General features: G+C 43.1%; 1 protein-coding gene and 1 long non-coding RNA gene across 3 annotated transcripts; one reads left to right on the forward strand and one right to left on the reverse strand.

Annotated features, from left to right (window-relative positions):
* Positions 1-20,234: 20,234 nt before the first annotated feature.
* Positions 20,235-76,385, reverse strand: LOC142161563 (uncharacterized). Its single transcript, XR_012693430.1, has 4 exons — positions 76,302-76,385; positions 68,922-68,991; positions 20,610-20,681; positions 20,235-20,504 (listed from the first exon to the last, which is right to left on the reverse strand). It is a non-coding gene; the product is annotated as an uncharacterized LOC142161563 (long non-coding RNA).
* Positions 76,386-76,465: 80 nt separating this feature from the next.
* CENPQ (centromere protein Q) lies at positions 76,466-106,250 on the forward strand. Of its 2 annotated transcripts, none has more exons than XM_075217288.1 (9): positions 76,466-76,562; positions 77,579-77,676; positions 90,086-90,146; positions 93,408-93,519; positions 94,532-94,603; positions 96,641-96,770; positions 97,359-97,472; positions 97,661-97,726; positions 106,026-106,250. In XM_075217288.1, the coding sequence occupies exons 2-9, from the start codon at positions 77,605-77,607 to the stop codon at positions 106,152-106,154; spliced, it is 756 nt and encodes a 251-aa protein (XP_075073389.1). In that variant the 5' UTR covers positions 76,466-76,562; positions 77,579-77,604; the 3' UTR covers positions 106,155-106,250. The 2 variants fall into 2 exon arrangements, with proteins under 2 accessions (XP_075073389.1, XP_075073391.1); XM_075217290.1 differs by having other exon boundaries at positions 76,472-76,562; positions 77,582-77,676.
* The last annotated feature ends 37,929 nt before the right edge of the window (positions 106,251-144,179 follow it).

The raw sequence follows: 144,179 nt of genomic DNA on the forward strand, positions 1-144,179 counted from the left end.
ATTGGTCCACCTTAAGGCATGGGTTTCGGACCCCGATTACCATGAGCTACATTGGGTGTTGGTACACCAATTTAATTCTAATCCCACTCCCTTACAGTCACTGCTGGCGGGGCGGCTTGGTATGCGGGCTCCTCATTCAGGCAGTTAAGATTTGGACAATCTGTAATAAAATAATGAAACAAACTGACATTGATCCATATACTCCTATCTGGGGGGCAAAGAAATTTAAGAAGTTGAATACAGTGAAGAGGGCTAGGGAGTGGTCTCGGTTGGGTGTGGTGTCGGTAGGTCAGCTTTATGATACAAATGTATTTAAATCTTTCGAACAGTTGGTTGGGGAATTCTCTGTACCCAGAACAATGTTTTATTCTTACCTTCAGTTACGACACGCCCTAGACACACAATTTAAAGGGGAGACTTTGGTGTTTGGGGTGGATCCACTGAGGAAACAATTACAGGCCTTGGGTTATAGAGGTCTGATCTCTCGAATGTATTCATGTCTTCTGTATGAATCCACTGCAGATGATTTGGATGGTTTGAGGAATCAGTGGGAAATAGATATTGGCCCTTTATCAGACAAGGAGTGGGAAATGGTTACAGACAGTACTAAAGGTTATACTTCATCATTAAAATTTCAACAAATACAGGTGTTTATCTTACACAGGGCCTACTTTACCCCTATTAGATTGGCAAAATTTCGCCCGGATGCTACCCCTAACTGTCCGAAATGCAATTCGATCAATGCTAACTTTTGGCACCTTCTATGGGAGTGTTCATGTATACAAATCTTCTGGCGAAGGATCAGGAGATGTATTCAGGTTACTGGAATTGAAGTGTCTCTTAGTTCACCGGCCACTTGTCTCTTTGGGCTCCGATTGAAGGGGAAAGTTAATAAACTGACAAAAATGTACATTTCACAGTTATTGATGTTGGCTAAGGTCTGTATAGCGAGGCTGTGGTTGGCCCCGACGAGTCCCACGGTTAAAAATTGGAAGGCACTGGTCAATACCACCATAAGGCACGAGAGATTTGTTTATACTAGCAGACAGGCTCTGAAGGAATTTGAGAATATATGGTACAGATGGTTAGAGTCTCCATTCTATCCTATGTCATCTAGTACAGATGCTCTATCTACTTAAATGTATGGCTACCGCAGTTCTTATAATAAGTATCTGAGTCCATGTAATAAACCCTGCATGTGTAACATACTTATGTATAAGCATTTATGATGTATGATCCTGAATGAATATAGCACATTTATTATTATTATGCTTTAAAGTAACCTTGTAAATTCCGTCATTTAATTCTGATATGTATGCGATTGTTTTTCTTTTCTTTTTGTTGTTTAGTATGTTTATATCTTAAAAAATTTCAATAAAAATACTGGATTTAAAAAAAAAAAAAAAAAAAAAAGAAATCTATAATGGCAAACAATGTTATTAGGCAGTTGTTTATTCATCCAGGCCAGAGAATGGGCATGTGGGATAGACTCTCAGAAATATAGTGAAGTGCGTTGAATATCTTCTGACATTCAATAAATGGCAAGCCAGTTCATGTATGCGCATATGTCTCCAACCTGGCCTTACTGCTGTCTGTCTAAGCATCATTAAGCTGCCTGGCTAAATGTTAATAGAACATTTTCTCTTCCAGCAATTTACTATCTCTGCGATAAGCAAACCCCTATATGAGAGTGCACAGCTAGCTGACTGTTACCAATTGGTTTAATCCGTTTGTGTCTTTCAGTCCACAAGTACATTTATCTGTCTGCAAGAATATGGCTCTGCTTGTAGGTTTTACTGTATTATACTAGTTTCTTTAGGTTTAAATCTGTTCATTTACCATTAAAAAAAAAAAACCCCAAAAACACAGCAATGTTCTTTATAAAGTTTAATATATTTATGTTAAAATCAGATAGGGTTGTAACTGCGCACATTTAAAGTTTTGGAGGGTATACTGACAAATTGTTCAATGGCGTCTAATGACATTCAGAACCATTTGCCTTTAAATATTGAACATCTGTGCGAGTCTGAAAACTGTAGTTAAAAACCTTTTTTTAAAAAAACAAACAAAAGAAAAACACAACCCAAATAAAACTGACCATTCTTTGTTTAGCCTGGGTGCAGTACTGAAAGAACAACTCACATAGTTTGCTCTGGAAGTTATGGTAGGTCTTTCATGAGGAACATAAGAGAAAATTACATTCTTCCAAGACCAAGTAAAACCTCTATTGTTATTCAAGGATCAGTGCTACAATTACCTGATATACAGACAGAAGAGAAGAATATATTTCTTTCTTTTGTTTCATAAAACACAGCTGCTATTTTGCACAGGGAGTGTCACAAAAGAACAGTGCTAATCAGTGACAACACAGCAGAATGCTTGACTGAACATAAATACTGGAGCGTATACTTTTTACACTGTTAGACGTGACCCATTAAACATTTTCAAAGAAGGTTTATTTTTAGATTAGTGTTCGTTTCATAGAAAATTATAACATTTTCCACAAGACTACAGCATATAAGCAAAACAAGCAATCTGTAAGCATGAATGCTAACAATAATTCAGTCACCAGTATGGGCATAAATTTATTTATATTTTTTAACATAAATTTGAGCTGTCCTATTGATTTCTCAACTGCTATGTAATGGAACATGAGCCAAAGACTCCATTATAACACTGTCCTAGTAGTTACAATATGAAATGCTTGCTTGGCAAGGAAATGCTTTTGAACAGTAGTATGTGGTTCTCTTTATATGGATCTTTAAAAAGGGAAGCAATCTTACATTTGCTAAGCATTTTCCAAGTTTAAAATAGAGATTCAGGAGAAAAGGCGCTGAGCTGAAGAGCAGATGTGTAGCTCTCAATAGGCTAGGTTAGAAAAAAAACTTTCCATTGTATCATACTGCATCGTATACAATGTACTACTTTCCAATGCACATGTAAACCACAAAAAGGTGTTGGATCACAACGCGGCAAAAAGCAACAATTCTAATGAAGGTAATGAAAAGGATACATCAGCTCTTCCCAATAAGGTAAGATGGTCATCTGACAGGGTTTAGCTGTAAAAGTCACGTCCACAAAAGGAGTTTCACTCTTACAGGGGGCAACAGTTAGGGGCAATTCAGGACTGTGAGAAAAGTCCTGTTTCCCAGGACATTATTAATTCTCTTTCTTATTGTCTGAATAAATCTCTTGCTCCCCCGTGCACTCACAACCCAAACCAGCCCCCACATCAACTATCTTTTCTCTCTTTGGGCATCTGTCTTTCTCCTATTCACAGCCCAGCTGGTCCCTCCTCCCAATCTAGATTCCATTGTATCCCCTCAGAGACCAGAGCCTGGGGGTCAAGCTTCCCCGCCTCCTAATTAATGTTTAATGAGCAAGAGAACTGGGTGCAGGGCTCTGACAGATAATGGTGAATACTACAGTGACAGATATTTGTGTAGCTAACAACTGCAAATGGTTTTATTGCCTAGAGTAACAGCAGGAGCACTCTTGCCTTTAATACAATGAGCTTTAGTATTGGAGTCTAGTGTGCAATGACTTTTTACTGGATATAAATCTCTCTATGGGAGGACATGATCCTCAAATACAAAATTATCTTGCACCCTCGAGGTGTTCCTTCACCTACATAACAAACAAATAGAAACAAGAATGTGCTATAAAATATATATTTACTTTGTTGATTAGTTTACATTTAATTAAAACTTTACTGTAAGATGGAAGTGTAGTGGAAGCCACAGAGAAGTCTGAGAGGAACAAGGCTGCAGACTAAGTGCATTCATACACTTTTTTTTTTTACAGGAGTTTAAACATAAATTAGCATTACTTGGACATTATAAAATCTATATTGATACATCTTTGTTAGGCTTGCGGGAATTAATTTATTATGTTAAAAGGGGTTTTCCAATTTATGACAAACCCCTTAATATAACCTGCAATATCATCATTGTTTATTTGTAAGGTGCCAGATCTTGCAGTGTAGCAGTTCATCCCTGTGTATCAAATAGGAACACCCCCCAAGAACACAGCTTTGCTTTATCAGTTAATGACCTACCATAATCCGTTCTAGTTTGGACACTGAGAACATTGTCATTCGAGTGTATAACGGTCATGTGCCGTACAAAAATATGGCCGCTGCTGCTCTCCTACTGGACTGATGTTACAAAATAGCTATAAAAGAAAGGGGTGTGTGTGCGCTCGTGTGTTGGAGTTGCCCACTTTCCCAGAATATGCAGGAAAGATCCAGAATAAAGGCTGCTGGCTTGAACATGTGATGACGCAATGTTACTCACATGATGATGCAATGTCAACCACGAGTTTGGGCTAGCACAGGCACACTAGCTAATGTGTATATATCAGGGAACAAGAAGATGAATGAGGACCCTTGTGACTCGTCATTTTTCATTGTTCTTTTATAGAATTTATTATATTTAATTTTTAACCATTTCAAAATATATTTGTTAAAGTTTAATAGAGAGAGGTTTGACATTGCAAAACTTTACGGTGGTTTATTTTTGCTTTGCTCTATATATTCACCCTGTTATCACAAATGATTGGGTCTCCAGACTTTATATGGGAGATCTTATTTATCAAGCATTGTGACAATTTTATTGCTGCGCTGCTTGGTTATCTCCAGCATTGAGATGAAGTGGACATAACACCTTTTTCTAGTATATTACACCGCTCATGAAAAGGTCCATTCATAAAATCTCATGGAGAATTCTTAATACCAATATGGGATGCAGCGTAAATGTAAATTGCATCCCATAATTTAGTTAGATTCTGAGTCTCACACATCTTTAGATACCTGCGGCTCAGAATACTATGCAAATTGCACACACCTAATAAGATTTAGTAAGAGAGCATTTGTCTGCCTTATGGGGCCACTGCACCCGATACACTTTAAGAACCAGATGGAACTTTCTCTATGATTTCAACTCATGTCAGCATTCTGTTACCTAACTTTCTTGGGGACTTATTTAAGACCAACTTTCCTAGGGGTAGATTTGCTAAAACTCCTAAAAAGGAAAAGTGGAGGCGTTGTCCATTGCAACCAGATTCTAGCTATTATGTATCAAGTACATTGTAGACCATGATAGCTAGCAACTGACTAGTTGCTATAGGCAATTTCTCCACCTTTTTAGCTTTAGCAAATCTACCCTTTAGACTTTAAAATCCTCTTTCAGTTGTATTGATGTGTTTAATCTTATTGAATGTTACAAAAAAGTGTATTGATAAGAATAGAGCAAATTTCAAGTCAAACATATCCTGATTTCTCTTTTAAAAAAATGGAAGTTTTAGTTTTATCACATAGATGGTGTACAGCACAATAAAAGATAGATGTGCCTATAGAGTTGAAGCATAGCATGGTCTATACACAGCTGGCTATTAGCTGTGGGAGCTTAGAGCATGAGGGGTAGTGAATAACAAAGACACAGCTGTTCTGTCTGAGACCCCCAACCTGACCCCAGACACAGAGACAGATATCTTCAGAAAGATGAGGCCTTCCTGCTGGGGTCTCTGGCAGTGCATCTTGCAACTTACTCCCACTCTCCTACCAGCAGTCTATACAATACATCCTCTTTGAATCTAAAAGCCCTGCAGAAAATCTGGACATTACACCTAACAACTACTGCATGTCATTTTTCCACACCAGTGGCTCTAAGTATTTGTGTTATAACACCAGACTGAGTATCGTGTTGTGTGAAAGTATCTGTATCTCACGTGAAATCTGAGATTCTCTACAGAGATGAAGATTAACCCCTCTAATGCTTTAAACAGATGATTTTAATTGGGGTGGGGACTTGCCAGGTAGGTTAATCTAGGAGAGGGCATGGTTACTTATCAGATAAACTATTATGTTCTTATATTATTTAAGCATATATGCTTACCACCAAGTGTCTTATGCTTCATTTTTTATCCTTTACTACTATTACTAATATATTCTGCATTCTTACAATTTAAATAAAATTATATATATATATATATATATATATATATATATATATATATATATATATATATATATATATATTTATTTTCACACACACACACACACACACACACACACACACACACACACACAATCATATATATTTGCACAAACAACAAGTTACAATAATACACAAAAAAAATAACACAGATGGTGGCCTGGGGCCCAAAAACAGCTTTACAGGCGTTTTTGTAATTCTGAGCTCCCATGAAGGCTTCCCTAAATATTTGACTTGTTTTGTCCTTTCTGCATGTGTTACTGAACCACAACTATCCAGCTGGCAGTCTCTTAAAGTAGTTCCACATACTCGATCATAAAACATAATTTTGAAGAGGAACTATGAAACCAAAATGTCTGAAGCAAAACAAAAAAACAAATTGCTCTACTAGTCCTGGGCCTTCTACACAGATGTAGGTGCATTTATCAGACTGCCTTTGCAGTGAAAGCTTTACAATTTGCTTTGCTTTTCTTTTGCACCATGTTTTCCAACCATCCAACATTCTCTATTCCCTGATCTATCCTCTGAAATAAGTTTTGAAATGTTGACATTGTAGGTGTGCACATTTAAATTGAATAAGCAGAAATGTTGTATCCTTGAGACAGAATAAAAATATTCTTCTGGTCACGGCAGTAGGGGTGTACAGTAAAAGTAGTGATTCAACACGCCAAAGGTAATTGTTGCATGATGAGACAAATTATATTCAATTGTGATATGTTTACACTTTAAAGCTGCACTATTACCTAGTGAAAGGTAATAGTGCAGAAACCTCTACCTCTTTTCCCAACAGGAGCCCCAGATGAAAAATTGTTGGTAGTGAGAGGAGACCAATCACAAACCGCAATCAAGAGATTGCAGCTTGTGATTGGTCCTCCCAGTGCCAACCCCCCTCCACCTCCTTTTAAAGATGGTTAACACAATTAATTTGCCAATTACAGTGGTAGTGTTGCTTTACGAACACTTTTATAAATAGACCTTAATGTCTCGGATCTATTTTTGGTCGTTTAATTCTGCAGTGAATAAAATAGTTTAAAAGGAAGTCCACATGATCATACTTACAGATGTAAGTAATAACAGTGTACAATTAGCACCAAAGTCCTGTAACTTATAACAGCTAGTCACACAAGATTGCATTATTGTCTAATCTTGCACTTGGCTGATAAAAGCTGATATTTGACTGTTTGCTATGGGTTACAGAGCATGTTTGTTTCTAACATGTTGTTAATCAAGTTTTTTTTTTAAGAATTGAATGGATAAATGTATAAAGCAGGTTGAAACTTGAAATGGCCATTAATTGACATCCAACCCAACCCTAAGGGTGTGTATATGTTCAAAAAACACCATAAGCTCAGCTTGAACAGACCTTAGAATAAGGACCATTGGTACCTGGAAAAGGTGCCTATAGTGTGTGAATGTTCATGTAAACATTAGAGGGACCATGGACATAGCATGCACCTTGTTTCTTGTATCCATCTGTTCACTAGGGGCTTGTTGTTTATTGTGGGAGCATTCTGTACATGTACCATGATCCCTATTCTAAGCTTGCCTACTGTGCTTTGAAAAGTGCCTTCGAGCAATAGACCTTATGCACATGAAAATTGTCCATGTTAACATAGCCGAACTGACACTTTGGTAACCATGCAAATGGTGACTTACAGCCCCCAAACTAAGTATAATGGTATCTATTGTAGACTTAGGGGGCCTAGTTATCAATCACTTTTTACTTAAAAAAATAGCTGCATCTTTAAATATAGTTCTAATTTAGTAATAGGGCATCACAGCAGATATAGATATCTGCTGCTTTGCCTTTATCTTGTTCTTTCTTCAAATGCAAAATCAGTCCCCATATGTGCCTATTGGGACTGCTATTTTGCACAATTTAAAAAGTTGTACATGAATGAGAACAAGTTCCGATTTTCACATCAGCTCAGGGGAGCATTTACTAATGTTTTAGGTACTTTTAGGCTCTGCTCCACAGAGCAGAGCTGAAGAGCGCATGTGTAGAGGGATCATATGATGCCTCCCCAGATACGTTTGTGCGCATGCTCGAGGTTTTCGGACAGAGAATGCGCATGCCAACTTTCGAGGCTACTCTGGAACGGAAATATAATTAGGTGAAGACACAATAATAAAAAAGGTAAGTTTGGCAGTTGGCAGGAGCAGTTTATCATGACAGCTGTTCCTAGTGAATCATTTTAATAAATAGTCACAATATTTCATTCCTTATAGTATTTAAAATGCGGTACATGATAAATATGCCCCTTAGAGTTTTCATTTAGAACATATGTACTTTGAATTAGCAGTGGGCCCTTTTAAGCAGGAAAACATTGAGCAAGAACCAAAAAGAACCATTTCATTAGGTACACAATACTATGCTCTTCTTTAGCAAGTTATTTCAATAGGTAAATAGAAAGAACCAAAGCAGAAGACAGCATGTGAGGAGAAGAAATGTATTAGTGTTATTGTATTATGTAATGTTGCTTTTTATACATCTATTGCAACTTATGTTAATCATTGAAAAACAAGAAAAATTATTTTTAATGGATAATTTTCTCTCTCTCTCTCTCTCTCAAAACGTCTTTCTACAGTCAGCAGTACACTGTCACATTGTTTCCATCAAGATCTGAAGATTTTCCACCCCTCCAAAAATACGTTACACTGAACAGTTTCACCATTATCACTCCCTCTGATTCATGTCTGCATGTCTAATTGAGAACAGTGCAAAATTCATCAGTAAAGTATCTGAAGAATCAGCAAGCTGGGTTCCTGACTAGCGGGAAGTACAGCAATTTCTACACTTTAACAGTCTGTCCATCTGCTGCTGAAGTTTATTCTTGGAGGAGACAAAAAAAACAAGCCAGCTAACACCCAGCTGTGAAATATCTAGCTTTTTAGAGTGGATTTTTGTTTACTCAAGACATGTTACTCTATTACAAGCTAATCATCAATAATGTGATCTTCTCTGCTTTGCTGGTGCTTGATTTGCATAAATAGTTTCAATCATTTAAACAAGCTGTGCTTTTTATTCAGGATTGCTGAACGGTTTTTCTTTCAGTCTGATGTCATTATTAAGAGCTTGATCATAGACTTTGATTTACATGTGGTGCAGTTTGATGAGAATGACCTTATGGATATCACATTTAAAACACAGGTAGCCATAAGACCATCCAGTACTTCACTTTACCTGGTGCTCACAGTTTCATTCATGGTCCATAATGAGTTTTCACAACAAGGTGAATCTTAGTCTTATACAGATCAATTATTCATATTTTAAAAAAAGACGGGATTTCATACATATATTCACTGGTATATTCAGTACAGTTGTCATATGCTCATCGCAGTCCAGAAATATAATATTGCACCTGTGATTAATTTTCATGCATGAACATACTGATACTCACGCTATGCTGACCTATAAATGCATAATTAAAATAACAGACTGGTTTCTATTGAAAAATAGGATTGATAAATAGGCCCTATAAACCCATATACAACTCTTCCATGAAAATATCATTAATGCATCATGAGCCACACTGCCTACAACCATTATTGTTTATTCTCTTCTCCAACTAACGTGGCTAAATAGAAGATCGCTTTTATACCTGGTTGATACAATTGCACGTGTCCCTGCGCAGATTATATAACCTGTCGCGTCTGCACCTGCTGATCCCCTGCATGGAACAGCGACCGGTCAGAGTACGCAGCCACAATATCATTCACGATTACTCACCTGTGTCCAGGCGGAACTGGTTCATTGAGATCAGATCCAGGATATATGGGGTCAGACTCGCATCTGCCTCCCCCAGGCTGACTGAGCTAGCCCGGGGGTTCTCCCGAAGCACCTGCTCGATGTAATGAGCCACCTGTGGGCTATATGGCTTCCAGAGAAAGTCCTCATCTTGCCACTCCCAAACCAATACGGTTCCTCTGTCCAGCATCATATAAGAAGACCACTTCTGTGGACAACAGGGGTGCTGGACACCCTCCAAGTACTGCTGGGTAGTAGTGGTGATTCCTCAGTTGCTTACAAGGCGAGAACCCTCTCCTGCAATTCACAGTTAATGTTCCCCCTAACAGTTCTTCCAGGCTTATCCAGATGACAATCCTGGAAAGGGACCCATTGCTCCCAGATTAATAAAGGTAATTTTCAGTCTTCCAGACCTCCTATATTCTTCGTAGGAAGTACTTGCATCGCTTATTCTCAGGTCTGTGCCAAGCTGCTGTATACGCTGTACTATCACGTTCTTATCTCTCAATCTTTCCGTCCTTTTAAGACTACTCTCACCGATCCGTTTTCTTTCTGTTTCAACAAAACTTTCGCTTACCTTAAGCTCGCCCTCCCTTTCTATTAGTCACACCCTCCTCCTTCTCGCAGTCTTGCGCCAATTCCTAGCAATAGTCCCTTGCGTTCTGTGTCCCTTGCAGCTGGGTGTTGGAGGCCTCTCCAAGGGAGGAGAGGGGGGGCTCTCTCTGTCTTCTGGCAACTACTTCCCTAAGTGCCCCTCCTCCTCCCCCTGGGGACAAATCTTTCAATCCTATGGGTCCCTTTGTATACAATTAATGATCAATCACCCCTCCCAAATCCTGCCCCTTTAACCTCATTCTTATGTCTCTAGAACTAAGTCTTTTTTTTATGCCAATTCTGTCTCGTTTACCTTATTGCTTTTCTTCTTTCTTTCTGTAGCTATCTAGCAGTATAAAAATGCAGATCTCTCTTTGCTACAAACACACACCCTGTACATACGCTCCCTCTTTCACAACCATACACTCCTCTTTTCACACACTCTCAGCTCCTCTCAGTCGCAGTTTTTTCTGCTTCTCTTGTACTTTGCCTCCTGTCCCCATGCACTCCTTTCTTTTCTCTCCCTCCCCCTCTCCATTCAATTTTTAGAAGCATTCAGGAGAGAGCTGCAAATCCTTAATGAGCTAGTGGGTTGTCTGACCTATTCTGAGCAGAGGATCCCAGGCCAGCACTACAATGAGCATGTAGCCCCCCTCATGTCTCTTGCCTCATTCAGTTATTGTGATTATTCAGAGTCTGTCCCGACAAATACATCCCTCATTACAGAAACCTTGGGAAAGTAGCACAGATCAAGTAGGGTGTCTTTCTTTTGAAACAACAATGATCTTCATGGAAGTTTCATTTAATGTGTAGATTCTTTCATTGCAGACAAGACACATATCATAGTGTCTGCAGGTATCAGACCAAGACTGGGGGAAATGTCAAACATTCAAATATAAAATATATAAACATTTGTCTTAAAACCTATGTAATATACACACACGTTTCTATGTAGAATACATACAGTCGCGGCCAAAAATATTGACATCCTTGCACTTTATTTCAAATGACCCTCTAAACATAATGTGAAATTAACAACAGAAGTATTTCATCTCTACAATATTTTCTCTGTTAATATAGAAAACCTATTTGTTTTTATTCTGAATATCCTTTTAAACCAGAGAACAAAAACAAACAGCATTGACAACATTATTGGCATCCTAGACTTAAAATTTGATAATGCAGTCTTCAGTCAAAATAACTGCAATCAACTGCTTTCTGTACCCACTTCTCCACTGGCAATTTGATCCACTCTTCTTGTACAAACTGCTCCAATTTTCCCAACTGCACTTTTCAGATTTCTCCATGGGCGTTCTATGGGATTTAGATCTGGGGTAGATTTATCAAAGCTTCTAAAAAAGAAAAGTGGAGGTGTTGTCTATAGCAATCAGTCAAGATATTTTCTAGAATGTACTAGATTAATGATAACTAAGATCTAGCTGGTTGCTGGGGGCAACACCTCCATTTTTTATGTTTAGAAGGTTTGATAGCTTCTACCCCTTGGACTCATTGGGGACCACTTCAGAACAGTCTGGTACCTTGTCTTTAATCATTCCTGAATGCTTATGAAGTGTGCTTGGGTCATTGTCCTTCTGGAAGACTCAAGACCTTTGACGGACACCCATCTTTCTGACACTGGGTTCAACACTGTGCCCCAAAATGGCCTGCTAATATACAAATTCTATACCATGCACACGTTCAAAATACCCAGTGCCAGATATAGCACTACAATCCCAAAACATCACTGAACCTCCTCCATGTTTGTCTGTAGGGAAGGTGGTCTTTTTATTTTGCTTTGTATAAACTAAGGGATGAGGTGCTTTAGAAAAAAAACTGTAATTTGGTGTCATCAGTCTACAGGACATTCTCTAAGATGGAATTGTGCTTGTTCAGGTGTGTTTTGGCAAACCTGGTGCAATATGAAATTGTTATACCTTATTTTCTGAGGATTTGCTTCAATCTGTTTGGCAGTTGATAGAGGTGCTTTCTCCACAATTTGGATAATACTTTGCTGCAAACCTTGTTCAAGTTTCTTTTTCCAGGGAGGTTGGCTACAGTGCCATGGGTCTTAAACTTCCTAATAACATTACGTACAGTGGGAATATATACACCAAGCAGTAAGCATTAAAACCACTGACATGTGAAGTGAATAACATTGATTATCTCGTTACAATGGTACCTGTCCAGGGTTGACATATATTAGGCAGCAAGTGGTCAGTTCTTGAAGTTGATTTGTTGGAAGCAGGAAAAATGTGCAAGTGTAAGGATCTGAGTGACTTTAACAATAGCGAAATTGTGATGGCTAGATGACTAGTACAAGGCATTTCCAAAATGGCAGGTATTGTGGGGTGTTCCTAGTATATACAGTCATGGCCAAAAGTTTTGAGAATGACACAAATATTGGTTTTCACAAGGTTTGCGGCTTTAGTGCTTTTAGACTTTTTTGTCAGATGTTGCTATGGTAAACTGAAGTAAAATTACAAGCATTTCATAAGTGTCAAAGGCTTTTATTGACAATTACATTAAGTTTATGCAAAGAGTCAATATTTGCAGTGTTGACCCTTCTTTTTGAAGACCTCTGCAATTTGCCCTGGCATGCTGTAAATCAGCTTCTGGGCCACATACTGACTGATGGCCGCCTATTCTTGCCTAATCAATGCTTGGAATTTGTCACAATTTGTGGGTTTTGTTTGTCCACCCACCTCTTAAGGAATGACCACAAGTTCTCATAGGGACTAAGGTCTGGGGAGTTTCCTGGCCATGGACCCAAAATTTCAATGTTTTGATCCCCGAGCCATCATGCTGGAAAAGGCATTGTTCATCATCAAACTGTTCTTGGATGGTTGGGAGAAGTTGCTCTTGGGGGATGTTTTGGTATCATTCTTTATTCATGGCTGTCTTCTTAGGCAAAATTGTGAGTGAGCCTACTCCCTTGGCTGAGAAGCAACCCCACACATGAATGGCCTCAGAATGCTTTACTGTTGGCATGACACAGGATTGATGGTAGCGCTTACCTTTCCTTCTTTGGACAAGCGTTTTCCAGATGCCCTAAACAACCTGAAAGGGGATTCATCAGAGAAAATGACTTTACCCCAGTGCTCAGCAGTCCAATCCCTGTACCTTTTGCAAAATATCAGTCCCTGATGTTTTTCCTGGTGAGAAGTGGCTTCTTTGCTGGCCTTCTTGACACCAGGCCATCCTCCAAAACTCTTCGTCTCACTGTGCGTGCAGATGCACTATCACCTGCCTGCTGTTATTCCTGAGCAAGCTCTGCACTGGTGGTGCCCTGATCTCGCAGCTGAATCAACTTTAGGAGACGTCCTGGCATCTCCTGGACGTTCTTGGGTGCCCTTAAGCCGTCTTCACAACTATTGAACCTCTCTCCTTGAAGTTCTTGAAGATCTGATAAAATAGATTTAGGTGCAATCTTACTATCCTTGACTGTGAAGCCCTTTTTGTGCAAAGCAATGATAACTGCACGTGTTACCTTGTAGGTAACCATGGTTAACAGAGGAAGAACAATGATTTCAAAGCTTCCGGTCTGTTGTTTTAACTCAATCAGCATGACAGAGTGATCTTCAGCCTTGTCCTCGTCAACACTCTCACCCTGTGTTAACGAGAGAATCACTGACCTGATGTCAGCTGGTTCTTTTGTGGCAAGGCTAAAATGCAGTGGCAATGTTGTTTTTCGGGTAAAGTTCATTGTCATGGCAAAGAGAGACTTTGAAATTAAATGGAATTTCATCTGATCACTGTTCATGACATTCTGGAGTATATGCAAATTGCCATTATAAAAACTGAGGCAGCAGACTTTGTGAAAAATAATATTTGCGTCATTCTCAAAACTTTTGGCCATGACTGTAGTGGTTAGTTCCTGTTAGGGTTCCCAGTATTCAAACCATGGAGAGTTGAAAACAAAACTGAGTTCTTTAAATAAAGCAATGGATAGCACAGATAGCTCAAGCCCATATATTTCACAGGCAATAAATGCAGGGCTCCAAGCAATCAATGTTATAGCAAAAGTAAAAGACACTAGGCAGATGATATTAGTATATAGAGGATATTGACAGTAGTAGTTGTAAAATACTCAGACACAGTTTATAATGACAGGCGTTGAGGGCTTATTTATATGTTTCTGTAGCAGAGATGATAACTGGATGCTGGAAAATCCACAGGAGGTAGCAGCACTCACTGAATATAGTAAAATGCTCAGAGGCACAGTTTAAAAATGACAAGAGCTGAGGCTTACTTATGTTGCCTGCAGCAGAGGCTGGATAATCAGAGGTAGCTGGAGGCTCCATAGGAGTGTGATCTACACAAGGGGACAAAGGAAGCACACAACAAAGACTCCTTCCCGCCACTCAGGTACTCACCTGATCCTGAGGGACAACTATGAAACTCATGTTCTGCTTCCACCCGTATCCACCAACAAGTAGCAACACAGCAGGCCTCCACCTCCTGCCTGGTAACCCGGCTGTTAAGCCTGTCTCTTAGGGAACACAGGACTTTTTGGTGCTCTTTAGGACCTACTTGAGGGGACTCGTATGTCCTCCTCAATGGCCTAATACTTGGGCTGTCTAGCTAGGGATCAAGTGTCCTACTATTTCCAGGGCCTAATGCTCTCCTAATTGCAGAGATCCTAGTGCTGTCCTACCCAAGAAGAGCCTAAAGCTCTCCTAACTGAATAGACCCTACTGCCCTCCTAACCACATAGAGCCTAACAAACTAACAAGGGAATTGTGTCCTGCTTAACTTAAGAGCCTTATGCACTTATAACTCTAAGTCCTCAGAGCCAACTAACCTAAGGGTCTTGTGCCCTGCCAACACAAGGGGCCTATTGCCCAGCCAGCACAAGAGCCTGTGGCCCAGTTACCCTATGTGACAGGATGGACCGCCTATTCCACCCTGTCTGTTGTTGCTGGGGACCAGCTGGGCTTACTTTATCCAAAATCTGCCCCTCCTGTTGCAATAGGAGGAGCCTGCTGCCACCACTAGGCTCCTACACCGGCACCTAGAACCGCTTCCTTCTGGGTAACACTTGCTGCTAGGGTACACCTGGGCTGGTATACCTGACCTCTTGCCTTCAGATCAGGATTGCTGTGGATTGTTTCCCCCTGGTCTATCACCCTGGCCAGAGCTGCAGGTAGTGGGCAAAACGTTGGCACTGGAATGCTGGGTCCACCTCAGAACAACTGGAGAAAGATTAGACCCAAATCTAATCCTGTAGGTCACAGGAATTTACAGCAGGTTAAGTAGTAGTCAAAGCAGGTTATTCAAGCAAAATTAGGTTTTATTAGCTCAAGTAGTCCTAACAAGGATAGTTCAGTCACTAGTTGAAGGTACTAGTGACATCCAGAAAGGTACAGATGGTATGACATTACATGCTCAAACAGCCTGCTTTTTATACAGTTCTGACATGACTCCTGGCAGGGGGTAACGTCGTCACCTGATCCTCCTCGGCCCCAACACGTCTGCGTTATTTTTAGCATCAGGATGTTTTCCCAAACATGGATTTATATGCAGTGCAAACTTAACAATATATTTACACTACTCTGTTATATGCTAAAACTTGCTGCTTGCATTATTTGAGATGCAGCCACACCAGACAGAAAGGCAGCATCCCCCTGTTGCATATACAGGCTAAACAGACGTTTTGGTCACTGAGTGATAAACAGGGCTAATTAGCATGAGTTTACCTGTCTCTAGACAGTTTCAAAAACACATCCCCTCCATTCTATTGCTAACTTGGGCATTCCTAAAGAAAAGTTACAACCCCAAACAAGACATTTCCATACAAAACACATCCCACATTGGTGCCTGCACCACTAATTGAAATACATTTCTACAATAAATTATTTCTACATGATCCAGCCACAAATAAGTTATGTTATTAATAAGTGATCCAGCCACACCCTACCTACCCCTAACTGGCCAGGGCCTTGTGCCCTCTATTTGCCAACAGGCCTTGTGCACGCAGAAGAGTTTGAGAGAAAAAGAAAGGGGGCACGGACTCGGGCCCAGTAGAGGGCATGCCCACAAAGGCCCTACCTGTTTTGGGTTTTTGTCGCTAGCTTTCACGCCGCCCCTAATTCTGCCGCTGTCCTCTGAGTCAGCCGCAGTCTTTTCTAGGTCTTCAGGGTCTTCTCCACTTGATCCCGACGTCTTCTCTGTCCGGCGTCTTCTCTTCTTCTTATTGGCGCTGCTTGTCATCCGACATCTTGCTTCTTCTCTCTCTGATTGGGTCCCTGTCCTGTCCAGTCGGGATCAGCGGAAAATCGTACATGCTGGAGGGACCTACCGGGATTCTGGCATCCAGATGATTCACCACAGGAGGAAGGTCAGAAAGTCTTTTTCAGAAGTTGCGACAACCACAACTCTACTAAGGAGTAAGCAGAATCAAAGTCAATGATGCCGAAGTCAGGGCCACAGAAAAATGTGCAAAACAATAAGTCAAGCAGGAGTCTGATACAAAGAGATCAAGCAGGAACAAATCACATGGGTACTGTGAGGGAGAGCAGGAACAGCAACAGTAGATGAACTGGCATCAGTTTGCTGGAAAAGGCAGACTTTTAAAGGCCAGGCACAGGTGATCAGGATCCAGATCAAATGATGACCGTTTAACCACTTGCAGGCAGGATTTGGTATTGGCAAAGCAGCATCCACAGAGAAGATGATGTATTGCAGAGAGGCAGATTGTAACAGTACCTACTAATAGTGGTCCAAAGAAGGACAACCGTTGAACCAGCAACAGGATCATGGTTGCCCAAGGCTCTTTGATGCATATGGGGAGCGAAGGCTAGCCCGTCTGATCCAATACTACAGAAAAGCTACTGTAGCACAAACTGCTGAAAGAGTTAATGCTGGCTATGTTACAAAGGCGCTCGAACACACCGTGCATTACAGCTTGACCAGTCTGAGAGCCCATGTCCACCACGGAAAGTATCTACAATTGGCATATGGGCGCCACAAGTGGACAATGCAGCAGTGAAAAAAGGTGGCCTAGTTTGTTGAATCACGTTTTATTTTAATGTTGTGGGTTGTGTGTGTGTGTGTGTGTGTGTATATATCGCAATGATGAGGTATGAGAATGCACTGTTCTGTGTGAATATATGGCTACTCTCTACAGGTCTCACGATTTGTAGCAGTGGTATGGAATCTTGAGGAAAATTATCGCCGATGTTCCCATTTAAATTTTGAAGAAATCATAAAAAAATGAAATGGTTGAAAGTTAACAAATCCGCCATTTTGCTTTGTCATTTAAATTGTGACCCTCTAGGTCTCATGGTCCACCGGCCTTGCCCGGGAGCAGGTTTGTGACGGCTGCGGTTTGGGAGCAGTTTTGTCTAAGCCCGGAATAGGTGGAAAGTTCCTAAAGTCTGAGACCCCCAGATAGAGAGGAAGGGGGGGGGGGGGGGGCGGGGGCAAGTGTCACTACACTGAAGATCCAAAATTTAAAGAGCGGGACAAAAATAATAGACCCCTGCACAGACCCTCAGAGATTTACAGGGAATAGAAGACCCCCTACAGAGAGAGAGAGGGGATTGGGGCAGAGTCTAAGGGATGAGTCACCCCCACAGAGGAGGACTGAGTAAAGCTTTGTACACACTACAGGTTTTTCTTCCAATAATCGCCACAATCAGCCAACATACAACCGCTTGTTCGAAAGTCGGGTCACTGTGTGTAGTCGAAAGTCTTCCCAAATGATCAATTGTTGAATATCCTCGGATACTTCCTCGAGCTAGGGCTCCGTTGGGGGTGTGTGTATGGAAATTTCAGATGCCTGTACCTGTCCCACTTGGTGCTGTGTCCACACATCACTGACTTGTTAATTAGATGATTGTAACGGAATCGCAATAGCAGTAGTCTATTGAATTGATGCGTTTAGCATATGGCAGCCAGTTTAATAAAGTGTAGTGTTCTACCAAAACAATGTTTTTATGTGTATTGCTTATGTCTGCCTTCTTAATCTTAATCTGCCTTTATTAGCTAATATTTGTAACATACCCAGAATAAACAACATAGTGTTAATGCAACAGTTTTTATTGCAGAAAAAATGACAAAAATATTTAGTGCAGGACCTACTGCTTCAATTTGGGAAAGCCTCCCTTTATAAACTGAATACCTCAAAGATAGAAGTTCTCCCTATAAATGTCCCTATGGACACATTACAGGTTTTAAAAGATAAATTTAGCTTTTCTTCGAAAACTAATGGACTTACTTATCTTGGGATCCAAATAACTCCCCATCTAGACTTAATTATAGAACATAATTTCTCAATATTACATCAACAACTATTGAAGCTTATAGGGTCGTGGATGTGCTTTGAGGTCTCTTGGTTAGGCAGGATCTCAGCGTTTAAAATGATGCTTTTCCCTAAATTAATGTACCTATTCCGCATGCTCCTATTTTGTCTTCCCCCGGGGCTGCTAGCCAAATTGTCCTCTCTGTTGAAAACATATGTCTGGAAGTCCAAACCCCCCCCCGTATTGCTATGCAACGTATGACTAGAGGGAAACGACAAGGGGGGGTGGCCCTCCCTCACTTGCCAATATACCATGAGGCTTGTATTTTGTCCCAGATTTGAGACTGGTACCTTCCAAGGGGAGTGAAACCTTGGGTAGACTTGTAATTAACATGTAATCCAGAGTTCCCTTTGACGGATCTTTTGTGGGTACCTGTTCAATGGAGACCTCCTGAGGAAACCCTGCCGGCCCTTATTAGAGATGCCTTGATTGTGTGGGATCGGTTATGTCAGGGTACAGAGGGGCTGATGCGTCCCACGACGGGTGTGTCTCTACAGGTGATCGCCAAACAAATACCAGACTTGAATCTTTCTGGATGGATCAGTAGGGGTATACAGACTCTAGGACATTTGCTGGACTCGGGCAAGCTCTTCCCCTATTCACATCTCAGTGCCCTGTATTCGTTGCCCAAAGGCGATTTCTACAAATACCTCCAAATCAGGCATCTGTTAACTTTGCCACCGTTGAGAAATATGGCAATAGGCCCTCCCCTGGCCAGGTATTACTCCCGGTTGACTAAAGGTAGTAGTAGAGCCAGCATTACCCTCTGGTATAAAACTTTACTGGGTCTCAATGTCACATCTAAGGCTAAACCTCAGATCCAATGGGAATCAGACCTCCAGTTAGAATTGTCAGAAGACTGGGAACATATTTTTGCCAACTCCTTTAAAATGTCCAAGTGCCTTAACCATACTGAGATGCTGGTAAAACTATTGAATAGAATGTACACCACCCCAGACAAACTTCATAAATTCTGGCCTTCCATATCTCCGCTATGTTGGCGCAACTGTTCCGAGCATGGCGATACTTTCCATATATTCTGGTCATGCTCTGCAGTAAGGCCTCTATGGAATAAAGTCTTTCAATTGATAAGCTCAGTCCTTCGTCACTCAGTCCTCCATACGCCAGAATTAGCTTTATTGCAATACTATCCCCCTACTCTTCCCAGTTGGGATAGATATGTGACAGGCCAAATATTGATAGCAACCAAAGCAGCTATAGCTCAGGCATGGAAGCAGCCTCTCCCCCCTCCCCTGGCCAAGGTGATCTCAAAAATCAACTTCAATTTTGAAATGGAAACCCTGTGTGTCCCATACCCCACGTCAACATCGTCCCCGCTGATCAAGTGGAGAGCTTGGCACAATTATGTGACAGATGGGGAGGGAAATCCATCACGTTCCCTACCCTCAGCCCCTAATGACGCTGGTGAATGATCTTTTATTGTTGACATGTAATGTATTAGTCAAGCTTAATATATACAGTAAATAATCCGATACTTTTGATTTTGATTCTGTATGCATTCAGGTGTATTGTGCTTGTGTTCCATCCCCTTTATGTACCCTTCCCCCCCTTTTGTTTTCTTCTGTACCCCTTTTGTAAAACTTTAAAAATCAATAAAAATTTTATTCGTTAAAAAAAATATTTAGTGCAGAATAATAAAAGTTATAAAAATAGTACTACACTTTTAACAGTGCTAGTGTTTGTGGCAGAACCTTTCCAAACAGCATACGCATTTCAACAAAATTCTTACGCTTTTTAATTTTTTTCTTGACGTCACTTATAATTGCTGGTATTTCTTTAAAATGATCGTTGAGCTGTACGTTTTTTTTTCTCCCTCAGAATTTTCTTTGGATATGACGATGGTATCTACGAAACAAGGAAATAAAAAAATGTTTAGCATTAAATTTCTATATCTCTAATAAAGTTAACAAAACTCTTTATCCAACACCAGAAATAGTCCAATTTGCTCACCTTGCACACTGCTCGAGATTAGTTTATATTATGGTCCCTCTGGTACAATCGCAGGATTAACCTCCATAGGTTCTGTAGAACAGGCGCCATTATGGTTATTATAACGGTACAGGTGTGTGCCCAAAGCATTGTGTTGCCTACACATTATTCATATATATAAATATCTTCGTATTCAACATAAATTTTTCTTTGTTTGATAACAGGTGTTATATTAGTGGTATCAGTGGTATCTAAGCTGATCTTATCACCGTTAATTCCTTGTTCTGAAAAAAGCAACCTATGTTACAAAGCTAGCTTTCATGTTAAATTAAAATGAAATAAACTCCTTCAAACAGGTACACTACACGTGGTCAAAGCAAATCCTAATGCGCTCACTGACTCAAGATATCTAAAATAATAATAAACTGTGTAAATATGTGGGATCTGGTGAATATATTAGTATCACAGCGATTGGATGCAACAATTGTTTATTTGTTATTCCCTATACTGATAACTACCATGTAATTACCTATACATAAAACACATCATGAGGATAATGATACAATATTATAAAAATTCCTTTTTAAAAGACATTAAACACTGTTAAATATACAAAAAAATACTAACATGTATATATTATTAAAATACTGGCTCAACAATCAAATGATGAACCAGATATTACCATAAATGAGTATAAATAACACTTGAATTGGCTGACAGATTGATAAAACAATAAAAGTGCAATAAATGAATATATATATATATATATATATATATATATATATATATATATATATATATATATGGCAGTCCCAGTAATATAATTGGAGAGTTGTTACAGACACACACAGCTGATTGAACTGTCAGTCCGTGTATCCGACTGGCTCCACATGGAATTGATATGGATACTTGCGTTTTGCTGTACAGAGTTCAGTATTAGATCAGTCCCAAAGTGTCCTGCTGCGTGGTTTTAGGAGTTGTTAGTGTACAGATGTTAAAGCGCTCACAATAGCGGGTGATCGGTCCCGCTATTGATAAGAGGTGGTGACAAGAGCAAGCGTGGAACACGCTTCCAGTACTGCCTTCCGGGTGCGAGGTCACATCCGGAATATCCTATTGGCCAATAGATTGGTGTAGGAGGAGTCCCAACGCGTTTCGTCTGATAGACTTTTTCAAGGGAGTCTCCCTTGAAAAAGTCTATCAGACGAAACGCGTTGGGACTCCTCCTACACCAATCTATTGGCCAATAGGATATTCCGGATGTGACCTCGCACCCGGAAGGCAGTACTGGAAGCGTGTTCCACGCTTGCTCTTGTCACCACCTCTTATCAATAGCGGGACCGATCACCCGCTATTGTGAGCGCTTTAACATCTGTACACTAACAACTCCTAAAACCACGCAGCAGGACACTTTGGGACTGATCTAATACTGAACTCTGTACAGCATAACGCAAGTATCCATATCAATTCCATGTGGAGCCAGTCGGATACACGGACTGACAGTTCAATCAGCTGTGTGTGTCTGTAACAACTCTCCAATTATATTACTGGGACTGCCATATATATATATATATATATATATATATATATATATATATATATATATATATATATATATATATATATTCATTTATTGCACTTTTATTGTTTTATCAATCTGTCAGCCAATTCAAGTGTTATTTATACTCATTTATGGTAATATCTGGTTCATCATTTGATTGTTGAGCCAGTATTTTAATAATATATACATGTTAGTATTTTTTTGTATATTTAACAGTGTTTAATGTCTTTTAAAAAGGAATTTTTATAATATTGTATCATTATCCTCATGATGTGTTTTATGTATAGGTAATTACATGGTAGTTATCAGTATAGGGAATAACAAATAAACAATTGTTGCATCCAATCGCTGTGATACTAATATATTCACCAGATCCCACATATTTACACAGTTTATTATTATTTTAGATATCTTGAGTCAGTGAGCGCATTAGGATTTGCTTTGTTTAGGTTATTACTAGGGAGGGATCCCTAGCCCTGATTGCAGCTCCTGCAACATCAGGAGGTGAGCGCATAGTCTTTAATATTCTATCTAGACACTACACGTGGTACTCACTTTTTTTTTATGTTTCTACAAATTTGCACCAGTCACCTTTTGCTCTTTATTTTTAAGGTCGGACCACCTCTTCTGAACTTGGAATTTATTTATTTTCTTGCTAAGTTTTTCCTTCCGTAATTGCAGTAGTTTTTGCATTCAGTTCTTTCCTATTATTAACTTTTCGGTATTCTCGCTTTTGACAGTTGTAGTCGTATCTAGTACTTTTACCATCATCTCAACCTCTCTTGTGCTAATTGGCTTTGCTTTTAACTAGTGTAAATTTTATTTCTTCTTCTTCTTGATCATCTCCATCCCCCACCACAACTTCTTAAAATTTTTTGGGCCTTCCAGCACCATCTTCGCCTCCATTGCTCCAACCTCCACCGACGCCTGCTCCTCATCCGCCATCTTCTCACGCCCCGCGGCACCAGACAGGTTCCTTGGTAGTTTTATACACTCACACATAGGCGTTCATTTCTGCTGTGGACCAATCAGCGTTGATGCCCGACTGAATGAACCTTGTGGGTGAAGATTATTCGTGCATAATAACCTTGTGTATGGAGAAGTTTAGCTATAATTTAAACTTGTACAGAACCATTTTTGGGTGTTAAATATAGTGAAAGCTCCACCCCTTTATGCTAATGTCTTTGGTATATCGTTAAATAACCCGCAAATGTCGCTTCAGTGTGTACGAAATTAAAATCATTGTTCAAGACAACATGGCTGTAAAAAGTCGCTTCCGGGACGGTCTCTTCCCTTTATCATCTAAAATGAGGCTAGTGTGTATGCAGTCTATAGACCAAGCGATCGGTCCATTGATCAGATGTTAAATCGATCGGCATAAAAAGTTGGTGGAAAATTAAGCAGTGTGTACCTAGTTTAAGGCTGAGAGTACAATAGAGAGGAGTGTCAGTTTAGAGTCAGGCAAATGTGTGTGATATCATCCCTTCACAGCATAAGAGAACACAGCATGTGTGTTATGGCTGATGGCAAGTGTCATAAACTTGTAGAACAGGTCACAGAGGTCTTCGCCTATAGCAGCCACCTTTCCCGTAGAGCTGAACGTGCTCACAGGTACTCGGATGCCCCCAGGTCTTAAGCTGAAAGTAGTACAAGTTTATAACACTACAGCAGCGCAGACGAGGGCCAGGTGGAAGAATAGCAAAGTCCAAACGGGCTGAGGTCAAGGGGTACAGCGGGCAGCGGTGGTGTAGTCCAGGCAAAAGGTCAGGGCTGGCGGCAAATAACGAATCCAGGTAACAGGCAGAGATCAAGGTCACAGGCAATACAGCAGAGTCCAGTACACGGTCCAAGGTCATACACAGCAAGATCAATCCAAAGGCAGAGAAGGGGAACAGAGCAGGGAGCAGGTAAGTATGCACAGAGCAGGAACTATAACAGACAGTGAGGCCCTGTTCTCACTGCCTTAAGTACTATGATGGACAAATCAGAAAGGAGGAGGACAGGGCTGACAATCAGCCTCAGGAGGCTGCTAATTAATTACTAGCTGGGAACAAGCATTGGTCATATCACAAACCAGGAACATGTATAAATGACAAATATATGCCACAAAGATAACAGTGCATTGAAACTAATGCCCCTGCTCGGCTGCTACCTCATGCCAGGATGCGGCGTACCGCCATGGCTCGTAACAATGTGTCAGAGCTGTACTGATTAAGGGAGATGTTTTACAATATTGAAACTTTTCCCCCATTCAGAGTCAGCATCTTTTCATTAGTCAGCATAATCCTAAAATATGATTCACTATGACTAGCATCAAGAAGGGCCCTGCCCTGCCTGCTTCACTAAGAAGTACGCAGGATATGGGAGAATGTATTCAAGAGGTCATTCTGGGAGAGTGGGCAAGTATGTCTATAAATGAAAAAAATACTCCCCCATCCCATCACTTTATTTGACTCTTAAATCTAAATGGATTCTCTTTCTTTTCCAGTGTGACCAACCCAGCGTGTTGCAGCTTTTGTGGTGGGGGGGGGTCATATGCTAGTTCGTGATTTATGATGATAATGACTGGTGTCGCGACTGCATTAAAATATGCTTAATGCATATCTTCATGATCTTTAAACTAGAGCTGAGCGGTTTGGATTTGGAGAAATCTGACAGATCCGAATTTTGGGGAACATGGCACGATTCTTTTTGCCAAATTTGTATCTGGAAACAAAGTAAAACGTCTTTTTATTGGGGGGAGGGGGGATTGCAAAACTCGCGATATAGCCCTCACCCCTGTGAGGGCTATATCGCAAAAACCCACTATTATTTCTAAACTTTTTTTTTTTTTCCAATACTTGTTGAAGAGGGTCATTCAGTGACATCCCTATTAATTGGGGAGAAAAAAAAGGTTGTTTACCTGCGAGTGGGGTTAGCAGCAGAACTCCACTAAAAAAAGGGTGTTTTTCTTTTCTCTGTCTATGAGCACCACAACCCCCCCCCCTAAATGTATTTGTTAAGAATGAACAAGTTTTCAAAATTAGAAATATTCAGACTCCTACAAATTGTAAGATACATTTTAATAACATTCCCTCTGTTCCCTATCTCATTGTGCGTTCCACTGGTGTGGTGGCAGGCAGCTACAAGTAGCTCGAACTTGTTGAAGTACATTAATCCTCTTGGCTACTATGGATCACTGTACAGATCAGGAGCATCCCAGTAGAAGCACTTTTACCCTTACTACCTCTACTAGTAAAAAAAAAAGTAATGTAGGAAGAAAGTTGAAGAAATCTTCCTCCAGATACAATTTTTCAGATTCAATCTCAAATAAATGTAACCCCCTGTCACTGTGTGTAGTGTGGGGTGCAAAGGGTACACAGTGCACCTCCTTCTCAAGCCCTGGCTAGCTGATGGGCATGGGTGTAAATGATCAGGGGGTCCCTGCACATGCAGGTGTTTCTTTGTAGTTAGTGGGACACAGGTAATGTCACTTTGGTGCAGTGTAATAGAAGTCACAATAATTTGGGCGCCAGACCATCTCTATAACAAACTGAACTTTTATTTACACTCTTCCTCCAGCACGATAATCATAATGGTTGCAGAATATATACATCGCCTTACTCTCTCCAGCACAGTTCTTAATGTTATCCAGATGTTATGTAACATAAATCATTGGTCTCTCTTACACTCCATACTCACTGCAGATACCCTTTCTGCAGGGGCACATGCATGGATGCTAATAGGCAGGCAGCCTCTCCTCCATGCAGCTCTGACACACTCTGTGTACCTCTCAACTGCAGCTCACCCCTCCTCTGCGGGGATGATGTCTCCTGTGCTCTGACACGTCACTCTGTGTACTCTCAGCCTCAGGATCTGACACTACAGCTACCAGGCCTCTTGTAGCAGCCCTCACTCCAGGGCCTCTTCCATGCAAAGTGTCCCCCTCTCTCTTGGGTTCTCTATAGTGGCATGGAGTTCTCCCCCTCATCCAGGGCACACATTCCTTGCCCTGGCTCAGTCACCATGCTCAGACTTCCAGGCAATGCTGGGGGAGCCTGGGAGCTTCCACCCCAGGTCCCCAGCTACAACTCTCCTCTTCTGTCTCCCTTCTCAGTTCCTATCCCCCCTTAATGACAGCCCCTCCTTCCTCTCACTTAGTCTCACAGGCTGGGCTGGGTTATCCCCATGGTAACCTGTTTATGTAACTTTTCATAAACTATTAGCTTACCCTCTAGGTGACCCCTCCTCTATTCACTGAGGTAAAGGTTTAACTAAAACACCACTAGGGGGGTGTTACATTCTCCCCCGATTAGCTGGGCACCCTAAACTACACCTAGTGGGGCTGCCTAGCTAATCTCACTCACACCTAACTCACATATGACCACACACATGTAAACTTTCCTACATCACTATTGCATGAAAAATCACAGTGTAAAGTGAATACATACATAGCAATACAATGGCAGTATCAATATAAAACACATTTCACATTGCATACCCCACAACACCCCCAATGGATGTAAACATGTGAGTCACAGGTGTCCTGTTTTCTTTCAATGTACATTTAAATATGGCTTTATGCCAAAGCAATGTAGCACCTGCCCATGCCTGCCCATGTCTCCTCCCTCCTGGGTCAAAAAGAGACAGGTGGCTCTCGTGGGCCCCTCCCAACAAATACATCTCCCCCAAGTCACATATCAGCAATATATGCAGGGGTGGCATTTGACCAGCGGGGTTGCCTTCCCCCCTTTCTCTCCAACGTGGACGATCTGCCTTTCTTTGCTCCCCCTAATCCTCCGGAAGGGCAATATACAGACGTCACATTGCACAATCTGCCTCTCTTTGCTTCCCCAAATCCTCAGGAAAGGCAATATACAGACTGCATTATAATTACACCTCACACGTTGAACCTTTTCTTCTTTTGCTTCCCACTCAGCTGGGTTAAGTGGCACTACAAGTCTCAGCAACAAGCACACTGCTGCTCCATATACTGTCCCGGACAGAACTACTCAGCAAACAGCTTGCTTCACCTTCTCCTCATTACCCTTGGTCTCCTGGGCACCTAGAGACGGTCAGACATGGTGTCCCAAGGGTGTTACTCCGGCTGGGTACACTGCACTCAGTCCCTGTGTTCTGCAAGCACTTTCTCCATCTGTTGTGCTTGAGCCCCACGTTGGGCGCCATTATGTAACCCCCTGTCACTGTGTGTAGTGTGGGGTGCAAAGGGTACACAGTGCACCTCCTTCTCAAGCCCTGGCTAGCTGATGGGCATGGGTGTAAATGATCAGGGGGTCCCTGCACATGCAGGTGTTTCTTTGTAGTTAGTGGGACACAGGTAATGTCACTTTGGTGCAGTGTAATAGAAGTCACAATAATTTGGGCGCCAGACCATCTCTATAACAAACTGAACTTTTATTTACACTCTTCCTCCAGCACGATAATCATAATGGTTGCAGAATATATACATCGCCTTACTCTCTCCAGCACAGTTCTTAATGTTATCCAGATGTTATGTAACATAAATCATTGGTCTCTCTTACACTCCATACTCACTGCAGATACCCTTTCTGCAGGGGCACATGCATGGATGCTAATAGGCAGGCAGCCTCTCCTCCATGCAGCTCTGACACACTCTGTGTACCTCTCAACTGCAGCTCACCCCTCCTCTGCGGGGATGATGTCTCCTGTGCTCTGACACGTCACTCTGTGTACTCTCAGCCTCAGGATCTGACACTACAGCTACCAGGCCTCTTGTAGCAGCCCTCACTCCAGGGCCTCTTCCATGCAAAGTGTCCCCCTCTCTCTTGGGTTCTCTATAGTGGCATGGAGTTCTCCCCCTCATCCAGGGCACACATTCCTTGCCCTGGCTCAGTCACCATGCTCAGACTTCCAGGCAATGCTGGGGGAGCCTGGGAGCTTCCACCCCAGGTCCCCAGCTACAACTCTCCTCTTCTGTCTCCCTTCTCAGTTCCTATCCCCCCTTAATGACAGCCCCTCCTTCCTCTCACTTAGTCTCACAGGCTGGGCTGGGTTATCCCCATGGTAACCTGTTTATGTAACTTTTCATAAACTATTAGCTTACCCTCTAGGTGACCCCTCCTCTATTCACTGAGGTAAAGGTTTAACTAAAACACCACTAGGGGGGTGTTACATAAAACATCAGCTGTTGATATAAGGAGCAGTATTAAGAGTGATGTTTCTGATGAATGTGATTTGTCCAAAAAAAGGAAAATAGCTAATATTCCATATGCCACCCGCAGTGGCAAGACAAGGCTCAGACTATGCCCACTTTTTTTTATAGTAGGGGTTCTGCTACTGCTGGTACTGGTAGATTTAGTAGAATGGCCATTGCAAAATTGAGTGCCAAACATGGTCATGTAGGTCTGTCACTGTCACCTCCAAGACGGCCAAATCAGTGCATGAAAATAACACTGAGGCTGAGGAACAGCTTGGACACTCATAGAATCTTGCAAAGAGTCTAACAATATCCATAAGTGCTAAATGTGAGTCTGAGGTTTCAGATTCTGACATTGTCATTATCGAGCAGCCACCCTTCAAAAAGTCCTCAACCATGTGGAAATGTGAGAATGAGTAGTAGTACTAGTAGTGATGCTGATTTACATTTAGAAATTGAGGAGGTTACCTTGGAAATTGCAAATGTGCAAGAGGATGAGAGTGATAATTGTGAATCTGAAAATGAAGGTGTTGTACTTAGACCAGATAGTGAGGAGGATGATTATGATGTTTGGGTTAGGCAAGTAAGGCAGCCACCAGTGTTGCCATCAGCTCATTCACATAAGCGCATTATAATTCCTGGTCAGAAGATGAAAAAAATGCATCTCTTCTGTTTTGGAAATATTTTTATCCAAATCTAGACAACATTTGTTAAGGCATCTGTAGCCTTTGTCAGGCCAAGATAAGTAGAGATAGGGATGTTGATCATCTAGACACCTCGTCCCTGTTACGTCATTTGCAGTAAGTTCATTCAAGTCGTGATTCCAAACATGGCAAATTGTGTAAAATGGTATATAGTAGCAAGCAGACCAGCATGCTCTACCAGCCAAATGAATAGAGAGTTGCAATCCTCACCGGCATCAACATCTTCATCATCAACCCTCTCATTATTAGTATATAATCCAGTATCCAATTTTCAAATTCCAAATGACTCCCCTAATGCAATCCATGATTTAAAAAACTATATGACAGCGACAGTCCACTATGTACGTGGATTTCCATCAGCAACAGCAGTTCTTGTGCCTTCACCACCATCCTCCTCCTCATCTCTTCAGCATCGTAGACCTAGTACTCTATGCCAGGTCATTCACAGGCAAGCTACTCTGTGCATCGCTGATTTCACAAAGAAACATACTGGTGTCAATCTTTTGTAAAAACTCATGACTGTCATGGCAAAATGGCTCACCCCACTTGGACTCTCCTCAGAATTCCTTATTGCCGATAACGGAGCCAACATTGTGTGTGTATTACGACTGGTTGAATTTCAACACGTACCATGCTTTGCACACACACTAAACTTGGTGGTGCAGAATTTCTTAAAAAACTAGATGACTGTGCAGGAGATGCTGTTCATGGCCCGTATAATTTCTGGGCATTTTCGACATTCAAGTCATCTGCTGTGCCACCAATTGAAGCAAGAGGTAGTAACAAGGTGGAAATCCACACTTTATATGCTTCAGTGACTAGAGGAACAGCAGCAAGCCATCAAGACCTACACAGCAAACCATGAGATAGGAAGAGGGGAGAAGGGAGACATGTTACCGTACATCAGCACATTGGAGAATCTTTAGTGTTTTATGCAAGCTACTGAAACAATTTGAGATTGTAACAAATGAAGTTAGTTTTGACACTGCCAGCCTGAGTCAAGTCATACCGCTAATCAAACTACTGGAAAAGCAGCTGGAGAAGCTGAAGTAGGAGATGAAACTTAGTGACCCTGCAAAGTATGTTGTTCTTATAGATCAAGTTCTTTATTCACTTCGCCAGGACAATAGAGTTTGCAGCATCTTGAAACTGGATCACTACAGTTTGGCAACCATGCTTAGTCCCAGGTTTAAGTCATATGTAATGTCTTTCCAAATGACACAAATGTTCACAGATGCAAACAGCTCCTTGTGAGCAAGCTACTGGCTCAAGTCTCACATGACACGTTCCATGCTTCAGCTTCTCCTACAAAAGCTACTGCCAGAAAAAAAACTTTCCTTTTCTTAGAGCCACAATGCAGATGAGTCAACAACATAGCAGCACACCAATGTGAAATGTTATGACAACTGGTCAGGCTTAAAAGAAATACCAAAATATATTGACACCTCTAACATCTCTTAATGGGATGTATCTTGTATTAGTAGAATGGTGGAGGATTACTTTAATGACAAAGTAGAACTTCTCAGACAGTCCCTTTGAATTCTGGGAGGGGAAAAAAAGCAATTTGGAGCCCCTTGTACAAACTAGCTATGGTGTATTTAAGCTCCCCACCCTCCAGTATTTACTCGGAAAGAGTGTTTATCGCAGCTGGGGATGTTATGAGTGATCGCTGGAGACCACTTCCCAAAAATGTAGAAAAAATGGTGTTCATCAAAATGAACTACAAATTGTATGACGAATAACGTTCTTGCCGCCATTTACAAGCAGCGAACATGTGACATCTACAGAATCATGGGTCCCCCCTCAGAAAGCGCTGAACAGTCCGCCATCATGAGCACCTGGACTCTTGGCGGCTTTTGCAGCGCCACAAACTGAATGCTTCCTCACTAACCCGGAAAAGTGGGACTTTCTATAGACCAGGTCAGTACGGCCCCAATGAACCAATGCCCTGCAGGAAACTCCTGCGACTGGGTAACGTGACCAACTTCCAACCCTTGCACATTTAACATTAAATATTAAGCAGTGAACATCACACACAGAACTGCAGCGCACCCTAATCTTCCAGGAGGCACTGGGATCCAGCTCCTCTCTCTGCACTGGTTGTGCTTTCCTGCTCTTCAGTAGGAAAGTCCGTTCGCTTTTCCAGGACATCAAGATGGTGTTCCATACTGATTTGTGCCAAGCCATTTCAGACTTATCATACTTGTAGTATGGATACTACAGAGCTTGGCAACTGCACTGATGAAAAAATGGACGTGCTCTGCCGGTTGTTGACAGAGGCCACCCAAGAGATCTCTTACCTACATGAAGACATATCATCTCTCATTGAAAAATGTGAGGACATCGAGAACAGTACACAGATGAACAACATTCGTGTTAAAATTATCCCTGAAATCGTGGATGCATTTCTCTTGGGCTTATTTAAGACTATACTACTGGATGCCGTTGACGCAGATCTCCTCCTGAACAGAACCCATAGTTTTCTCTGACACAGGTTGGCCCAGGATGTCATTTTACGTATGCATTTCTACCACGTGAAGGAAAAAATGATGCAAGCGCTGAGAAACCACTACTCAAATCTCATATTGTGATAATCCAGCTGCCACACGCCGGTTCGATAGTTAGGTGCCGGCGCTGTGACTTTCCCTTTAAGAACCATGATTCTACTTGCTTCTGCCTCAGAGACATTACTTTCACAGGTGTTCCTGGCTACTGTGATCTGGACATCCTCCTGAACCTCATTGTTCCTGGAGCACTATATTAACCTCCCAAGGTTATGGGCTCAGTGCCTGTTCTTTGTGTTACTCTGGTTCCATTTGGATCTGGCTTTATACCTCTCCTTCCGTGTGTCCGTTACCTGCTCGCTGGACTGAACTCCTTACTGCTGTTCACCTGCAAGCTGCAAACTCCTCACTGCTGTTCACCTGCAAGCTGCAAACTCCTCACTGCTGTTCACCTGCAAGCTGCAAACTCCTCACTGCTGTTCACCTGCAAGCTGCAAACTCCTCACCACTGTTCACCTGCAAGCCGGAACTCCTCTCCGCTATTCATCTGCACGCTGAACGAGTATCGTGAGTTGTTGCTAAACCTCTGCCTTATACCTCTCCTTCTCCTTTTTTTTTTTATTATTTTTTATTTTGAAACCGCAGAAACAAAAGAGGTGACATACTTAACATTTGTGCCAACAACATTTGGCAGATAATACAGATATAGAAGACCCAAATTGGCACATATAAAATTTAGCCCTAGCGTTAATTAGAAAACAGTGCTGAAAGAAGAAACAGGGTAATCAGTTACTTATTAAGACTTGAAAACATTTATGGTAAAGCGGTGGTTTTGTTTTTGGGGAGGGAATAGGGTTAGGTTATATGAATCAAACAGTACCCGGAACAGAAGATTTTTGCCACTTGAACCACGGTGTCCAAACTTCCCGGAATTTAGGAACAGTGTCATTTAGTAGAGCAGAGATATGTTCCATAGAGGAGATGAACCAGATACGATTAAGCAGCTCTGTTTTAGAAGGAGCGGACAGTTGCTTCCATGCTCTTGCAATAAGTAGCTTGGAAGCCTGGTAGATATGAGCGATTAAACAGTTTTCGGCCTTGCTAATATCAGGAATAGGTTGATTTAGCAACACCTGAGCCGGTACCTTAGTAACACTGATTCCAGTTACCTTACGTGTAATAGCCAGAGTTAGATTCCAGAAAGCTTGGACAACCGGGCATTCCCACCAAATGTGCAGGAAACTACCCTTAGCTCTACACAAACGCCAACAACGGTCAGAAGCAGATGGGTACATACGGTGTAGTTTTTCTGGGTCTAGGTACCAGCGCGAGTAAATTTAAAAGCAATTTTCTTGAATGCCTGCGTTTATGGAGACCTTTGCAGTTCTCGCACGAATGATAGACCACTCCTCGTTGTCCAGTGTTATCCCCAGGTCTTGTTGCCAAGCCTCCTCGTGAGGTTCGGGAGTTTGATCCAGAGGGACTATGAGCATGCGGTACAAAATGGAAATGTTACCCCTGCGTCCCGCCGAATGTATGCAATGTCGCTCAAATGGGGATCTGTTACGCAATCGGGTTGGATCTGGCTTGTGACTGTATAAAGTTCCGAATTTGTATATATTGGAAATGAGCCGATAATGGCGGATGGCATTTATTCTGGATTACTTCATATGAGGCAGGTGCGGTTTCCCCCACAATATGATGGAAGCGTTCCATTTTATGCCTTTTCCACCAGTCGGCTATCACTTCTGACCTACCTGGCTGAAAAAGTGGGTGAGTCCAGAGAGGTGTCAAAGGAGACGGGTAAGGTGCCAGGCTATGTTTTTTGTTGGCCAGATCCCAGGAATTTAGTGTAAAAGATATGGAGGGGCAAGAATATGCCGTGGCAGGTCTGCTGGATCTGGGAAGCCATGGTAGGTGATGCACGGGGGGACTGGTGACAAAGCATTTTCAATGTACACCCACTTTTTCAGGCCTGGGATAAGGTGCCAAGAAATGACAAAACTTAACTGAGTAGCCAGAAAGTAATCATGTATTAGCGGAAGGCCAAGTCCTCCAGCCTCTTTGGGCTTAGCCAACATGGTCTTCCTCAATCTAGGTTTCTTTCCTTGCCATATAAACCGGTTACAGGTCGATTGGAGCGCTGTTAACATTTTGCGAGGGATTGGTACTGGGAGAGTTTGGAATAAGTAAAGTAGGCGGGGAAGGATGTTCATCTTAATTACCTGAATTCTGCCTATCCAAGAAATGTACATGGACTCCCATTTAGATAAGTCTCATTGGATATTGGTTAGTAGAGGTAGATAGTTTGAATTGTAAAGACCAGAATAGTGTTTAGTGATATTAATCCCCAAATATCTAATTGAATGAGGCCGCCATTGAAATGTAAAACACTGTTGGAGAGCTTCTCTAGTGGTACGAGAAATATGAAGTGGTAATGCCTCAGACTTAGAGTCATTGATTTTGTAGCCCGATAGCTTACCAAAATGTTCTAGTTCTAACATTAAATTTGGAAGCGAAACCATCGGGTTTGTCAATGTTAGTAATACATAGTCGGCAAAGAGGGAGATTTTATATTGCTCTAAACCCAGGGAGATACCAGTTATGTCAGGATTGCAGCATATTTTGGCTGCTAGAGGTTCATGGCATAGAGCAAACAGTAGGGGGGACAGCGGGCAGCCTTGTCTTGTGCCATTGTGTAGCTGGAAATGACTTGAAACCTGGCCGTTCGTCATAACCTGTGAGGTGGGATTAGAGTATAATGCCAAAATGGCTTGTAGAAAATGTCCTCGGAAACCAAAAGCCTCAAACGCGGAGAACATAAAGGGCCAGGAAACCCTGTCGAATGCTTTCTCCGCGTCCAAAGCCAAAAGTAGCGAGGGGAGTTTGTTTGAATTGACATGATGAATTAAATCAATTACTCTGCGAGTGTTATCCGGGGCCTGTCTATTAGGAATAAATCCCACCTGGTCTGGGTCTATGAGGTCGGCCAAGACTCCATTCTATCTGTTAGCTAGAATTTTGGCGAAGAGTTTCACGTCAGTGTTGAGGAGGGAAATAGGGCGATAATTTGCGCAAGCGGTGTGGTCTTTTCCCGGTTTAGGTAAAACTCTGATAGTAGACGAGGTTGAGTCGGGGTGAAAAGTGTTCCCCCGTAATATCGCATTAAATAGAGTAGATAGTTTGGGAAGTAATTTGGGGGCAAATGTTTTGTAATAGGCCATAATGAAGCCGTCTGGGCCTGGTGCTTTAGAAGGTTTCTGCGAGCTGAGGGCACATTTAACCTCTTCTTCGGTTATTTCCGCGGACAATTCCTTCGCTTTGGACGTACTTAAAGTTGGAAGGTGACATGAACGTAAGTAATTGACTAAGTCAGGATTACTTAAGTTGGCCTCCCGCTGAGTTGGAAGGCTGTACAGGGCTTCGTAAAAGGTACGAAAAGTTTTATTGATAACCCGTGGATCGTGTGACAGGATGCCCTTTGAATCACAGATGCCGCTAATTGTTTGAGAGGCTCTTTTGGCTTTAAGACTATTCGCCAACAATGAGTCTGCTTTGTTACCTTTTTCGTAGAACCTCTGTCCTACCCAACGGAGGCTTTTCGGCTATAAGATGGCTAAGCTCCCCTCGCGCTTTAGTTAATTGGGTTAACAACTGGGCGGAATGTGTTTGTTTATGTTGTGTTTCGAGAGCGAGGATCTGCGAAGAAAGTAATTCAATCTGAGCCAACTGTTGTTTTTTACGGGTTGCTGCAAGTTTTATAATCTCCCCCCGGATAACTGCTTTGTGTGCCTGCCATGTGGTGGAAAAGCTTACATCCTCAGTGGTATTAATCTCAAAATATTCATCCAACTTATCATTCAAAAGGTTCTGAGACCGAGGGAGCCTAAGAAGGGCTCCGTTCAGTTTCCATGTTGCCCCCACTCCTCCGGTGGATGCGAAATCAAAAGTAGCCTTGGATGCCCAGTGGTCAGACCAGGGGTTGGAAAGAATATCTGCTGAGATCAATGATGACATAAGATGTGGGCAGCAAAGAATCATATCAATTCTCGAGTATGAATTGTGGGGGTGAGAGTAAAATGTATAATCTCTTGCAGAGGGGAATGTGGCCCGCCAAGAGTCAAACAGACCCGCCTCTACAATATGTTTGTTTAAGGATTTAGAACCAGGTGTATGTGCCCGCGAAAGTGGCCCGGTTGAGCGATCTAGAGTTTGGGAGAGAATTGTGTTAAAGTCACCTCCCAGCAACACCCGACCCGAGCGGTGGGAGTGCAGTTCCCGAAAAATAGTGTGAAAGAAATGAGAGTGACCCGTATTAGGGGCATAAATTGTCATTAAAGTTATCGGGATAGGCCCAATCTTACCCAATATGATGAGGTAGCGACCCTCTGCATCCGCAATGGTCTTGGACACCACAAGGGGAACTGAATTATGTATCATAATCGCATCCCCATGGCGTTTAGAGGTGTAGTTTGCGTAATAGACCGTGGGGTACTTCTTAGAGGACAGCGAGGAGTGGTGATCCCTCTTAAAATGAGTTTCCTGCAAGTATACAATATCAGCATGACATTTGTTAGTATAGGAATGCAAATATGACCTCTTTTGAGGGATATTCAATCCCTTTACGTTCATAGATAAAACAGTAAGAGGCATTTTTGTAGCAAAAAATTTGGTCGAGTAAAATGAATAAGGTGGTAGCTTAAGTTGAGTAAACCTACGGAGTGGATCAGAATGGGAAGAAAGGGAAGAAGGATAGGGGAATTTAAAGGGTGGGGGGGGGGGGAATAGGGGAAAGCAGTCAGAAGTTCCCTGATGTGGGAAGTCTGCTACTTGTTAGGAGCCCCAAGGAGGGAAGGCTCGAGTTCGGAACTAGTAACCGCTCTCAAGGCGGACACAAAATTGCTATCTATTAATTCGTACTGACTATGGCGGTTCCTTTGTGTTGTGGGGGAGTGGCACTGGCCTTAGGTGGCCGCCACCGTCCAGAGCATTTAAATATAAGATAAAAAGAAAGAATAACATTGTGACTGTTAGGGTCAAGTAGGTATAGATACAAAAAACACCGCAAACTCAACAACGGTTAACTTATTCAAATAAGAGAAGAAAGACTATGCTCGCCCTCTGGAATGAAAGATGCCCAGCGGACACTGCCGATCTTACAGCTATATTAGGGAGTTTCTCCGGGTAGAGTAGGGAGGGAATGACACCTCCCCCCTCCAAGCCCCCAGACTCCCTTACTACCAACAGGAAATTCCAAACCAGGGTGCGTGGGCAAAAGACATCCTAGACGAGTACAAAAGCATTAGAATGTATTTATTCCCTTATAGGGAACTTACTGACTATACATTATAATTTAACACTGGAGCAAAAGAAATAAGGAAAATATGTGCCTCTTGGGGCATTACCTGAGAACAGTTATTCTAGGAAAGAAAGACATGTTAACACACAATTTCTATCAAAAAGTCAGGCAGGCTGTGAGTTTGAGGTCTCATTCTCAGGAGCTGGACCTGCAGGAGCTCGGATCTGAAGTTGGCGTAGGAAATGGCGGCCTTCTTCCAAAGATCTGATGGCCACTGATCGGCCCTCCGACAGCACCACCAAGCGAAAGGGGAATCCGCATCGGTATTTGTAACCTTGGTCCCTTAGAGCGACTGATTTCTTTAAGATCCCTCCTCTTAGTGACCGTAGATGGAGCTAAATCCTGAAAAAATTGTAACTTGGAGCCTTCAAAGAAGATGAAATTTGAGTTCCTGGCACTCATTGTGATCTTTTCCTTAATTTTAAAAGAAAGAAACTTCAGGATGACATCTCTGGGAGGGGATGAGTCTTTAGGTTTGGGCCGAAGGGCTCTGTGAGCCCTCTCTATCTGAATCTGGGACTCAGAGAGGGAGGGAACCAGGTGGATAAAGAGGCGGGTCAAATAGGGTTCCAGTGAATGAGCATCAATGTCCTCAGGGATATGCCAAATACGGAGATTGTTTCTTCTCTCCCGGTTTTCGAAGTCCTCGTTCTTGTCTCGTAGGAATTCAAGCTCCCTGCTGAGGTATTCCAAGTCTTGGTTGGTTTCACTTTGGAAGGTCTTACATTGTGTCTGGGACTGTTCCAAGGTACTAGTTCGCTGGCTCAGGTCAGAAATATCTTTTTTCAGTTCCCCCACTGTATTCTGAAATTCAGCTGTGAGAGATTGTTTAAGATCTACCAGGAGGGAGCGAATGTCTGAAATGTCTTTCCTTGTTGCCGGAGCATCTTCCACTTCCATGTCCTCTTCCCGAGATGACCCATTTCTCGGGGACGAGGGGCCGGCCGTGGTTGGTTTGTCTTGTCTAGAAAAGTGCTGGGTAATTTCAGCATTTTGCCCTCTTTTTATTTTGGAGGTGGATTTACTCATGATTAAAGAGAGAATGGAAATAAAGAGTTGCTTGTATATAGGAAGTGCTTGCCCTTTTAGTAATGCTCTGGACGATTGCAACCCCAGGATTTACATCCTCAGAAAGGTGAAAGTCACAGGAAGAAACCTGTTATTTCCACGGAGCCCTTCACTAGCGTGTCCTACTGAGATGGCTGCCAGGCCACGTCACGCTTTATCCAAGTTTTAATGCTGAGCCCTGCAGTATCTTGTCTGTCTGGAATGGCATTCAGGCTACCCACTTTAATTTCTTAAACAGATGTGGCTCCAGCCGTGACTCTTTGAGATCCTGCCAAGATTTAATAGGCACAAACTGCAGTGTGGAGGAATGTACACTAGATGGCAGCGACAGATAGTAATGATTATTCAGTTGCTATTGACAAGCTGCTGAGGTAGAATAGAGACATTGACAGCAGACTATTATTATAAGATCTGACTTCAATCAAATAGTTGATAACATGAGCTGGTAACTTTCTCTCACCTCAGCAGTGTAAACATAAACGCAGGCACCGCTGGGTTATCTTTGTCAGTTCAAACTGAGACTTCTCTGCGTCTACAGAGTTCCAGTGGGATTCCCAGCAGGCCCTGCTCCAGCTAAACTACCGGAAATGAAGGTGGAAATGGCGCCTGCGGCATCCGGTCAAATACCTCACACGGACCAAGGGAAGCGAGGGGACCCTCCGACGGACGGCTGCCCTCCAGCGCAATCTCACAGGTGATTGGCTTAATTTCAGCGCTATCCGCTCCCGTGCCTTCAACAGACTCCAGTCGCCATTCCTCACCACCGCCGGCCGCGATACAGCATCTCCCGGATGGAGCGTGCCAGAGAGCGATCGAACCGCAGGATATCCAGCAGAGGTTCAGACCCAGCCGCGATCAGCCTCCAGTAGGTCGGAAAGGTCAGCGGCGGTCAGTAAGCAGGCACCCGCCTCTCCGGATCACCTAACCGGCCTCCACGTTAAATGTTAGAAATGCCCAGCAAGTTAGTATGGGTCTTTTAACCCTCCCGTGGCACTTGTTAGGGCAGGAATAAGACTCCAATAAATGGCAATTTTTATAATTAATGAGAGGAGCTCCAGTGCAACACGTCCGTGTTAGATGGCTGCCAGGCCATGCCCCCTATTGGTTCAACTTTATTGCTGACTGGTTCAGATACTACTCATGTCTCTGCTACTTCTAGGCAACATTCTACTGCATGTGTCAGTGTTCATCCAGCGATTCCAGTACCACCTGCTATGTTGAGTCATCTCTACTCTCGGATCAGCTAAGTTCTATATACTACTCTGTTTGGACTGTAAGCTGTACCAGTGATTCACATTCATCTGCCGTGTGGTTCTCTATTGGATCCTAGTGTTCTTGTTTATCATCACTGCGTTGAACTGTATATCATCTCATGCTGTTGCCAAGGGTTACCGATTATGAAGTAGCATATGTGATTTGTGTCTGCATTACTACGAATTGCCGTGTATTCATCTCTGCCTATATTTATATCTATTTCCTTCCACTCCTGTTGTACCAACATTCAATACACTACGTTGCAGCACTACTACTTTCTCCTGTGTTATTATTGATGCTTGTAGCCGTGAACTTATCCTGAGAATATCATTGTGTTCTGCCTCCACCATCCTCTATAATAGAGGCAAGGGATCCGCAAAAACCTCAGAGCCGTGACACCAGCTGTATGCGGACTTATCCTGGAGCTCATGGCATTTTTGAATGGTGAGAAGGGCTGACACCAAAACTCTCTGCCAACATGGCTACAAGTACAGGTGGTGTGTCCCTTTTCACCTCCAGGTCTTCACTGAAATCAGGCCTTTATTTGCGAACACCCCTGCGGAGGGTGCAAACATCTTGGAGAAACTGAGACTTTCTACTGGTTGCTCTCCTTCATCGATTCCATCCGCATCATCTTGACCACAGCAGGACCCCCCGCCTTACTGGGAAAAAGTGTGACGGAGGCTGCCAGATTGTGGCCTATGCTTTCATTGCCTTAGTTGTCCTATAGACCTGGCTTTAATCATCTACACTTCACTTTTGGACCATTGCACCTTTAGCATTCCAAACTCATTTCAACCATGAAGCACATGTTTAGGATTAAATCTATTTGAACTTTCTTTGTTGGTGAATGCTGTGTTTTTTTCTCTGTGCCCCTCTCTCTCTCTTCTTTTTCTCCAGGGCAGTTCTCGCAGCTCTCCACTACTGCCTCGCTGTAGGCCTTGGCGTTCTGAGTCATCTCTGAAAGGGTTGCCTCAGGTAGCAACCTCTGCCGTGTGTCCTTCCCACCTGAGTGTTGCCATCAGCAGTCATTGTTCTTTTTCCTAAAAAAACAAAATAACCACTGAATGGTGCTAGTACAATGATAACCGTTATAAAAATAACATTTAACAGAGGGTCGAGCTGCTGCATAAACGAAGGTGGCTGCACCCACCTAAACACATACAATATGCAAAAAACAAGGAATGCAGCGCTACAGACCTAACTGTCTCAATTGAAAAATATATTCTGAGTCACGAATAATCAAATATACAAATTTATTATTTTAAAACATAAAAATAACCTGATATTGCTATAGTAAACACTGTATGTAAGACACTACCCCACATATAATGAATCAGAGTGCACTGTGATGTATTTTATACAAAAGGCTCATGAGATGTTATTAGGAAATAGCGCTACTATGTCAAAAATGTGACAGCTGTCTCAATTGTAGCTATAGTAGTAATAAAAAATACACGAGCATTCGGTGTAGTTCCACAAAAGTAGATGAATATAATGTCACAAATGTCCGTGGGAAATGATGGACCACAGCTGAGTGAATAGTGATGTCCAGATATCTAAATGGAGCTTTGTATAGTTCGGTAGTTCACAAACTGATGGTATATGGTTAGCGTTCAAACTTTTTCAACAGTGTGTGTTAACAAACATCGTGTACATTCCCATCCATACACTATAATAGTCTATAGTGCACAGCTCCAACACAAGCATTGATGTTAAATATATTTGCTGTCTCTGGCCGTGTTAAAGTGGAGAGAAGTCAGAACCACTCCACACAGCTACTGTCTAATGCTGACACCAATGAGAATGATCTCCTAAATACCGCTAATTGACCAATAATGGTAATGGAGATCCTTCGTGTCTGATGTATACAGTTACAGAAATAATCTGCAATGTCCCATATTATAACAAAGATAGACTTATCTGTGTACAGGCGGATAGCTTGAATCCGTAGAGCCGGCGTTGTCTGCGGCTCACAGCTGAGTGTAAGACCGACCTGATGTGCAGCTCAAAACAATAGACGCATCTGTGGTAACGGCTCCTATATCTTTCCACGGAATCCAAAGGTGGCTATATTGAAGAGTATCCAAATGGCAAATTGTTGTAAATAGGTTATTAAGATAAAATAACAACTTGGTAGTAGTCCTAGTACCCCTAACGCATTTCATTACAGATTGTAACTTCATCAGAGGGAATGTTCAGATGAACATTCCCTCTGATGAAGTTACAATCTGTAATGAAACGCGTTAGGGGTACTATTACTACTACCAAGTTGTCTATACTGGGACCATTGGGATAACAAAGTATCCCAAGGATCTCAATATTGTTAATTACCCCAGCATGCTCAGTCAAGGGTAAATAACAAGTTGGATTTTGTAGCCTTTTTGAAGGGACAGCATGCTGTTTTTTATGTGCCCTCTCTCCATAGAGGCACCAGCCGTGTCCTATTCAGCTTGGGGCTGCTTTTCACCATAGCACTGGGACCCATACTTGTGGTCTCCTTGTGGACGCCAGCCAAGGCAGTCTAGCACCGAGACTGAGGATGTGGGGAGGGAACGCACTGCACGTTTTTTTATTATTTTCATTAGGCAGTGCACAATGCTTAGTATAGTGCCCCTCCACCATTCTTTGTTAAACTCTCCTAAGAGCGTCTAGGTCAGTGATGGGCAAACTTTTTCAGGAGCGGGCCAAATAAAAAAGAAAAACTTTAGGCGGGCCAATATAATTTATTAAAAAACTCAAATATCGAAATATATAATACAAATTTTTTGAATGGGACGGGAGGGTGTTATATAGCAGTGTTACCTCTATAAGTGCAGCGATCGTACAGACACAGCACTTATTTCAGCAGGCTGTTGCAGATCCGTCTTTCTGGTGAGCCACTAACTGACAACACAGCAGCCAATCGAAATCCGCCTTAGTATATGGCCCAGCCCATATCTTCTCACATGACTTTCAGCCATTAGGGGGCGGGCAGGTGTTTGAGTGATTGACATACGAAGTGTCCTTTTAGGTAGGAGGATGAAGTGTAATGGAGGAAATAGCTGGGAAGGCATAAAAATTAAGGTTCTGACACGCAGGGTCGGCCCTAATAATTTTATGCACATTTTAATGAAATTTTTTAAAATATTGGTGGACCGGATAGAACTTCCGGATCTGGCCCGCGGGCCGTAGTTTTCCCATCACTGGTCTAGGTCATTGTTTCAAGGCATGATAGGGAAGGGGGGGGGACTGTTGGTGAACACAAGTCTTTGCTTACATGACAAAGAGAGTAAAAGTAAATAACAAACACACAATTTTAAAATCAACTTTCATTATATAAATGACTCCCCAACCCCTCATTCTGCACTTTATTAAATATATATATTGTTTTTCTATCAGGATCCAATATAGTCCACGTACATACAGAGCACACCATAGACTCTATGGACTTCAAGCTGTTTGCCGTACAAACAGTGGCCGCATGTGGTCCTCTGAGCCTTCTCTATGATCCCCAGCTCTTTCCTCCTTTTTTGCTTTAAAGCTTGTAACACGTTTAAAATTCATGCTGATGTTATTACACATAGGTGTCTCTTTCTTTGATAAACTTATTACTGAGATTAAGTGTAATATGTGGCCCCTTTGAAGGTTAGAGGGCCATCCCTGTTTTTTTGCAGAGATATAATGAGCCTGGCAAGGCCAGTTGTAGGTGCAATTATGTTTACAATCTTCAATGTACAAGCAGACTACAAAGTTTGCAGGGCATGCAGTAATTTATTTATGTGTCCTCTTCATACATCTTTCTTACATATAGCCAGTCACAGACATTGTGCAATTGGCGCAAGAGGAAATAGGAGACAACCTCTCCGAAACCAGCAACCACCATTGCTGGCCCAGGAAGCGTGTCTATAGGCACATGTCAGCGTCTTTGTGATATCAGATGCTGAGGTCGTCCTTTGTTATCGGCTCCCGCCTCATGTCATCATGGATACCCTGCGCATTGTGCAGAGTGACCTAGAGCCAATGTGCAACATCCCGACAGCAATACCGCCATTGACCAAACTATTGGTATTACATTTCTGTGCCACTGGATCTTCTCAGTACACAGTAGGTATCGCAGCAAGAATGTCCCACAGCACCTTCAGTCGTGTACTGAAGGTTGTGCTGAGGGCGCTCCTGTTGCATAATTCATTAATCTGCCACTCGAGGAGTCCCTTGTGCCCATAATGCATCAGTTTTTCATCATAGCCGGCTTTCTGCACGTTATAGGGGCAGTATATGGCATACATGCAGCCCTGGTCCCGTCGGGTGGCAATGCTTCCATTTATTTGAATCTGAAGTATTTCCACTCGATAAAGGTCCACGCTATATGTAATTCATCTCCCCAAATTCGAGACTTGGTTGCTGTATGGCCAGGGAGTATCCATGACTTCTTCGCCTTCAGGTGATCAAGGACATGGCGCAGATTGCAACAGAGGCAAGGGCGAGCAAGGCCACATGTTGATGTGTGGCTATTAGATACTAATTTATATTTCTTCATTATTTAACACTAACGTTTTGTTCTAAAGACCTTGCTATACAATGTAACCATAAATGGTAGGCCTAACACCTTTGTAAATTATTAACACTTTTTGCAATAAAGTGCTTATTAAAATGCAAGGGGTAGAAATTAGTTTATTACTTTGTACAAAAGGAAAAGACTGCCTGGCTTTCCTGTAGCACACAAATACTTGGTAGCTTTATTTTTATATTGAAATATAAATTTGATCTAAAACATGCTTTTCCCCTCTGCGTTGCAAGTGTTTGGGTGGCAGGAGTGGCTATGGGACTAAGGTGACAGAGATGGATAGAGGGGCAGAGGTGGCTAGGGGGGCTGAGGAATTGTGCTAATGGGGAAGGAGAGGAAATGTTACATTGGGGCAGGAGAGTTGTTAATTATAAATTGGGCAATAAGGTCGGTGAGACGAGTCAGCATAATTTCAATGTTGCTGAATGTGAGCTTCATTTTGGTGATGGAGTCCAACTTGTGAGGGTAGTGCTTAGCTTCTTGGTTGTGTTCTCAAGTGATATGTTGGAGTCATCATTTTTATGGTAGAATTTTAGTAGTGCCTGCTCTCGACTGACCCCTGCTTCCTCTTCCATCTGAGGCTCTTCCACATAATGGGCCTCCTCTACCAGGTCCTCCTGAACTTCACTTCATCATCTAAAAAAATTTGAAAAAAAGTAAAACAAAATTGTTACTTAATATCATACAAGTCTTTGCATCATATTAATCAATTTCATGACAATTATAGAGTATTTTTTGCAGTTTGGTGTGCATCTGTGGGGAAATATTTCCTCAAATTTTTGTTCAAGTTTATATATCGCTGTATCAACCAACATATTATAAAGGATTAGCTGGATTCTGTACTATTCTTGATTAGCGCTGGCTTACCTGAGGTGCGGAGTCTAACGAACTCCCCGATGTTCACCAAGAACCGCCGCAAGGCGGGATGGGCTTAGCTGCCGGGAGACGCAGGTCGCGGTCCTCAGGCTTGCCTCAAGAAGTAGTGTAGCGGCTGGAGTAGCAGGGGAATGCAGCGTGAAGAGAATCCGGTTCGGTACACGGCTGGCGGCAGCAATACAAATGGAGGCAAAGAGACGTCAGACAATCCGGGTCAGAGGGCACAGGCAATCAGAGTGGTAAGCAAGCCGGTTCGGTACACAGGTATAGAAGATCCAGACAGGTCAGCAAGCAGGGACTGGTACACAGGAGGTCAATTCACAAGGAGCAGGCACAAGGAGGTAACCGGGGAACAGGAGCCAGGAACAGGTAAGTTGCTCTGACACTTACCAAGTGTCAGAGCAAGATTTATATAGGGAGAACTATTTGAATTCCCCGCCGTGGTTTAGCGGTCATGTGACCGCCGAACCCGGAAGTGCGGCTTCCGGGTCTGGCGGAGCGGCGGGGGAACGAAGGAAGATAAGTTTTTGTTACACATATATGATGTGTGTTGGGTGGACTGTTAACTATGCATCATTTTGAAATCTCAAAGTGATTTTGGAAGACCATGGTCTGATTCTATACTAGGATGACTATGCTTGCAAGATAAGTGCCAAATAATTCACATTTGTATTTGTATTACAATTGGAAATTGCCAATTATAAATAGATTGCAATTTTTAAAAAAAAATCAGCCATTGTTTTTCAATTTATGTAAAGCAACCATTTGTCATTTTTTATCCATGTATTGTTAATTACAATGTACCTGTGGGGTGAAAGGTCTCGTTAGGGGTGGGCTTATTCTGGTGTCAATCCTGCCCACCCTTTGCATCAACTGATCAATACAGGCCAATGCCGTGGTCTCCAGGGAACTGAGGTCTAATTGGTCACGGGTACTATAGGCTGTAAAAAATTTAATGTCCATTAATAAAATGTAAGAACCATTACACCAACAGGGACTGTAATGACATTGTATTCAAATTTGTACACTTTAATGTGGAGTTGGTCCCCCTTTTGCAGCGATAACATTTTCCACTATTCTTGGAAGGCTTTTCACAAGATGTTGGAGTGTTTCTGTGGGAATTTGTGCCCATTCATTCTGTAGAGCATTTGAGGCCAGGCACTGATGTTGGACGAGAAGGCCTGGCTCGCAATCTCCGTTCCAGTCCATCCCAAAGATGTTAAGTGGGGTTGAGGTCAGAGCTCTGTGTGGGCCAGTCAAGTTCTTCCACACCAAACCATGTCTTTGTAGTCTGTGCTTTGTGCACTGGAGCACAGTCATGTTGGAACAGAAAAGGGCCTTCCCCAAACTGTTGCCACAAAGTTGGAAGCATAGAACTGTCCAAAAGGACTTGGTATGCTGAAGCATTAAGATTGCCCTTCATTGGAAATAAGGGGCCTAGCCCAAACCCTGAAAAACAGCCCCATACCATTATCCCTCCTCCACTAAACTTTACAGTTGACATAATGCAATCAGGCAGGTAAAGTTCTCCAGGCATCTGCCAAACCCAGACTTGCTCATCTGACTGCCAATCAGAGAAGCGTGATTAGTCACTCCACAGAACACGTTTCCACTGCTCCACAGTTCAGTGTCAGTGTGCTTTACCCCACTCCAACCGGAGCATTGGTGACTTTTAGGCACCATGCGCCTTAGCAGTCATTGACCCTGCTCTGTGATTTTACGTAGTCCTTCTGCTTCATAGCCGAGTTGCTGTTGTTTCTAAACGCTTCTACTTTCTAATAATATCACTTACAGTTGACTATGAAATATCCAGCAAGGATGAAATTTCACGAACCATCTTATTGCAAAGGTGGCATCCTATCACAGTACCATGTTTGAAGTCACTGAGCTCTTCAGAACAACCCATTTTGTATTACAAATGTTTGCAAATGGAGACTGCATGGCTGGGTGCTTGATTTTATACACCTCTGGCAACGGGTCTGATAGAAACACTTCAATTCAATAATTAACAGGTGTGGCCAGATACTTTTGTCCATATAGTGTATATAATGTTAATAGAAATTTTAAAGGTCCATGGCACTGTAGCCAACTGCCCTGGATGTGTCTGAAAAAGTAAACTTGATTGAAGATTGCAGCACAGGATTGTTTGAATGGTGGAAAAAGCACATTGATCAACTAATTCAAGCTAACCTTCAGATACAAGGTACAACAGTTTCACCTTGCATCATTAGTCACAAACTCAATGAAAAGGGTTTATATGTGTTACAAATCTGTCTGTTTGTACCTAGCAGCAGTGCCTCATACCAAAAGAGGTGCTGCTGTTCTGTTCCTGAACTATTTTACTTGCCTGAAGGAGTTAATCTCCTTGCATAATGCCTGATTAGAACTGCACCTGTCGCACTGCTTTTAGTACCTGCCTCTAGCTGTGCTCTGTGCAGTTCATCCGTTTGTTCCTGGCTGCTACTAACCAGCTCCTGTGCTATTTGGTATACACCTGCTGGACTGAACTTCTGTGTATGACTCCTGCCTGTACCTTGGACCTTGCCTGCTTGCCCGAGATCCCGAATCGTTTGCCTGTACCTTGGACCACGCTGTTGCCCTGACCTTTTGGACAGACTTCTGGACCTCGCTAATTTGCTGGATCTCTGCCTGGCTATTTGGATTAGTTTGTCTGATCACTGCTTTATCCCTGGACTCTGTCTGCTTTCCTGGACAGCCTTGTGCCTTCAGGACTGGGGTAAAACTTATAATACCTGTTCCTGCCATTTTTACTATACAGTCTCCTTAGGAACCTGTTCTTATAAGTGGATCTGAGTAATCTTTGTGTATTTACCTGAATAAAGACACTTTGCATTACACTTCTGTTGCTCTTCGTGAATACACTGGGATTCATAACAATATGGTAGGAGGCTCAGGAAGGCCCCACTGCTGAGAGTTAAGATGACCAATAGGAGTTTGCAAAACACATCTGAACAAGCCAAATTCCTTCTGGGAGAATGTCCTGTGGACAGATTAGAGCAAATTAGAGCTTATTGGTTTTCCTTTGAAGGTCATGGGTCTTCCAGCAGGAAAATGACCGCAAACACACTTGATTAAGCACCCATGAATAGTTCAAAACAAAACACTGCACAGTTTTGAAGTGCGCAGCAATTAGTTCAAAACTACATAACATAGTCCAATTGTGGAGAGATCTGGAAACAGCAATTATGAGAATTCACCCATCAATCTGTGAGAGCTGGAGCAGTTTGCACAAGAAACGTGGACCTACCTATGGTTGATTGCAGTTATTGTGACCAAAAGCTATGCTACCAAATATTAAGCTGTTAAGTGCCGCTACACTAATCGTGACAGCGCACGCTGAATACTTCAGTCTCAGCTGGTTGCTAGACAGCTGGCATACATCTTCCTGTCCGTCGGTGGTTACATGAAGGCAGTACAGCAATAGGCTGTGGGGAGCTTGCTCCTGAGAGAGCATTCTGATTGGCCACCATTAGTTTAAATGGCAGTGAGTGCTTAGCCTCCCTGCCGGTAATAGCTTTGTTGTTACACTCCTTTAAGCCTGCTGTTTTGCTGCTCCATTCTGTTTACCTGTTGCCTGACCCTTCTGCCCATGGAAATCCCCTGTCTGACACACATCTTGACCTTAGGCTTTGTTGTTGGACCCCCTCGCTCGCTCTCAGCTCTGACCTTTGGTTCGTCTCTTGTTATGCCTGCTCACTCCCTGCCTTGTCCATTTACATCCTCTCTGGTACGCTGTCTGCTGTACTGCTTCAGTCTGCCAGTTTAATCCCAGTCTCCATACCTATTCGCTACCTGACATTTAAGAGAATTTTCTACTTCACTCAGTTCAAGTCCTGGAGGCATCTGAGTACCTGTGAGAATATAGCTCGCTGTCGAAAACGCGGCTTACTATAGGCGAAGACCTTTTGCATACTCCTTCATTCTAGCAATTTGTCTGGTGTCCAACAGGAGCTCTGACTTAAGTCTAGGGTGTCAATAATTTTGTCAATGCCATTTTCTAATTTAAAAAGGATATACAGTATTCATTTCAGAATAAAAAACAAATGTTCTGTAATATTAGCAGAGAAAGAATTGTGGAGACGAAATACTGATGTCAATTTCAACTTATGTTTGGAGGAAAGTGGAGCAATTTGAAAAAAGTGCATCAGTGCCAATATTTTTTGCCACAACTGTACTACAGTCAAACTTACAGCATTTGGGGATGAACTACAGCTATAAATATCAAATCCTGAACAGAAAACTTCTCATGGAGAAGTCAAGCAGTTTGCATTAATTTCAAAATCTATAGCTCCTGCTTAAGGGAAAAAAACGTAAGTGTTTTGTAGTAGATTGTATATATTTTAGTAGGATAAGCGATGTAATACCTATTTATGAATCCAACTTCCTAAAAATATACAGAATTTATATAAACTCAACCTTAAAAATGATGGTTTAAAGTTTATGATAACTGACACGCTGGTAAAGTTTTTTCTATTTATTTGTTGTTGTTCAAGGTTGTTGTTTTTCTGATCACTGAACACTTTTGTATAGTTAATTCATACTAATTGCACATGTAATTTCAAAAGAAAAAGTATTAACCAAAATCAGTGGAAAAACTTAAGTGGCTGCACCTGCAAACTTCCTAATAAGGTAGAGTTTACTTAAATAACAGGATTACTTTTCCCAAAATATTCTACCTCGTACATGTACTGCAAATTACACTCGCCAAACCAGTGAAAAGCAGCCCTGAAACACTTCAGGGGCCTCATGATACGGCCCTCTAACCTTATAAAGGGCTGCACATTATACTTGATCTCTGTAATAAGTTAAACAATACATTTAATCGAAGAGCCACTTATCTGTAATAACATATCAGCAGTCATTTATAACAAGTGTTAGAAGCTAAAATAAATTTGACAATAAAGCAGGAATGAGCTGGGGGCCAAGATGAAGGCTTGGAGAGCTGTCTGTTGCCCTTCACTGCTCTAAGCAGACATAAGAATTACTACTTCCTTCAGAAAATTCATAAAGTGTACCTAAAATTAGCCTAAATTTATTACAAAATATTTAAATAGGAGCAATAAATGTTTCTGACATAAAATTGTACAATCTAGTGTTAGAGATCGCGGCGGCCACAGGCACCGCTGCGACTCTCCTGGGTCCTCTGGTGACGTCCCGGCCGTTGCTATGGCAACCGGGGTGTCCCTTCCGGTTTCTGTGTCCCGGATGCCTGGGCAACAACCGGGACGTGTTGGTCTTCCTGACGCCGTGCCCGGTCAGCTGTCAAACAGCCGGGCGCATGCGCACAGGATTAGGTAGGGCCAGCCCTGCAAGGCTGTGTAGGATCAGCTAATCAAGGCTGATTAGAGATTAGTTTCCCGCTGGCACTCTGCCTATTCCATTGGCTGCAGGCTCTGCATTTTTATTATACTGCAGCTGAGGACACATTGTGGACTGTGTCCTGATTGGCCATCTGTACTATTTAAGGCAGTGAGTACTGAGCCTCACTGCCGGCTATAGCGTCCTGTTCCAGTACTGCTGCCTGCTATTTGTTCCTGTGTTTGGTGTTTAACCTGAGATTGATTACCTGTGTATGACCTTTGCCTGTTCCTGGACTCTAAACCTGTGCTTCTGACCCTGATCTATTGCCTGAACCCGGATTCTGAACCTCTGCTAGTGACCCTGATCTTACGCCTGTCCCTGGATCCTGAACCTGTGCCTGTGACCCTGACCTTTATGCCTATACCTGACATATCCGCTGGTGCCCTGTCCAGTCCGCGGACATCTGGCCTGTCGCTACTCCATGTGCAACCTCCTATACCTGTGCGCTACCGTGTAGGCATAAACTCATACTATTCTGAGCATAAGACCTGGGGGCATCTGAGTACCTGTGAGCACAACCAGTCTCTACGGGAAAGGCGGCTGCTAAAGGTGAAAATCTCTTCTACCTGTTCTATGAGTTTATGCCGCACTGGTGGCCATAACATCTAGAGGCTGAAAATAATATTAATCCATGTTCCAAGACCAAGAGAGAAAAAAGATTCAAGTATTTATTGGGAACATTTATCATTCTATTTGGGGACACATGGATTATTTTATTTGGAGGAACCTGGATTACGTTATTTGGAGGGACATGGAATATTGTATATGGCGGGCCACATGTATTGCACATTACTGTAGCACTATCATAGTGTCCATGCTGGTTCTTGTAGTTCTACAAATGCCAGCATGCAATAGAAGTCATGAACTGCCAATACATGCTGCCTAAATAGGTTGTCATTATACTTTTACACACGTTTACCCTGCCAATGGGTAACAGTAGGAGCCCAGTTCTATTCAGTCAGAGGACTGAGGTTTATTTTTTTGGTTTTAATGTATGTAAATTTAATAATACAAGTGAGTCTGGCAGGTGGCACCTGTCTGGCCTATCAAGTTGGGCACAGTACATCTTATCAGGCACTCCAGATAGCAAACTGCAAACTGAATATATGGTTTTACCATGTGGTTTTGTCTAAACCGCATGCAGTTTGACCTAATCCGCATGCAGATTAGATATTTGCAAATCACCCTACTTCGGATGCGGTTTGACATTTCAGCCTCCAAACCGCAGGAAAATAAATCCTGTGTTTGGATCTAAAAAATGCATCTATAGTGTAGCTGTCACTGTTTTAGAAATTTCCGGATACATGTAAAGATAACCTACAAGTGAACTACATCAAGCCTGACATCAATAGTGGGACAGTATTTTAAGTGACAGTATTCAGGATTACTTGGTACGCAATAAAATTATTAGTGGGAATCAACATGGATTTGTGAGGGATAGGTCATGTCAAACTAATCTAATTAGTTTCTACGAGGAAGTTAGTGGGAACTTAGACCAGGGCAGGACAGTAGATGTGGTCTACTTAGATTTTGCAAAGGCCTTTGATACAGTGCCACACAAGAGGTTGGTTTACAAAATAAGGGAACTGGGTCTAGAAATCAAAATTTGTACTTGGATCGAAAACTGGTTAGAGAATAGGGAACAGAGAGTTGTGATAAATGGAACATTTTCGAATTGGTCAAAAGTCTTAAGTGGAGTACCTCAAGGTTCCGTGCTGGGACCACTCCTTTTTAATATATTTATTAATGACCTTGGTGATGGTTTAGAGAGTAAAGTTTCTATTTTTGCAGATGACACTAAATTCTGTAAGGTAATAAAATCAGAGCAAGATGTAGCTTCTCTACAGAGGGACTTAAATAAACTGGAGGATTGGGCGGCTAAATGGAATATGAGGTTTAACACAGATAAATGTAAGGTTATGCATTCAGGGATCAAAAACAAGAATGCAATCTATAAATTAAATGGAATTAATTTGGTAGAATCTATAATGGAAAAGGATTTGGGAGTGCTCGTAGACAGTAGACTTAGCAATAGTGCTCAATGTCAAGCAGCAGCTGCAAGGGCAAACAAAGTATTGGCATGCATAAAAAGGGGCATAGATGCAAGGGAAGACAGTGTAATTTTGCCACTGTATAAATCGTTGGTAAGACCTCATCTTGAATATGCAGTACAGTTCTGGGCACCACTCTATAAAAAAGATAATTTGGAACTAGAAAGGGTTCAGAGAAGGGCGACAAAATTGATAAAGGGTATGGAGTCATTAAGTTATGAGGAAAGGTTAGCCAGTTTAGGCATGTTTACTTTAGAAAAGAGGCGTCTAAGGGGAGATATGATTACTATGTACAAATACATTAGGGGTCAATACGGAGAGCTTTCATGGGAACTTTTTACCCCAAGGACCATACACAGGACACGTGTCCATCCCCTAAGGTTAGAGGAGAGGAAATTTCACAACCAGCAAAGGAAGGGGTTCTTTACAGTAAGGGCAGTCAAGATATGGAATTCATTGCCAGGAAAGGTTGTGATGGCAGATTCAATAGATATGTTTAAGAAAGGGTTAGACAAATTTTTAGCGGAAAGGTGTATCCAGGGATACGACCGTTAATTTAAAATAAAGGATAGTAGTGGATATAGGGTAAAAATTGGATTGCAATATTGAGTCTGGGGGGATTTTCAAAATTGAAACAGATGGGCGGTTGCCTACTCTGGATTAATTTCAAATATAAGTGCAGGATCGCAGGATATCCAAAATAGGTTTACCTTGATGGACTGGTGTCTTTTTTCAACCTCATCAACTATGTCACTATGTTACTTAATTTTGTTCCTCTTTCTCCGCACTAGGCTATTCTTGGAATTCCAATTACAGAAGCTAGTTAAGAATGGGAAGTTAAAAACTTCCCCTTATAATTGTGGTCATGTATCAGCAGTCTTCAGCTACAATTAGTTGTAGGGTAGATGAAGTATCCATGATTAAACTGATAAGAGCAGATATGAGTGCTTCAACTGGTTTCACATAGAAATATTTTGCATTGCATATTATCTTTACTTTTCAGGGTGTCTGGGCTTATTCTACATCATCATCACCATTTATTTATATAGCGCCAGCAAATTCCGTAGCGCTTTACAATTGGGAACAAACACTGATAAGACAATACTGGGTAATACATACAGACAGAGAGGTAAGAGAACCCTGCTCGCAAGCTTACAATTCTACATGTTGTTTTCATAAAATACTATCCTACCACCTATCTGGAACTTTTCTTCCTGTCTGTTTCATATTCAATCAATGCTATCTCTTGTTGTAAATAAATGCTGGGCATTGCCCAATCTGTATAATTACCGTAATCTGCCACCCTATGCCATGAGTCGCGGCGGTTCCCCTGGCTGTCGCTGCGACTCACTGCCCCAGCCTGTCTACGTCCCGGCCCTTTCCGTGACGACCGGGACGTCACTTCTGCCCCCTCATCCCGGTTGCCTGGGTAACAGCCGGGATGCTCTCTCTTCTCTGCCGCCGCTCCCGGCGAGCTGTCACACAGCCGGGTCCGCACAGTTCTGTCAAAATAATCATAGCCTTCTGAGGCTGATTAATGCAGCTTGGGAACCTGCATCCACATTGGGCAGCATGACTATTTTAAGCAGGTAGGGCTTATTCTCCCTCCCGGATATAGCGTTCGTACCTGGCTGCTCACCTGCTCCTATCCTGTTGTGCTCATCTCTGGATTGTTTTTTGTGTTTGCTCTTTGGCTTGTTTCCTGGACTTTGGATTATTGCTCGTGGCCCTGACCTTTTCTTGTGACCTGGATTCCCTTGTGTGCTGCCGGCCCTGATCTCTGTCTGAACCGGACCTCACTGACTTCTCTTGCCCTTGGACCCTGGCTTGTTCATGACCATCGTTACCTGTTGTCATCACCTCCTATTTCTGTGCTACAGCATTACTCATAAGCTTGTACTACATTGAGTTTAAGACCTGGGGCATCGGAGTATCTGTGAGCATATCAAGCTCTACGGGAAAGGTGGCTGCTGTAGGTCAAGACCTCTGCTAATAATTCTGTAGGCTTATGATAAATGCTGGTAGCCGAAACACCCTACTACCTATCAGAGGCTGCTCTTCCCATCTGTTTCATTTGTGCCCGATGTACCAATGTCCTTGTACTAGCCGGAAATGCTGGGCTTTGTATATTTACGTAAATGCTATTCTACTATCCATGGTCTCTTGTAGAGCCATGTATGGTATTTTGCCTTAAATTGTGCTCACCTCCCACACTCCCGGATGGTTGCAAAGTCACCAATGATATTACAGCTGGCTGTGAGTATGAGCCCTTATAAATGTATCAGTCACAAATTCCGAGGATGATCTAAGGACCCCCTGAATCTGCCAGGTTTTGACACAGCTCACTCAAAGGTGCAGATTTTAACAGGTGGGTGGAATTCATCAGGAACCCCCGGAAGGAGGTATGGTCTTAGGGGACCGCAACTTGCGTGATAGGGACTGCTGAGAGAGTACCTGGCAGAGTGGTAGGAGGAGTCAGAATCAGAGGAAACAGGCGAGAGCTGGACACCAGGAGGTAAGTCAGAATAGTAGTAATGGAGTCACTGGAACAGCGGTAGTTCAATATAGGCCACGGCGTGGAGATGTAGAACCGTAGCTGACACAATGGTGGTAACTCAGGATAGTAGCAATGGAGTCACAGGAACAGCAGTAGTTCAATGTAGGAAACGGACACAGGTCCTTACTGCTGCAGGAGTGAGCACGAAGAACATGCATCTGACAGGAGAAACCAGGTTTTTTAAATCGGTGGTAATCGTTTTTACGATTACCACCATTCCGACACGCAGAATTTCTGCAAAAAAAACCCGAAAGACTGAAAAAACTAAAGAAAATTAAACAGACTTAACTTCAATCCGACGCTGGAGATGACTGATGTAAACAGCATGGTGACAGCAAGGTATTCCGATGAAAGAACTGTGCAGTACTGCAATTTGACGTCATCGCAACGTCTGTCAATCTAAATTTAAACCGGCAATGTGGGGACCCCTAAGGTTAAGTGTTTAAACACTTAACCCCACATTGCTGCTTTAAATTTAGAATTCTCAGTATAGTTATATTGTACCCAACCCGTTTAAATACCCCTCCATAATACATGGCCAATGAGCGAGTGGGAGGTCTGAAGGAGGAAGAGCGGATCTGCACATGTGCAGACCCGACGGCAAGATGGCGGCCGCCATCGGAGGATGCGGCTGAAACGCCGGGATCACCAGCTGCAGGAAGAAGGTAAGGGCGCCGCTGCCCGTTTGCGGGGCCGGCGTGTGACAGTATCTCAACAGAAATGCAGAAGCACATACATGCATTGAGCTCTGAATGCTGGCCATGAATGCCAAACAGGAGGGAAAGAAAGAAAGCACCATGCCAACAACAAGATCAAAATGTAGCCATTGACACAAGCACTTCTATGTTGTATGATAACCTCACACATGGACTGTTAGCACATAATGGAAGGTCATCGTTTTACCATTTTTCTACCATACCAAATCTGAATGGATTTTTATATTATATTATTATTACTGTTACGCGCCGCAGCGGTACGCCGCATCCTGGCGTAAGGTAGCAGCCGAGCACGTACATTAGTTTCAATGCACTGTTATATTTTTGGAAGTTGTAGGGACATCCTCCAACTCCAGGGGGAGCTCTCGCATGATTCTATTTGTCATTCATACATGTTCCTGGTTGTGATATGACCTATGCTAGTTCCCAGCTAGTAATTGATCAGCAGCCTCCTGAGGCCGATTATCAGCCCTGTCCTCCTCCTTTCTGATTTGACCATCATAGTATTTAAGGCAGTGAGGACTGGGCCTTACTGCCGGTTATAGTTCCTGTTTCAGTGCTCTAGCCTGCTCTCTGCACCTGCTTGGTCTTGTATCTGTTTATTGTTGCCGACCCTTGCCTGGATACCTGACTACGCTTGACTGCCTGTGCCCCTTGATTTATTGCCTGGACTCTTACGCTGCTGTTTTGCCTGTGACCTCTGACCTCGGCTTGTCGACTGGATACTCTGCCTGCTGTCTGCCCTCGACCCTTGCCTGGACTTCACTCTGCTGTTTGCTCCTATACTCTATCGCTGGGTTCTCCCCAGTCAGTGCACAACTCACGACCCTCTGTTGTCTGCAGCCAAGTCTGTCCCCACCACTAGGGGCTCCAGTGAACACCAGACTTCAGAGCAGACTTCGGGTTTTGATATACTGGCTGGAGGGGTTCCTAACATTATAACCGGCTAAAAAAGAAATACAGGTGGAACCTAGGATGGAGCCTAGTCCAGCCCAGGTCCTTGCAGGGCAAATCCAGACTATTTCGCATGTAGTCCAAGACCTCTCAATCAGATTGGCTGCCCAAGAGGAAGCCACCAAGGCCACTCAAGCAACCCTGTCACCTGCCATAGAACCTAAACTGAATCTTCCGGACCGGTTCTCCGTGGACAGAATCCAATTCCGGAACTTTAAAGAAAGCTGTAAGCTTTATTTCCACCTCAGACCCCGCTCCTCAGGTTGGGAGCAGCAGAGGGTGGGCATAATAATTTCCTTGCTCCAGGGTGATCAACAGTTCTGGGCCTTTAGCCTGGCCCCAGTCAGCCCTGCACTGCAGTCTGTGGATACGTTTTTCAACGCCCTTGGTCTCCTCTATGACGACCCAGACCGAGTGGTTTCAGCAGAGTCGCACCTAAGGGTACTTAGACAAGGGTGGCGTACCGCCGAAGAATACTGTGCCGAATTTAGGCACTGGTCCGTTGATAGTCAGTGGAACGACCCTGCGCTGAAAAGTCAATCCCGCCTGGGGCTCTCAGAGCAGATAAAGGACTCCTTAGTCCAGTACCCCTCAACTCCAACCTTGGAGACACTTATGCAACTTGCTATCAAAATTGACCGCAGAATAAAGGAAAGTAAAGTGGAGAAGGACACGTCTGTACCATCATGCCCTCCTCCAGTCTTTTTCCCTGTTTCTCAACACCCATCTGAACCCATGCAGCTAGGAGCCTATCTCCTTTCTCCAGAAGAAAGATCTAGGCGGCGTTCCTTGGGGCTCTGCCTGTATTGTGGAAACAAGAGTCATCTTCTGCGCACCTGAACTAACAAGACGGGAAAATATCTGGCCTAGGTGTATGTGAAGAGGTGCGCCTAGGCCTCCAAATGGTCTCTTCTAAGAATTCGGTCCTGATTCCTGCTCGGGTTGCCTTTGAGAATAATTCAGTTTCAGTGTCTGCCTTTCTGGATAGTGGTGCTGCAGGTAATTTCCTTGACGTGGAATTTTCCAAGTCCCTCGGCATTCCTGCAGTGAAACTGGAATCTAGTATCACCGTCTGTGGATTAGACGGTAGACCCTTGATCGGAGGCAGGATCCACTCCAGAACCCCGCCGCTGCAACTCTGTGTGGGAGCCCTTCACTCCGAAGTTCTTTCATTTTTTCTTATTCCTTGTTCCTCCGTGCCTTTGATCCTAGGGCATCCCTGGCTCCAACATCACAACCCTCATATTGATTGGAGTAAGGAGGAGATCTTACGTTGAGGTACAGCCTGCTCTTCAACCTGCCTGACTCTTCCTCTCCGGCTTGTTCAGCCCTGTTCTGAAAAGCTTCCTTCAGCCTACAGGGAGTTCTAGGATGTGTTCTCCAAGAAGAAAGCAGACTCTCTTCCCCCTCATTGGGACTATGATTGCTCTATTGAACTTATATCTGGTTCTAAGTTCCCCAAGGGGAGATTGTATGCCTTATCCATTCCTGAGACCAAAGCTATGGAGGAATACATAGAAGAAAACCTTCGAAGGGGATTCATCAGGCCTTCTAAATCACAGGTGGGAGCCGGTTTCTTTTTTGTGTCTAAAAAGGACGGAAGTCTTAGGCCATGCATAGATTATCGTGGCCTAACTCAAATAACGGTAAAAAACACTTACCCTTTACCACTCATCTCTGTTCTTTTTGATCAGCTTAAACAAGCTGCTGTTTACTCCAAAATTGATCTGCGAGGAGCATATAACCTGGTTCGGATCAAACAGGGGGACGAGTGGAAGATGGCCTTCAACACCCATTCAGGTCATTATGAGAATCTGGTCATGACCTTCGGCCTATGTAATGCCCCTGCCGTGTTCCAAGATTGTATTAATTAATCTACTCCAATTCTCTGGAACTTCACCGATTACACGTCATGGAGGTACTTCTCAAATTACGTCAGCACCATCTCTTCGCTAAATTGGAGATATGTGAGTTCGAGGTTACCCAAGTCACATTCCTGGGATATGCCATCTCCCCTGATGGCTTTTCGATGGACCCCAGTAAGGTCAAAGCAATCCTTGTCTGGGTACAGCCTACCAATCTGAAAGCCATTCAGAGATTCTTGGGGTTCGCCAACTACTATAGGCGATTCATTCGTTCCTTCTCGGTATTGGTGGCTCCCATTACAGCCCTTACTCGCAAAGGGGCCGACGCCACTAAGTGGTCTCCCACAGCATTGGATTCCTTCAGGGCACTCAAGAATGCATTAATTTCTGCACCGGTCCTTCGACATCCAAATCCAGAACTGCCGTTCATAGTTGAAGTTGACGCCTCCGATGTTGGAGCTGGCGCTATCCTTTCGCAAAAGCATCCCTACGACCATAAATTGCACTCCCGTGCATTCCTCTCGAAAATTTTCTTCCGCCGAAACCCACTATGATGTCGGTAATCAGGAGTTATTGGCAGTAAAGTGGGCATTTAAAGAATGGCGCCACTGGCTTGAGGGAGCATCTCATGTTATTACGGTATATACTGACCACAAGAATCTTCAGTTCATTCAGTCCGCTAAGGTCATAAATTCCAGACAAGCCCGGTGGGTCCTGTTTTTCTCTCGTTTCAAGTTTTTCATCACGTTCCGACCAGGATCCAAAAACGCCAAGGCTGATGCCTTGTCTCGCAGCTTTATCTCCACACATTTTCCTCTCGCTGAACCATCTTCTAACATCCCTGCCTCTGACATTGTTCTAGGTCTGACCCAGGATTTGGGGACAATTCTTCAGGACTTCCAGCATTTGGCACCACCAGCAACTCCTACAGGTAGATTATTTGTACCGGACCACCTGAGGAAGACTGTCCTCACCGAATGTCACGACAACAAGACCTCGGGTCATCCTGGAGTATCTAAGACCATTGAACAGCTATCCCGTTCGGTGTGGTGGCCTTCTTTATCCGCTGATACCAGAGAATTTGTGCTTTCCTGTAAAAGTTGTGCTAGGAATAAGTCCTCTCGCAGTCTTAATACTGGTCCTATCATGCCGCTATCTGTTCCAGCTAAACCATAGGCACATATATCTATGGACTTTATTGTGGAATTACCTCGCTCATCTGGCTTTAACACCATCTGGGTAGTCGTTGACCGGTTTAGTAAGATGGCCCACTTTATTCCACTTACAGGGTTGCCATGTGCCAGAACGCTGGCATCCTTGTTCATCCAAACACATCTTCCGACTCCATGGACTCCCCTGTCAATATTGTCTCGGACCGTGGCTCTCAATTTATCGCCACCTTTTGGAAAGCCTTTTGCACCCGGTTGGGAATCAAACTCTGTTTTTCTTCAGGATATCACCCACAGTCCAACGGACAAACCGAGAGGGTCAACCAATCCCTTGAGCAATTTCTTTGTTTGTATGTATCCAAATGCCATAACGACTGGTCCTCTCTGCTTCCATGGCCGGAGTTCGCTTACAACAATGCATACCACTCTTCTACACAGGTGTCTCCATTTTTCTGTAACCTGGGATTCCATCCACGGTCAAACTCCTTGTCCATTCTGGCATCCTCCAATATCCCGGATTCTCATCGCTCTGCTGGCCGTCTCTCACGGATATGGAAAAAAGTCCATAAAGCCCTCAAACAAGCCTCTTTTAAGTCCAAACTTTATGCAGACCTGCATCGCAGACCATGTTCTTTCAAAGTTGGTGATAAAGGTCTGGCTGTCTACACGCAACCTCAGACTCAAGCAGCCCTGCAAAAAGTTAGGTCCCAGATTCATTGGACCCTTGTTATTACTAAGCAGATTAATCTAGTGGCTTTTAGACTGAATCTTCCTTCTTCTCTCAGGATTCCCAGGACATTTCATTGTTCGTTACTCAAACCCGTTACTTGGTCTCAAAAATTTAGGCCGCATCAAGCCTCCTTCTGTTACAGTGAAGGGACACCAGGAATTCATAATCGAAAAAATTCTCAACTCCAAAAAGGTCCAAGGACAAATTCACTTTCTGGTCCATTGGAAGGGCTATGGCCCAGAGGAACTTTCTTGGGTGCCACAAAGACATCTACATGCTGACAAATTGCTCAAGGATTTTTTCAAATGGTTCCCTGGGAAACCGGGTTGTCGGGGTTCCTTGACCCCTCCTCAAGGTGGGGTACTGTTACGAGCCGCGGCGGTACGCCGCATCCTGGCGTAAGGTAGCAGCCGAGCGCGTACATTAGTTTCAATGCACTGTTATATTTTTGGAAGTTGTAGGGACATCCTCCAACTCCAGGGGGAGCTCTCGCATGATTCTATTTGTCATTCATACATGTTCCTGGTTGTGATATGACCTATGCTAGTTCCCAGCTAGTAATTGATCAGCAGCCTCCTGAGGCTGATTATCAGCCCTGTCCTCCTCCTTTCTGATTTGACCATCATAGTATTTAAGGCAGTGAGGACTGGGCCTCACTGCCGGTTATAGTTCCTGTTTCAGTGCTCTAGCCTGCTCTCTGCACCTGCTTGGTCTTGTATCTGTTTATTGTTGCCGACCCTTGCCTGGATACCTGACTACGCTTGACTGCCTGTGCCCCTTGATTTATTGCCTGGACTCTTACGCTGCTGTTTTGCCTGTGACCTCTGACCTCGGCTTGTCTACTGGATACTCTGTCTGCTGCCGGCCCTCGACCCTTGCCTGGACTTCACTCTGCTGTTTGCTCCTATACTCTATCGCTGGGTTCTCCCCAGTCAGTGCACAACTCACGACCCTCGGTTGTCTGCGGCCAAGTCTGTCCCCACCACTAGGGGCTCCAGTGAACACCAGACTTCAGGTTTTGATGTACTGGCTGGAGGGGTTCCGAACAATTACAATGGTTGGTCTGTTTGTACTGAGATTTTACATTCAAATATAACAGTTTAGCACTGATCTATTGCTTTCTATGGATGACACTTAACAGAGTAGCCAATAGTTCCTGCTTACAGTAACATATAATTACATAGTTATTAAAAAAAATACCAACTCCATCAAGTTCAACCTGCTCTAATTTCTGAGTTGATCTGGAGGAAAGTAAAATAATGCAGCCCCATTCCCATGCATAGATGATAATGCTTGCTAATTTTCTGGTTAGAATTATTAATTTCATTCCTTATAAGAAAGGCATTCAATCCATTTTTAAAAACCTAATTCTCCTATCACCACCTCCTTGATAAGGGAATTTCATAGCTGGACTACTCTTACAGTGAAAACCCCCTTTATGGGGCATATTCAATTAGGTTTCCAGTACCGCAAACCTGCGCAGTATTGCCGGTATTACGGTATCGCAATAACGTGGATTTTCACGTTATTGCGGTACCATTGATTAACTTCGCGGCCCGGTCCGGCGCGATCCCGCGGACTGAAAACCTATTTGAATATGCTCCTATATGTTGATAGTGAACACATCTTTATTCTTGTCACACTCATATTTACATGTAAAGTATATGTTTGTTTACACAATGTTCTCCTTTATCTTTTACTGTGGAAAATTAACTCTGTATATAATATATGATGTACTACAAATCTTTATATTAATAGCATAAGTACGACTTATATGAGTGACTTATTTCTATGATGCAGTTGTCTGAGCAGGGCATATCATATACAAAATTAAAGGTCTTGGTCTATAGATTTGCGGATAAATATTGGCATTGTAATCGGTTGCATCAGTTATTTTGCATAACGTCCGTCCGCCATTTACAACAATGCATTACCATTGTCCTCTAGAAAATGTGACACTTGGCAATACACCTGTGCACCTTCTGGTTGCTTAGGAAACCGTGACAGTTAGTTAACTGTCCCTGTGCACCTGCTGGGTAACCTGGAACATGTGACCTTCTAGGTGATCTGGAAACTGTGACAGTTATATGCAGCCACATATATAAGCACGTCTTGCGGGGACCATGCCCAGCACTGTAACTTCTATGGAGGAAGTTAAATATATATTGTGGTGTATAAAGAAATTATTTTGTTCCTTAAATATAGTGAATGATAATATAGTTATTTATTTATTATGCTCCGTTGTTAAAATGTCTCACATGTAATGTAGTGTATAAAAAGTTATTGAATGCTGTTAATAAAGTAATTTAGGCATTACATTTCAGTGTAATTTAAAGCAGTTGCTCCCAGGTTTGTCTAGTGCGATTATATTTTAAGAAGTGTAACTAGAACTTTTAAGTGCCTGTCATAAAAGTAGTTGAATGGCATGTCTGATATTATGGCATATTATGAAAGTGCAGAGAGGTATATCAGAGAGAATCATATGGTATAACAGAACAGTATATGACATTATCATGTAGCATGGGAAAATAAATACCTACCCATTGGAGAAGTAGCTCCCAATATGTCACTTGATTATCTGCTTTTATTATTTGAATTTTTCCAATTATCTAGTAATATTGTAAGATATTCAGATCAGACTCTCTCTCTGTGTTTTTCCCCTCGCAAGTATTTTTTTTTATAAAAATTCAAGTAAACATAGAAATCTAACCAATAGCCCATTATCCCATGCTTCCTGACACAATTTGCGAATCTTGAAAGGTGCAAGGGAAAGTGGGCGAGATGTCACCAGAAAGGGAGTCTGGTTGGTCAGAAATTGGGTTGGGTGTGAATCGGGGGTAGGGCTTATTTTGTCCTAATTTTTTCTGGATAAATGTTACTAGGCATGACTGTGTCCTGAACATGTGTGGCATGCAGTCCCTCTGTTCCACCGGGTGGGCTGCTGTTTTGGGCTTTGTCTACCTTACCTGTGGACTTTTTACCCGTGGGGGGTTAATCTCCTCTCTCTCACTTTATTACCGTTCATTGCTTGTCATCATCTCCAGCTTGATTCAGACTCTTGTTCCAGTGTCCCACCAGTTTGTTCCTGTTTCCTTGCATTCTTGATCCTAGCTGCTTGCCATTTGTCTGCATTATTTCTCTATGGCACCTTCCAGCTTTTTACCCTATAAGCCTGTCACTCCATATTATGATTTCAAGTTGAGTTTGCCTGTACTTCAGTGACTTTTGCCTCTATGTTATTGTGGCTGTTCTTATTTTTATTCCATAACTAGTAATATTTACTCTGCACTATAGTTTGTTACTCTCCAGCCTAAGCGCTCTGCTATACTGCCATCATGTTTATTAATATTAATAAACTTTAATAGTATTTAACCTAATTTTGATTCTGGCTTCAGTAAAAACACAGATTTATCTCAGTATGTAATTCCTATTATAAAGAGGTGCAGGCAAAGCACTATGCAAATAATGGCCAATGATAATAATTTGCTAATATTATTACTGCTTGCATTAGCTGTTACTAGACTGATGTCAGTAGACTACTATCCTCTATACAGATCTGCAGCTATGATCTTGTATTTGAAATCAGCATTTGCAATTGTTAAGTGAAAAAATAAAATTTCTAAAAAAAGTTAGTACATAGTACAATATATGGGAACATGTTATCCTGGAGTTCTCACCATATTTTAATTTATGATCTTTAATGTTTTGTCAGTTGGTAAGTTAAAATATAAACTGGGGGCAGCGCCACCAGAGGGCAAACTGAAGTAAAATTTTAGAACTAATAGATCCCTCCTATATAAATAGATAATACAAAAAGTGAAAATACATAAAATGGTGGTCTCTGTATAATAAACACTGTTCTGTGATTCATTTACAAATGTGTACTAACCTAAAAATGGTGAGAAACATGCCTTGTATTATATTTGTGTCTCAATACTTTAATTCAGTCTTATAATTGGATTAGAACACTGCGAAGGCTTGTAGGTTTGGGGCTATAGGAAAGTCTTGTTGTACAGGGGAGGGTAAAGCCCAAAAATGTACTGTAACCGGGATTGGGAGCCAGTAATGGATGTAGATTAGGGGGTTATGAGCCACCCCAGCGGCGGCTTGTCTTCCTCCATTTCAGCCCGTCTCGGCTGTTGCTCTGACAGCCGGGACATTACTTCCACCCCCTCATCCCAGCTGTCTTGATGGCAACAACCAGGAGACTCTGTAGCTACTCGCTGCGCCCAGCAAGTCTGACTGCACACTACTCCCTCTGTACACAGCCTCCTAGGGTAAATAAGAAGTGGTGCACCAATTAGTTAAGCTGCTCCTGGGGCTTATTATTACGCAGTCCCCTCCTGTCCCCTGAGTGGTTGCCTTGTATATTTAAGGCGGGGAGGGCTTAGCTTCCCTGCCGGTTATAGTGTCCTGTGCCCTGTATGTGTTGCTGATTTGCTCTGTGACTATACTTGTTATTCTTGTAGATACTCTGTTGGACCTCTGTGGTAACCCTCTACCTGTTTCCGGACTTAGCTTGTGTTTCTGATTGGACTGACCTTTGGCTTGTACCTTGGACTTTCCCGCTCGATGCCAGCCCTGATCCTTCGGCCTGTTTCTTACCTCTCTGCCTGCTACTGACCCCTGACTATCCAGTCCTATCTTGGCTACTGCCTCCTATTCACCAGCTGCAGTATTGCATATTAGCTTCCACTACGCAAGAGCTTAAGACCTGGGGGCATCCAAGTACCTGTGAGCACATGAAGCTCTACGGGAAAGGCGGCTGCTATAGGAGAAGACCTCTGTTCCTGTTCTACAAGCTTATATTAATAGCCGTGAGCCATAACAGAGGGATGCAGATCTTGGTCCAAGCACAGCAGTCGAGTCAGGAAATAGTTTGAGCTAAGAATTCTATATTGGTGCAGTTTTGTTAATGTTAGCAGAAGTATTTTAAATTGGATTTGGTAAGATACAGGCAACTAATGTAGGGACTGAGAAAGCAGAGTAGCAGTAAAAGAATGTTTTGCAAGGAAAATAAGTCTAGCTCTTGCATTCAAAATAAATATTATGGGTGAAAGTCTGGTTAGGGGAAGAACAGTAAGAAGGAAATTGCAATAGTCAATGCTGGATATAATGAGTGCATGAATTAAATTATTGCAGTGTCTTTTGCGAGATAGGTGCGTAATATTTCTAGAAGTAGTCTTTAGAAGTATTTAGCAGGATATGGAACAACTTGCATATGGGAAACAAAGGACAGTTCAAGATGACACCTAGGCAGCAAGCTTGAGAAGTAGGGTTTATTGTTGTGTTGCCAACAGAAATATAAATGTCAGGAAAGTAGAGAGATGATTATTAGGTTTCCAAGAAAAGTGGTAGTTAGAGAAGAGGACCTAAGTCTGAGCATTGTGGGAAGCAAAGAAGTGGATTCAGAGAAAGAAACATTGAAAGAGCGATATGATAAGTAGAATGAGAACCTGGATATCAGTGTCCTGAAGACCTAGGGAATGTACCATTTGTTCAGAAGTGAGTGGTCAAGTGTCAAATGCAGCAGAGTTCAAGTGAGTAGTGTCCTTTAAACAGACCAATGCTCACAGCCAAGTCGTAGTGTCCTTTAAACAGACCAATGCTCACAGCCAAGTCGAATAGTCACTTCTCCATACTCATTGACCTCTCTGCTGCTTTGTGTCACAATTCTGGTTATTACCTGGAAAGAACCACTTGGCTGGAGTAGCCAAGCCGCTTAGAACTGAAAGGACAGACTTCACTTAAGTTGATGGTGTGGAGAAGGTAGAAACGTGAGGGACAAAGCCAAAGGTGATAAACAAGACTCTTGAAGTACCACAAGAGAAATGAAACTCCAACTTTACTCATGCAAAGGGCCTTAAAAGCTGCATACAGGTGAGGCCTGTCTAACTGACTTCTGATGATTGCAATAAGGTAAAAGGAATGAGCAGTTGTCAATGTTTACAGTGTACTGCCACTTGTCTGTTTCTGGTATTGTGATGGATCCTCAACTGCTGCAGTTGTCATAGTTAACTGTGCACTGCCATCTGGCATCTGTAGCTGGTATTGCAGCAGATCATCATATTTTCAATACGGTCCATCTGTCTTTTCCTGCACAGCCTTTACTTCATTGACCATAATAGTGTACTTCCTACCTTTCAAAATGCTCATTCAGGGCACATTCTCCACTCTATTCTCACTATCTGTGGAGGTTTCCTCAATACTCTCTTCTTGGCCCCCTCCTTTTCTCTCTTTATATATTTTCTCTCAGTGAATAGATGCACTCCTTTGGCCTCAACTAGCCTCTGTATGCAGACAAAACCCTCATCCCCTTCTAGCCTATGTGTTCAATTGCTTCTCTGCCATCTCCACTTAGATGCCCCAATGCAACTTAATGTTCAACATGTCGAAAACTGAGCTTATTTTTCCTCCTGCCAGTGTTCCTAACCCACTGTAGTCTTCCCTCATAATTCTCTTCCCATTTCCCCATGCCTATTGTTCAAGTGTCATCCTTGTCATCCCTCAGCTTCACCCTACAGTCTTATCACCTTCTCCTTCAAAATAATTATCCATTTGCTCTTTATCTCCCATCTTGACTACTGAAACCTCCTATCTAGCCTTCCCCTCACCCATTTGTCAGTGCTCCCATATGTCCTAAATGCCAGGATGAGACTGATTTTCCTCTTTCGCCATTCTGTTGCATCACTCTGCAAATTCCTACACTGGCTCACCAGTGTCTTGAGAGATAGGTGCATACTCTGTAAATATTTCTAGAAGTAGTCTTTAGAAGTATTTAGGAGGATAAGCTCCAGAATCCACATCAAATTTCTCATGAACCTCTTCTTCATGCTGTCTTAGACCTGCCTTTGATCTTCGCCTCACCTCCTCTGATTACCATCTCCGATTACCGCCTCTTACTCCCGCCTCCAGGACTCTTATGGAACTCCCTACACTATCTGACCAGACTCTACCCCAACCTTCAATCTTTCAAGCCTAGTCCACAGCCACTGGATACTACTGCCGCTGCACACTTTTAATTACCATCTATCTATCTCCTATAATCACAAGCATTATCTTCCCCCTATAGCTTGTAAGCTCTCATGAGCAGGGCCCGCTCTAAACTCTGTCTCATGACTGCACCGCTCTAAACTCTGTCTCATGACTGCACCTTTTCCATCAACCCGTATGTCTCTTTTCTGTTTTTTCCAACTGTTTGGCACTAGGGGAGTTTTGTGGCATCTTATAAATAAATAATGATGTGGATGATTAATTAATCCGGCTGTATTTTCACCAATTAAAGAAGTTTTATCAATTAAATAGATGTATTGAACATATTTTCCAATCAGTGTTCAAGCATTTGGCAGATCATTCAAAAACCACAAAACAAGAACCACAAAACAAAAACTAAGAAGAAGCCCTTTAACATCTACTTTGTCTGTGTTGTGTTCAGGCCCAACTCTATGGAAGCTAGTGTAGCAGAAGTAAGTGATTTATACCTCTTTGACAGATTTTTATACAGACCAGTCTTAATAACAAAAGTATATCTATGCTGTTGTACAAGCACAGGGCTACTACTGGCATGGTTTGTGACAGAACAGACTGTATTAAATGCTGGCCAACAGAGAACGGATTGTACTGTTTGGCTACTATGGAATTGGCTATATATTATACTGTAGTTAGCAGGCAATGGGCTCTGTAATGTATACTAGCCACCAGTAATCCGAAAAGCCACATTAGGGAGACAGTAAATACATAAAACAGAGACCTACAAGGTAGACAAAATAAACACAGACTTGAAAACAAAGAGTATGAAAGATTCTGCTCATTAGAGAGCTTACATTCTAAGTGGTAGAGAGCACAGCTGAAACAAGAGGAGCAAATATGGATTAGAGTGGAGATTGGGACAGTTGTGAGGGTGCATTAGTGTGAATGGTGTTATCAGGAATAAGGTCACCTCTAAAAAATAAAAGAGATGAGTTTTCAAAGAGCATCTAAAGATTTGAAGGCTGTAGGAAAGTCTGTTTGAGCGTGGTAGGGAGTTCCATAAGTGGGCAGCAGCAGAAGAGAAATCTTGTAGACGGGAATGAGATAAGGTTACCAGAGACGAGACAAGGCACAGGTCAGGGTAGCTCTAATGGTTTATGTATTGACTACGAGCCACGAGGCAATGAGCTCTACATCATACAATAGCCACAAGATTATAAATCCTGCATTGTATACTACACACCAGGCTCACCACGGAATTGGCTCAATAATACACCAGCAAACAGGGAAATGATGCACAATATGACCTTAGAAGCAAACAAACAAAACCTTGTAGATAATGGTTATGTATAAGCACAAAAGAATAAAGCAACGCTGAGAAGTGGAAATTGTGGAGTATAAAAAAAATAATCAATTAGACTATGGCAGAATACATAAAAAACCAAACCAGAAACATCTACAATAAATAACAATTTTTTTAACAACAATAAAAGAAAAAATAACCTAAATGACCATTAATAAAACAGATATAATAATTAGTCTCGCAACACCATGTATTCAATAGATATTAATTGAGACACTAATGAAATTATCACAAATTGTAATGGATTAAACATACTCATGTCTAGACTAAAAAAAAAGAAAAAGAAAATGTAGTTCACACAATTAGTATTGTTAATACAATCCTCCTGAGAATGTTCAGTACTAGGACAAGCTGAGGTAAACCAAATATACGTTACGGTGACTAGCTGTATTCACTATTGGTCTCCGCGCAAGTGCTTGTTGACAGCAGCCGATTGAGACTGTAATGTAGTAAAAGATCAGCACACTCTCTCACCGCAAGTAGCAACAGATTCTACAGATGATTAATGTCCACATGAACTTGGAGAATAGATAATAAATTCACTTAACGTGGTGTGTGACTCTTCCATCCTCTGAAGCTCCTCAATCTATCACATATATAGGAGTCTGATCAGTATACCTTTTATAAAAGAAAATTAGTATTTTAGTTTCATTAAACCTTTAATGAATCATGGATGAATTGTTATGTTGCCCTATTTGCATGGATGCTGTGGTAGCACATCGTCGATTAGAGATACTCTAACCAGCTGCAAATAGTTTCTCAAAATGGTTTGTTGAATTGGTACAGAAATTAAATAGTGATACAAAATAAAAATATATAAAATTAGAAATGTTAACACAGACCTAAAAAGCAATAGGTAAACTTCAACAGTGAGCCACTAATTCTAATTAAGTTCTATTTTCTAGTCTCCATAACTCCTACCTGGTGATGCCCTTAGGCTACAAGTGGGGTTTTGACCTAACTAGCATCAAGATATATGGGTTAGTATGGGTGAACAGAAGACCCTGTATATGCTGATGTGATAAAAAATTAAACCAAGGTAGTACAGAAGAGTCAGGTTAAGTGGTGCACAGCACAGCTAATGGACATAATAAGTGGCAGATACTTTTCCAAGTGTGAATAAATTATCATGCATTTCTTTACAAAATCATGTACATCAGCCTACACCTGGAAAGGCAGGACAGAAGCATTCTAACATAGGTCGAGTACAATAATGGTTGTGGATGCAAACCAGGAAAAAGACATATATACACCTGTCTAAGCCATATTTATTTGCTGGTGATCAGGGGCAGGTGCAAACAGCGGATGATGATGGCGACTGTATCCAGCACTAGCAAACCTCTTGTTTGGATGTTTGTGATTGCATTGGTGCTTTTTCCGTCACTCAGGCATATATCATGCATTTGTGTTCATGGTTAAGCAAAACATTTATTTGCACACGATATGGGGACTTGCTTCTGCTGTAAGAGAGTTTATTTTTTAAAGTTTTATTAATGCCTAATAGCTAATTAGTTTGTTGCATGAAACAAATGGTTGAAAATATTTGAGCAAGTGGGACATAAGGGTTTGTGACAAGTGCCTGACACGTATGCTACTGGTGCAACAAGAAAAATCACTGCGCAAAACTGCATTCCTCTTCCAAAGGTTAAACAGACTAGGGGATAAAACTATATGATATTATAATTACTAATGTTTTGCAAATATATTACACATTTATTGCAGTTTGAAATAAAAACACATAAATATATTCACGTGAGAATCATCATCCCCTTTCTGTCTTGTCATTTTCATAGGCAGCCATCAATTATTAGACCCCACAGACAGAAAGGGCCTTTTAATTCCAGTTCATTTAAAAAGTGGTGGAAGAAAATGGCGGTTTTAAAGCGGCAATACTCGTACCCCATGCCCTGTACAATGCAGTAAACATGTGGGGTCCGAGTATTGCCGCTTTAAAAACGGGTTTTTCACTTTGTGTAAGGAAATTGACGGAATTTACTACTGTACATATTTGGGGCATTCGGATGTTACACGCGCCGCTCATTCCTACCTTCGGTCAAAGTTAGTATCTGTGTTATAGTAAGTAGGCTTTTTATTAGTAACACTGTTATGGCAATTGTTATGCTGGGTTCGTTTAAAAGTATGTCAGCTTTCCCAGAGCCGTAATAATGAGTACCACCGAGAAACAATATAAATACTAAGGGGCATATTCAATTAGCTTTTGGATTCGCGGTAACGCGCTGGAACAGCCGCGAAACGTAATACATGGTACCGCAATAACGTGGATTTTCGTTCGCAGCCCATAGGGTTGCGAACGAAAATCCGCGTTAATGCGGTACCGTAATACCCGCAAGAATGTGCACTTTTCGCGGTAACGCGCGTTACCGCGAATCCGAAAGCTAATTGAATATGCCCCTAAGTGTTTTGTATACTATTATCCAAATGCATGATTTAAAGTCCTCCAAACTTTAGGAGATTGGTTATATGAATTGTATTCAATATACTGGATAAGATTAATTACACTGAGCAGTTGCTAAGTATTTAAACATAGGGACAATTCCAGGGGCTAACCTCTAAAACCAGGGGCTGTTCCTAGAAATTTGAACCCACTCAATGGTTTATGTGCAAGGGTATGGAATGAGAGCTGAAATATCAAGGGATAGTACCTAAGTCAAAGTCAAGTCATGAGCGCTCAAAAATAATAATACTGTTTATCTTCGTATAATACTTCTTTTAAGTGCTATTACACTTAAAAACAGTATTATACGAATTAGAGGCTGTTATCACTAAGCAATTACATGGCTAGGCCAGAGGTGCTGCAGACAGCACTGCTAAAAACAACCAGCGCATCAGTACAGTGATGCATTCAATACTTTTCATTGAAATACATTAGAAAAATGCTTTGTACTTCAAAGTACAAATGAAAAAATTTGAGATGAGCGCACTCGGATTTTGTGAATCCGAGCCCACCCGAACCTTTCCGATCCGAGTCGCATCCGAGACAGATCCGGGTATTGGCGCCAAATGAAAACTTGAAACCGAGGCTGGAGTCATAATCCCGCTGTCGGATCTCGCGATACTCGGATCCTATAAATTCCCCGCTAGTCGCCGCCATCTAAACTCGGGCATTGATCAGGGTAGAGGGAGGGTGTGTTAGGTGGTCCTCTGTCCTGGTAGATCTCATGCTGTGCTGTTTAGTTCTGTGCTGTGCTGTTTAGTTCTGTGCTGTGCTGTGTTATGCAGTATCAGTCCAGTGGTGCTGTGTGCTGTGCTCTGTCAATTTTGAGTTCAGTGGTGCTGCTGGGTCCTGTGCTGTGTCCTGTTCAGTCCAGTGGTCCTGTGTCCTGTGCTTCTAAGGGCATAGTTATTTCCCCATTATTCCCAAGTATTTAAAATATAAAAAAAAAGTTATAAAAAAAAAAATTAATTACAACAAAATTTGCAAAACCAATCCTGCAGTATAAGTCCATTGGTACTGTCTGCAATATTACCAGGTTCACACATTCTGCAGTATCTTGTGCTACATATAATGAAGACCAAAAATTTGGAGGATAAAGTAGGGAAAGATCCAGACCCACTTCCTCCTAATGCTGAAGCTGCTGCCACTAGTCATGACATAGACGATGAAATGCCATCAACGTCGTCTTCCAAGCCCGATGCCCAGTCTCCTAGTACAGGGCATGTAAAATCCAAAAAGCCCAAGTTCTCAAAAAAAAGCAAAAACAGAAACTTAAAATCATCTGAGGAGAAACGTAAAAGTTGGCAATATGCCATTTACGACACGTAGTGGCAAGGAACGGCTTAGGCCCTGGCCCGTGTTCATGACTAGTGGTCCATCTTCACCCAAGGATCTTAGCCCTCCTCCTCCTCCCCCCTACAAAAAATTGAAGAGAGTTATGCTGTCAGCAACAAAACAGCAAACAACTCTGCCTTCTAAAGAGAAATTATCACAAATCCCCAAGGCGAGTCCAAGGGTGTTGGTGGTTGTCAAGCCTAACCTTCCCATCACTGTACGGGAAGAGGTGGCTCGGGAGGAGGCTATTGATGATGTAGCTGGCGCTGTGGAGGAACTTGATGATGAGGATGGTGATGTGGTTATTGTAAATGAGGCACCAGGGGGGGAAACAGCTGATGTCCATGGGATGAAAAAGCCCATCGTCATGCCTGGTCAGAAGACCAAAAAATGGAGTTATTTTTATCCAAATCCGGACAACCAATGTATGGCCATATGTAGCTTATGTAAAGCTCAAATAAGCAGGGGTAAGGATCTTGCCCACCTAGGGACATCCTCCCTTATATGTCACCTAAATAACCTTCATAGTTCAGTGGTTAGTTCAGGAACTGGGGCTAGGACCGTCATCGGTACAGGGACACCTAAATCCCGTGGTCCAGTTGGATACACACCAGCAGCACCCTCCTCGTCAACTTCCTCCAAGATCTCCATCAGATTGAGTCCTGCAGCCCAAGTCAGCAGCCAGACTGAGTTCTCTCCAATACGGGATTCATCCGAGGAATCCTGCAGGGGTACGCCTACTACTGCCACTGCTGCTGTTTCTGCTGGTAGTCGGTCATCTTCCCAGAGGGGAAGTCGTAAGACCGCTAAGTCTTTCACAAAACAATTGACCGTCCAACAGTCGTTTGCCATGACCACAAAATACGATAGTAGTCACCCTATTGCAAAGCGTATAACTGCGGCTGTAACTGCAATGTTGGTGTTAGACGTGCGCCCGGTGTCCGCCATCAGTGGAGTGGGATTTAGAGGGTTGATGGAGGTATTGTGTCCCCGGTACCAAATCCCGTCGAGATTCCACTTCACTAGGCAGGCGATACCAAAAATGTACAGAGAAGTACGATCAAGTGTCCTCAGTGCTCTGAAAAATGCGGTTGTACCCACTGTTCACTTAACCACGGACATGTGGACAAGTGGTTCTGGGCAAACGAAGGACTATATGACTGTGACAGCCCACTGGGTAGATGCATCGCCTTCCGCAGCAACAGCAACAGCTGCATCAGTAGCAGCATCTACAAAATTGCTGCTCTTGCAAAGGCAGGCAACATTGTGTATTACAGGCTTTAATAAGAGGCACAACGCTGACAACATATTAGAGAAACTGAGGGAAATTATCTCCCAGTGGCTTACCCCACTTAGACTCTCATGGGGATTTGTGGTGTCAGACAATGCCAGTAACATTGTGCGGGCATTAAATATGGGCAATTTCCAGCACGTCCCATGTTTTGCACACACCATTAATTTGGTGGTGCAGCATTACCTCAAGAGTAACAGGGGTGTGCAGGAGATGCTTGCGGTGGCGCGCAAAATTGCTGGACACTTTCGGCATTCAGCCAGTGCCTATCGCAGACTAGAGGCACATCAAAAAAGCATGAACCTGCCCTGCCATCACCTCAAACCAGAGGTTGTGACGCGCTGGAACTCCACCCTCTATATGCTGTAGAGGATGGAGGAGCAGCAAAAGGCCATTCAGGCCTACACAGCCACCTACGACATAGGCAAAGGAGTGGGGATGCGCCTGAGTCAAGCGCAGTGGAGACTGATTTCCGTGTTGTGCAAGGTTCTCCAGCCGTTTGAACTTGCCACACGAGAAGTCAGTTCCGACACTGCCAGCTTGAGTCAGGTCATTCCCCTGATCAGGCTGTTGCAGAAGCAGCTGGAGAAAGTGAGGGAGGAGCTGGTAAAGCATTGCGATCCAACAAAGCATGTAGCTCTTGTGGATGAAGCCCTTCATACGCTTTGCCAGGATCCGAGGGTGGTCACTCTTTTAAAGTCAGAGGAATACATTCTGGCCACCATGCTCGATCCTCGGTTTAAAGCGTATGTTGTGTCTCTGTTTCCGGCGGACACAAGTCTACAGCGGTGCAAAGACCTTCTGGTCAGGAGATTGTCCTCTGAAGAGGACCGTGACATGCCAACAGCCCCACCCTCATTTTCTTCCACATCTATGGCTGCGAGGAAAAAGCTCAGTTTTCCTAAAAGATCCGCTGGCGGGGATGCTGATAACATCTGGTCCGGACTGAAGGACCTGCCAACCATTGCAGACATGTCTACTGTCGCTACATTGGATGCTGTCACAATTGAAAAAATGGTGGAGGATTATTTTGCTGACACCATCCAAATAGACATGTCAGACACTCCATATTGTTACTGGCAGGAAAAAAAGGCAGTTTGGAAGCCCCTGTACAAACTGGCTCTATTTTACCTGAGTTGTCCCCCCTCCAGTGTGTACTCGGAAAGAGTTTTTAGTGCAGCGGGGAACCTGGTCAGTGAGCGGCGAAGGAGGTTGCTTCCTCATAACGTTGAAAAAATGATGTTTATAAAAATGAATAATCAATTCCTCAATGAAGTACAGCACTGCCCTCCAGATAGTACAGAGGGACCTGTGGTTGTGGAGTCCAGCGGGGACGAATTGATAATGTGTGAGGAGGAGGAAGTACACACTGTAGGGGGAGAGGAATCAGAGGTTGAGGATGAGGACGACATCTTTCCTCAGTAGAGCCTGTTTAGTTTGTACAGGGAGAGATGAATTGTTGTTTTGGTGTGGGGGCCCAAACAAACCAATCATTTCAGCCACAGTTGTTTGGTAGGCCCTGTCGCGGAAATGATTGGTTTGTTAAAGTGTGCATGTCCTATTTCAACAACATAAGGGTGGGTGGGAGGGCCCAAGGACAATTCCATCTTGCAACTATTTTTTTGGCATTATGTGACCATTCAACAGTCGTTTGCCATGTTCAAAAAGTAAAAGAAAATGTCAACAAATTACAAAAATTCAATCAAAAGTTAAATGCCCTGTCATTATTTAAAACGAGGGTTTGACGTGCTAGAATTAGTGTAGTGTTAATATGTTATAAACACTACACTTGGAACTTGGAGGAGGTATTGTGGGCCAGGTATCAAATTTAGTATCGGGGCCACCCCACTACACAGTCCAGAATTTTTTTTTTGGAAATTCAGACCCGTGGAGGGTTTTTTATTAATTATATTGTGGTGACCACTCCTCTACGCAGTCCAGGTACATTATTGGTGCGAATCATACAAGTTCAGGGTTTTTAATTTATATTGTGGTGACCCACTCCTCTACGCAGTCCAGGTACATTATTTGGTGCGATTCATACCAGTTGATGGTTTTCTTATTATATATATTGTGGTGACCCACTCCTCTACGCAGTCCAGGTACATTATTGGTGCGATACATACAAGTTCAAGGTTTTTAATTTATATTGTGGTGACCCACTCCTCTACGCAGTCCAGGTACATTTTTTGGTGCGATTAAGACCAGTTGATGGTTTTCTTATTATATTGTGGGGACCACTCCACTACGCAGTCCATAAAGATACCTCCTTGCAACGTTTTGGACTAATAACTATATTGTGAGTTGTTTAGAATACACGGTAAATTAGTGGAAATGCTTGTTATTGAATGTTATTGAGGTTATAGCGTAGGAGTGAAAATAAGCCCAAAAACTTGATTTTTGAACTTTTTATGCTTTTTTCAAAAAAAATCTGAATCCAAAACCTTAAATCCGAACCAAAACCTTTCGGCAGGTGTTTTGCGAAACAAATCCGAATCCAAAACACAAAACACGAGACACCAAAAGTCGCCGGTGCACATCCCTAGAAAAAATAAGTTTTTTTTTTCCCAGAGCCTTTCTTTAACAGTTGTAAATGCAACAGTGACACCTAAAGGCTATATAACAAGACTATAACATAAACTGTACTTGTTTTCTATAGAGTACTATGATATTTAAATCACATTCACCAGATTAAAATCTGTAAAGTAATGGTTTTGCACTCTCGAACACAGTCATACTGACCTGATCATGTAATATAATATGCAGTAAGGCTCATTGATATTAATGGTGGATCGCTATTTATCTACTGTATAGTAACCTATATGCATTGCATAACTAATAAACTACCATCTGAGCAGGAGTCTCTTGGATTCAAAACCTCCCGCCTGCTCGGCCTATGATTACTTGGGCCTGTCATGTGACGTCTTCTCATAAAGCTGGGAGATGTAGTTTACTCGTCTCTGGCGCTCTATTGTTGTTAAGCGAGCAATGGCTACAATTCCCAGAATCCAATGCGCTTAAAATTAGCCAATCATAGTAGAGCTGTAGTGGCCGAAACAGAAAGATTACGGGGACGTGAATGTCTGGATAGGAGTGCTGCATAGTCAGGTCTCTGTGTGTTTATGATGGATCTCAGCAATAGTGCGTGCTGTGTGTTATATCTGGGAAATAATTGTTATATATTGAATTTACTGCATCACTTTTCTGTTTCGTTGTTTTTCATGTCTCTTAAAATACAGCTTATAAGCATAACTAAAACGTGTCATCATGTTTACTAACTTTAGGGCGTAAAGAAAACCTGTTGGCATTTATCCATATTGTGATAGTGTGTAATGCTATCTGCATATATCTCCAATGGGGTACTCCTCAATTTTTTTGTATTTGTATGTTTTTCTTTGCATGCATTATGGTTTCATACAGTTGTAAGCCACTGTATAAATGGTAATAAAAATAATAATAAAAGTATATATTTTGGAGCCAGCAGATATATTTGAGGGCACACAAAAATGACCCTCAAAGATATGTGACATTGATCTGAGTCACCTGCACTACTGAAAATTGATGAAGAGCAGGCATTGATTGACATCACAGGTATGGAGCAGTTTAGACCTGATCTTATAACTAACAAGTATCACAATTTAGCATGGTATGAGAAGTGAGACTATTATGCTGTGTGACACTTTTCAGGTTTGGATTTATACATACCCAAAAGAGGATCATTAGGTAGGTATGCATTGTGGTGCTCCAGGTGTTATTGTCAGCTTCTCGCCCTCCATTTCAGTGGCATGTCACTTGTTTTATCACTATCAACAAGATTGCGGTTTTGTCTCTAGAACACCAGACCCCTTTAGTGAATAGAACAAGTGATATCTCCAAGCGACACTGCTGTGCATGCATCTTTTAAAAGCACCGTAGTCCCATAGAATAATTCCAAAGCAATAAAACACATTTTTTTCATGATTGTCACCTGTTAGTGGATGATTACAACTGCTTTTATGTTATTTGTAATATTAATCCAGCTGTACCTGGAGACAAGGCTTTGGGATAAAAGTTTTCATAGGACAAAATACAATAGTAAGTTTTTTCTTAATATAATGAACAAATAATTAAAATTTATTTTTTAGCAGCTCGGGTCTAATGAAGACTAGTGATGCCTCCAAAAAACAAAACCACCAAGGTCACATTTGTCAAAACAAAAGAGAATACAGCCAACAATAAAATAGTAAGTATATTACTTGCCTTGCTTGCTTTATAGTATAGCTCTCCTCAATATACATTTTGTATATGATGTGTAAAATGCTATATAGTTGTATATTGCAGCAACTTTCTTTTATTACAAGTAAATATTTTTTTCATTTTTGGGCATTAAAAGGGGGGAAATGTTTTTTTTTTTTGCCCTTTATATGATTCTTTTATTAGCTAATTTTCGAAAATTAATTAAACCCATACAAATTACCTTTTTTATTGCATTTTATTCTGAATTTTTTAAAATTTACAAGACTACCAAATCTGTGTACTTTTAGGTTTGATTTTTTTTTTTTTTTTGGGCCCATAATATGTACAATATGTATTATTGTGTACCTTATTTTTACACTTTTTTTTATTTATTTCAGCTGTGTTTGCATACAGTACTACAAACCTAGATGTGACAGATATCAATGTCTATTGTACAGAAACACATCCTCTACTACTAAGAGAAATGTAGCAGAGATGATCTGCTTCTTAGTAAATTCAGATCATCTGTCTTATGCAGGAAATATCGGTGATGATATCACCCCTGTTTTTTGCTCTCCTCTTGGGCAACATAATGATCAATGGGGATTTCAATTTCCCAGCTCATACAAGTTGGATGCAAGTTAAAATTGGTGGGAGTGGATGACATGCAGTGTAGCATTTATGTCACTAGACCTTGTGAAATAAGTAAGTTATGCTGTTATTCACTAGGTGGCAATAGTGCTGTGTCAATAAGTTCAACTACAAAATAAAATAAGTTCAAATGTGTTCTTTATCTACTTTGAAGGCAGCATGGTACCAGGCAGCACATTTTAATCATGTACCAGCTACAGTGAGAATATTCATAAAAATTTGCTTTTCTCTAAGACACAGAAACATTCATACGGGGGTTCAATTAACCGCAAAGTGTCTCACGACCATTCCAGAGACACTTCGCAGCAAGGAAAAATGTGTGAAGATTTTACCGTAGTAACAGTAAAAATGCACAGCCGCAATGTTCTGAATAAGATCACAGCTAATTGAATTCCCCCCATAGAACATTAAGTCACTCTCTGTAGAAGCAGATAATAAGAGCATTTATTATAGCAGTCAAGTTTTCCTATTAACACAGCATGGAATCAGTGTTACAATCTATAGGTATATCTATGTGTTTTCATATAGTAATAATGTATGTAAAATGCACTACTATCATTACTAGCTAAGTGTGAGTCAAGCCATTACTTACATTGTCTGCTGTTGGCAGTGTAAGCGGGAATAGAGGCAGTTCATTTTTAGTGGTTTTTTTTTTTTGGTTTTTTTTTAATACTATTGGTTCTTATAAGTTGCTTTGTAATGAATGAAGCTGTGATACTGTAGCTCTTTGACCATGAGCTTGGTATAATCATAATGAGGTGCTGGACGGTCACTTTATTCATTTTCTTTTCTTCACCTTTGATAATGATTCAAAGTAAATATGCCCATCATAATGGTGCTGCAGATCTGTTATACGCCATACATCTCAGTTACGTTGCACCACTAGCATAGGTTAACTGTTACTGTGGCACCGATGGACACTTGCATGATGAGTAACTGAAAGAATAAATGGCTCCAAGTGTGTTATCGGTAAGGTTCAAACAGCGTGAACGTAATGAAGAAATACAGAGCTGTGGATGTATGAGCATGAGGAGGCTGCGGAGCTTCCCATAGAGTAGAAGTAGAGATGGGCAGAGTTTAGGGTTAATAAAGGATCCATCTGTGTGATTGGGGGAATGGGTAAGGAGTAAAAGTGGCGATAACCAATGTGTAAGCAGGATGACTAACAATATTTTCCTAGTGTGTGGCTGGGCAGGTTGGTTTAGGATGCTCACTTGCCAGGCTGCCAACAGTAACAGTGAAGGCGGGTTAGGAAGGACGGTGGGTGTTGGCGGAGTAGGCAGTTGGACATTGTTAGGGAGAAAAGTGAAAAAAAGTGCAGGGGCAAGCTACGTACTGTTAGGATGGTAAAGAGCAGCGTGGAACATTTAACAAGCTCCTGGGCTTTGTTGCTATTTTGGTTTTTTTTGACAGTGGGAAAACTGCATATGCTGTGGGTGAGTATAAGTGCACAGCAGATGTAGGGAGCCTGTAACTCTCCCAAATGTTGTGGGACTACATATCCCAGCACAGGTGTTGCCGTCACAAAGACAAGCGAGTCCTAAGTTGCCTATGCTTGATGCAAGTTATGTGTGAAAGTAGAGACAGGGTGGTTTGATGATGGACAGGTTAGGGAAGGATTTGTATATCTAGGTGTGTTTGTGTTTTCATTATAGTTTTATTGAAATATATATGGTGTCTCACTATCCCCACACACACACACACACACACACACACACACACTTCAGAAAAGACCGTATTAAAAAAATACTTATTTCAAATTATTTTAATTTTCATAAATATAGCTAAGATCCTTTACAAACAGATTTTTCAAGCTCATAATATCAATAATTTTAGATTTTTTCAAATTACTTCTTCAGATGACTGAAAGACGTGATAATTCCATCAATGCAACACTCCTTCCCTCATATAGACTTGACATTACGATTCTGCTACATCGACGTATATAAGAATAAATATATTTTTACTTTATAGGCAAAAACGGGCTAACAAGTGGTAAATATATTTTTCATAAAAGTGTAACCTCCAAAATTTACCCTAAAATTAAAATTGTAATGGTCACCTAGTGTAGCATTTATATAGCAGCTCTCCAAATGCATTTTTTTTTTTTCTGTAGGCAAAAGTTTGCAGAAATCATAAGGGAGATGAGGTTTGGGGGATACAAATTGGAGGGATTGAGTCCATATTCATTCTATGATACATTAAAGGATAATTATTGCAAAAATCCATAGCAATTTATTATATATCCTGCTGTTCTTGCTTTTGAGTTGAAAACAAGCAAAATTAGTGTCAAGGTCTAATGGGGATTGAGAACTTCTCTGAGTCATGCAGTGTTTTTGTTGCATTCCTCGATGTCCACCTTAAGCATTCCATACTAGTAAGCCGAACGGCAGAGGAGCTGAAGATGGCTCTTGTTGCTACTGTGTTTCATTGTTAACACAGCAGGCTTTCTCGCTAAAGCACTGCAAATAAGGGAGGGAGTGACAGGGGTGAGTATAATGTGACAAGGACCACTAAAATAACATTCAATATATAGATGATTGGTGTTTCTACATATAAACAGTTACCACTGGACTTATTCACACTAGCCTGATGATTTAATCAACAGTATAAATTCAAATATATGTCAATAAATCTCAACTTATTTCTTTTAGTCCATCAGCACATCCTGTGGAGTAGATATACCATTCTTTTCAATCAATCTTTTTTAGTATGATCATCTTCATAAAAGCGCAAACTGAAACTAGTCAATGTGGCAGCAGGAGTAAGAAGCAACATGTCCATCTACCAGGGCCGTCTTAACAGCGTTATAGGCCAACTGGGCCCTATCACAACCACTCACTCACAATGTACACTCACGTGTACATTGTTTTCGTCCAGGTCAAGATATGTATTCGCAACAGCAAGATCGCATGTATGTGATACCCCAAAACCTGAGTACCCTGGGGTGTATCTACATGGTTTTTAATTTGTTAATTGTTATAAGTGTTTCTAAAGATTTAAAAAAAAAAAAAAAAAAAAGATTCCTGGAGGGAGAAGTGACGGTTGGGATTGGTTGGTGGTTGCCAGGGGTGACAGAGCGAGAGGAGTGTGATACTCGGGACCAGTGAGAGAGATCCCTGTGTCTGATAAAACTTAGGGGCATATTCAATTAGGATTCCGGTCGTTACCACGGAAAGTGTGCACTATTGCCCGTAATACGGTACCGCAATAACGCAGATTTTCGTACACAACCCTATGGGCTGCGAATGAAAATCCACGTTATTGCAGTACTGTGGATTAAGTTCGCGGCCCGTTCTGGCGCAATCCCGCGGATCGGAATTGAATATGTCCCTTTAGAGCGAAAAGATGGGGACAGAATGAAAATCGGACAAAGTGATATGTAAGCAGAGAAAGGGTAAAAAAAATTGAAGAAGAGAAGTGCGAAAAAGAGAGGCTTGTGTAAAATGTAAAGTGTTGAAAATTACTAAGAAGTAGAAAGATCTGTGAATACACACACACACACACACACACACACACACACAAGAGAGACTGTGCCTATGTACTAAGGAGAGAAAATAGAGAGGTCTGTGAATACACACGAAAGAGACTAATCCAAATGACTACCAGTTTATTTGGCGTGAAAAAGAAATTTATGGGCCCCAACCACATTCACCACTTCTACAAATAGTTATTGAAATATATGATGTGGGTCTTAATGTTGTATTGAGAAATTAATTTCTTTATCGTGTTAAGTTATGTATTAATGTTTGGTAAATATATATATATATATATATATATATATATATATATATATATATATATATATATATACCAATGTGTGTGTGTATGTATGCGAAGATTAATAATTTGTTCTGGCAGAAAAATCCATAGACATAGAATTCCAATAAGTTATTTGTGTTAATAGTATGGTGAATGTAAAAGTTTGTCAATTGTAAATAGTTTCAAAATGATAAGATATTGTTTAAAAATAATTGTGCGCTTCTAAAATAAATATCAGAATAGTTCTTATTAATAAAAGGAAATTAGTTCAGAATACACTTGTCATCTGAAATCTCTGGATAAATCTCCTTACCCCTCTGGTGCATAAAAAATCCGAACTGTTGAAACCTGAAAGAGGACATCTAATACTGGTAAGGTGCAACCTCAATGTATTTCTCTAAATAATACCAAACGGGGTATTACATGTACAGATAACAGCTGATACTGAGGTGACTAGTCCAACTAAACATTTTAATAAAGAGAGTTTGAAGGTTCTGGAATAATATACTGAAAAGTTGGCAAGCCTTTGGGATCCCAATGCTCGTGGTGCCCTGGGCAACTGCCCAGCGTGCCCATTCATTAAGATGGCTCTGCCATCCACCAGTGTTCCGCTCATTAGGCAGACTCGGGACGTTTTTCCTGGAAATCTAGAGATTTTTGTTCCGTGTTGCTGAGCAATAATCCACTGGATGCAGTTAGGAGACTTGCTATACTCAGTAGCTGTTTTTAATATGTAGTTATGAATGCTTAGAATGTGAGTAGGAAGACAAATAAAGTTGTCATTTTTAAGGATAATGCACAGTCGTTTTTATTTATTTCTCTCCTTTTTTTGGGTAAATCCAAACTACTCAACAAGTTTACCGCAGACCAATCAAAATGTTGGCAAGGTGATAAAAAGATTAAGGGCTATATTTACTAAACTGCGTGTTTGAAAAAGTAGAGCTGTTGCCTATAGTCTAGTTATCATTTATTTAGTACATTCATCAAACTGACAGCTAGAATCTGATTGGTTGCTATAGGCAATATCGCCACTTTTTCAAACCCACAGTTTAGTAAATATACCCTCAAGCCTTCTACATAGATGCTGCCCCCCCCCCCCCCCATTAATATGTGAGTAGCAAGAAAAAATATAAGCAAAATAAACACAATACTTCACTATATATACATTTTTATTATTTTTTTATGATTCATACCTATCTCTAAAGCTTTGGAACTATTTTATGTGTAAGTGCAACCTATCAGTATGTTATACATATTTTCAGGTGTTTGGCATACTGAGTGCATCGCTTATTGGGAGTTGTGCATGCAGTGACCAGTGTGTTATGCTTAATTTATCATCCGGAGCACTGTGTTTGCATCAATTAATATTTTTTTTTTGTTATCAGTTCTAAGATTGTTTGTTTTTCATTTTTTTTGTTGAGGTTACAAGCACTTGCAAACAGGATTGATTGAAAAGAGTATTCCTTGTTAATTTCTCTCACATCCCTTGGGGGACACCGGGACCTTGGGGTATAGAGTAGGATAGGCGAATGCTAGCACTTTAACTTTTAGTTAACTAAAACTCGAACTAGACTGGCCTCTAGAAGGAGGTGGAGTATAGCCAAAGTGCCCGGTGAAGCGGGTTGTGCACGGGGCTGCTTAGCCAGTTTTACCTTTTTTTCCTATTTTATTATTTTAATGATAGCGGAGACTGTGTCTCCGGGTTCTGACAGCCGGCGGCTTGCTGAGCCGCGTAGTCGGCTGTCACTCAGACCCTCCGCTGCAGAGTTCATTCATTCTGCTCTCCCGCGGCTGCAGCCGGCGGGGAATGTGTGTGAGGCAGCGATGGGGGAGGTCTGTTAAGCGCACAGCACGGACGGCTGTGCGCTGGCTGCGCGGGGGGGGGGGGGGGGAGCGGAGGTGCCGTGTAGGTCCTCCTTGTCTGCCTGCTCCCTTTCCCGATTATTTAACCCTCCATTGAAGCCAGACACAGTTGTTGGTGGCTGGGGTCTGTCCTCCAAGTACAGAGAGCATGCTGTCTGCACACACTGCGTCTGGAGGGTTGACGGCAGGTAAGTGAAACTCTCTCTCAGCATAGTGCTGTGAGAGAGACATTAGAAATTGCAGTGGGTTCCCTGAGCTGGCTGTTTTTTCCTAAAAGCAGTCTGTTTAATTGGGTAGAGATAAGCGTTCTATTTTTAGCTCATGGAATAGGGTCAGGCAAGGGTCACTGTCTCAGTGAGCACTGCTAGGCTGTGGATTGGTGGAGTTGTTTGTCTGTCTTAAATGTTAGCCAGTCCAGAGCTGGGCCCTGAGGGGGAGGTGTGTTTTACTCCTCGGCACTTCCCCCGTGGTAGTCTTTCACTCTTCGTGTGTGGACACCTGAATAGGCAGCCATATCTAAAGCTCCTGCTTCTCCCCTTTTCTATCCTGTATACTGTAAGGTAAAGGGTTGGGGGTGGTGTGTTTAGCCTTTTTTGTATTTTTACACACTAAGGAGCTTTTGGCTGTATGCAGGCTCACTTTCTCTTGTAGTTTGTGTGCTGCTTGTTATCTGCATTGTGTGTATTTTACTGTACTTTTTTGTACATGTCTGAGAGGGAAAAATCTACACGTGGCAGGGCTGGTGCTTCTATGTTAAGTTTCACCTGTGCTGTATGTCATGTTAAGTTACCGTCTGGGCAGCCAGGAACACAGGCTCTGTGTGTGTCCTGTAGGCCCACGGAGACTACTCCTGGTGAAACAGTTGCTGTCTGTTCAAACACGGAGGAGCCTGCTTGCTTGGGCTCGGTCTCTATTTAATACAGTGGAACTGCTTACTCAGAAGGTACAGTCTCAGGCTGCTCAATCTTCTGATTCTGCTTCCTTAGTTCAGGCTTTGCCTGTTGTTGCTCCAGTGCAGTCTGTAGAACCAGCCTGGGTGCAGGGTCTTGCATCCTCAGTACAGGGTCTGGTAGCGGTCTCTTCCTCCTTGGAGAGGATGATGCAGTCGGTCACTCCGCCTTCCTCAAGTAAACGGAGGCGGGTGGCCGCCTCTTTTCTGGGACATGGATCTGATTCTGATTGTGGTTCCCAGGAAGAGGGTGAGTTACCGCTGGGTTCTGACATAGAGGCTGCTTCTCTGGTGGAAGTTCCAGCAGATCCTCAGAGTGTGGAAGAGTTAATTCAGGCGGTGCGTCAGGTACTTGATATTCCTGAGGACCAAGTGCCTGAGGCTTCTGCATCCTCTCTTTTTGAAAGACGCAAAAAGAGGGAGGTGGTTTTTCCGGCCTCTCCCCACTTGGAGGGGTTGCTGTTGAAATCTTGGTCTTCTCCAGACAGGAAGTTTCAGGTGACTAAGCGACTGCAGTCGTGTTATCCCTTTCCCCCTGAGGTTCTTGCTAAATGGGAGACGCTTCCTCAGGTAGATGCAGCTGTGGCGAGGTTGGCAAAGGTAACCACTATCCCTCTGCCTAACCAGGCCACTCTTAAGGATGGTGCAGATCGGAAGGTTGAAACCGTTAAGTCGATTTTTGTGGCAGCGGGTGCTTCTTTGAGGCCTGCTTTAGCATCAGCATGGGTTAACAAAGCTGTTGATCGCTGGTCGGAACAAGTGTCTGAGGGTTTGTTGACTGGCAGGCCATCCTCTGAATTGATTCCTTTAGTGGAACAGATTCAGAGTGCAACAGATTATTTAGGTGAAGCTGCTATGGAAGTGGGGACAATGGCAGCGCGCATTTCTGCCTGTCACGGGCACTAGGAGTCTTTACCCAGGGATCACCAGGTGATAGGCTTACCAGAGCAGTATAGATGGTAATATGGTACTCTGGTAGCAGGGTGATCACGGAACAGGAAATAGCAGATGATGGAGATGCTCAGGAAAGTCTATGACTAGCAGCACTGGTAATATGGATGTAGAAATACACGAGGAACTGTATGGACAAAGGACACGTGAAGGTAGTCAGTGGTCTGCGGTAGCAAGTTGTACCACTGCTATAGTGAGGAGGAATGTCCAACAGAAACGAGGAGGTGATGAGAGTCAGCGGTCTGCGGGTAGCAAGTTGTACCGCTGTCTGAGTGAAGGAATGGAATCCAAGTGGAGGTATCCGGGGAGTCAGTGGTCTGCGTTAGCAAGTTGTACCACTGCTATGTGAGAGGATACTGGAACAGGTGACACAGGAAACAGGGATCAGTGGTCTGCCTCTAGCAAGTTGTACCACTGAATATATATGTGAGGAGGAGCACGGGGAGAGACTGCAATACAGGGGATACACGGGCACCTTAAACTTGATCCACAATAACATGCACAATATATTAATGACTGAACAGCACTGCAATAATAGAAAGTCACTTGAGGTAATCCGGCACAAGATAACACAGTCAATGATGGCAATAGTCTCAGCGGATAGTAAACTCCAGAGGAGAACAAACTCAGTCCAGCAAGATATGCAATACACCAGCACAGTCAATGAGAAGTATGCATACCGTGGTTCAGAAGCAGGCTGTCAGACAGGAGTGCAGAGATACCTGAACGGCTGGAGGCCGGCAGGATGCGAAGTCCCAGGAGGGTGGAAGCGGTAATCAAGTAGGTGCAGCGCACAGGTAGGTAGACCAGCAGGGGAACAAATACTCAGGAAGCAGTAGTATGTAGAACTGGACTCCTGGAGGACCCTGAAGAGTAGCGATGATCTAGATGAGATGAAAACAGTGAGGCGCAGATCCGATGCAGACTGGCGAGTAGAGACCAGCGGGAACACGGAGAAGCACGGAGAGCGGGTCAGCTGTTGTAGGACGAGTAGAACTGAGAAGTAGCAGCAGCAGGACTCTGCAGATACACGGAGGTAGCGGATAGCAACCAGCAGGTGCAGCAACGATGAAACACATGAGAGCAGAGCTGAGCTGGAACTGTTGAGCACGGAGAGTAGCGGGTAGGAATCAGTTGTAGCAGTCTCGAGGAAACACGGGAGAGATGAGATGAGCTGAAGACTGAAGCGCACGGAGGCAGCGGATAGGAATCAGCCAAACAGTCATGATGGCACACAGGTGAGTTGAAGTAGATTGAAGACTGTAGTGCACGGAGGCAGCGGATAGGAATCAGCTAACAGTCACGATGATACATAGCAGAGTTGAAGTGGCTTGAAGACTGTAGTGCACAGAGGCAGCGGATAGGAATCAGCTAACAGTCACGATGATACACAGGAGGGTTGAAGTGGTTAGGAAACCACAGGAGTAGAAGTGGTCTGGAAACCACAGGGGTAGAAGTGGTTTGGAAACCACAGGAATCAGCAGCGCTGAATACACGAGGAAACACAGGAACACCTTCAGAGGCTCATGGGGGATGAGACTCCAAGATCAGGCAACGTGGTATTGACCACAGGTGCTTAATATAGGGACTGTTGCCTGATCTGCCAATTAAGTTAAAGGGACAGGTACTGAAGGGTTTGAAAGGGCTGCGCATGCGCAGACCCTCAGGATGGAGGACGGCCACGGTTCCTAAATGTACGGGAAGAAGCACTCACAGTCCGGTGAGTGACACTGCCTTGGCAGTGGCAGCGCGTCGGACTCTCTGGTTAAAGTCCTGGGAGGCTGACGTAGAGTCCAAAAAGGCTCTGGAGTCCATTCCCTTTTCAGGAGGTGTTCTGTTTGGTCCTCAGCTGGATTCCTTTATTAGTCAGGCATCAGGAGGTAAGAGCACTTTCCTCCCGGTCAGTGTTCCCAAGCAGAGGATCTCTATATTTCGGGCCTTTCGTTCCGCAGGTAGGTCTAGAGGACAGTATTCCTCAGGACAATCCTCCAGAGGTCAGACATCCACCCCTAGAGGTGCTTTGCAGCGGGGACTTCAGGCCTGGTCGGCGCGTCGTCCAGCTGCTAGGCCAGCAGACAAACAGTCTGCAGGACGGGGATTTTGCTCCTCCATTGTCGTCAGTGGTGGGAGCCCGTCTTCTGCGGTTTAGGGATCGGTGGTGTCATTCCACTATCGATGTCTGGATTCGGGGAGTGGTGAGCCAGGGTTACAAGATCGATCTGCCCGGTCTCCCTCCCAGACGGTTTTCACCACGGGGCTTCCGTCATGTCCAAGAAAACGGTTAGCTTTAACAGAGGCGATTCAATCCCTTCTGTCTGCCGGAGTGATTATTCCGGTTCCTTATTCTCAAAGAGGTTTGGGGTTTTATTCCAATCTTTTTCTTGTGACAAAACCCGACGGCTCCTTCAGACCGATTCTCAATCTAAAGGCTTTGAACACTCAGATAAGAGTGCCCAGCTTCAAGATGGAATCTTTACGCTCTGTAATTCTCGGCATGGAACAGGGAGAATTTATGGTGGCTCTAGACATCAAGGATGCATATCTTCATGTCCCCATTTGGTGGGGTCATCAGTCCCTGCTGAGGTTTGCGGTTCAGTCAGAGCACTTCCAGTTTCAGGCTCTTCTGTTCGGTCTCGCCACAGCTCCACAAATCTTTACCAAGATCATGGCGGTGATGGCTGCTTTGCTAAGGGCCAAGGGGATTACAATCATCCCCTACCTGGGCGATCTGCTTCTAAAGGCAGATTCTTCGCTGAAGCTTCTGTTACAGATTCAGGTAGCAATCCAAACCCTGGAGTCGCACGGTTGGATTATCAACTTCAAGAAATCCAAGTTGATCCCATCACAGAGGATGGTGTTTCTGGGTGTTCTATTCGATACCCGTCTGAGACGGGTATTTTTTCCTCAGGACAAGATTTTAGCCTTACAGGGGATGGTGAAATCCCTGTTGATGGCAAGGAGGCCTTCCATTCATTTTGCGATGAGGCTTCTGGGCAAGATGGTATCGTCATTTGAAGCGATCCAGTTTGCTCAGTTTCATGCACGGCAGTTTCAGTTGGAACTTCTGTCGCAATGGAACAAATCTCATGGAAATCTGGCGAGTCAGGTGTTTCGCCTGTCTCCGCAGACGCGCCAGTCGCTGATCTGGTGGCTACACAGGCAGAATCTCTCCAGGGGCCGCTTCTTCTCCATTTGGAATTGGAATCTAATTACAACAGACGCCAGCCTTCGGGTTTGGGGGGCTGTATGTCTTCAGGCTCAGTTTCAGGGGCTTTGGACTCAAAAGGAGTCCAAGCTTCCAATAAATGTCTTGTTTCACGCTCTAAAAATTGCGCAACATTTGCTGCAGGGTTTTTAGTTATTAATACTTTATGGAAAGGTTTTAGCATTTTTTTTGTTTTGATATGGTGTTCGATATTTTGTGGATCAGTGCCAAAAACTATTTAAAATTCAGGATTTGCAGCAGCGAAATGTGAAAAATACGTTGGGCTGAATACTTTTTCATGACGGTATATGCAGTTCCCTGTGATGTATAAATGTTAGAGTAAAATTTAAAAATACAAAAACTGTTTTTGCATATACTAACTTTAATAAATTGGACCATTCTCCTTACTCTGAAAGCTTTTTTTTTTTTTTTTTCTGCTTTTGAAAAGGAAATAATTGCTGCTTTTTTAGTAACCATGCCACAAACACCTCCTCTTACAGTCACTATCAGGAACTCTACTTCACACAATAATTACTTGCATGTTAACTAAGAGGATAATCCTTTAATAAAACCCTCAGATATTCTGAATAATAGCTCCTATATATGTTTTCTCTCAAGCTGGTATTCCATCTTTCAATGACATCAACCCCCTAGTGGTACAAAGCTGGTAAATTCCTTGATGTTTATTTGTTCCCCTAAATTCCATTACACACACACTGCAATGTTTCAATGAAGGGCTATTGGTGATCCATGGAGGTCAGAGGTAAAGTTTTCACATTATTATAGGACAAGTAAAAATGCAGGAAAACATGTGAATTTGTTTAAATACCTAAAATAATGTACAATTAAGTTTCACTAGTATTGTAAAAAAAAAATGTATCGAAGATTAACATTTTAAAAAGTGTGTGAAAATAAATATATATATATATATATATATATATATATATATATATATATATATATATATATATATATATATATATATATATATATATATATATATATAATAATTTTTTTATTTTTTTTTGTCCACAGGGAACAAAGCGCAAGAAGCAAAACTCAGGTGATCAGGAGAAGACGTCTAATAAAAAGCAATGTAAGCAACCACTTTTCTCTTCATTATTTTCAACCAGTAATCTTCTCCAATTATCCAAGGCTATCCATTTTTGAGTTTTTTTTACAGTATTTTGGTATAAATGCAAAGCTTACATTATATTTATGTATGAAATGATTCAACAGAAATAAATACATTCTTAGTATATAATATATTCTAACTGAAACATGCTTTTGTGTTCATTGGCATATGCTTGCGTTATGCATACTATTTATATGATATTAATGGCTGTCAAAGTCCTTAAATCAATCGAGATAGGAGCATGCTCTAGGAAACACTTACCATGACAGGATTCAGTATATGAATAAATAACAAATGCAAAGTGCTTGAAAGAAAAATAGTTATAACAGTATAAATATCGAACGATCATCAAGTTTAAGCGATGCCAGCCCATAGGGGCCTGTAATCCCCAAAGTAGCAAGCATAGAAACAAATGAAAAGGAAGTGCTTGGCATACACCTCACCTGGACAAATAAACCTCATATATAGTATAGATAAGTAATATATGAAGTCAAATAGAAATACTTTTATAGCAATATTAAAATTCAGAAGCCTGCAACGAAATGCGTTAAACAATAGTCGCTTTCTTTCACCAGGACTTGTATATACAGGGCCTCATTTAGAGCAAAACAGCAAATCTAAGAAAGGAAAAAAATAAAGTGCATTTATTTTTTTTCTGCATGCACGGAAAATACTGACTGCTTTTGCATGTAGCTCAAAAAAGCTGGACCGCTTTATTTTTACACTGCAACTTACAGTTGATCTAGGACATGCCCTTCCCAACTCTAAATCTGTCCACGTTTTCCATTTGCTCCCCTCTGCAGTGTAACATAAAATGATTGGGGGGGGGTATATAATAATAAAAGAAGTGCTGCCTTTTCTTTTTCTTTGCTTCAGTATATAAATTTGTAAGTTATTTGTGGCAGGCCTAAAAAGGCTTGTAAAGGCAGCACCTTGAAGTGGTTTAGAAAGTTACAGGTTGTGGTGTCATTGGGCAGATTGTTCCCAGAGTAAGGACCAGTGAAGCAACACGAGGACTAAACAGTTCTGTTTTCCCTGGAACACATGGAAGTTTGCTGCAAGACTGATCTTCCTCTCTTGCTGTTTTATTTCTAACTCCCCTCTTTGCAAACCTTATAACTGGCTCCCTTTCCCCTATAGAATCCTCTTCAAGCTCCTCACTTACAAAAGCCCTCTCCTCTGCTCCCTACATCTCTAACCTCCTCTGCATACTGTCACGGACTAATGGTCAGGTAGGACCCTTTGAACCTGCTTAGTTTGGCGCCACCTACAGGGAGGCGCGTAGTCTAACTGAACAGAAGGCATTCACCAGTGACCCCCGCAAGGGGAATATGGGCATAGCCACTTCTGTTCCGCAAGTCGCAGTTCTCCAAGTGCTAAGCGAGGCCAGTTGAGAGTAAATGGAAGAAGAGAATGCAACTGGTGAGTAGCGTACAACAGGTAGGGGTACACTGGAATCAAAGTATGCAGAACAGTAAGGAGACTAGAACAGTTGAGGTATAATGATCTGCAACAATGGTACACAGAGGTCCAGGAATGCTGGGCAGCTAGGAGACTGTCAGCCTAGGTGTTAAGGTCTCAGCAGTAGTAAACGGTGGTCCATGTGATGCTTGGGAGCGCTATAACTGGAGCTGCAGGGTGGGAACGGTTTGCAGCAAATATATATGGAGGTCTAGGTGTGCTGGGCAGAAAGGAGACTGAGACAGTTTAGCTGTCAAGGGAGCCAGGAGTAGACACAGCCACACAAGGAGAGAGACTCAAAGAACTGGCAGTGAGTGAATGCATTAATCCAGGTGCTTTATATAGCTTGGCCATTAGAGGGCACTTACCAATAATGAGACACGGTATTCTTTAAAGTACTCCAAGACGGCCAGGAAGGTAAGCCGTGACCCGACCAAGTGATCGGTGGGTTGGTATGTGATACATACTTACTCCCACTCGCCCTCTTCGGTCGGCCACTGAACACTGCCTTACCTTCCCTCTAGTAACCTCATCTCACTCCCACATGCAAGATTTCTCTTGTAATGCCCCGCCACCTTTGAAATGACTGATCCCTAGCCTTTGAAGCTTCAAACGCTTCCTTAAATACCGCCTGTTCATTAAAGCCTGCCATTTCTCCGTTTATTCACCTCCTGCCCTTTCTCTTGTCTTCGTGTGCCTTTTCACTTCCGTAAAGTATACCTCATTCACCCTCCCCACTTTGTGTCATCTACTCTTGTTTCAACCCTATCCATCTGATTTCTAGTTTCCTTTACACTGACTCACCCCTATGTGTCACCCCCTTCTCCTCTAGATAGTAAACTTTCATGAGCAGGGCCCTCTTCCCTCCTGTCCTCCTTTCGTTATCTTGGCCTTCTGCAGCTATACTTCTTCCTGGGCTCTCTGCTCTCTGTCTTCACATCAACCTCGTCTTTGCACCTGAATCACTGACTCTGATCCTTTAGTTGTACTCATGCTCCTGGGTGCAGGGTCAGCTTGGTCTGATTCATTCCCCTACCTCTCATGCTTTCCTTTTCTAGTTATAGTGTGTTGCTATACCTCTTGCACCTCATTACAGCCATACAAAACTGTGTTGTGATTTGAACTGCAATGTGCTTATCGTATGTTTCTGTAATGCTATGTACTGTTTTGTTGTATGCTGTCCGTACGGTGCTGTAAAAATATTGAATGATAAAATGACTTATTCAATCTTAATAGTACATTTGACTTTGTTTAGCTATTTTGAGCTGAAGAATATGCCGTAAATGGTGTTGTCCTAAACTGCAGGCGGACAGGAGGATTCCATCATAGTCTTCAGTGGAACGTTTGCTGCGGGCTGTTTGTGTCAGATGCTATGCATACCATTTTCTAATTTTTACATTATGTATATTTTCTATAGCGAACACAGTAATTTCCTTTGAAGTTATTTTATTTGCTCTTTGCTGACAGCTGCGGACATTTAGTCCCAACAGATCAGTTTAGACAAGCAATTTCCTATTTTGGACCGAATTACCCGGATATTGTTTATGGTTGTGGTTAGATGACCAGCAATCTGGTTCAAAATCTGTATTTTGATTGATCAGATTGTGATTGAAAATGCTGTTGACCCAATGAGTACGATCTTTTTGTATTTGTCCATTTGTTCGGCACTATGTCTGAAAGACCAGATCTGCATGTGTGGGCATCTTAAGATTCTATCTTGTGTGCTCCAGTCTGACTTCTAATATCATGGTCTGTATGCAGGTTGTGAACCTTCAGAGAGCAAACGTATTCCAGTGATGAAAAGAGTAATTCGGAAGCCCCTTCTACCTGAGGTTTTAGAGCACATTGAAACTTGTATTGATACTGCAGTATTGTGAGTATTTTGTCATATATCTGTTGGGATTTCTTTTGCTTATAAAAAACAAAAAAAACAAAATTGTATGCACTTGTTGTTTGTCCATATCCTTGTATACAATTGCATGTGTTCACACAGGGGCCACTGCTGCCTCTTCATGCCAGCAACAGTACCAATGTCTAATTTGGCCACAGGCCTGATGTCTCTAATTTTTTAGCCAGCAGGGGCTTCCTTTTTAAAATGGTGACTAAATCTAGCCATAAACCCAGCAATAATAGGTTATTGTAAAAGTAATATATGCTAGCTAGCGTTGGATCACTAATACAAGTGATCTTACACTGCTGAGGTGAGGTACTGCATTTTGAATTAAAAAGGAGCCAACCCACCAAATTCTGTCTCTTCACCATCGGGACTGTCTTTCTTTATACTCACCATAGGGACTTTTGCACAAAGATGCTATAAGCCATGTCAATATTGTACACTTAGACAAAAAAATAAAATACCCTTTTATTTGCAAACTATGAATGTGTGTTTTTGATCTTATAGCAGGTCAGGTGCTTGCAATTAAGTAAGCACATGCTTGATTCATACTGAAAACGGTAATATATTACTGAAATAAATGAGCCTATAAGTTTCAGTATAAACTGTTTGCATCATTTTTAATACCCACCTTATAGCATGTGCCTTACTCTTGAAAACTGACAATCACATTGCCGTTTTTACATACCAATTATTGTAATGTGTTTTTATATAGCTATAAAAAACAGAATTAGTCTCTATAGACATGTCAAGATTTGATTGGTCAAATATGCACACCTTTTCACTTTAGTTCCACTTTAAATTGAGCTACAAATGGCATGTAAGCTTCAGCACTTCAGGTTTTAACTGAAAAATGAACTATTCTGTGGCACGTCCTTTTCCAGATAACGTGCCCACATTATTGCCAAATGCTGCTTGCCCTGCTGTATAACAATATTGGCTGTTTCCCTTCTGTTCTGTGGTTGTACCTATTTTTATTTATTTTTAATAGGTCCGTTTTGAGCAGAAAAAAAGTTAAAGCCTTCCACGCAGTGCAATCACAGCTCTCTCACCTCAAGCAAAGGTAATTCAACGTTTTTTACAGCTTCTATATAAAAGACAAATCCATTGACTTTTATATTGTTACAGCTTAGTATTCATTTAAGAACTTTTTTGAGGAATGTTATTTACTTTTGGCATACCAGTTGAATGCGGATTTGGTTCATGGGGGGCATCTTTACATGAAGAGCCTCTTGAAGCTAGACGTAATAAGCTCACAATAAATGTCCCATGTATGGAGCTATTATTTTATAAAACCTATTTGTTTCTAAACGGCTGATTTAGTAACATTGTGTAAACATCAGGTATTTTATGCACCTAGTGCGAATTAGACTGGTGAATGTAATTGGATTTTACTGGTTATTATAGCATATTTGTTCAATTTGCATTTGTCAAAAAAAATATTTTTGAGTTAATCATCATCCTCATTTAGTTATATAGCGCCACTGATTCCGCAGCGCTGTACAGAGAACTCATTCACATCAGTCCCTGCTCCATTGGAGCGTACAGTCTAAATTCCCTAACATATACGCACAGAGAGACAGAGACTAGGATCAATTAATCAATTAATCTGTGTTTTTCCTGTTTTATATGTTCTTAAATCTCTATGTGGACAACATCTGTAGGCATCAACTTTAATTACAACATCTCTTTCAAAATAAGACTAAATTTATTATGACCTATGCAAGTTAATGCATCCTTTAAGTAACTGAGTTTAGCAACTTTTCTATGTTCCTTGTAGCCAACTGAGAAGCTTAACTTTACTACATCTGGAAATGTTCCAAACTCTTTCTTGCAGAACCCTGTATACAAATATTCTTTGGTCTCCCTGGATGCACTTTTATGTTTGAGATATTCCCACAGGTTTTCAACAATATTGAAGTCTGGGGATTGTTAAACCACTTTAAAAATCTTCATCTGTCTTAACTAGAAGTGTTTAACGTTTGCTTTTAACTATGTTTCGGATTATTGTCTTGCTAAATTATCTAACACGTTTTCAGTTTTTCTTCACTGACCCAGAGCTATTATAGATTCTGTGATTAGTTTAATCTGTCATTCCTTCCACTTGCACATATATCCTGTGCCACTTTCTACCACACAAGACATAAATATAATGATTCTAACCCTTGCTTAGACGTTGACAAGGTGCTACACTCTTCAAAAGATTTAGCCTTTTTTCAAGGCATTTTTAATAAATATTTTCACTGAATCATACTGGACACCTAATGTCTTTCTGTAAAGATTGGTACACACTACAGGGTTTTCAGCCAATCACACGATAAACAACAGTTCGGCCCAATATCACATTAGTGTGTATGCTCCAGTGATGGAACGATTATCGTTCCAAAACAAATTGTATCATTTAACGTGATATTTTTTAACCAAACTAAACGTATTGTTCAACGATGGAACAATGTGGTTCCAGTTCTGCAGTGTATATGCACTCATGACCGGCAGTGTCCATAGATCTCTATGGAGTGTGCCGATGTCACAATCTTTTCAGCTGATGGTTATGAGAGATGAAGAGCACAGATCTGAAGGTAAATCTTGTAAAATGTGTTTAGTGTGTACACATGAATTGGCATGCTGATCGGGACTTTTTTTTTTTTTTTTTTTTTTTGTTGTTTTTTTGTTCAGTCGTTAATATGTCATTGGGAGAAATTTTCTCTAATGTGTACCCAGCCTAATACTTCGGCTGCTTTCTGATAAATAGTGAGGTCCTGGTCCTATCATCAAGAAACAGAGGCGTTCCCAAGGGAAGGATTCCTTCCCCACCCAATTGCTACTTAAAGGCAACAACATAAAGAGGAGTTTTTTTTCCAAAAGTTGACAACCTTTTTAAATGGCAATTCTTTTTAAGGTTAAGAGCATATTCTAAATACCACTTCTTACTGAATAAAGCAAGCGTATTCCAAAAGTCTGAATGATGCTTTGCAACATTGTTATTGCTTGTTACATTATGTCTCCCTGAATATTTCCAACATAATATTACAAAGAATTGGTTATAATCTTCTCTTCAAAATTTATCAGGGTTTCTCATATTCTCTGTTTGATTCTTTAGGCTTCTCCGACACTGTAAGACCGTGCAAGTCCCTGCTTCCAAACTGATAAATTTGAAAAGCATCAGAAGAGATTTGGCAGAAGAACAGCGTAGGATGAAAATAAACCAAGACATGTTGGAGTCTTTGACTGTAAGTGGGGTTATGTTAGTTTCTTCCTATTAGCCCCTTAACAGTCAGCAGTATTCTGCACCTAATGACCATACCCATTTGCATGTAATTGCACTGCATCTTGTTCACTGAGAATAAGTTTATGTTTTTCATCTACCTAAAGAAAACTGGGGCTTTCTCTTTTGGTAGCATTGTTGAATATCTTTTATTTTAAATACTGCATATATAAGGAAACACAAGCAAAAAAAACAACCCAATAAGATTTTTACGCTACTGCCAAAGGTTACTTTCACGAAAATCCCTCATATTATGCTGCATCTTCACACTGCCCATTTGATAAAGCACTTTATAAAAAAAAAAAAAAAAAAAAAAAATAACTTTTTGTTATTGCATTTTTAAAACTGTCTCCTTGCTGTCCTTGGCTGTATGACCCTTTCTAATGCCAATGGCAGTCTTCGCAACTGAGAGATAAAAAGCAGGCTCAACCGACATCCTAAAAGCATAAAAAGAAAGATAACACATTTGAGGGAGGCATGTGAAAGGTAAATATGAATGTTTACACAATTATGTAAAAATTGTATAAAATTATCTATTCTGTGTTATGGTTAGCAAGAAGTTGAAAAAGTTGTGGAGACTGTGAACACGATAGAAGATTCTACAGGGACTTTAGAAGCAAAGCTTGAGTCTTTGAAGCAGCGAGCAGCAGGAGATCCCCAATCACTGGTGCGTATAGTTCACAAGCAAATAAGAAATGGAATGGAGATATTCACAGAAGCATACTGATGTAAAAAAGTTCATAGGAATAAATATAAGGTTACATTTTTCTTCATGCCTCGTTCAGTGTCGGCATCATTTGCTGCGGAGTGCTTTCTTTCTAATTCTCATTTGAATTTACTGTTTTTGATTTACAGGGCAAACTTAACATTGCAGACCCCCTGCAGCTTCCAAAAAGCACCTTTAATGCTCCAACAATACAAGTATGTATTTTTTGTTTTTTCTAAAAAAAATAATCATCATATGTCGCATTTTTATTACACATTGTTTAATTCTTGTAATGAGTACTTGCAGAATAATTACCTCATAAGGAGACACGATTAAGAATATAGTAGAGAACAGTTCTTAAACCATATAACGGTTTTGCTTTTATAGGCATATATGTAAATGTCCACGAGGCATATGGTAACATTTGCTATAACAAATCATACAGAAAACAAATATGTGAAAATAGAACAACTATTTCCAAGGTTAACGAAGAAGGTGCAGCTGTGTGACCGGTAGGGAGAAGCCTGCTCATGAGAGTTTATAGTCAACAGGGAGAGGGCAATGCTGAGACTATAGGAGCTAGTGGGACTGTAGATGGTAGTACACCCAGTGGGAGAAGTATCAGGAAGGGTAAAATGGACAGCCGTGAAGAGGTGAGTTTTTTTTTTTTTTTTTTTAAGATATCGCTTGAAAAATATTAAAGGTTGGGGAAGAGCCTGGTCTGTCTGATATGGAATCCCACAAGTGTGAAGCAGCAAAGTAAAGGGGGATGAGAGGAAATGGACAGTAGCTGGATAGGTAGTGTCGGGAGGGGGTTTCTTGAGGATCGGAGAGATGAGGGCATGTTTGAAAACGGAAGGGAAAGTGCCAACGGAATGGGACAAGTAAAAGAGGTAAGCTTGTTCATGCAAGCATTGGTTGGAAGAGGGAATTAGAGGCGTTCGAGTGGAATGGAACTGAGGGGACATTGCGGGGAAAGCAATTTTAGGACGCATGAGTTGTAGACTGTTCAATAAAGAGTGTCTAAGCAGTACACAAAGCAGGTGCATAAGGTGGAAGGTAATATGAACTTACAGGAGTATTGAGTTTTGTTCTCTTGTAGCAGTGTTTTCAGGTACAATATTAATCTCCATACTATGCGATAATTCTAACTCCCACTTGTCCAACTCATATTGAGAAGGTATATAGAATAAACACTAGGCTTTTTCCTTACACAGACTGTTTTCAGTATACTGGAGCAAATTCTGAGTACTCTTCTGTATGAACCGTTCCATGTGTCTTGTCCCTAAACCTCCAGTATCTATCCTTTATTCTGTGCGTATCAGCAACTGTACATTGTTTCTCTTGTTTTGTATGCTGGGTGTATTTCTCAGACTCTTGTGTAAATTAATTATATTATGAATGTATTCTATTTAGAGATGCTCACTGACCCCCGTGTTTTGGTTTTGGATCTGTATTTTTTTCGAAAAATTGTTAAAATATGCTAAAATCGCATAATTTTGCTTTTTTTTTTGATCCTACATTATTATTAACCTCACTAACACCTAATTTCAAGTACCGTATATACTCGAGTATAAGTCGACCCGAATATAAGCCGAGGCACCTAATTTTACTACATAAAACTGGGAAAACTTATTGACTTGAGTATAAGCCTAGGGTGGAAAAGAGCGCTAATTTAAAAACCTAAATAAAAATGATAGGTTCAATCTATGAAATCATTTTTAGCTAGATGACAAGGAACATTCATAAATGATTATAAAATCAGAGAGAGAGAGTCAGAAAATATATAAGGATATTATGCCTCCTCTCAACAAGCATGCAAGTTCTTCTAAGCAACTGACTGAGGACTTCAAAACAACGGTAACTCAGAGTTACAAGGCAGAGAAAAGCTATACAAATATAGCAAAATGCTTCCAGTTAGGAACTTACCCTGTCAGAACCATCATTAAGAAGTAGAAGAGGTACTGGTGCTGTTTAAATCAAGGCAAAACCTGGAGACCCAGAAGATGTGATCGAACGGCTTGTAAATCCACCCCGCAGTGGAACGCATATGCGTTCCAACAACAGGAAGTTCGGCATTTGGAACGCAAGTTTGCGTTCCAAATGCCGAACTTCCTGTGTTGGAACGCATATGCAGAAGTTGAAGCCGAGGGACCGGACACCAGGTAAGTTCACCCGTGTATAAGCCGAGTGCCCTTTTTCAGCATACAAAAGTATGCTGAAAAACTCGGCTTATACACGAGTATATACGGTAATTTGCAGTCAGTTTTGACCACCTCACAGGTCACATTATTATTTTCATACACTTTTGGACCAATACTGCAGCGACCTGGCTGGATGGTAAGCGACAGAGCAATGACTCAAACACACGGCAGTTCCTGGCACATCTAGGACATCTAGGACACATTGACACAGCAGTGGCAGAAAAGAAAAAGTGGTGCAAGATGGAATTGTCCTTGGATCATGAAACCAGTTATGGTTCATTTGATCGCTTCACCTGTTTCTTGGATAAGTGAGGTAATTCTACAGCTAATACATGGCAGTGAGCGCTGACCCCCCAGGATATGTGCTTTTATCAGACACACACCAATCCAGGGTGCCAGACAATGCACTAAAAAGAGCTATTGTAATTCCCAGCAAAAAGCCAGTTCATCAGTGAGCTTCGAATCCGCCCCAATTCACACAAATTTATAATCTAGTTTGGTACCTTTCATGTAAAGTGCAGATTACAAACACAACAAAACACGTGTGGGAGAATGTGACCTCTAAGAGGCTGACTAATAGACACAAAGACAATGCATGGATGGCTATCCAGGGATGTCTGCCCTCAGGACATTCATGTACTCCCGGAGCCTGTGCCGATATGGCCACTGCCCCTTCTGCATCACCAGAAGGGAAACGGCACAGCGTATTTTTTGGGACTGCACAGGCACTGTTGGATGCCTTGGAACATGAACATAAGGACAGTGTGCCCAGAACTTGCCTTTCATACCATTCGGTATTTTATAGATTATTTCCTTGGACCCACATAATTGGGGCAATCCAGGAGGCCTGGAGCCTAATGAACTGCTTTAAGGACGCTATTTGGCTTGCCAGGAATCGCCTCATCTTGAAAAGGGAGAAGATGACCATCCAGGACTGTCGCAGGCTGATGCACAGCCTACTAAGACACTATAACACCATTGACAGTCCTGAGGAAGATGATTAATTCTCTGTCTCCCTCTTCTTCTCCCCCTATGTGTCTGTTTATTAAATTTAACACTGTTGAATTTGCCTGCAAATTCAGAAGACAAGCCTGCTTGTCTTCCTATTCATCAATGACTCTTGGCAATGGAGCACTCGTCTTTGGGTGTATAGTAGACCCTACACTTAGTAGTGCAAATTCAGAAAAAAAAGAGTTCAATGACTGGTATATTAGGATTTCAGCAATGACAAATTCAGCAATGGAGCTTTCTCTAACACTGCTACCACCCTCCTCTTTCTCTTATATCACTTTGCCTGCCAAACTGCTCTATACTCTGTCCTACCCCTTCTCTGTCCCTCTCTCAAATGGAGCTAGATCGCGGTGGAGGGCGGTATTTATAGATTCTAAAACTCCAGAGATCCAACAACGTCAAAATGACGTTTTGCCTCGTTTTTGAATCCGAATAGGCGAGAGAGTACCGAGCCGACTCTGCTCGGTACTTGGAACACTAAAGTTCGGATGGGTCCTGTAATGAGGCTTGATCGCCGAAAGACCTGATCTGTTTCAAATTTGTCCACACATTTGAGATGTCGAATCTTTAAATCTGGCTGTCTGTAGTTTAGGCTGAGCAATTAGATAACCTAGTGTGGTCGCCAAATAAACACACACAGACAAATACCAGCCACATTTACAGGCAAGTCCAGAGTGTTCGATTTTGATTGGATTATAGAACAACAGTATGTTTGTTTTGGGGCCAAACACAGAAATATCTGAACAATTTTTTTTCTTTTCACAGCATGTGTTCACTATAATCTTGACCGATACTCGTCTAGATACATGGAGGTAGTGGGTAAAAAAATGGAATCCCAAATATAAAGTAATTTAATAGAGCCACCACATGCAGAGTCTGCATGTAACATGGGATTGAGTCGATCAATGTTTGTAATTATTCAGGAGGCTGCACCACCATTCTTCCATAAGAAAGTTGTTCAACTGATGCCTGGTTATTGGTAGTGTAAAGCGCTGTCTCAAGCATCATTTCGTATTACCCCATAAATGCTTGATTGGGTTCTGATCTGGTGGGGAAGACAATGAGATATGCATAAATCAGTATCATGCTAAAGAAATGCTGCAACATGGGGTGAATGTGATCACTCTATACCAGTGGTTCCCAAACTTTTGCAGTTCGCGGCACCCTTAGATTCTCCAAATTTTTTCAAGGCACCCCTCCAAAATAATTACTGAACAGTCCTGTTTTAGAGGTAGTTGGGTCAAAAAGTTGTAATAAGTATTTAGGTCACGACAGAAATACTTATTTAGTTGTATGCAAAAATGCCCCTCTGCATCCAGGCACACTGCCCCCTCTGCATCCAGGCACACTGCCCCCTCTGCATCCAGGCACACTGCCCCCTCTGCATCCAGGCACACTGCCCCCTCTGCAACTAGGCACACTGCCCTCTCTCACGTTGCCCCCTCTGTCACACTGGCCCCCTCCTCTGCCCTCTGTCACGCTGGCCCCCTCCTCTGCCCTCTGTCACGCTGGCCCCTCCTCTGCCATCTCTCACGCTGTCCCCCTCCTCTGCCCTCTCCCCCCCTCCTCTGTCCTCCTCTTCTGCCATCTGTCCTCATCCTCTGCCATATGTCCCCCTCCTCTGCTCTCTGCCCCCCTCCTCTGCTCTCTGCCCCCCTCCTCTGCCCTCTGCCCCCCTCCTCTGCCCTCTGCCCCCCTCCTCTGCCCTCCTCTGCCCTCTGCCCCCCTCCTCTGCCCTCTGCCCCCCTCCTCTGCCCTCTGCCCCCCTCCTCTGCCCTCTGTCCCCCTCCTCTTCTGCCCTCTGTCCCCCTCCTCTTCTGCCCTCTGTCCCCCTCCTCCTCTGCCATATGTCCCCCTCCTCCTCTGCCATCTGTCCTCCTCCTCTGCTCTCTGTCCCCCTCCTCTGCCCTCCTCCTCTGCCCTCTGTCCTCCTGGTCTGCCCGCTGTTCCCCTCCTCTGCTCTCTGTCCTCCTGGTCTGTAATCTGTCCTCCTCCTCTGCTCTCTGTCCTCCTGGTCTGCCATCTGTCCTCCTCCTCTGCTCTCTGTCCTCCTGGTCTGCCATCTGTCCTCCTCCTCTGCTCTCTGGTTATCCTCGTCTACCCTTTGTCCCCCTCCTCCTCTGCCCTCTGTCCCCCTCCTTTGCCTCTGTCCTCCAACTCCTCTGCCCTCGGTCTGCTCTCTGTCCCCCTCCTCCTCTGCCATCTGTCCTCCTGGTCTGCCCTCTGTGCCCCTCCTCCTCTGCCATCTGTCCTCCTGGTCTGCCCTGTGTCCCCCTCCTCCTCTGCCCTCTGTCCTCCTCCTTTGCCATCTGTCCTCCTCCTCCTCTGCCCTCGGTCTGCTCTCTGTCCCCCTCCTCCTCTGCCATCTGTCCTCCTGGTCTGCCCTCTGTCCCCCTCTTCCTCTGCCATCTGTCCTGGTCTGCCCTCTGTCCCCCTCCTCTGCCCTCTGTCCTCCTTCTTTTCCATCTGTCCTCCTCCTCCTCTGCCCTCGGTCTGCCCTCTGTCCCCCTCCTCCTCTGCCATCTGTCCTCCTGGTCTGCCCTCTGTCCCCCTCCTCCTCTGCCATCTGTCCTCCTGGTCTGCCCTCTGTCCCCCTCCTCCTCTGCCATCTGTCCTCCTGGTCTGCCCCCCTCCTCCTCTGCCATCTGTCCTCCTGGTCTGCCCTCTGCCCCCCTCCTCCTCTGCCATCTGTCCTCCTGGTCTGCCCTCTGTGCCCCTCCTCCTCTGCCATCTGTCCTCCTGGTCTGCCCTCTGTCCCCCTCCTCCTCTGCCATCTGTCCTCCTGGTCTGCCCTCTGTCCCCCTCCTCCTCTGCCATCTGTCCTCCTGGTCTGCCCTCTGTCCCCCTCCTCCTCTGCCATCTGTCCTCCTGGTCTGCCCTCTGTCCCCCTTCTCCTCTGCCCTCTGTCCTCCTTCTTTGCCATCTGTCCTCCTCCTCCTCTGCCCTCGGTCTGCCCTCTGTCCCCCTCCTCCTCTGCCCTCTGTCCTCCCTCTTTGCCATCTGTCCTCCTCCTCCTCTGCCCCGCGCAAGGCAAAAAAAAAAGAAAGAAAACAGAAACTTACCAATCTGCGCGGTGCCGGGACCCAGCAGCCTCCTGTCTTCCGCAGCTGTCACTGAATGACGTCAGTGACAGCTGCGGGAGAGAGGAGGCTGCTGGGTCCCGGCGCCGTGCGGATTGGTAAGTTTCTGTTTTCTTTCTTTTTTTTTTTGGTTGGCCCGTGGCACCCCAGTGACAGCGCCGCGGCACCCCTGGGAGCCGCGGCGCACACTTTGGGAACCGCCGCTCTATACCATTAAGTATTGATTACTGTTACCGTGCCTTTTAAGGTAATGACTGCTCCCAAAGCCTGCTAGGCAACTGCACCCCCACTAAATTATGGAACAACCAGAACCCCTCAATGTTGTAAATCAGCTCTCAGGACTATAGAGTTCTTTAGTTTTTTCAGCATACGTGCAGTAGTCCATTTGTCAAGGACTTTGTGAAGGATGATTTATGTGACCGTATCGTCTTCCTCCACCATACTATGTTGCCTGTGTTTGTACCATTGAACTCGCAAAAATGGATTGCCAAGTGTGATTAGCAGTTTATGCAAGGAACCTGACTGATATTTTGTGGAGTTCTTGTCCAGACTTTTTTTTTTTTTTTTTTATCAAACTGGCTGCTCGCAACAGTGGTTATTGTAATTTGCAGTCAATTGGTTTGCTGCTGCTAACCTGCCTTGCCGTGCATTTTGAATTCATGCACAGATACAACCGTTCTAAAGTATGTGCTTCTTCCCACTGTTGCTCTCTTATTGATGATGGTTTTTCCCTCAATATCATATTGATATCTCTTTAAACACCATTGCTTGTGAGACATTATCAAGTTAAGCTGTGTTGGTAACAGAGGCTGCATCCAAATGGATTCCAGCAATCGTGCAGCCATGGAAGCCATAATTATAGGCAACCAGGGCAGTCCAGCATTTTTTTTTCATGGCCTGAAGATGCCAGCATGTTTTTTGCCTAATGAATGCATGAGTCACTCCTGTGTAGAAGAACTAGCTTTCATTATGATTGGTTTACTCAGTAGTTTAGATATTTTTATTTTTTTTGTCCACAACCTGTATCAGTGACTGAGGTAGATTTACTAATGGGTGGTTTCAAAACTGCCACGTTTACTGTAGGCCGAACAGCCAAACCACAGGTTAACATAGCACCACTTTACATATAGCCATTCTGATTTTTAACATGATCGAAATACAAACAGAGTTACTAAGCTGTGGTTTGCCAAACCGCCGGATAATCGTCCGCTAAACAGCCAAAACAAAAGAGTGGTTCTTGAAGGCGGGATTGCTCAAACGGCTGTTTCGCCATTCATAACATAAGGGTAGCACCATTGTGGTAATCATTATTTATTGAATAAAATGAATGTATAATTAACTTAAGGGTGTCAATTTTATTTTTCATTATATTAAGGCTCTATTATTGTATTATGGGGACAATATTTAAGTAAATTAAGGGCCAATAATTGATTGCTAATGGGGGCAATAATTCTTTATGATGGGGGCAACATTTATTATATGGCATTACAAGTGTAATATAAATGGTGCCCCATCATGCAATAAGTGCTGTCCACATCACAACTGTTTCCCCCATTAGAAACAAAATATTATTGTCCCGTAATGTAGTTCTATATTCATGTTGCCCCCATAATAAAGTAATATTACTACTCCATGGGGGGTATTCAGTTGTTAGCGAGATCGGGAAAATACTCGCGCTCTAAAAATATTACCGGTAATTTACTCGCTGGAATCCAGCGAGATATTACCGTATTAACGGTAATATTTTTAGAGCGCGAGTATTTTCCCGATCTGGCAAACAATTGAATACCCCCCCCCCCCCCCCATAAATTTAATGTTTGAGCTATCTAGCCTATTAGAAGCAAGACTAAAAAATATCGTTTTTATACCGACTGTTTTGATAACTGCTGGCACTTTTAGCTGTTTTGAATCCTCCACACATCACCTGCCATTTAACATCCAGCCTTAACCTGCCCTATAGTCAATGCAGTGGTTTGGAGCACTAAGCCACAGGCGATGTGCAGCAGTTTGAACACAAATGTTAGTAAATATAAGTGAACATAATTTCTTGATCTGCAGTTGAGGTACTTTATATAAAGCACTTGCATTGAGAGAGACTTTCATTTTTAAGTAATAGTAAAGTTTTATGCTTTTGCACAATACAATGTTTCAAAAGCCTGTATAAATGGCACTTCACGTTCTGATAACTCTCTTTTGATTGGCTGCTCTTTTCTTTGCAGGAAAACGTTAAGAAGTTGAAAAACTCTGAGTTAGTTTTAAAGGAACTCTCCGATATTGAATCAAACCCATTGTGTAAAGACATGTTGACTCTAATTGAGAAATCCTGTGCTGAAATTGACGCACTGTGATTGAACCGTTTATCCGGCTCCAAGTTTGCCTAAATCTGTTTTGTCTTTTTACCTCTTTTTTACTATAATAAAAAAATAAATGTTTTATACAAGGTTGGTAATGGGCGTATTGTGCCTATTTCATGTGGGGAAAAAGAGCAGAGCTCAGACAAGAGGAACAGGGGTTACTTATAGTAGAGATTGGGACAATAGTGATGTTATACCAGTGTGAGTAATATAGGTGGGAGTAGGGTAAGCTCTAATAAAGAGGTGAGGTTTGAGCTGCATTATTGAATGGCATTGTTTGGGGGGCTTGGAAGGGAAAGGTAATTAATTTGCATTTGGTTCTGGAGGATATGGGAAGCCAGTGATTTGCGGAGTGGTGCTGTGGATGCTGGGTTGTGAAAGAGGAAGTCCAGATTTGCCGCTGCATTTAGAATGGGTTGAAACAGGACTGTTAACATTAACCCATCATCTTCCATCAATAACTAACCCATCATAGTCCTTCATTATCCCCCTTTCATCATTATGATCATTCTCCATTAACCCCATCAGCTACCCTCCCCCTCACTCACCTGGCCAACGCTCTGCTTCTCTACATACACATTGTCATATTCTGCTTATATCCTTTCTTTTTTTTTTTTATTTAAATAAAATGAATTCTAACCCATGTGTTGCTTTGCAATGTTGTCAATGTCTCTTCCCCCAGTCAGCATTGAAGGGGAGGGTGCAGAGAAGAGTGTCTGCCAGCTAGCAGCATGCTATGAAAGGAAGTTTTTATTATTTAGATGTCAGAAGTCCATTATTCTCTGGCAGAGAAATGCTCAAAACCAAACTGTTCTGAGCTGGAGAAGAATCTGATCTGTGACTGGTTTATCTGCTCATGTATTGGATTTTGGTGGGGTGACTAAACTGAAAATAAATAGAAAAACTTAATATTTATTAGAAAACGCATATATAAAAGTGTTTTGAGATTTGTTTTTATTGCTACATTATTTACAATCTTGGGACTAAAGAATAACTTTAAGTCCTTTATAATACTTTGTCTAAAAGAAGCCTCAAGTGGACATGTTAAACTGGTTAAAGGTTATCTGTCTATGGAATATCTAGCTTTTTATAAAGTTGAAATAGCTATGATTTCAAATTTAGAAACCTATAATTTTGAAGCAGTAAAGAACCACTTAGCCCATCTAGTTTTCCTTATTACTCTTTTAAATCCCTGATAAGCCGCAGCATATTTAAATTGTTCTATTGTATTTGCCTCTACCACCTATCCAATACTGTTTTTGTTTCCTCAGATAGCCTCTAAATATTAGTATCTTTCATTCCCAGTGCATGTTCTTCTCACCCCCCCTGCCTACAAACTTTTCTATCACATGCAACCATCCCTCCACCCCATCCATGTTTTCTTTGTCTTTCTTTTGCAGGTGCTTTGGCACTTTTGCTTCCCAAAACTCAAGCTTTTCCTTTTTTTATACTCCTGGTGGGAACTTCACTTTTTTTTTTTTTTTTTAAGTGGCTAACAGCTGGACGATATTATTCCGCCTCTGCCATAGACAGCCTCTGCTTCTGATGTTTTATTTTATTGTACTTTGGCATCCCTCAGCCCAAGCTGGGGATGCCTTGAGCAGGCGGCGGAAGTGCTACAATGGTTATCTCTTGCTGCCAGCCAGCCAGCTCCCAGAGTGGGATCTCTTCTCATGGGCCAGCTACTACTGCTACAGATAATACTCAGTATCCACATGACATCACGCTGGAACAGGCAGCAGACCACAACAGAGGCACGTCAGCAAAGGTAAGTTGTCTTCTGGAGAGGGGAGCTGGGTTTATAGAAGTTGATGATGAATTATTCTAGTCACTTTTTTTCTAAACACGGTGGGGTAAATGTATCAAGCTGAGAGTTTTCCAGCTGGTTTGCCAAGTGGAGATGTTGCCTATAGAAACCAATCACATTCTAGCTATCATTTTGAAGAATGTACTCGATAAATGATAGCTAGAGATTGGTTTTTCAAACCCGCCGGAAAACTCTCAGCTTGATACATTTACCCCTGTGTGTGTTCCAGCCACAGTCAGCCTATCTTTATACACATGCTCTATGCTTTGTACACTTTACTCTGAACTTTGTGAGTTTTTATTATAGTCAACAGTTATCTTGTTGAGCATGGCTGCTTTGCTCTGTACTTTGCCTCGGTTTCCCGTCCATGTTCAGCAGGTCATTGTGCACTGCATCTGTCCTCTCTATATTCCATCATCTTTCCTATTCAGTCGGATTAGGGGTGTATTTCCAGGGCCAAACCTGGGAGGAAGGTGCATAGTTTTTATAATATTGCTAAAGGCACCACTCTAGTTTGTCTAGTGACCAGTCATTATTATTAGTTTTTATTTATAGGGCGCCACTAGCTATCCGTAGCGCCGTACAGGGACAGACAAACACGATACAGGGTGAGACAGCACGGTACAGTTAACAAAAAGCACAGTAACTCCGAAGCTCAATGTACAGCTAGATGAGAGGTGAGAGCCCTAAGTGGGGTAGAGAGAGGGGTAGAAGGGCAGGAGGACCTCGTGGAAGAGGGGATGAGGTCCAGGGGACAGGAAGACGGGGGAGAGGATGAAATGAGAGTGGACTTCTCCCGTAGTGGGGCGGAAGGAGAAGAGGGTTTGGTGGCTAGAGGGAGAGGGAGGGTGGGGCGGGGGAGGAGGAGATTTCGAATCGGATGGCCTTGATTTTAGAGGAGAAGAAGGAGGCAAAGTCAGTGGTGGTCAGGAAGGAGGGGGGGCAGGAGGGTGGCGAAGAGGCGGCGAGGGTTGGAGGACTGGGAGGAGATAAGGGATTTAAAGAAAGATTGTTTGGCGAGAGAGAGCAGAGCTATAGGAAGAGAGGATGAACTTAAGGTGGAGAAAATCAGCCAGGGAGCGGAATTTTCTCCAGTGTCGTTCCGCCGTACGGGAGCATTTTTGGAGGAAGCAGGTGAATTTGGAGTGCCAAGGTTGGGGTTTGGAGCAACGGGTTTGACAGAGTGGGCCGGGGCGATGGCATCAAGAGCAGAGGTGAGGGTGTGGTTGTAGAAGGAGACTGCCAGGTTGGGACAGGCCTGGGAGGAAAGGGGAGAAAGGAGAGTGTCAAGAGTAGAGGACAGAGTAGCAGGATCGAGAGCGTCAAGGTTTGCGCCTGGAGTGAGTAGGAGTGGGCGTGGGGAGGGGAGCGGGAGGAGAGAGAAAGAGAAGGTGGTGGTCTGATAGAGGAAAGGGAGAGATGGAGAAGTCAGAGAGATTACAGAGGAAGGAGTGACCAAGGTAGTGGGTAGAGGAGGAGGTCCATTGTGTGAGGCCAAGGGAGGAGGAGAGGGTGAGCAGTGTAATGGACGCAGGGTCAGTGGGGTTGTCGATAGGGAAGTTAAAGTCGCCGAGGATGATGGAGGGGAGGTCAGAGGAGAGGTGGTGAGGAAGCCAGGCGGCGAAGTTGTCGATGAAGAGGGAGGTGGGACCAGGGGGGCGGTAGATGACAGTGACACGGAGGTGGATGGAGTAGAAAAAACGGATAGAGTGGGCTTCAAAAGAGGAGAAAGAAAGGGAGGGTTCAGGGGGATGACACGAAAAGTACAGGGGGGGAGATGAAGAAGCCCACACCACCGCCTGGACGGGCTCCGGGTCTAGCGGAGTGGGTGAAGGAGAGAGCGGCGTGGGAGGCAGTGTCAGAGTCGGAGAGCCAGGTTTCCGGAATGGCAAGACGGTTAAAAGAGTTGGACACGAAGAGATCATGGATGGCGGTGAGTTTGTTGCAGACGGATCTGGCATTCCACAGGAGAAGGGGAAGGAGGGAAGAGGAGAGATAGGGATAAGGTGGGCAGAGTGCTGGGGAGAGCTGGGGCAAGAGGGTGAGGTGGAGCCCCGAGAGAGAATGGGAATGGCGCGTGGACAGGGGGGCATAGTGAGAGGAGAGAGGAGCGGAAGGGAGAAGGCAGAGAGGAGCGAGGGACTGGGATAGAGGGCTGAAGAGGAGAGGATGAAGGAAGGGGTCAGATGGGAAAAGGAGGGCAGGATAGAGGGAGGTAGCGGGCAGTGGGAAGACAGAGAAGGGGCTATGGGAGGATACTAGGAGGGCAGGGGAGCAGGAGCCGACGGCTGCAGGAGATGGATGAGACAAGGGACACGTGGAGAATGAGGGGAAGTCAGTAATGAGGCTTAAAAGTGGAAGGGAGAAAAGGTGTGAAAGAAAACAAGGCAGGAGGGCATAAGGAAAAACAGTGAACAATGGAGTGAGAACAAGCAGTGAATAATGGAGACAAAATAATGGGGAGATTAACAGTGGATAATGGAGACAAAAGTGAATTACAGTGGATAATGGAGACAGAACAGTGAGTAATGGAGACAATGAAAAGCAGTACGTAGCAGAAGGTAACCGGAAAATAAAAGTGGAGGCAATAAAACTGGAAAATAAAACAAAAACAGGCAATAAAACAGGCACTAGGGGTGAAGGTAGTCACCAGATAGCCACTAAGGAGTGGATCAAGTAAGTGATGATCTGCGGCAGTTACCACTGATGATTGGATCAGGTGAGCAATGATCTGCAGCAGTTACCAATGGTGTGTGGATCGGGTAAGCGATGATCTGTGGCAGTTACTACTGGCGAGTTGATCAGGTAAGCGATGATCTGCGGCAGCCACCACTGGTGAGTGGATTAGGTAAGCGATGATCTGCGGCAGTTAATACTGGCGAGTGGATCGGGTAAGCGATGATCTGTGGCAGTTACTACTGGCGAGTGGATCGGGTAAGCGATGATCTGTGGCAGTTACTACTGGCGAGTGGATCGGGTATGCGATGATCTGTGGCAGTTACTACTGGCGAGTTGATCAGGTAAGTGATGATCTGTGGCAGTTACTACTGGTGAGTGGATCAGGTGATGACCATGACCTGAGTGAGTCAGTCATGAACTGATGCTTAGGCACAGCGTGTTCGGCAGAGATTCAGCAGATGTGTAAGCCATCGGGGAGATTCCACGGTGAGGTCTTTTGCTTGGTGCATCGCATAATGGATGTAGATGTCTTCTTTTCTACCCTCCTCTACTCCCTCTGTCACCCCATGCCCAAGCTTTTCACACATGTCCACCAGCTTTCATCCCATGTCATCCCATTTTCCCACCAGATTTCTTTCACATGAAACAGTATGACTGCCACTGTTTCTATAATGTGGCACCCCATATGCCCATTTGCTTTTTTCACAAGTCACCCCCTTCCCACCAGCTTTTCATACATGCCCAGTAGCTTTTCTCTAATGTGCCCATCACATTTTCTCACATGTCACCACATATGGCCACCAGATTTTTTTCTTGCTCATCCCACCCCACATTCCCACCAGCTTTTCACTGACATGTTGTGAGGTTGGAAAATCAAGGATATTGGTTATTAAAAAGTAAAGTACTGCTATACAAAGGTAAAGAAAGTTTTCCTTACATTTGTAAGTTCAGCTTACAGCTATGTGAAAAACTTATCAGCAGGCGTAACAAGAATTGGCTGAGCGCCTTCAACTCAAAGCTGAACAACGGGATGAGACATGAGAAAACGTCTGAAATGTTTTACTTCAAACTTTGAGGAACCTTTATTTTTCCATTACGTGCTCAATACGTGTAACATGCATAATTTAAAATAGGCCTCTTTTGTTAATTGTATAATCACGTACACAGTATTTCATGTATACATAAAGCCAGTCTTAGAGCCGAGTTGAATTCATCACAACCTGTGTATGTGTCTACTTTCCTTTCCAGCCGACTTAAAACATGAGCAGAGATTCTCAGGCCTTGTTACCAGGGCCAGACCTCAAGTACCCCGACAATGTCACCCTATATGTCCTCCATATTTCCCCTCACACAGAACCCCATATGCCCACTTGCCTGTCACATTTCATCCTATGTGCCTACCAGATTTTCACGTCACCATGCCATATACTCGCCAACCTTTCTTTCACATGCCACCCCAGCTTATTTTTGGTATGTGGCACACCATATGCCCATGGCTTTTCTCTCATGTGGCATCCCATATGCCATCCAGCTTTTCTTTTGTCATCCATGCCCCATCGGCTTCTCTCACATGCTCACCAGCTTTTCTGACAAGCCAGGATTAAACATTGTAATAAGAGCGGTGCCAGGGCTAATAATGCTAGTGTGAGATCCCCAAAACATTAACCAGCCACGCTTTAGCTGGCACATATGGCTAATTCTCCTCCAGCTCTCAGAATAAAATCTATGCAAAGAAAAGTCAGCCATACATTTACTCTCTTGTGAAGCTAATAAAAAACAGTGCCTGATACATCAAGACACGTAACCGTCGATTTTGAGCGTATCGTGCGCAAAATTGCTCATGCCCAGAACCGGCAGGTATGGACAGGAACACATCCCTGTTTCGTGTGACAGCGCATGGATAGGAGTGTTGTGGGTTGCCGTAGTGAAAGTACAGTATGGGCATGCCGAACTCAAATGCACGTAGCCACGGCCGTAGCAAGCACTACAGCCGGGGAAGTAGCCTTGATTTTCTGACATATCCCTTGTCCCAGCTCTTGGGCTAGTGTAAGTTCAGCTGGCGGGTCTGGAGGCGTTACAACCGCCCGAGCCACAGTCGGTATGCTGGTGCTTGTAGAACTACAAGTAGCCACTGAGGCGATACGGCTTGTTCTGGTGCTTTGTGACTTTTAGGACCCCAAGTGAAAACAGGAAGAGCCTGTGGGAAAGAGGGACATTGAGGTGTAACAGAATGGATGACAAATTTCTGACATCCAACCAGAATGTTGCTAATTTGGGACCTTGCCACAACGTATGGAGGAATGACCGGTCTGTTGAGCAACCTTTCCAGCATCTGTTATATACTAGGAAAAATCTTGTTCAATTTAGTGAGACCTAAGTATCAACAATACAGGAGTTAATATGCATTTTCTTGTTTACACTGATAGAGATAGAGGCAGAATTTGTTATTATTTCTTCCTAATCCTTGCTGTCCAGAGTTTCCCCCCAGATCCTCCTCCCATGCTTGTTCATGTGGGTCTCTTATAGCAGGTTCTGTGGTTTTATGATCCCAGTATAGAAGAGATATAGAGCCTTTAGTTGTTGATTGAGGGAGAGAGATTCAAAAAAGTTAATGGTCTGGTGCACAATATAGATTTGACATTGGAGACATTTGTAAGAACTGAAAGAACTATTTGTTCAGTATATTAAATTTAGATTTTATGTCATCAAGGGAAGAAAAGGAGGGTCTCTACCTCTGGCATATCCTCCCCTCCCACTATCTGTTGGGGTCCCACAAAGCTCTGTTCTTTGCCCTTTACTATTGATCATTGTACACATCCTCTCTTGGGGCACAAATTCGCTCATTCAGCCTCCAGTAGCACTTCTACACTGATGACATGCAAATCTATGTAATTTCCCCTGACCTCTCCCCTTGTGTATCTTTCAGCTATCTCCACATGGATGTTCCAACGCTACCTAATGCTCAACATGTCCAAAACAGAGCTGATTATCTTCTCTCCTGCCACAATCATCACCTCCCCTCAAATCTCCTTCACTGTCAATAACACCACAATTCACACTTAACTACACCCTCTGCTTTATTCCTCACATCCAGACTCTCTCCCAGTCCTGTCGACTCCACTTTAAAATTATTGTCAAACTACAACCTTTTCTCATTTAACATGCTACCATAACTCTTATCTATTCTCTCATTATCTCCCGTCTTGACTACTGCAATCTCCTGCTATCTGGCATTCCTGACACCTATATATCCTATATTAATCCATCATAAATGCTGCTGCAAGATCTTCCTCTCACCACTTCACATCTCCTGTACCACTTTGCAAATCCCCACACTGGCTCCCTGTGTCCTCCAGAATCAAATTCAAATTACTCACCCTTACCTACAAAATCCTCAGCACTACCTTCATACAGCTCAAATCTCGCATCAAAATACTCTCCCTCCCGCCTTTTTAGATCTGCCTCTGACCTGTGCCTTGTCTCATTTCTGGTATCCACCTCTTACTCCTGCCTATAAGACTTAGGTGCGGCTCCCCATTTATACAATTAGCTACCACACCCAATCAGGCTTTCCAATTAATTTTTTTGCTAGTTCAAAAACACATATAATACAAAAGACAGATTGCGCAGATGATGTTTATATATAAAAAAGTATGTACATATAATAAAAACCAGAAAATTCAGCTATCCAACAAACTGATTCTCAACTGGATACATATATAAACAATAATAGAGTATTCCAAATATTATCCCATATGGCTGTTCACAGACATAAATCGATCTATAGGTATATAATCAGCAAATATCATATGTATGGGAAAACTCTCAAATAATTCCACAATTTGAACAGATCCGCAACCAAACGGATTGATATATGGTTGTTTCTTGATATTGTGAACACAGATTCCGTTCCAAGTTGTTATTCTTCCAGTGGATTAGTTTGCTAGTTCTGATAATAATATTCCATAAAACAGATATATTGATGCATAAATTCGCACATGTTTTGCATACTTCTGTTTTGTAAACTAGTAATGCGATGTAAGCATATGCAGCTCATCCGCTGTAAAGAAGGTTAGTGCGGCTATCGGTCATAGATAAAAATGTAGAGCTTACCCGCCTCAAGAAATATATAGATCCTGGACACCTATCCGGTGGTATAAGCAGCTTGTTAAAGTCCGGGCTGTGCCTGGGTATGGGCTTGTCTCCGACCGCATAAGCGGCTTTCTTATCCAGGCTGTGCCTGTGTGTGGTGCGCACCACAGAAAAGTATCCGGACTGCAGATCAGATGTAGGAGTTCAAAAAGAGTCTTTAGGCAATTACTGGTTGATGGATAGCTGACTTCGGGCAAGAGGAGAGTGGGGAAGTATCCAAAATGTCCTTCATTTAAAATGTAAACTCTTGTTGAGTTAGAAGTGTTTAATAGTACTCACTAGGCAAGGTGCGCTGCCTGACTCTGGGACGTCTCCTGCCCTCTATAAATAGGGTAATTCTGTAAAAATTTAAACACACTGTTAAAAGTATAATTAAAAATATTTTTAAATATAAAACTTTGTAACATTTTTTATATAAATAAAGATGAATCCAATGCTTACTTACATACAGTTGTACTGTGATATCTACGGGCATACATACATATAATTTTTAATTCAAAGATTTTGCTGTGTTGGTCATTGCTATCAGCTGACATTAAAGATACAGCTGAAAACAAGCATACTTACAGCAAACTCAGGGCCTGAATTGGTTACATTTGCATTGAAATGACTTTACTGTACATTGCCTACATTAGTCTGCCCCTTCCCTACTCTGTTTCACCTCTCAAGTGGTAGGCAGTGGTAAGTGCCACTTTTGTGCGCATGTGAATCACCTGAAATTGCGCTTATTGGCATATTGTCCATTTCTGAGAATTCGTAGTGGGGAAACACGCAAGATACGCTACGCAAACAGACAAATGTCCGAACATGAATCAGGCCCATAAGGAGGGACTAGAACTGGATGGGCCTGGAAGAGATATAGGAATCTTGCCAGAATTTATACATCTTATCCAAGAGATAAAGTGGTGGTTCCAGATCACTTCCAGGTTTGACCTGGAACAGCAGTTGGGGATAGTTAGCCGGAAATATCTGGCTAAACCGTTTTGTGATGTGGATGCCAAAGTATTCAATTTTCTTTTGGTGCCATTTGAAATGGAATCTCTGAGCCAGGTCTGCCCTGATCGAGGGCCAGAAGTAGAAGTCAAGTATTTCTGTATTTTTGGGCTTAATTTTGTAGCCGTAGAGACTACTATAGATTTAAAAGTTCTTTAAGAAGTGGAGGTATGGATGAGGATAGGTCATATAATTGATATTTGCATTTAAGGAAATTTTGTGCTTTGTCCTCTACTTAAATTCCTGAAATAGCTGTCTTTGAACATATATTTGCAACTAGAGGTTGAAGTAGTAGTACAAAGATTAAGCATCACCAGGAACATCCTTGCCTCATTCTATTCAAGATCTGAAAGGAAGATGAAGCAACTCTTGATGCAATATTCCATTCCAAGATACTTGCCAACAAACCCCATTGAGCTAAAAACTCTAGACATAAAGGTCTATGAAACACCGTAGAAAGCTTTTTCAGTGTCAAGTGCCATAATTTATGACGGTTGTTTGAGTACAGAGTGGATGGTACGTCTCGTGTTTTTCAAGGCCTGGCGGCTAGGGATAATCCTGACTTGGTCTGGATGCATTAGGGAACAATGGAGAGAATTTAATCTGTTCGCTAGTATTTTTGCATAAATTTTAACGTCGACGTTCAGTAATGAAAATGGTCTATAATTACCTGGTTTTGGTATTATAAAGAAACTACAAGGTCATTGCGGCATGGAAAGTATTTAGAACAACATTATCTTTTTTTTTTCTTGCTCTTGACCTACATTGGTTCATGGTTGCAATAACTCAATCAGAAATAAAATAAGGAGAAAAGAAGGTAGAAGGTGGAGGACGGGGATCTAGTGCACTCCTATTTTTTACCCATAGTAATAATTCCTTTGAGCTTGGGTCCATCGGACAGCTCACAGGTGAAAAATAGAAATCTTGTTTTTGAAAGAATCAGTTAAAGCTGAATTTTGTATATTTTTAGATATAAATAAATGTTCAACTAGTTACAGTGAAAGTTGTGAGTGTAGGATTTGTGAACATCCACTAGAGGGAAGCAAAGACTCAGAAATAAAGAACTGATTGCAGAGTAATCGGTTACTACAATCCATCAGGAGGTGTCAACAATGAGCTGGAAGACACTTTATTGTATAGAGTGAGACAAACTGGTAGTTAATCAAATATATGCACTTCAACGTTTATCTTTTATAATAGTACAGAGCACTGGCTGCAAATTGCAAGCAGCAATTAAATGCAGACTGCTTTATACAGACTGCTGGGGAGGTCTGCTCATTAAGTACCCAGGTTACAATAGAAGCTATCTGTTAGGGTTACAATATCTATCTGACCAAAGTGGGCTTTCATCAAATACAACACTAAGCATTGGCTTAAATGAAAATTCATAGTAGTGAATTTCTGCCTCCCTTGCCCTCCTACGCTCCTTCCTGTCATTGCAATATGGTGTACGAAGAAAGTGTGTCTATGTTTTGAATGCCTCGTTTCCAGCTACATTGCATGGTGCAATAAATCTTGCCTGGCCATACATGACAAAAACCATCGGCATTTAGAAGAGGCCACTTGGTCTTTTAGCCCTTTATATTTCAAAAGTGAAATTATTATTATTAATATATATATATATATTATTATTATTAATATATATTAAAATAAATCTAAATGAATACCAGAGAAACACGTGAATAACGGAACACATAACATATGTTTGAATACTGATGAAACTTAGGGTTATAGTTGAATCTGGCATTGTTCTGCTATTCATAAGTATGTGCTTCTTTACAGCTTTGTAAAACCCTCAGGTAAAGCCTGGTTATGCCCACTTATAATATTTACCAATATATACAACACACCTGTCACACACAGCCTGCGCAAAATCTTCCTGTTTTGATGCTCTGTCGGGCAGCTGTCACTGTTACAATGGGATAAAAGGAATAATCTGCACTATAGAGCTGTCAATATTTTATTCCCTCGAGTCTACATTTTAACTCCCTACTGCAGTTGGCATAGAAGAAGAAGAATTTCTTACAGCACTTGCAGAGGCATCTATTAAACCTTGGCTAGCATATCTAAGACAGCAAGTTCTGCTGTCAGAACTAGAGAAAATGAAGAAATAGTGTAAAAGTGTACTCTCTTGTGCCATGATGATGACCGTCTCCTTGGTGGCAAGATACTCATCCTCTCTGCGAAAGCATTAGACAGGAACAAGTCTTCCTGAAACTCATGCTGAACCAGGATCAGGGCAAGTGACAGGTGCATGAATTAAATAATCTTTACAAACTGATACAGACCCAAAATTTGAAGTATTGTTGTGCCAAACCATGTGCAGAGCAATAAATCTGTAGAAGACACAGAAACAGTGTCCTATTGACTAGTGAGGCCATCAGCCAAACCTATTTAAAATCATTCGTTGATATCTGTTTTAGCACTTACCCTCATGGAGGTAAGCTCTGGAGAAGACAGCCAATAAGATCCGATGGGAGTGTCAAGGCTTGCTCTATATAATTCTGTGATCCGGTTTCTAGGAGAATCTTTCAGGCTCAGTATCTAAACTAGAAAAACATTTACTTTACTCTCTCGTTTTGTTCAATCTCATCTTATTTCTCCCCTTCGTCATCAGATCTCCTTTGTCAACTCCCATATCACTGATCAGTTATTTTTCTTGCACCTATCCCCATCACATTTTAACTAATTTCTCCAATCTCTTCCCCTTCCATTTTGCCCCCTTCCGTTATACTCCCGTTTTTTTTGTTAACTCAACCAGCGGCCACTCAACCCCTCATTCCCCTTACCACTAGTCCAAATACCGCGACCTAGAAGAAGCCTCACTACCCCAGCGAGATACTCGCAGATAACCCTTCCCCCTTCGTCCAGAACACCCCAGGGAACAATCCGCACCACAGTAAAGGAGGCCTGGACTCCATAGATCGTCGGGGAGCGGTTGCCGGCACTTCCGGCATGGCGGCTGTCTCTTCCGGTGTGTTGTCGGGGCACTCTTCATGCTAGTGATGGGAAATCTAGTTCATTTTGAAGATTAGTTCATTCTGATCTAGTTCACACAAAAGATTAGTTCATTTCACTCATTTGACTCAGTAGTTCATTTCACTCATTTAGTTCATTTAGCTCATTTCACTCATTTGACTCAGTAGTTCATTTCACTCATTTAGTTCATTTAGCTCAGTTAGATCACTAACTCTGGAACACTGCTGAGAGAAGTGATTGGAGACATAGATCTAGTCTATTACACATACTGTAGGCATATCTACTACTGCCTCATTAGATGAGTTATAGTCTTGTTAAAATGATCCGATAATTTAATATGTCAGATCATTTTTAATATTTTAAAAAGGGCAATCACTTCTACAAAAACTAGTAGTGACATGTTGAGCTCTGCAAAGTTAATTGCATTTTCATTATTATTTATTGCTTCCATAATATGCAAATGAAAAAGACCCAAAACAGGCATCACGTCACTGGGGGTGGGGCCAAAATGGCGCAATTCATGAAGCCCCGCCCCCTACGCCAATAACCCGCTCCAGGAACTCCCAGACATAACCATCATAATGTTGGCGATTATGACTAATCAGATTCTGTCATTTATATAGCAGAGTCTATAAAATGGCACAAAATGATTAGTTGCTATGGGCAACGTTTCCACTTTATCTCTCTTGAAGGTTTAATACATCTCCCCTGTATATATGGTGGAGTAAACAGAACTACAGTATATAGCATGCAGCACTCAGCAGTGCAGTGTGTCTTGAGCTGACAGGGAATGGAATGTATCCTGTGACTCATGAGCTAAATGATCTAACTGAGTGAAATGATTTGGAGAGTGAAATGAACTAATGAATTCCTGAGCGAGGAGAATGACTCATGACTCAGTGATCAGCTCCAGAGTTTCACACAATGTCTGAGCACAGCAGTGCCACCTTTGGTAGTTTAGAGGTACTGACTCATGAGTATTAAATGAGAGAGCTGAATAGAAACAAAAGAGCCAGTGTGAAGGAGACAGTGAGTGAGGCTGCTGGAGCTGCTCGGCTTTATCTCTAACTCCTCCCACTTGTTTTAGTTCCTGATGCTCTAATCTTTGCCAGAGCTGTGAACTAAATGAATTAGTTCACTTTGAAGATTAGTTTATTTGAACTAATCATTCGTGAACTACCCATCACTACTTCATGCCCCGAATGTCAGTAGCATGACGCGGAAGTAGTTTCCGATGTCATTCAGGCGTCATCGGCAGGGCATAGGTCAAGGGCCGAGCGGAGGTGGCATCCATTAGCGCCGGAACTACAGGCAGGGGGCAGACACGCAAGAGTCGATCCCCTTCTGCTACCGCACGGAGGTCAGACAGAGTCAACATGTCCACCGACGGGAATATCTTAAGAGAAGGTGAGCGGGGTTTGGTCGCCAGTGGGAGGGGGGCGAACATGGCAATGGCAGAGCTGACAAGTGCACAAAAGTCTCCTTGCAGAGGCTTAGGTGCTGGGTTTTTTGACCCTTATCCAGATGAGATCCATACATTATTCTGTATCAGAAAGTCCACAACTTTAAAGTACACAGCACTCTGCAGGTGTCACCATTTCCGATCCCATGCATTGTACAGTTTTAACTAGCCCTGTCCCGTCTAGTCCCGTCAACCCTCTCTTTTCAGTTCCCAGCCATGACCCCCCCCCCCTCCAAGTAATTCCTCTTCTCTGTTGTTTCATCTTCTCAGGCTTCCGGGACATCTAATACGACATTACTACCCCTAAACCGTTCTGTGGTAGAGATGGAGCCCATATTTCATAATACTACCACCCCTTCACTGGAGGGATCAGTCAGACCAGGCTCATTTGTGTCACGCCCCTCCAGCAGCTCAGAGCAAGCGGACGCTTGGCCCTTCCCACCCGCGGCACTCTAAAAACCTACTACTGCATCCTTCCAACACATGGCCTGGACCCTACCCTATCCTGCTCCCGAATCCATGGTTACTAACCATCCTCATACCACTTGGAACGCCCCTTATCTGTCGCCCCAGGGTCAGTAGGCTCACATTCACTCTACCCCCGCTTCTCCAAGCCCAAGTAGATACACAATTCCAGATGTCAGGCTTCACCCCCGCAATCTCGGCAGCCGATGTGGCGCCACAGTTCCAGCCCCGGGTTTCTTACCATTGCTGAACTTACCGCCTTACATCCCCCCCCCCCTTCTCATCCCTTGTCCTTTCCCCATGATGGGTTTGGATGCTAAGGTGTCTTCTCATACAGTTTCACAGGTCCAGTTTGCTTCCCAAGTCGAGGATCTTCGCCCCTTTGTTTCAAAATATCACTGCCCCCTTTGTTGGCTGTTGGGGGAGGAGGGACAGAACCTACGGCTGCCACGGGTTCTGCAGGTGAGGATCACGGCACACACAACACGCTCGATCAAACAGCAAGCCCCCCAATTTCCACAACTAGCGACGAATCCCCGTCATCACCAGATCAGGGCCCCCAGAAGCTTATTAAAATACTGAACACTCCTTTCGGGGGCAGTATGTCCAAAAAAGGCTAGCAATTACCCTGGGCACCCCCAGCCTCTTTGGGGGGTCCTATGGTTAGATTGAAAATACTGACCTTTTAGCCGGAATTTGCCCTAGCATGAGGGATAAAATTAAAAAGGGGTACTATGTAGACATGTTTGACTTGACCACCACAGTACAAAAATAGCCGCAGCGGGTACCAAAGGGGGCGTGGGTGTGCAGACATACAGAAATTTAAATAATTGGATTAATGGTTACTGTGCATTCTCGGCATGTTACCTTGAGACGAGGCCGCAGGCACTAATGGATGTATGGAAGTACCTTCAGCTCATAAACGAAATTTATACTTGCGACCGCTCGGGCATGTGGCGAGTGTATGAAGAAAAGTTCAGAGAAAAGGATAAAGGGTGGGTAGACATGCCTTTGGCGTTCAAATATGTGGAAATTTGTATGAAGATAAACCGGTATAACAGTACACAAGGGCAGAATGTGCAGACAACTCGGTTTCACCCATCGGGGAGACGTGGTGCTCCCCAATTCCAAAAGAATAGATGTTTTACATTTAATAATTCAGCGTGTGGCAGAGGTGAGAGCTGTAAATACCGACATACATGCTTGAGCTGTTGTGGAATACACCCCTTCAAGGACTGCCCCAAAAATGTGCCATGGTCAGGGGGGGGAATTGGGAACATGGGAGGTGATGCATAAAGTGGGCTCCCCTATCATCCCATCAGTCCTCAATAGATGACTCTAGTGGTACCCCATGCCTCACAGGCTACTTTCCTTTTAGAGGGATTTCGGGACGGGTTTCGGTTGCCCTTCAGTGGGGGAGTGGCAACAGGCCCGGTCAGAAACTTACGATCTGCCTACATTCACTCGGACATCCTTTTGGAAAAGGTCAACAATGAGATTAGCTTGGGACGCATGGCGGGACCATTCCCCTACCCCCCCTCCCGGATTTAGTGATATCCCCTGTAAGCGTCGTGCCTAAGAATACCATGGGTAAATTTTGGCTGATACAGCATCTATCCCAGACCCCCGGTAGTTTGTTCAATGACGCCATAGACCCAGAAGTTAACACCGTAATATATCAATCTTTCGATGAAGCATTGGCCCTAATACGAGATTTTGGTGCGGGAGCCCTTACGGCGAAATTAGATATATAGTCTGCCTTCAGGCTGCTGGCATTGCACCCATCCTCCTTTAACTATATGGGTTTTAAAATGCAAGGCTGATTTTATGTGGATAGGTGCCTTCCCATGGGCTGCTCTGTCTCGTCTGCCTTCTTTGAGACCTTCAGCTCCTTCCTGCTCTGGTGCATCCAAGCAGGAACGGGCCACCATTGGATTGCACATTATTTGGATGACCATGTTCGTGGGCCCTGCGCCATCCGATAAGAGCCAGGATACCATTTTCGCAGGTCAATCTCAGTTTCAGGTAATGGGGGTTCCCATTGCACAGGACAAGTCGGTAGGGCCATTGACCCAGCTTTCTTTCCTGGGCATCAAAATAGATATGGTAGAGGGTTGCTGTAGATTACCTCCCGATTAAAATTGTTGAGATTATGTCCTCCTTCCAGCACACTGCGTTGGATACAATCCCTGCTGGGTTCCCTTAACTTTGCATGCAATGTAATACCGATGGGTAGGGGGTTCGGCAGGAAGCTCCAGATGGCCACGTCCGGTTTCCAACGCCCCCATATTCACATTCATTTAAGCGAGTAAGTTAAATGAGATTTGAACATATGGCTTAGTTTTCTCTGTCACTTTAATGGTAGCAGAATATGGCCCTCCCCAATAATATCCAACAAGGCCCTAGACCTGCACACAGATGCATCAGGAGCAAAAGGTTTCGGTGCTTTCTTTCAAGGGGACTGGTGCGCCTCTCCCTGGCTACAATTTTGGCAGAAGAGTGGGTTAGTGCGCAGCATGCTGGCATTTGAGCTTTTCCCCATAATAGTCACAATGGAATCATGGGTCCCCCTTCTACGTAGCGGTAATATGGTTTTTTGGTGTGATAACCTGGGCGTGGTCCAGGAAATTAACCGCCAGAGTGCCTCTTCCAGGCCGGCAGTTAATTTACTGAAGACCCTGGTTCTTCGTTGTCTGGACTATGACATCAATTTTCGGGCCCGCCACATTCCTGGTGTGGACAACTGGTTGGTGGACCCGCTCTCACGTTTTAACTGGCTCAGCCTGTCGGTGTTATATGTCCCCTTTATATTTGGCAGATGGTAGAGCAGGTATAAGAGCCTTGGGGGAATCGTCCCTGGCCTCATCCACTAGGAAAACCTTCTGGCCTGGCAATGTTGGTTAGATTTGCAAGCGACGCACCCCTTCAGCCCCTCCTCTATGTATGACGGTATGATGGGTTTCATGTGGGAACGATATAAGGAGGGCACCACAAAAAGCACCATGGCCTCCATGTTACCGGGCAGTTTGTTCATGGCCAAATTGAAAGGTTTCCCAGACCCAACAAAGTCTTTCATCATCGCTAAAACACTCAGGGGTTGGCAAAGCTTCATCCCGTGGCGGCAGACAGTCGTAGGCTAATAGATTTATTGTCACGGTTGATAGCAGCCCTACCTATAGTAGCCAGAAACACATACGAGGCCATGCTTTTTAGCACAGCTTTTTCCATGGCTTACCATGGAGCTTTCATGAGTGAGCTGGTGTCACGATCCAGGAAAGTTAGAAGCACCGCACTTCTGGCCAAACATACCATAATCCAGTCCACATATATAAAATGCAAAATAGCCCGTTCCTAGACCGATTAATTGGGGAAAGGTCACTGGGTCACACTGGCGGCTCAGCACGAACAGAGTATATATACACAAGATCCAACAAAGTCCCTGTAGACAGGAGCTGCAGAATGCAAGTTGTGACAGTACCCCCTCCTTAAAGGGTGGATTCCAGAAAAGTCAGTATTAGTCCAGAATTGGGCATGTGGTAGGAAGATTCTCATCCAAGGGCAGAGAAGATACAGAAACCATGTCCAAGGAATGCAGGGATCCCGAAGTCACACTGCTTTTCTTTTTACCTTTCTTTTTATGGTGCGTAGAAAAAGGTAACCTCGAAATTGGAGTAGCCGGAGATAAAACACGTGGCATAGATGAAGCACTAGGGGTGAAATTGGCAGGTGCTGGTGCAAATTTCTTGATCACGGTGTTAGCAGTCACCGCCGCGACTCTCTGGGCTCCCCTGCTGACGTCCCGGCCGCCGCTATGACGACCGGGACATCCCATCCGGTTTCAGCGCCCCGGTTGCCTGGGCAACAACCGGGACACTAGGCTCCCTGTTGCCGCGTCCAGCCAGCTAGCTAACGGGCGGGCGCGTGCGCACAGGTTTTGTAAGGTGTAGCCAATCCTGGCTAACTGAGGTATTTAGAGGCACTGCTGAGATAATTAAGTAGTATGCAGCTAAGCACTGCAGTTCTATTGGCAGACTACATTAGACTGAACCTGAGCATAATGTGAGGGCTTCTCATGATTGGTTGCTAGGACTATTTAAGGCAGTGAGGCCTGAGCCTCACTGCCAGTTATAGCGTCCTGTTTCAGTTCTGCTGCCTGCTTCCTTGTTCCTGTGTTTGGTGTTTAACCTAAGATTGATTTCCCGTGTATGACCCTTGCCTCTCCCTGGATTCTGTACCTGTGCTTCTGACACTGACCTATTGCCTGAACCCGGATTCTGATTCCCTGCTAGTGACCCTGATCTTACGCCTGTCCCTGGATTCCGAACCTGTGCCTGACCCCTGACCTTGGTTTGTTCTCTGGTTACGTTGTCTGCTGCCGGCACCAATTCTGGCCTGAACCCCACGCTGCTGTCTGGCATCACACTCTATTCCTGGGTTCTCTTTAGCCGGTACATATCTCTCGACCCTCTGTTAGTCTGCAGCCAAGTCTGTCCCCACCACTAGGGGCAACAGTGAACACCAGACTTCAGAGCAGACTCCGGGTTTTGCTGTACCGGCTGGCGGGGTTCCTAACATTATAACCGGCCTGTGAAGATTGGAGTGATATTGCCATCGACAACAGCGACTCAAATCTGTCTCCAGCCCAGGTCCTGGCTAACCAGATCCAGGCGATTTCTCAAGTAGTACAGGGCCTATCCCAGCGCTTGCCAGTTCAAGAAGAGGCTTCCAGAAATCTGCAGCCACAGCAAGCCTCCGCGGGCGTCATGCCAGAACCACAATTGAATTTGCCTGACCGGTTCTCGGGAAGCAGGTCTGCTTTCCGCAACTTTAAAGAGAGTTGCAGGTTATACTTCCGCCTGAGACCACGCTCCTCTGGTTCCGAACAGCAAAGAGTATGGATCGTTATCTCTCTACTCCAGGTCGACCCTCAGTCTTGGGCCTTCTCCCTTCCATCAACCAGTCCTGCCTTACAGACCGTGGATGCCTTCTTCCAGGCCCTGGGGTTGCTATATGATGACCCAGACTGGGTGGCCTCAACTGAGTCTTATCTCCGGGCATTAAGGCAAGGACGTCGTTCTGCTGAGGAGTATTGTGTGGAATTCCAGCGTTGGTCAACGGATAGTGCCTGGAATGATCCGGCACTGCAGAGTCAATTCCGGTTGGGCCTTACCAAGCAAATTAAGGACTCCTTAGTTCAGTATCCGGTACCCGCTTCGCTTGAAGATTTGATGCAGCTGGTCATTAAAATTGACCGTCGAATTAAAGAGATTAAGGCTAAACAGGAGTCATCAATACATCCTGGCTCACCACCCAGTTCTACAGCTGTTTTTGCCGGATTTCCCTGAACCCATGCAGCTGGGTGCTTATCGCCTGCCTCCGGAGGAACGCTCCAGAAGACGCTCACTAGGTCTTTGTTTAAATTGTGGCCAACCTGGCCACCTTGTACGCTCCTGTCCCAGGAAGTCGGGAAACGCCAAAGCCTAAGCGCTGGCGAGGAGGTGCGCTTAGGCCTACAAATTATCTCTTCAGAAAACTCTTTGTTGGTTCCTGGACGTCTAGCCTTTCGTGACAAATTTGCAGATGTGACAGCTTTCCTCGATTGTGGTGCAGCAGGTAACTTCCTCGATATTCACTTGGCTCGGATGCTTGACATTCCGGATATCAAGTTAGGTTTAAGCATTACCACCTGTGGTATGGATGGTAACCCCTTGCCTGGGGGCAGGGGCGGATCTAGAAAAGTATCCTACCCCGGGCGATTTAGGGGGGCAATTTAGGCCACGCCCCCTTTTTGTCTTCAAGGCTGCCGGCGACTGCACAATATGTGCAGGTCCGCTCGGCAGTGACAATGTGCTGCCGAACCGACCTGCACATAGTGTGCAGCCGCCGGCAGCAAGCCCCCCCCGATCGCCCCCCCCCCCCTGGATCTGCCACTGCCTGGGGGTAGAATTCTCGCGAAGACTCCAATGGTTCGGTTGTCTGTAGGGGCCCTCCATACGGAGGAACTCTCCTTCTACCTAATTACTTGTTCCTCTGCTCCATTGCTTCTGGGGTATCCTTGGCTTCGCAGCCATAATCCCCTTACCGATTGGAAAAGAGGAGAGATCATCCATTGGAGCCCAGAATGTTCCGTTGCTTGTTTGTCTCTACCTCTTAGAGTACTCCAGCCTAGTCCTGAGTTACTACCTGCACCCTATCAGGAGTTCAGTGATGTATTCTGCAAGAAGAAAGCCAATTCACTTCCGCCACATCGGGATTATGATTGTGCAATAGATCTGGTACCAGGATCCAAGTTGCCCAAGGGTCGCCTCTATTCTTTATCTATCCCTGAGACCCAGGCCATGGAGCAGTATGTGGAGGAAAACTTGCAAAAAGGATTTATTCGCCCTTCTAAGTCCCCCTTAGGAGCTGGTTGCTTCTTCGTATCTAAAAAAAGATGGTAGCCTTAGGCCTTGCATTGACTTTCGTGGTCTGAATAACATTACTGTTAAGAACACGTACCCTCTGCCTTTGATCTCCATCTTGTTCGATCAGCCTAGTCCTGAGTTACTACCTGCACCCTATCAGGAGTTCAGTGATGTATTCTGCAAGAAGAAAGCCAATTCACTTCCGCCACATCGGGATTATGATTGTGCAATAGATCTGGTACCAGGATCCAAGTTGCCCAAGGGTCGCCTCTATTCTTTATCTATCCCTGAGACCCAGGCCATGGAGCAGTATGTGGAGGAAAACTTGCAAAAAGGATTTATTCGCCCTTCTAAGTCCCCCTTAGGAGCTGGTTGCTTCTTCGTATCTAAAAAAAGATGGTAGCCTTAGGCCTTGCATTGACTTTCGTGGTCTGAATAACATTACTGTTAAGAACACGTACCCTCTGCCTTTGATCTCCATCTTGTTCGATCAGCTTAAGGCAGCCACCATCTTCTCAAAGATTGACCTCAGGGGTGCCTACAATCTCATCCGAATCAAAAAAGGGGATGAGTGGAAAACAGCCTTCAACACCCAGTCAGGACACTACGAATATTTTGTTATGCCATTCGGTTTATGCAACGCTCCGGCTGTTTTCCAAGACTTAATCAACAATGTGTTGCGGGATTTCCTTGGATAATCAGTGGTCGTCTATCTGGATGACATCCTCATTTACTCACAATCCTTGCCTCGGCACCGTCAGCATGTTCGTGAGGTCCTACTGAAGTTATGTGAACATCATCTCTACGCAAAACGAGAGAAATGTGAGTTCGAGGTGTCTATTGTGGCCTTTCTGGGGTATATCATCTCTTCATGGGGATTCGCGATGGATCCCCCTAAGGTTCAGGCAATACAAGATTGGGTCCTCCCTACTAACCTGAAGGCGATCCAAAGATTCCTTGGCTTCGCTAATTATTATCGAAGATTCTTAGCTTCATTTTCCTCCTTGGTGGCTCCTATCACTGCCCTCACCCGAAATGGAGCCAACCTAGCTGAATGGTCTCCAGAAGCGTTGGCAAGTTTTTCAGCCCTCAAGGCCGCATTCATGTCAGCACCAGTTCTTAGGCACCCAGATCCGGAACTCCCATTCTTTGTAGAGGTAGATGCCTCAGATGTTGGTGGAGGGGCCGTTCTCTCTAAGAGAGACCCTCAGACTAAAAAATTGCATCCCTGTACTTACCTGTCTAGAAAGTTTTCACCCACAGAGAATATTTACGACGTTTGAAACCGTGAATTATTGGCTATCAAGTGGGCCTTAGAAGAATGGCGGCACTGGTTAGAGGGAGCCACACATGTAATTACAATCTTCACTGACCATAAAAATCTCCAGTATATCCAGACCGCGAAAACCTTAAATCCCAGGCAGGTCCGCTGGGCTCTGTTTTTTACCCGGTTTAATTTCGTCATCACCTATCGTCCTGGTTCAAAGAACACCAAAGCTGATTCATTATCCCGCAGTTTCATGGCATGTCATCCTCAGTCTCCTGATCCACAATCCATTGTTCCCTCAACTTCCGTTCATATCGCCTTAATGCAGGACCTTGGAGCTACTCTTCATCAGTTCCAAAGAATTGCTCCAGCTCAGACACCCGCCAATAAATTATTCGTACCTGTTCATCTCCGAAAGTCTGTTCTCATAGAAGGCCATGATAACCGCTCGGCAGGTCACCCAGGAATCCAAAGGACCATTGAAGCTTTGTCTTGCTGGGTTTGGTGGCCTACTTTATCTTCGGATGTAGTGAACTATGTCCGTGCTTGCCCAGAATGTGCTAGAAACAAGTCTTCTAGGATTCGTCCTTCTGTTCTATTGATGCCTCTACCTACCCCAGGTAAACCATGGACCCATATTTCGATGGATTTCATAGTCGATCTCCCACGGTCTTCCGGTCATAACACCATTTGGGTAGTTGTTGACCGTTTCAGCAAAATTGCCCACTTTGTTCCATTACTCAAATTGCCGGATGCAAAACTCTTGGCCACATTGTTCATTTCACATATCTTCCGTCTCCACGGCCTCCCGGATTACATTGTTTCAGATCGAGGGTCCCAGTTCATTGCGCAGTTTTGGAGGGTATTTTGCAATTCACTTGGAATCAAAGTCAGCCTGTCGTCTGCTTATCACCCTCAGTCGAATGGTCAGACGGAGAAAACTAATTGAGCAATTTTTACGCATTTATGTATCGAAGTTTCATGACAACTGGTCTTCTCTTTTGCCTTGGGCGGAGTTTGCATATAACAATTCTTGCCATTCTGCAACTGGTACATCCCCTTTCTTATGTAACTACGGGTTTCATCCAAAGGCAAATTCCCTCTCCTCTGACCATGTTACCGGGACTTTTGCCCCTACATCTCGGCTAAAGTCCATTTCCTTGCTGATCGTCACCGTGGTCCTTGTCTATTAAAAGTGGGTGATCGAGTCTGGCTCTCCACTCGAAACATCAGGTTGAAGCAACCCTGTAAGAAACTAGGACCTCTGTTTATCGGACCGTTCTCTATCGTGGAAAAAATCAATCCGGTGGCGTTCAGACTCCAACTTCCACCATCCTTAAAGATTCCGAGTACCTTTCACTGTTCCCTCCTGAAAAAGGCGGTTCCTCCCAGCAAGTTCCATCTTCACTCTGCGAATAGACCGCGGCCTCTGCTTGTGAAAGGTGACCATGAGTTCATCGTGGAGAGAATCCTGGACTCAAGAAAAGTGCAAGGTCAGGTCCAGTTCTTAGTACACTGGAAGGGTTACGGCCCAGAAGAGCGATGTTGGATACCACAAAAGCGTATCCATGCTGAAAGACTCAAGAAGGAATTCTTTAAAAAATTTCCCACGAAGTTTGGATGTCAGGGTTCCTTGACCCCTCCTCAAGGGGTGGGTACTGTTAGCAGTCGCGGCGGTGCCCGCGGCCGTCGCAACTCGCTGGGCTCCCTTGCTGGCGTCCCGGCCGTCGCTATGATGACCGGGACACCACTTCCGGTTGCCTGGGCAACAACCGGGACGCTCTAGGCTCCCTGTCGCCGCGTCCAGCCACCCAGCTAGCTAACGGGCGGGCGCGTGCGCACAGGTTTTGGTGTAGCCAATCCTGGCTAACTGATGTATTTAGAGGGACTGCTGAGATAATTAAGTAGTATGCAGTTGAGCACTGCAGTTCTATTGGCCCACTACACTTCTCTCATTAGGCTGAACCTGAGCATACTGTGAGGCTTCTCATGATTGGTTGCTAGGACTATTTAAGGCAGTGAGGACTGAGCCTCACTGCCGGTTATAGCGTCCTGTTTCAGTTCTGCTGCCTGCTTCCTTGTTCCTGTGTTTGGTGTTTAACCTAAGATTGATTTCCCGTGTATGACCCTTGCCTGTCCCTGGATTCTAAACTTGTGCCTTTGACCCCTGACCTTGGTTTGTTCTCTGGTTACGTTGTCTGCTGCCGGCACCGATTCTGGCCTGGACCCCACGCCGCTGTCTGGCATCACACTCTATTCCTGGGTTCTCCTTAGCCGGTACACATCTCTCGACCCTCTGTTTGTCTGCAGCCAAGTCTGTCCCCACCACTAGAGGCAACAGTGAACACCAGACTTCAGAGCAGACTCCGGGTTTTGCTGTACCGGCTGGAGGGGTTCCTAACACATGGCATTAGTAAAAAGATGCAAATCGGACAGGATGGGATCTTGGGTTTCAATTAAGGACTCTGCCCATTCCAGAGCTTCCCCTGTAAAGTTCGCCAACATGTAAAACTCTTGCTTTCGTCGGATATCTAGGAGGTCGGTTACAGAGGGCAAATAGGATATACAAAATTTATTAAGAGCATTAAGTTGTCGTATGTTGAAGGTAGGCAGTTGAGAGTCTGGAACAGAGGATGACTTGGGTTTAGCATGGGACTTGGTCATCTCAGATTGAACATACGTCCCTGGGGAATCAGGCAGAACAACCTTGGCAAAAGACAACCCCAACTGGGTGGATATCTGGGCAGGAGACCCGGATTGGGCAGAAGACTTGGCAGGAGACCCAGACTGGGTACCAGGCTTGGAAGGAGCAACACTGTGGGATGCCTCAGAGCAGACAGCACTGTGGGATGCCTCAGAGCAGACAGCACTGTGGGATGCCTCAGAGCAGACAGCACTGTGGGATGAATAGCAAAATGATCCCCTAAGGCAGTGATGGCTAACCTGTGACACTCCAGGTGTTGTGAAACTACAAGCTCCAGCATGCTTTGCCAGTAGATAGCTAGCTGATAGCTGGCAAAGCATGCTGGGGCCTGTAGTTTTGCAACACCTGGAGTGTCACAGGTTAGCCATCACTGCCCTAAGGGATCACCCCGGCGCTAACTGTTAATAAAATATATAAGTATGCGTAGGATAGTACTCAGTAGGTGACCCTGCAGCTTGAATACGGTTCACCAAACCGAAAAATCACAAAATAGAACCAGAGCAGCAAGCGCTGGGACAACCTATAGTAATAGTAGTAATAAATCCCTCTACATGGGATACATTCCACACTTGAGCCAATCCACAATTAAAATTTATTTATACACTCATAAAAACATCACATAAAAACACCATACATCTGTGGTTGAATAGGAGACCTGAAACATCTCTTAGTATATATTGAGATGCTCTGGAGTATAGAATATTCTCATTAGTCTTCCAGTGCACTCACAGAGTGAATCAAAGACCTATATAATCTGCATAGAGTAAACGTATAAGGCAGCATCATCAACACATGGAAGTAGCTTCTATGTATATATTAAACACGGGATCAGATGGTACTATTTGCTTCAAAAAAAATTATATGAATACATGCATGATTAAAAAAAATAATATGTATAAAAAAATCAAATATTGCAAGATATATAGAAACCTATGCATGATCCAAAAAATATATATATCAATACATCTTAAATGTTTACAGGAGGTAAACATATATCCTGAATGTTTATAGTAGATGTATGCTCCGCCTATAGGTAGGCAATACTACCATTTAAATCTCCTTATTGCGTTATTCTTTTGTGTAACTTTTTCCAAGATTGGTCCTTATATATGGCTACAGAAACCAATTTTTACACATCCTGTAAACTTCAAAGGGAAAAGATAAAACTTGCCCTACTTGAATCTATAATCTGTGGGATGCCTCAGAGCAGACAGCGCTGTGGGATGCCTCAGAGCAGACAGCGCTGTGGGATGCCTCAGAGCAGACAGCGCTGTGGGATGCCTCAGAGCAGACAGCGCTGTGGGATGCCTCAGAGCAGACAGCACCAAGTGGCAACTCGGGCTGAACCGCATGGGCGGGCAACTCTGGCTGAACCGCATGGGCGGGCAACTCAGGCTGAACCGCAAGGGCGGGCAACTCAGGCTGAACCGCATGGACGGCCAACTCTGGAGCAGACTGTAAGGGCAGCGCCCCCTTCTGGAGCAGACTGTAAGGGCAGCGCCCCCTTCTGGAGCAGACTGTAAGGGCAGCGCCCCCTCTGGAGCTCACTGGAGGAACAGAGCCCTCTCTGGAGCTCACTGGAGGAACAGAGCCCTCTCTAGAAATGAGTGGAAGGGCAGTGCCCCTTCTGGAACAGACTGGGAGGACAGGGTCCTCACGGAATCAGACAATGCTTTTGGAATGGAAACTAGCAACTCAGAGTTGGAGGCAAAGGTTGAAGATGGTCGAAGTCTACGGAGCGGGCAGTCCTGTAAGAATTGTGCACCACTGGCACAGTAAAGACACAGTTTGTAGGTCATCCTGCGCCATCGCTCTTTGGTCAGGTGGGGGCGTGGAGCACCTGAAAACCTTGAATTTGCTACAAGATTATTAGAAGGTACTGCTTGCGGTGAATCAAAGGCAGACAAATTTGTTAAGGAAATGTTAGCAGCACAGTTGGACTCCTTACAACAGGATACAGACCCAGAAGAGTGTAGAGCAGTAACTAGATTGTCTCTGAAAAAAGAATTTCCACGACAAAAGCAGGTATTCGAGCAGGATGTATTAGGGGTGGATACTGGAATTTTGCTTAAGTACTTGGTTCAGCAAAGAAGATACTTGTGATATTTGAGTGTGAAGTTGAAGAATGTGTACTTGGAGCAACTGGAACAGGGGATTTTCGGAGGAGATAGTAGCCATGGTCTTAATGTTGAATACAGAGTAGGCTAACACCCTGGAAATCCTTTTCAGAAGGGAAGAAAGCGTGCAGCAGCAGGCTCGGTATTATCACTAGATCATACTGTCAGGATTCCCTGAAGGTAAGACCACGGAGAGAGGATAAGTGATTGAAGTGGTTTATTAGGAAACACCGATAACACTGGTTCAAGATGCAAGGGTGGTAAGACAATGGCAACCTACAGTTCACAACAATGGAGTAGGCAACAATATGCAATGATGCAGGTACAGATAGTGTAACAGATAACAGTTCACCATGGATTCTGGAACAGGTATGCAGAGATGAGAGGAATCCAATATACAACAGAGATGAACTCACAGCAGAGATGAGTAACTGTTTAACATGGATTGTGGCAGCAGGTATGCAGAGATGAACTCACAGCAGAGATGAGTATCTGTTTAACATGGATTGTGGCACAGGTATGCAGAGATGAGAGGCCAGAAATCAAGGATAGCTACTCATCAACCAGAGTGACCTGATGATCTGGCAAAGACTGCTTGGAGCAGGCAGGTTTATATAGGCCAGAAGCAGGTGTAACAACTCCCAGCAAATGAGACAGGTAAAAACAGTCCAAGTAGCACAGTGACCCCTTTGGGGGGCAGTGGTATTACAGGTAGGATATAATATATACACAAGATCCAACAAAGTCCCTGCAGACAGGAGCTGCAGAATGCAAGTCGTGACAATGCCACTGCTGCTGCTGCTGGGGGTGAATCTTCATCCCAGAAGCAGACCAAGAAGAAGACAACTAGTAGCTTACAACAACAATTGACTGTTAAACAATCCTTTGCAAGAGGAAGCAAGTATGAAAACTGTCACCCACTTGCAAAGCGGATCACAGACACCATGGCGACTATGCTGGTATTAGATCGGCGTCCAATATCCACTATTAATGTAGCTGGTTTTAGATAGTTATTTGAGGTCTTGTGTCCCCGTTACCAAATTCCATCATGACACCATTTCAGTACTTGGACTCTCCTCAGGACATGTCATTTCTGATAACTCCACTAATATTGTGAGAGCATTACAGCTGGGCGAGTTCCATCACATTCCCTGTTTTGCTCACACAATAAACTTGGTGGTGCAGAGCTTTTTAAAAAATGACAGGGACGTGCAGGAGATGCTGTCTGTGGCCCGTAAAATATCTGGACATTTCCGGCATTTGGCAACAGCGTGTAGGAGATTGCAGCGGCTGCAAGAGCAATTTAATTTGCCCTGCCACCAACTGAAGCAAGAGGTGGTGACAAAGAATTCCACCCTGTATATGCTTCTGTGGATGGAGGAACAGCAAAAATCCATCCACGCTTACTCCACAAGCCATGACATTGGGAAAGGAGGGAGGATGTATTTTATTCAAGCGCAGTGGAAAATACTTTCTGTGCAAGGTGCGGAAACCATTCGAAGTAGTCACCTGTGAAGTGAGTTCAGACACTGCTAGCTTGAGTCAAGTGATTCCCTTAATTAGACTTTTGGAAAAGCAGCTTGAGAAACTGAAGGAGGAGATTAAAGAAAGCAATTACGCTAAGTATGTTGGACTTGTAGATCAAGTACTTTATTTACTTCACCAGGATCCAATAGTTATCAATATCTTGAAATTGGATAACTACATTTTGGTGACTGTGCTTGATCCTTGGTTTAAGAGCTATGTCTTCTCTTTGTTTCCAACTGACCCAGATCTGAAGAAATGCAAGGAGCTCCTGGTGAACAAGATGACAGCTCAAGTGTTACGTGCCAGGATGGGGTATCCTACAGTTTCTCACTCAATTGCTGCTAGGAAAAAACGTAGCTTTCCCAAGACACCCAGGGATGATGCAGATGACTCTGCACCAAATTTTGACATCTGGTCTGATCTAAAAGAATTGACCAAAAAATGTGACACCTCTTCCGTAACTTCACCTGATCCTACTATCCACACCCAAAGGATGGTGGAGGATTATTTTCACGACAGCATAGAAATAGACACATCAGACAGTTCCTTTACATACTGGGAGGAAAAAAAGGAAATTTGGAGACCTATGTACCAACTTGCTTTGCACTGCCTAAGATGCCCACCTTCCAGTGTGTACTCGGAAAGAGATTTTGGCACAGCCGGGAACCTTGTCAGCGATCGGCGTAGGAGGTTACTTCCTCAAAATATGGAAAAGATGATGTTCATAAAAATGCATTTCAAGTTCCACGAGGAAGGCCTTTCCCGCGAATTACATCTAAATACCGAGATTTCTGTAGTGGTGGATTCCAGCGGTGATGAACTAATAATGTGTGAGGATGATGTACACACTGATGTGAGTAAAGATGAGGCTGAGGATGATGACAACATCTTGCCACAGTTGAGTTAATTAACAGCACTGTTACCTTACGTGCCTTAAGGCCATTGTTACCTTGTTTTGTAGGGGTCCAAACAAACCAAGCACTTCAGCCACAAGGACTGGCACTTTTGTGGCTGAAGTGCTTGGTTTGTTAAAGTGTGCATGTCCTTTTTAAGATCCAACATAAGGGTGGGAGGTCCCAAGAACAATTCCATCTTGCACAACTTTTCTTTTCTGCCACTGCTGTGTGCCAATGTGTTCCTAGATGTGGTAGGAATGCCATGTGTTTGAGTCATTGCTCTGTCGCTTAGCATCCAGCCAGGTTGCTGCAGTATTTGTCTGAAAGTGTATGAAAATAATATTGTGACCTGTGCGGTGGTCAAAATTGACTGCAAATGACTTGAAATTAGTGTTATTGAAGTTAATAGTAATGAAAAAAAATACAGAACCAAAACCAAAACACATAAGGGCGATTTTGCCAAAACCAAAACAGGAAGCTAATCCAGATCCAAAACCACTTCACGGGGGTCAGTGAGCATCTCCAATATACAGTCATGGCCAAAAGTTTTGAGAATGACAGAAATATTGGTTTTCACAAAGTTTACTGCTTCAGTGTTTTTAGACCTTTTTGTCAGATGTAGCTGTGGTATACTGAAGTAAAATTACGAGCATTTTATAAGTGTCAAAGGCTTTTATTGACAATTACATTAAGTTTATGCAAAGAGTATTCTCTAAATCAACTTCTGGACCCCATACTGAATGATGGCCGCCCATTCTTGCCTAATTAATGCTTGGAGTTTGTCAGAATTTGTGTTTTTTTGTTTGTCCACCCACCTCTTGGGGATTGACCACAAGTTCTTAATGGGATTAAGGTCTCGGGAGTTCCCAGTCCATGGATCCAAAATGTCGATGTTTTGATCCCTGAGCCACTTGGTTATCACTTTTGCCTTAAGGCAAGGTGCTCCATCATGCTGGAAAAGGTGTTTGTCACCAATCTGTAATACTGAAATACAAAAACAGTGGCACACATATATATGTACCTACCTTATACAACTGCTGTTCTTCTCTGCACTGTTCCTCCATTTCTGCAGCTCTTATCACACATCCACTATATACTGATATTGCAGCCTATGCTCAGCCTCCTTTCACAGTTGCATGTTTCTGTCAAAAAAAAATAAATAGCCAGCCTCTAATAATATATATGGGCTGAGCAGTTTGGATTCTGAGAAATCTGACCTAACCGAATTTTGTGATACTGAAACAAGCTGAACCATGACTCGGGTTCTTCCACCAAATTTAGATCTGAAAAAGGGCCAAAATTTATTTTCTGGGAAATTGTCAGACCTTGCTTATTTTGGATCAAGATCTTCCTAGTGTTTGAATCTGATCGCTATTGTGTGAGGTGAAGCACAATATCTGTACTAGCAAGCAGCCAAAAAAGCAGAATGCTGTGTTTGATAGCACACTAGCACAACCCAACCCCCCCCCCTTTTTTTAACAAACCAATTGTATTAATTTTAACAATATTGAGGAGCACTGTCTGAATTGCAGGGTCACAGTCCCTCCTTTTCCTAACTCATAGGGCATTCACTTGATTTGCTGGCAGTTACAAGTAGCTCCAACTTCATGCAGCTTTAGTTTTGTTGTCAATCCTGGATCCATCTATAGACAAGTAGTATCCCAGTACTAGTACTGGCATTGGTAGCACTTTTTCAACCTCTACTAGTAAAAAAAAAAGGTCATGTGCGAATAAAATGTAGGAAAGGACACTCCAAATCCAAACAATATTTATTAATCTCAAAAAAACATCAAAGTTGCTGATGAATGTGGTAAATTGTCTGCAAAATTGAAAAAAAAAAAAACACATTCCATACACCACCCACAGTGGCAAGGAAAGGCACAGACCATTGCTACTTTTTGCAAATGTACTAGAATGCCCATTGCAAAAGTGAGTGCCCAACACAGTCTGTAACTTCCCATGCACCACATTCTCTCTCTGAGTGTAAGTCTGTCACCTCCAAAACAGTCACATCAATGCATGAAAAGAACACTAAGCCTGAAGAAACAATTGGACGTTCACAGAATTCTGAGGAGAGTCTAAGGGTGTCCTAAAGTGCTGTCTGCGAGTCTGACATTTCAGATTCTGACACTATAATTATAGGACAACCTCCCTCCAAAATATCGCAACCATTTGGAAATGTGAAAATGAGTAGTTATGATAATGATTTAGATATATAAATTGTGGATGCTACTTTGGAAGTTGCTAATGTGCAACAGGATAAGGGGGGTAATTGTGGATCTTATAATGATGAATGTGTTGGACTTGAACAAGATAATCATCATAATCTATTTATTTACAATGCAAACTGTCTCCCCTAATGCAGTCCCTGATCCCCAAGAAGAATCTTTGCGTGCTAGGGCTGCTGCTGCTGGGGGTTACATTTCTATACAGAAGGGGACCAAGATGGCTAATTTTAAACAACAATTGTCTGCGTAATAATCTTTTGCCAAGTAGCCAAGAATGACATCCAGCATCATGTTGCACAAAGGAGGATTAAAGCCATGAAAGCTACGTTTGCACCAATTTCCACCTCGATTCCATTTCTCCAAAACAGCAATTCCTCAGCTGTATCGGGAGGTAAAACACAGCCATTCAATCCCTATAAAAGGCCATTGTACTGACTATAAACTTGAATATGGACATGTGGACAAGAGTTACTGGTCAAACAGGAGACTACATGACCGTGACAGCCCACTCTGTAGGTGTATGATCTTCATCAGCAGCAGCATGGCTGTAGCATCCTCATCATCCTCACCCTTTCAGCATAGTAGTGCTAGAGCTCCATGCTTAATCATTTACATACAAGCTACTCTTTGTATCTCTGGCTTCACTAAGAAGCATACTGTGTCAATGAGCTTTGAGAAAGTGCCGGGGATCGGCACAAAACGCGTCAGCGGTGTCTGCTCTCTGTGTCTGGATACTTACCTGTTATCACCAGTGATCTGAAGCTTGAACAAGAACACTATACGCTCTGTTGCCAGCGGGACTGATTCCTTTGTTGCGCAGGATCGTGCTAAGGGTGAAAGTGCTGTGGAGTCGGGCAGACTTTTGGAAAGTGCCAGTTAGTATGGTAAATCCCTCCAGAGGGTGCATTTCAACACTGGTAAGCTGTATATTACTTTGTTGCCCGCAACCTTTCCGGATCAAGTATCCGGGTTCTATATTTGAACTATTTCACCTGTAATCCTTTTGGTTCTCTATATCTGTGATTATCTGTGTCCAGCATAGGACCTGGGACATTTTATCTGGGATATATTCCTCTACTGCATGCCAACCAATTGGAGCCTAAGTATATGGGATCGCCAGTTCATCTAGTATATATTACCGATTTTTATGTGCGACCCAAACTCTTATCATTTGTCCGGCTTCTTTGTTAGAGCTTCTTCTTTTTGGACCGTTGATATATATTAGAGATGCTCACTGACCCCCGTGTTTTGGTTTTGTTTTTGGTTTTGGATCTGGATTACCTTCGTGTTTTGGTTTTCGTTTTGGTTTTGCAAAACCGCCCTTGCATGTTTTGGTTTTGGTTTTGCAAAACCGCCCTTGCGTGTTTTAGTTTTGGTTTTGTTTAGTTTTGTTTTGCAATTTGTTAAAAAAAAAATACATTTATTTGGGCTAAAATAACATAATTTAGGTATTCTTTTGTAGCTACATCATTATTAACCTCAGTAACACTAATTTCCAGTCATTTTTTATTCAACTTTGACCATCTCCTATGTCACAATATGATTTTCATACACTTGAAAAGAAAAATTGCTGCAGTTCTTGCCAGTGATACCAAAAAGGCCATTGTCATGCCTGGGCATAAGACCAAAAATCCACCTCTTAAGTGTGGAATTATTTTTACACAAATCCTGGCAAGAGTTGTCTATCCATTTGTAGCGTTTTTAAAGCCACACTCAGTAGAGGTAGGGACCTTAACCATCTGGGATCCTCATCCATGTTTCGTAATTTTTCAGCGAGTTCTTGGAAAACTGTTGGGAAAATCAGAAACTTAGGTTAAAAAAAAATAACAACAAGCAGTCCAGCATAATCTACCTCCCTTCTCTCATCTACATCCCAGCACCTGCAATCTTCCCCCCAACACCTTCATAATCAATATCCCCTGAACCAACAATTGGCAGTTAAACAATCCTTTGCAAGAGGAAAAAAATAAAAACCTGTCACCCAGTCGCAAAGCGGATCACAGATGCCCTGGGTACCAGGGCCGGATTTACCGCTAGGCAACCTAGGCACCTGCCTAGGGCCTAGCGGCTCTCGGAGGGCCCAGCTGGGGGGGACAGGATCAATTTTAAAAAAAATGAAAAAAAAAAATAAAAATCGGCCCCTCCCCTGACTCGCGGCACCCCCCCCCCCCCCGCGACTCGTGCGGGGGGGGGGAGGTGCCGCGAGTCGGGGGAGGGGGGGTCGGGTGCCGCGAATCGGGAGAGGGGGGGTCGGGTGCCGCGAGTCGGGTCCCGGCAGCCTCTTCTCCTCTCAGTGTCTCAGTGATAGAGAGAGAGGAGGAGAGGCTGCCGGGACCTGACGAGCGATCACGTGACTCTTTCTTTCTTTTTTTTTTTACATCTGGACTGACCGAGGAGGAGCAGCGCGCAATAGAAAGATAAGTAAAACAAGGGACAGAAGTGGTGATGGTGAAGGGGCACAGAAGTGGTGATGGTGAAGGGGCACAGAAGTGGTGATGGGCACAGAGGTGGTGAAGGGCACATAGATGGTGATTGGCACAGAAGTGGTGATGGTGATTGGCACAGAAGTGGTGATGGTGAAGGGCACAGAGGTGGTGATGGTAAAGGGCACAGAGGTGGTGATGGTGATTGGCACAGAAGTGGTGATGGTGAAGGGCACAGAGGTGGTAATGGGCACAGAGGTGGTGATGGTGATTGGCACAGAGGTGGTGATGGTGAAGGGCACAGAGGTGGTGATGGTGAAGGGCACAGAGGTGGTGATGGTGAAGGGCACAGAGGTGGTGATGGTGAAGAGGCACAGAGGTGGTGATGGGCACAGAGGTGGTGATGGTGAAGAGGCACAGAGGTGGTGATTGTGATTGGCACAGAAGTGGTGATGGTAAAGGGCACAGAGGTGGTAATGGGCACAGAGGTGGAGATGGTGATTGGCACAGTGGTGGTGATGGTGATTGGCACAGAGGTGATGGTGAAAGGGCACATGTGATATTGTGAAGGGGCAAAAGTGACAATGAAGGGGCACAGTGTGATGATAGAGGGACAAAAGTGACAAGAGCACATACTTGGATTTATGCGTATTATTTTTGCAAACACCTTAAGTAAGTATTTCTGCCCTGACTTCAATATTTATTATGTTGTTTTGACCCAACTACTTAAAAAAACAGGACTACTTGGTAATTATTTAGGGGTGCCTTTTTCTGCAGCAGGGTGGCCTTGCTCTTTTCACATGTTAGGTACGCCCCCAAAGATGCAAGCCACGCACTCACCTTCTTTGGCGGCGGCACATGCTTTCATATCTACTTAACTATAAGGGTATATGGTAGGCATGCGGCGGCACATGCTTTCACTTCTGCGTAACTATAGGGGTATATGGTAGGCTGCAAAAATATAGTGCTATGGATTGTTTCAGGGAGGGGGCCCAAAAACAGTATCCTGCCTAGGGCCCTATGAGGTCTAAATCCGGCTCTGCTGGGTACTATGCTAGTGTTAGATCTGCGCCCAATGTCCACTATTAATACAATTAGTTTAAGACATTTAATTGAGGTGTTTTGTCCCTGTTAGCAAATGTCATCACTATACCATTTTACTAGAAAAGCTTATTCTCTCCTGTACCGGAAAGTTCATAAAAATGTAATTATTGGGCGACAAAATGGCATTCTACCCACTGTACACTTAACCACAGATATGTGTACAAGTGGAACTGGGCAAACTAAAGATTATAAGACTGTGAAAGCCCACTGGGTTGGTCATTCACCTTCCCCAGCATGGGCAGCAGCAGCATGTACCCAGGTACGTCACATTTTTGAGAAGTAGGCTACTCTGTGTATTAGCGGCTTCAGTAAGAGGCATACAGCTGACAAACTGCTCCAAAAACTAAGGTATGTCATTGAAAGATGGCTAATCCTGCTTGGACTCTCCTGAGGATGTGTCATTTCTGATTAAGACCCCAATATTGGTCAAGCATTACAGCGGGGTTGAATTCCATCACATTTCCTGTTTTGCACACACTATCAACTTGGTGTTACAGAACTTTTTAAAAATGACATGCAGGAGATGCTGTTTGTGTCCAGAAACATTTAGGGTCAATATCTGGTTTCTGCAACAGCATGTAGTAGAATGCAGCAGCTGCAAGAAGACTAACATTTGAGGGGAATATACTTTAGTCCAGCGAAGTAGTTACCTGTGAAGAAAGTGCAGACACGGTTAGCTTGAGTCAAGTGATTGCCTTAATAATACATTTTGAAAAGGTACTACAGAAAATTATAGTGTGAAATAAAACAAAGTAAATGTGCTAACTATATTTTAAGTGTCGATTAAATACTTAATTTTCTTTGCAAGGATCCCAGACTTATCAACATCTTGTTTGGACGTCTTCTCATTCAGTTTCTCTGGCAACTGCTTGTTGTAAAAAAAATTGCTTTCCCAAGACACCCAGTGGTGATGCAGATGAGTCCGCACAGCATTTTGATATTTGCTCTGCTGTAAAAGAATTGCCCAAAAATCGTGACAGCTCTGCCCTAAAATCAACTAGTCATTCCCTTTGGAAGGCCATTATCGGCAATTACATCATACTACACAGACTTCTATGATGGTGGGATGAATTATTATTGTTTGAGGAAGATTATCACTAAACCCTGCCACCTCTCCTGTTTCGCAGTGAGCTATGGTACAATAAAATGTAACTGCAGATTTAGACCAAGACTGCCAGCCCTATTATTTCTATTTCTGCAAATACAATTAGCAATGGAGCTCTTCTCTTTTGATGTCACCTATATAACGCAGAACAATTTGCCTGCAAAATCTACAGACAAGCCTGCTTGTCTTCCTCTTCATCAATGACTCTTAGCAATTGAGCACTCGTCTTTGGGTGTATATTACACCCAAACATTATTAGTGAAAATTAGGAAAAATACAGTTTAATCCCTGATAGGCCCTCCACCATCCTTTGCATGTTAATAGTAGGATTGGTTGGAGTTATGGTCAAGGTCACACATTTTTTTTGACAAATCCTTCAAACCAGCCCAGATGTCAAACTGTTGTGGTCTGCCACCTGCGTCATCCCTGCTTGTGTTTGGAAAGTGCAAATTGGTGCCAGAACCTCACATGCCAGAACTGCTGCCACTGGTGCCACACTGCTGCCTCTGGTGCAGGACTTACACAATCAACCGCATCATCATCAGCGCCCTCGTCGGATACCCAAATCTCCCCCACATCCTCTTCTAAAGACAAAGGGCTAGATTTACTAAGCTGCGGGTTTGAAAAAGTGGGGATGTTGCCTATAGCAACCAATCAGATTCTAGCTTTCATTTATTTAGTACATTCTACAAAATGACAGCTAGAATCTGATTGGTTGCTATAGGCAACATCCCCACTTTTTCAAACCCGCAGCTTAGTAAATCTAGCCCAAAGTGTCATCATCACTTGGTGTATCACCGGTTACATTCGGGCTGTTCAGGCACACATCAGCAGAACTGCTGAAATGGCCCCTTTTTATGGGTACACTAACAGAATGCTCACGATTAGACATCCCACTGTTGGATGGACTCTCCACAGGGATTGGTGTCATTTCTGATTCAGAGCAAACATTATCCTCTAATGCCTTACTGTTATCTTGCAGCTCGGCTTTAATGCATAACAGTAGTTGTGCACCACTTGTAGGCTCGGTAACATTTTTGGATCTGCCACTAATAGAGAAAGGCGAAGGTCTCATTCTCTCTTTGCCACTGCGTGTGTAGAATGGCATGTTGGCAAAAAATTTTTTATCGGCACTTAACTTTTCCTTAGTTACATTTCATTTTCGCTTCAACAGAGTAATTTTTTTTTTGGGGTGTGTTTTTTTGACTGATTTCAAAACACTGTGTACTTTGACATCGCCTTGCCCAGATGACGTACTGGGAACACTACCATCAGGACTGGTGACAGAACCTGGTTGCTCATTCTGCTCATATGTGGACTGCTTTGAATCCATTCTGAGCCCAAAGCACTTGTAGTGCTAAAAATTATTTGGTAGATACTGCTGACAAATATGACTTTTGACAGCCAGAAATATTTATGCACAATTATGGGGGACACCCCAAAAGCACTGGGGAGTGCTAAAAATTATTTGGTAGATACTGCTGACAGATAGTAATTTTGACAGCCAGAAATATTTAGGCAAAATAATGGGGGACACCCAAAAAGCACTTTGAGTGCCAAATATTGAAAAAAAAAAAAATCCTCTATCCTCCTCTCTTCTCTAGCAATTTTTGTTAGCACAATTGAAATCAGAATATTGTATTCTCTGTCCCTGCTCTAATCAGCCTGTGACTACACCCTGCTCTCTCCCTCTGTCAAATGGCGATG

This window comes from Mixophyes fleayi, chromosome 6, assembly GCF_038048845.1.
Source record: "Mixophyes fleayi isolate aMixFle1 chromosome 6, aMixFle1.hap1, whole genome shotgun sequence".
Taxonomy (NCBI): domain Eukaryota; kingdom Metazoa; phylum Chordata; class Amphibia; order Anura; family Limnodynastidae; genus Mixophyes; species Mixophyes fleayi.

Coding starts and splice junctions, on each gene's coding strand:
- CENPQ (XM_075217288.1), top strand. CDS start 77,605: ATGCCTCCAAAAAACAAAACCACCAAGGTCACATTTGTCAAAACAAAA. Junction 90,147..93,407: donor GACGTCTAATAAAAAGCAAT/GTAAGCAACCAC, acceptor GTCTGTATGCAG/GTTGTGAACCTTCAGAGAGC. Junction 93,520..94,531: donor TGTATTGATACTGCAGTATT/GTGAGTATTTTG, acceptor TATTTTTAATAG/GTCCGTTTTGAGCAGAAAAA.